We start from the raw sequence: 128,648 nt of genomic DNA on the forward strand, positions 1-128,648 counted from the left end.
GGACAATGCTCAAACACAACCTCCACAAAATTAAAACAAGCTAAAAAACAATCGGCATAAATTGCCGCAGCCGGGCTAAGTTTAAAATCACCACGAATGATCGTGTCAATAACCTCCATGCAATCCAAGTTTACCAACAGCCCGTTTTTTAGGGATGAAATATGGACTTTTTTTTTTTGAGCTGATGAGTCTTGCTGCATACTGCCAGTGGCCCATGTCTAACCCAGCCAGCCACATCAAGGTCTAGAGTCCACGCCAGGAGAGGTTATGGTTTAGCAATCTACTGAATGACGGCCCATTAAGAAGCTGCCCGGCCCGTTAAAACCCTTGGAATCACCCTCAAGAACGACGTTGCCGTCTTCATCCTGTGAAAGGAAAGCAGATAAGAGAAGCGCCCCCTCTCCTTGGAGCAAAACCTTCCTCTGCTTCTAGAACCCTCCGCGCGCCTCCTGCTCCTTCCCTGATGGCCCCCGCCCTCCTCGCCGCCGCCTCGGCCACGCCCTTCCTCCTCCACGGCGCCCCCGGCGGTAGCAGCAGCAGCCGAAGACCACTCGTCGCCGCCGTCGCCCCCGGCCGACGCGCTGCATCCGCTCTCCGCGTCCGCGCCGCCCTCAATTGCGACCCTTCCAAGGTGACACCCCGCCTCCGCTCTGCCGAGGGAGACGCCTATACTCCGCTAGTTGTTCTGTTCCATGGTTTTTTAGTATGGTGATTAGTAGTTAGTTTCAGCGGTCTGACGCTCTGGTGCTTGGCCTGTGGTTGTTTTCGTCTGTCAGGTGGCGCCGCAGTCTGACCGGGTGCTCGTCCGTCTCGAGCAGATTCCAGAGGTATCTGCCTGCGAGCCAGTTTCTTTTGGTTTTGCAGTTCTGTTTTTGCTTGTTCGTTCCGATTGGTTGGTGGTGTTTAGTTTGCACACTGGATGCTTCTGAATTTCTAGCCGAATGAATCTCTCCGAGTATCTAGTGTGAATCAATGGCGCAGAAATTGTAGGAAGGTTGCGAGAAGTGGTCACATTTTGGGATACTGAAACGCTAAATTAGACTTCAATTCTTGCTTGTTTCCTCATCGGTAGCTATATGCTTACCAAATTCGTAGTGTTCCCCCACTTATGAACCTGTTTCCAGTTCAGTTAAGATGGAACTTGAATTGTATATGTGAAGCTACATCCTAATGTGGCTTATAAAAATCCATAATCTTGAGGCGCTATAGAGAGTACAACTTAAAACCCAGCCAAAGCAAATGTGTCGGTACTCAGTAAAGAGCGCAATGGAGTTAATTCTGCATGTGGTAAATATTCATGGATATGTATTAACCACATAAATACATGACATGTGAATACTTTGACATGTTGTGGATTCAGTGCTCTGGCAAAATCCATTTCTTAGAGATTAGCACTAACTGCTAATTCACTACCACTGTTGTCTACTTGTCTTGAAGCAATACCTTCTTCACTATGGCTGTATCACTGCTTATTCTTGTGAAATAATGTGATTGTTAGACTCATGTTATGCATTTCTAGGAGAAAAAATTTCATTTCATCTAGCTGATTTTTCCAAGGAAATGTTGAACCTGCAGAAATCTGCTGGAGGAGTCCTGCTACCAAAATCTGCTGTTAAGTTCGAGAGATATTTGATGGGCGAGGTATGGTCTGGAGTCACTATAAGCTTCTGCCAGATTTTATCAGGCTATAGTCTCACGTTGTTGCTCGCTTTATGCCAGATATTATCGGTTGGTGCTGATGTTAGTGAAGTTGAAGCTGGGAAGAAGGTGAGTAAATTATTTCTCCTTTTCTGAAGGACCTTCTTTTGATGCCTGTCAGCTTTTCACGAACAACAAAGCACCAAATGCTTGCATTTGAAGCAAGTGTCTACTTTAAGTACCCCCTCTGTATGTTTGCAGATTGTTCTCTGTGTTGTTCTGGCATCTTTATAATACTCCTTATTACTGTAGTACTGCTTCTTTTGGATTCAGGAGGGATTTTAATGAAAATTGGGACTTGGGATGTTACGGTTGTATAAAATAAATTGATGCTTATTTTCAGTTTTGGTTTGCTTGCTTTGACCTGTTTTTACCAACACAAGTTGTAGATATGCCCTTTTAGTAAGCTAGTTGTTTTGCTCTCAAAACTGAGCTAGCATCCCATGGGTCATGCTAACTGCTTCAATAACTGCTGAATTGAATTCCAATTGCCTGTATGTTTTGAGAGCGATTCCATGTTAAACTAACTCCAGTTCTGGAGAAATACCGTAGTCCATGTGTTTCTGTTCTATGTGCTTAGATGTTATGAACACCATCTGCTGCATAAATATCACACAACCTCTGCTCTGTTGTTAAATTTTCTGCCTGTTAGTCTCTCTATTATGCGTTCCTACTGCACTTCTTCCAGCCCACACTAGCCACACACAGAAGACATAACTTGCATCTTTCTTTTATCAGCGTTAATTGTTAAGACGATTGTTCTATCAATATTCTTTTATCATGTATTTTTTCTGCTACTGGGATCTTCTCACCATGTTCTGGTGGTAATGGTTGCAGGTTCTCTTCTCAGACATAAACGCCTATGAGGTAAACTAATGGCTACTGTCTAACTGAAAGTTTTTCATGGCTTTGACCCTTCTGGTTGCTGTTATGTGAATTGTGACTGCTCATGGTGTTCATGCATTCCTGCAGGTGGATCTGGGCACAGAAGAGAAGCACTGCTTTTGCCGAGAGTCTGATCTCTTAGCCGTTGTTGCATGAGCATTATTCTAGTTTCGCATGCCATATCCTCCGAATGCCTTGTCTCAGCTGAACAGACTGTTGCTAGCTCCAACTATGCTGTCCGCCATTTGATTTTTACGGATTGAACGGTTTGATGAGATTTAGTTGCAGGGAAATTTTAACTTTCCATAAACCGTGGATATTTCATCTTGTTTTATGTCATGCACATTCCAATCCTTCAGAATTTTCAATAAGGTGTCACCTAATGCTTAGAATCTTTAGGAACTAAGTCAATCAATTTGGACACAATCCTTAGAAACCTGTCATCTCTATTCTTATGAAAGGAATGCTACACAAAAGAAAAATTCCTAATGGTTGAAATCCTGTAAAATCTTTCAAAACGAATGAGCACATGTTTACCTGCCGCCCTGCAGCGAGAAGGAGTTTAATTCCTCCTGATTTTGGTGAAGCGCATGCATGCAGTGTTAACGGTTAAGTAACTTATGGCGCCCATGCATGTTAGTATTGGTGATGTTCTGTCTAAAGAAAACGTACTCACTCTGTCCAACAAAGGATCTCAACTTTGACTAAATTTGAATGCATCATACATTAAGTCATGTCTAGATATATCTAAATTTTAACAAGCATGAGACATCTTTTGTTGGACGGAGTGAGTATTGAGTATTATTGCCGATGTTGTTCTTGTTCCGGAATTGAACGACTGAAGTGCATGCAAGCTTCACTCGTATTGGTTGGTGGGATGTGTCTACTTTGACTTGAGAGACAACTCCAATCTCCATGCCATGGCTGCACATGCACGTAGCTTCTAGCTAGTGTGCTCGCTTAACATGCGAGATGTTGCTCGTGGATACCTCGAGTCCTTGACTTGTGCGGCTAGCTAGACCAGGAGGTTGAGATCGGCATCGCCTGCACTGCACATGACCGAGTTTGGTACATAATAGATGTGCATGCATGCATGTGTGCCCCAGCGACTGAATGTTTGGTTGGTTCAGGCATAAAGATCCAGCAAATGCAAGTCAAATCACGCTACCTACATAGTACCTATAGGAGACTAACGACGTGATCGAGCAGCAAGTCTTGTACTAGAAATAAAGCACCCAGGCGCAAGTCCTGCTAATGCAAAATCATGAGGTTTACATTCCGTTTCATGCGAACTCGCAGGATTTTACACAAAACTAGTCACTTCAAAATAAGAATCTCATGTAACCAAACGGCCGGCCAGGGTATTACTGTAATTTGCTACGGAGTTAGTACTAGTTACATTACTGTAATTTACTACAGCCAGCTAAATCCTTCCTATGGATCGAGATGGTTCGTTCGTGACCTTGCTACTCCGTACCTCGAACTGCACACTGCACACTACAACTCTGAACTTGCACTGCCAACAATTACAGAGAAGCAGGCTAGCTAGGCTGCCTAGCTGGCTATACTCCAGCTAGCTTCTTTGGGATTTGCATGCATAATGCAATACTGTACTCCAATTCGTTGCATCGATCGGAAGTGCCGGTTTGCGTTCGAATCCGGGCACATGCCCAGCCGCCGGTTTACCACATGTCTTAAGTTTAAACTCCAGTGATCCTTGGTGCGGAATCCGTCCGTCCGTCCGTCGGCGCATGTAATCATTCGACCCCGACGGATTAGTTTAAGAGTGCTAGTCCACTGCACAGTGCACACGATTCCGTTTATTCAGCTGGGCTAGCTAGCTCTTAAAAGCCTGTGTAGATTTCAGAGGCAGCGAACATGCTAGTTAATTATTGACGATCTGAGCCAGTTTTTTTCGGCTTCCTAGACCGACTTCTTCGAGAAGCTGTCCTTTTCCAGCTTTCTGAAAAACCCATCACCTAAATTTGATTAGGTTACCGAACTAGTTTGATCTAAACTACTTTGGATGCCTAACTAAATCTGAGATACGGCTTCTTCATGAAGCTACGTGAGAGCAGTTTCTAGGAGAAGCCGGTTCTAGAAGTCGAAAAGAACGCACCCTATATATGGCTAGCTATAGCTGGGAGAATTATGCAGAGAGATCTAAGCATTACTCTTGGACTAATCATTCCTTCATTTGCGGATCTTATGCGTACATGGGTCAAATGATTGCCCGAGTGTGCTTGAATTGAATTGGATTGTTTTGACCCCTCTGAGAGGTGAATATATGTGGACAGAGCTTAACTTTGGTCCAACAATGTGTTTGCATAAACAAGCAGACAAGTAGAAGAGTGCTGTGCCAACATAAAAATGAGAGACGTGACACGAATGAAGGCGTTTTAGATCCATCCTAGCTAATACTCCTCCGCTCCTCTCTTCCTTCCTCCTACGAAAACAAAGGCAGCGAGGGCCACGCCCTTAGATTGGCCGATGAATATATCATATATGTGGAAGTGTGTACTTACTACGTCGAAGTAGTACTTAATTAGGTGATTTGGTTGCCCAGAATATTAACCAGCATTTTCTTGTTCCAGTAATCACTCCATGCCGACAGCAAAACACATCTCGGGTACAGATACATGGCATGGGAATATCACATCAGCATACATTTTACTGATTTACAGAGGGCCTGGGAAGTTAAACATCTGATCCTTCTGGTACAGGTACAGCTGATGGAGCAGGCACCGGCGTGGCGCAGTGCAGGCACGTGTGGCGGCACACGGCCGGGTAAACGGAGCGCGTTGGCGCAGGATCCGAACGCATGCACGACTCTCCATGCACGCAAATTAATCTCACTACAGCTACACCTGTCATTCTTTCTCCTTCGTCGATCTCACTCTCCTTCGATCACCAGGCTGGTAAAGCCATGAGACTCCGAGATCTCCTCCTGCCAATTGCTCTCGTGGCCCTCTCCTATATAGCCGAGCGCACCACACTCCTTGAGGCTTCGCGAAGAAATTAACAAGCCTCCACCGACACACACGCGCACACGAACACGCACCAGCAGCCGCGCGTCGTCATTCATTTCAGCCAAGCCAGAGCCGGCAAATTAAGCCGTCCAGAGCGCGGGGCCCGCCCTCCGCTTCACCAGCCACCGCTCGCCGCCGCAGCCCGCAGGCGTACATTTATATACGCGCGGCCGGCCGGCGGCAGGCTGTACTGTACATATAGGAGCGGCGCGCGCGTGTATCCAGAGAGGGAGATCGATCGACTGAGTACATATATATATCGGAGATCTTTCGATCGAAGAAACAATGCAGGCTGCCGGCGGCCGGTGCGCGGCGCTTTTGGTGCTGGCTTGGTCGGCGTGGTGCTGCGGCGCGCAGCTGGCGGAGAAGTACTACGACGGCAAGTGCGGGAACGGGACGAGCGTGGAGGCCATCATCCAGGGCGCCGTCAAGGCCCGCCTCGCCTGGGACCAGCGCATCGTCGCCGGGCTCCTCCACATGCAGTTCCACGACTGCTTCGTCGAAGTAAGCAGTCTCCTTAATTAATCTCGCCTAGCTAGTTTGCTCTCTTCCATTAATTCTTCTTTGATTGATTGATGTGTGCCGATATGATTTACCAGGGGTGCGACGCGTCGCTGCTGCTGGACGGGCCGAGCTCGGAGAAGACGGCGCCGCAGAACAGCGGCATCTTCGGCTTCGACTTCATCGACGACGTCAAGTCCCTCCTCGAGGCGCAGTGCCCCGGAGTCGTCTCCTGCGCCGACATCATCATCGCCGCAACCAGGGACGCCGTCGCTCTGGTATTTCAATTTCATCCATCCATCTCCGTTGTCGCTGTCCGTCGATTATCTGTTCCGTTTGGACATGGAGACTGATCGGTTAACTGCATTGTGCGCGCGCATGACATTGGCAGTGTGGAGGGCCGAGCTACTCGGTGCAGCTGGGCAGGCTGGACGGCAAGTCGTCGGCGGCGTGGATGTGCAGCGACCTGCCGTCGCCGCACATCGGCATCCCCAAGGCCATTGACGTATTCGCCAAGAAGGGATTCAACGCCTTCGAGATGGTCACGCTCATGGGTACGTACTACGTACTCCAACACCTCTGATCGATCAATATACAGTTAATTATATTAGTGGCAGGCCTCGCGTAGCTTTGACCTAGAAACAGGGGCGTATTCAATCTCAATGTGCATCGACACACGGAATGTCACGTATTCCATAGCTGGCGCATATAAAAAAACATAGTATGACAGTTTGTATTAGACTACTAGTACAAGTACGTAGCGAAGTGCATGTATATGTATGACTGATCGATATGATTGTAACTCAAATCACTAATCAAAGTATTCAAGTACCTAGTGAACAATATTCTATCCGGAAATATCCTGCTAGCTGTTGATTCAGATCTCATCGAGACACATTCGTAAGTGGGTAGAGCAGAAATCACTATGAGCCGTGAAAAAACAACAACTAGAGAAATCAAAATATAACTGGATGCTTAGGGAGATCGGATGCTTAGGACATCTCCCATAGTTGCAAGGTATTGTTGGCATATTTATCATGTAAGTTTTTGTTAATGAGACAAATATTAAATGGAGATAGAGAGTAAGGTTGGTTAACATACAATTACGTAGTCCCTCCGATCAGTATTACTTTGTCTCAAATTTGTCCAAATACGAATGTATCTATGTATAAAAAACGTCTAGATACATGTAATATTTCGATAACTAATTCCGGCCGGAGAAAGTACAAGATTCTAGGTGGGGCTTTTCATTAGACCACTAACTAAGATAGTCTATTGGGATGCTTGTATCATTTTTTGTTTGTTGTTTAACCGTTGGAGAGCACACGACGTCGATGCATGCAGGCGCGCACACGGTGGGGGTGACCCACTGCTCGGTGATTATGGACCGGCTATTCAACTTCAACGGCACGGGTGCGACAGACCCATCCATGGACCCGGGCTACGCGTGGGTCCTCAAAACCTTCGCCTGTCCCAAGGGCCAGCCCTTCGACAACATCGTCTACCTCGATGACCCTTCCAGCATCCTCACCGTCGACAAGAGCTACTTCAAGCAGATCTTCCTCGGTCGCGGCGTGCTCCCCGTTGACCAGGAGCTCCGCGACGACCCCACCACCGGCTGGATGATCAAGTTCTTCGCCACCACCGACTTCTTCAACTCCATGTTCGGCTACGCGCTCAACAAGCTCGCCGCCCTCGATGTCAAGACCGGCGCCGACGGCGAGATCAGGACCAACTGCCGCGTCACAAACTGATAGTATTACTTAAAAAGATATACGGAGTACTCTATTTTTGCTAGGAATTAAAATCAGCAAAGTATATGCATATATGCATGGCCGCCACACACCAACCCTTGAGGGAGGGGATCGACCGTCCCACATTCATTTTTTCTTTCTTTCTTTTCCTTCTTCCAATGGTCGATCGAATGATTCTTCTACATAGTCAGTACGATTCGAGTAGTTTTTCTTATGATTCTTTTGTACGTTGTATGGTATAAAAATAAGCACTACAGTACCGTTGTTTAATTGCCCAGAAGATCAGCATACTAGTTTAGAATTATTTTACCAAAGGAAATGCGATGAGAAAATTTTGCTTCATTCAAGTACAGTAGCAACTTGCTCGGCACTTGGCACATGAGTCGGAGAGAGAGAGAGACAGACAGTCAGAGAGAGAGTGTACTACTCTACTATGTGTTTACCTCTACTAGTGTGAAGAACTTAATTAATGTCAGAAATCTAGATTAGTCAATGAGCATCTCGAAGAGCCAAGCTGGAGCTAGGAGGGACACCGAATATGAGAGAGTGCATCCCTAGAGAGGAGCTTTAATTTTACTTCCCCAGATGCTGCTATGTTTCATTGATTCATCAACCCCATGCAAATGCAATTAAGGAATCTATCTTCAGTCCAACGCAAGCTTTCTTGGCTAGTAGGAGTACTCCTAAATTGTTCAGAGCTGATTAATTTAATTAGCCTTGGAGCAGCCGCCGTCCAGCTCAATTTGCTGGTTCTCACGCGAGAGTAGATACTCCAAGATGTTCTTTTTATACTACAGGCTCTTGAAAATAGTCAGGATGTATACTGGGTTATCACTGTTCATTCATAAATATAAAAAATTCTAACTTTATAATAAGTCAAAACTTCTCCAAATTGATCAAGTATATTGAATAATCAACCAACATAAAAATCCAAATTAGTTTAATTAAATATGCTATTCTATAATTATTCATATATACTCTGTTGTTGTTCTTCACAACAATTAGAGTAAGAGTGCCAAAACTCGATGGCACAAGTGCGAGTATAAAAATAGGGCGTGTACGCCGTCTTTATAGTGAAGGTCGCCGTACACTTGGACAAGTTGACACGTCGATATTTTTTGAATAGGTTCGGTCGACCCTGCGGGTGCAACTTAGTCCTATGTTAGTAGAGGCTTCGAGGGGGTCGTTAGCTAAAGCGTTCGGATCGATCGAGACTCCCCGAATCACCTAGCGAGAGGTCGAAAGGAGCCGCCTCATACTTGAGCCGAACGAGGCTTTCCAAATAGCGAGGTCGAGATACCCTTAAGACTCTAACCCGATTCCCTCTCCTTCGGGCTCGGGCCGAACGAGGCTTCCCGAGATCCCGAAACTAGAGCTCCTCTCAAAGAGGCTCTCTAGCCCTTTCTCCTTGAGTTTATGCAAGTGAGAGTGAATGGTACATGCCCCCCATGGGGGGTATTTATAGCTTAGGGGTCCATGACAAAAGACCATGGCTACCCTTAAGGAAGAGAGAAAAGCGGTGGCAAAATGGCCAAAGTTGCTCCTTTGGTCCATAGCTTTTGTGTGCACCATGTGAGAAAAGTGGGGCTTGGTCCATGGTCCACCATGGACTAAGGGCCCCCTCCTCACACCTTTCTTGCCCCCTACTCTAACTCATTTGACCTTTTGAGCATGACATGAGAGGGGCCTTAGGGGTCTCTTTGCGAGAAAATCGGTGTCCCGAAGGACTATTTTGCAAAAATCATGGACCTCGAGGGTCTCCCCAAAATTTCCGAGGATTAGGCTGCAATTTCTCCAAATTCTTGGGCATACTCGCAAATTTCTCGAACCCAGCCGGCCGCGTGAGCTAGCTGGGCCGGCCGCGCGCGCTCGGGCGCGAACTGGGCCAGTACTTGGGCCGGCGTGAGCGGGCTTCCTCCCTTTCTTCTTTTCTTCTTTTTTTTTACGCAGGCTGGTTTCATGGGCCCGGCTAGGCCCGATACCGGTTCAGATTTCGCTTAAGTGAAATCGGACGGTCCAGGATGCGGGACGCCCTGGATCGGACGGTCCTTGGTCGTCTTCCTCCTCTATACGGGAGGAGGAGGGACCGGTGCTCCTTTTCTCTTTCACAGGCGGCGTTCGTCACCGGCGGTGACGCGGGCTTGGTCGGGACGCCGGGCCCGCGAGGGGGGCGCCCTCCCTTGGCTAAGCCGGCCTCCTTTTGGGGAAAGGAGGTGTTTCCCTTGCCCATTTTTCTCCCTTCTTGTCTTGATGCACTGTGACAAAGGACGGCGATGTGTCAAGCTTGGGTTGGCTGGCCCGAACGCCAAGGACCCCCTGAGGCCTATAAAATGGAACCAAGGGCCAGTGGTGGAGCTTCACACCGGCCTTGTCCGACTTCTCCGGCGCCGAAGCCTCGTTCGGCGGCGTCCGAGATTTCTCCAGGGCTTGGTGTTTGTAGGGGGCTTTTAGCCACGTCTTTGCTTTCACGGTGATCGTTTTGGCGGCCAAGGAACCGCTGCGGAGGCTCGTCATCGTCGAGGCATCGTGGGGACAAGCGTGCGCGCGAGGCCCCTTGGAGCGAGGTGTAGGCGCTGCCTTCAAGTTTTCCCAAGGGACCCTTGTCGTTGGCCAACCCTTCCCTGCTCGTGCGGCAAGGATTGCCCTTGAAGGTCTTCCTTAGGCGTAGAAACGCTGGAACTTGTCGTCGTTCTAGGCATGGACAAGATTTTGCCCTTTCATATTCTCGAGGTGGTATGCACCATTTCCCAATACTGCGGTGATGCGGTAAGGTCCTTCCCATTTAGGGTCGAGTTTGCGCTGGAGCTTCGGGTCGACATTCTTTTTCAGTACGAGATCTCCTTGGAAAAGGCTCGTTCCCGCACCTTTGTGTTGTAGAAGCGTGCGGCGCTTTGCTCGTAGACGGCGTGCCTCATGAGAGCTTTGTCACGAGCTTCATCCACAAGATCGACGGCCGTCTTGTTTTGCTCTTCATTTCCGATGAAAGCAATTGGGGTGGCTTCTTGGAGCCTTTCGACCCGAGGTGAGCGGAACTCGACCTCGGTGGGAAGAACTGCTTTGGCTCCATATACCAAAGAGAATGGTGTTCGGCCTGTGCAACGGCTTACGGAGGTGTGTATGCCCCAAACCACGCTAGCAAGTTCATCTCCCCATGCTCCCCTTGCTTTGCTAACCGTGTGCTCTACCCTTCGGCGGAGTCCTTGGAGGAATAGTCCAATTGCCCTTTCGCATGTGCCATTGCTCTTGGGGTAAGCTACGGATGCGAAGTGCAGCTTGATCTCAAGGCATTCGCAGAATTTGATGAATTCCGCACAGTCGAACTGTTTGTCGTTGTCCACGGTTAGCTCTCGCGGGACGCCATATCGGCATATAATGTTTTCCTAGAAAAAATTTTAACGGCCTGTGACGTGATCTTGCCAAGCAGCGCTGCTTCTATCCATTTGGAGAAGTAATCAATCGTCACCACGAGGTACTTGTAGCCCCCGTTGCATGCGGGGAAAGGCCCGAGGAGGTCCATTCCCCAACGTGCAAATGGCCATGTTATCGGGATATTCTTCAGGGAAGTCACGGGTGCATGGATTGACTTAGCCATTTTCTGGCAAGCTTCGCATTTCCGCAATATGGTGATTGCGTCTTGCACCATGGTGGGCCAATAGAATCCCTTACGTAAGGTTTTTGCCGCGGTGGCCCTTGGCGCAAGATGGTGGCCGCATATTCCTGAATGGATTTCCAGGAGGAGCTCTTCTGCTCGGTCAGGAGTTATGCACTTAAGCAACGCGACCGCTCCTTTCTTATATAGGATGCCGTCGAGGAAAACGTACATCTTGGTTTTTGCGAGCAGAGTTTTGGCGCTTGGGCCTTCTGCTTCTTCGTCCACCTCGTCTTTCAAGGCGCGGATAATCGGTGTCATCCAAGAGAGTGGAGCGTCGATGACCATGCTGGTCTTTGAAGCTTCGTCAAGGGCGTCGGCTTCTTCATTTATGGATGAGGCGCGAATTACTTCGAAGAATGCACCGGGTGGTAGCGGTTCTTTGGAACCGGCTGTTCGGGCTAACCTGTCAGCCAGGTGATTTTCTCCTCGTGGAATGCGTCGCGCCTTCATGCCCACGAAATACCGTTTCATCTTGCGAACTTATTCGATGTATTTCTTCATTCTTTCATTAAGGCATTGATATGACTTGTCCATTTGGTTTATTACCAGTTGGGAGTCTCCTTGGACGAGAAGGCGTCGGACTCCCATGGCCTTGGCCAGTCGAAGTCCAAGAAGTGGTGCCTCGTATTCTGCCATATTGTTGGTGGCATTGAAGTCAAGATGGGCGGCATACTCCAAGATCTTACCTTCGGGGCTGATGAGTATAACTCCAGCCCCCGCACCGTCGAGGCGCTTAGAACCATCGAACCTCATTATCCAATGTGGTTCAAGGGGCTCGGTCTTGGATGTGATTTCTTCGGGCGAGGCTCGTGGGGCATGCCACTCGTCCACGAAGTCAGCCAGGACTTGGGATTTTATGACCGTTCTTGCCATGAGTTCCAACGAGAAAGGCGCCAATTCTGTTGCCCATTTGGCGATTCTTCCGGTGGCCTCCTTGTTGCCGAAGACTTCCTTGAGTGGGAAGGTAGTTGGCACCATGATGGTGTGGCCATGAAGTAATGACGGATCTTTCGAAAGGCCATGAGGAGGGCGTACGCGATCTTCTCGATCTGGGTGTATCAACCCTTTGCTCCTCCCAAAGCTTCACTCACGTAGTACACCGGGCGTTGTGACCCATCTTCTTTCTTCACGAGTGATGCGCTTACGGCGACCAGGGTCGCGGCGAGGTACAGGAGCAAAGGCTCCCCCTGTTTTGGGCTCGTGAGAAGCCGAGGGGTCGACAAATAGGTCTTGAGCTCTTTGAAGGCCCTTTGAGCTTCATCGGTCTACTCAAAGTTGTCGAAACTCCTCAGGGCTTTGAAGAAAGGGAGACCCTTTTCGGCCGACCAGGCGACGAATCGTCCCAGGGCCGCCATTCTTCCCGCTAGGCGTTGCACATCTTTGACGGAGCGAGGAGGTTCCATCTTCAGGATGGCCCGGATTTTTTCCGGGTTGGCCTCGATCCCCCGCTGAGAGACAAGGAAGCCTAAGAGTTTCCCTCCTCGAACTCCAAATGCGCACTTTTCCGAAGATTGTCGAAGGTTTCCTGCAGGTCCTTCGGATGGGTCCCTGCAATTTGACTTTTGATGACGGCGTCGTCAACGTATACTTCGGCGTTCCTTCCCTATTGTTCCTTGAGGATGAGGCTGACGAGGCGTTGGAAAGTTGCGCCGGCGTTCCTCAAACCAAAAGGCATCCTGCGATAGCAGAAGGTGCCGATGGGAGTGATGAAGCTGGTTTTTTCCTCGTCTTCCTTGGCCATGTGGATTTGGTGATATCCTGAATAGGCATCCAAGAAACTCAACCTCTCGCATCCCGCTGTGGAGTCGACCAGTTGGTCGATCCGAGGGAGCGGGTAGTCGTCCTTGGGGCACGCCTTGTTCAGGTCGGTAAAGTCAACACACATTCGCCACTTGTCGTTGGCCTTCTTCACCAAGACAGGATTGGCTAACCATTCGGGGTGCCAAACTTCTCGGATTAGCCCGGCGTCGAAAAGTTTGGTGACTTTTTGCTTGATGACCTCGTATCGCTCGGTGGAGAGTTTCTGAAGCTTTTGCTTTACGGGAGCTTTGTCGGGCCTTAAGGCGAGGCGATGCTCCATGATGTCGCGCAGGACTCCTCCCATGTCAGAAGGCAACCAAGCGAAGAGATCGGAATTCTTGCGAAGTAGGTCGACGAGTTCTTCCTCGAGTTTACTCGGGAGGTCGGCTCCGATCTTCACCGTGCGCGTGGCGTCTTTTTGGGAGACACGTACCTCCTTGAGTTCTCCTTCGGGGAGGGGCTTAGAGATGTAGCGCTCCAGATGATCGGTTCCGGATGTTCCTGCATTCGAAAGCATGTTGATACTCTTGGATGATTCTCCCTTTTTGACGCACTTGGTCTCATGGCGGTAGAGGGTCTTCCTGTCGGAAGATTGCTCGCCGCGGACCGTTATCACGCCTTTTGGGCCTGAGATCTTCATAGAAAAGAAGTTGTGGTGGACGGCGACGCAGAGACGGTTTAGCGTAGTCATCCTGAGGATGGCGTTAAAGGAGGCCTCCATGTCCACCACGTCGAAGTTGTGAAGGTTCCTACAACATTGACTTCGCGAGCATACTCCTTGCGTTGCCGCTTCGATCCCCGGCCTGTGGCGGAGTCCCCGAGTATCAGTCCGACGTGATGCGTGGGTTCCTGAAACGGGAGGTTGTCTTCCTTAGGTGCCGGGTCAGCCACGAGGACGTTGGCGGGGCGCGGAGCCTCGGCAGTTTTTTCATCCTTGCGCCGGGCCTGCATTCGTGCCTGGAATTCTTCGCGAGTCGTGATGAGAGTGTTGCACTCCTCGGTGCTATGGCTTGCCGAGTTGTGGATGAGGCATTTTCCAGTTCCTCCCTCGGTCGGACGAGGTGGCTTCTTGGGTTGCCAGGTCTTTTGGGATGATGCTTGTCCTTCGACGGCGAAGATTTTCCGGGCTTGGTCGCCAGCGCCATTTTTTCCCGACCTCCTCTTCTTCTTGGAAGATGGAGCAGGCGCAGGGGGTTTGTCGGACAAGGGAGTTCTTTCAGGAGCGGCGCGTGGCGCGTCCTTCTTAGCAATGTCCCCGTCTTAGCCTCGAACGTATTCCTGCAAGATCCGATAAAGCTCCTCAGTCGTCCTTGGAGGATTGCGACTTAGGGCCCGATTTACTTCTCCTTGGAGAAGGCCTTGCACTCATGCGTCGATCACGGTGGTCGACGGTGGGTTGGCGATTTGGCTTCGTACCTTCGCGAAGTGATGGAAGAAGCTTCGGAGGGATTCCCCCGGCTTTTGTTTCACGGCGTGTAGCTCATGAGCCTGTACGGGTTCTTTGAAGATTCCTTGAAAGTTGGCGATGAAGACCTCTTAGAGGCGTTCCCACGAGTGCACGGAGTTCTTCCGCAGGTTATAAAACCAAGTTTGCGCCATTCCAGTGAGCGCAAGCGGAAAGAGGTTGCACATCTCGACGGGACCTCCCTTGACGGCCCGTATGGCGATGGAGTAGACATCCAAAAATTGAAGAGGATTCGACTCCCCGTCGTACGGCCGTATTGTTGGTGGCTTGAACCTTTGACCATGGCATGAGAGGTTTGACTTGTTGACTAGTCTTCCTTTGCCATGTAGGATTGATTGCGCCACGTGGGCGTCTTGACTTGTGATTGCAAAATGTTGACTTGATCGTCGCCACGTATAATTTACGGCCCGGCCCATATAAGAGTTTTATTTTACTAAAACATACTCATATGATATTTTAGATCTAGTAGATTTGTCTATAAATTTGGTCAAATTTAAAAAAACTCGACTTAGAACAAAGGTAAGTAGGTAGGTAGATCAGTATATATTTTCGTAATATACTCATTTTATATGGAGTATATACGAATAGAGGGAGCAAATTCTAAATTGTAAGATATCGAGTACGTCTTGGAGACCACTAGAATGCACTTCCTCCGATGAATAATAAGTGTAGATTCTGTGAAGTACTAACTTAATACAAAATCGTACTTCATGCTAAATATGAGACACTTATAATGGATCAGAGAGTCTCAGAGGGAGTAGATTATATTGTGAGACACAAAAAGTGCAGAATATCGCTTTGTGTTACACGCTAGAGTCTTTATATTTCCTTACAACGATATTACTTTTGTATCACATAATCCATAGCTAATCCTCTTTGATGTAGTAGAGCGTAGAGCGTAAGTGTGTACTACAAGTACCATTGGCATTTTTTTTGTTAGGTACCTGTACAAGATCGGCGTCGCGTCGAGAACGGTCAACACAGCCACCTTTTCTTTAGAACAGTCAACACAGCCACCTTTTCTTTAGCCCGCTGATTTTTTTCGTGTTTATTTTTTTGAGAAAACACAGCCTGCGAATTTGTTTAGTTTTTTTGAGAATATACAGCCTGGCGAATTGGTCGAAGTATTCTGCTACGACTTTTATAGTTAACCTGCATAGCCCAGCCCAGCCCATACCAGGCCCACAAAAGCAACTCTCCTAGGGCTTTTCGGATGGGCCTTATCGGGCCAGGCTCAGTCCGTCACGCGCAGACGACTCGCTCGCGCCGCCGCCGACTCCTCCTCATCGCTCCACCGCAGCCGCCGTCACTCCTAGCGGGGACTGGAGCACCGGCGTTGGAGAAGAGAGAAGAGAAGAGCGGACGATCAGGATGGAGGCAGTGGTGCGGAAGGTGCAGCAGCGGGTGAGGAAGGCACGGGAGGAGACGGAGCGGTGGGACGACCTCAACTCCCGATTCCTCTCCCAGTTCTCCAACGCCGCCGCCATCATCGCTCGCCTTCCGGTAACGTTGATTACTCTCATCTCGTTGTCTCCCTTGCACTATCTGCCTTGCAAAAATATAGGTTACAATAGCAAACTTTGGTACTTGCAAAAAAAAAAAAGGAAACTTTGGGACCGGTGAACCCTTGTACTGCTGCTTGTTCTTGTTCGTATAATTTGAGTGACTCTTTGTTGAATTGCAATGTTTAATTTCTCCACTCTCTGGATAATTAAAATTTACTCATTGTGTCTTGTCATAAGCAGGTACTTGGAGACGCTAAAAATTACGGTGTACTTGGGTGTGTGCCCAACGTCAGGGAGGATCTCTTGGGGAAGCAGATGGAGAGCCTTGAGCTCATATTCGTTTCCATGAGGGAGACACTGTAAGCTGCCAACAGCTGTTGTTGCAACCAATTTTAGTTTTGGACGACGTGACTCTAGAAGCACATGGTAATGTATTGAGTCGAGTTTGTGTTGTAATTCTGCTGCAATTTTTCAGGGAGGAGTTCAGTGGCATTGCCAAAGGTTTGAATAAGGCGCTGCGCAATACTAATCAGATGGTGAGAGGTGGATCGACACTCACTGCGAAACAATTGCAATTACAAGTGGGGATTTTGCCGACTATTGCGTACTGCTTGGATGGGCTACAAACACTGTCTGACATGCACCAGGCTGAGTAAGAACTGAATGGAAATTCGTATAACTGAACCTGCTGTTTCTTTTGGACATCTTCAAATGCTATTTTTACTAATATGAAGCTTTATTCACTTGACCACATTCCTTCCATTCAAATAAAATGTTATGGTGTTATTCAAGTTCGCCAACACCACCATCTGCATGTTTCTTCATTCACTTGACCACATTCCTTCCATTCAAATCAAATGTTATGGTATTTTGTTTGCTGACATCATACATTAAGATACCCTATGCATGTTTCTTCATTAACAATACAATGATATGAATATTAGTGCTTTCTCTTGCCATAATAGATCCTACTTCTTTTTGCTGTTCCTGACGTTACCTACATTCTGTTGCAAGGTATGCACTAAAATCATCAGTCATCTCTTTGCTGACATGGAAGAGCAGGCAAGTTCAAATGTTCTCACCACTGAATTCTCTGTTCAGTTCCTTAGATTTGTTCTCTGTAATTCTGTATCTCTGTTTGTTTGCCCATGACTGATCATTTTGTAGCAGTTGTTATCCCATCTCAATCCTCACATTGTCATCTTCCTTTATTTACATTATGCGTGCTCTTTCTTTCCGTTGCAGTTCTAGTGACATCGCTGCACTACGTCAACTCTTGGTGGACCAGCCAAACATACCAAAAGATGAAGGTAAGGAATGAAACAGTAACTGAAAGTTTGGTCTTTGGTAATGGTTTGACCTGAAGCTATTCCAGTTATGGAACAATATATCTGATAATTACACTCTATCTTCCTCATTTTTGCAGTGCAATCTATTTTTGACATTATATTTGCAGATGAAATTTGTTGAATTCAATCCATATACTAACTATCGGGAGCCCTATTACCCGGACATATTGAAGCCATTATATTTTGATCTACTTGCCTATCCATACAAGGCATGAAGGCGAGGGAACTTTCAGGTTCAATGGATCCAATTGTTGTATCACTGTGACAAAAGTGGAATAGATTTACAGAACCATCTAACTTGCAAACCTGCAAGTAGGCATATCTTGTTTGACATATTGGAAATTGTGATGTTCTATCTCATGCTACGTCAAACGCTCCAAGTATTGAAGCTAATATCAAACAATTGATCCTGCCGTGAATTACAGAATAGTCCTTGGGGAACTAGTTTGGCCTGAAGTTTCACTGTGTGTGAAGCTGCCATCGTGAGGTGAGGATGCTTATTACCTAGCTCTGTCCGTTTTCCGTGATACTATGTAACAGTCATATTCTGGAGGTTAGAGGTTTGTTTTCTTTCTATCACACTTAGCAGGTCCGCAGGTGTTGAAGCTTCTCGTGTACTGTGTGCCTGTAAATTATCTGGAATGAATGAAAAATATTGTTGTGGGGTTCTTTACCATCAAGTTGTTTTGTTCATCCAAGAAAATGAATCTGTCTACCTTTTAGAAACCTGTACTCTATGATAATTGTGAAATAATCATGGAGTCATGATGCACTGGGTGCTTCAGTTGTTGTGGTGCATGCTATATTAAAGGCCACGAAATAGCAAAGATATGGTCCTACCATGTGCTAATTAAAGCTGAAAACCCCGTGCAAGCCACACAAGCCGATCTATAAAAGCTCTCCAAGCACTCACTGAAGCGCCCAACATATACACATCAATCCTTTTAGCGCCCGCTGTAAAAAAAAAATACTCCCTTTGATCCTAAATTGCTGTCGAAATATTACGTGTATCACGCATTTTAAGAATAGATACAACCATATTTGGGCAAATTTGAGTTAAGAATTTAGGATCAGAGGAAGTACCTTTTAAGCCTCTAAATCCTCTGGTGGCTGGGTTTTATAGCAATCATGCATCAATAGAATTGCTTATTCTCGGGAAAAAGATGATGAACAAAGATCATCAGAAGAGTAGGGAACGACTAGGCTTAGAGGGCAGCAGGAATAATTTCACGTAATGCGATCCATCTAGTCACTCAGGAATCTTCAAAAAGAGGAGGAAGTCACATTTTTCTTGAATTATGAAGCCCAATGTGATAGCAATTGTGAATCAGTGCTGATGTGACTCGGAAGTGGATTTGGAGCATGGGTTTGATAATTCAGAACTTCTGTGGCTGCTACTAAGGTTCCAGAACACATTTAGGTCAAACCATGCCTAGGAATAGAATTTCGTGTATTATAGTTTACCCTGGAACACACACATAGCTCCATCTCGCACTGCTGCCTATTCAGGAATCTTCTATCTACCAACATAGCATTATAGATAAGCTATGGTGTCTGAATTCCCCTTACTCTTGTAGGATGCCACTACTTTCTTCCCTTTTTCCATAGCTACTAATTGCTTCTTTCACTCAAGTATATTTGGGGAATTCTCAGGCTTTTCTAATAGCCCTATAGAACCGATTTGATGATTGGATTGATTTCTAGATATTCATTCAAGAAGAATAAACAATCTAATTGGCACTTGTAATTGTGGCTTGCATTCCTCGGGTCTAGTTTTTCATATCAAATCCCTCTTCTAGTGGTTGTGCCGATGTTTGTTTTATGCATTGTCCAAGAGAATCTAATAGGGCGGCGCATGTTTTAGCTAGTAAAGCTGATGCTCTTTTAGTGCGTGTGTGGCAGATCCCCCTGACTTCCTTGTGGATGTAATCGTGGATGATGTAACTATTTTTGCCAATTAATAAAATCAGCCATGATGGCATTCCTTCAAAAAAAAAAACTGGATTGCCAAACTGCTCATCTGGAACTTGGGCATGACTGCATGAGGGTGAGTAAGATATGGGAACTCGGATCCAGTATCTACTTCATTCGATTCCCCTTGGTATTTCACTCAATCGGCAACAAATAATTGGAAAATTACTTCTCAAACCAAGTCCGAGTGGGTAGGCTTCCGGAGAAATGAATTCCATTCAGATTCTAGTTTGCTTTGATGGTTTACTCCTCATGAAGGGGAAATAAAGCAAACCCGTCACTAACCATGAAGGGAGGAAATCTTCCTTGATTACCTCTATAGACCAGCCAAACATACCAAAAGATGAAGGTAAGGAATGAAACGGTAGCTGAAAGTTTGGTTGTTGGTAATGGTTTGACCTGAAGCTATTCCAGTTATGGAGTAACATATCTGACAATTACACTCTATCTCCCTCATTTTTGCAGTGGAATCTATTTTTGACATTATATTCGCAGACGGAATTTCTTGAATTCAATCCATATCCTAACTATCCGGAGCCCTAGTACCCGGACATGTTTAAGCCATTATATTTTGATCTACTTGCCTATCCATACAAGGCATGAAGGCGACAGAACTTTCAGGTTCAATGAACCCAATTGTTGTATCACTATGACAAAGCTGGAATAGATTTACAGAACCATCTAACTTGTAAACCTGCAAGTAGGCGCATTATGTTGTTCAATATATTGGAAATTGTGATGTTCTATCTCATGGTATGGTCGAAGGCTCCAAGTATCGAAGCTAATATCAAACAATTGATCTTGCTGTGAATTATAGAATAGTCCTTGGGGAACTAATTTAGCCTGAAGTTCCACTGTGTGAAGCTGTCATCATGAGGATGCTTATGACTAGCTCTGTCCTTTGTCTCTTGTACTATGAGCCTGTAAATTATCTAAAATGAATGAACAATATTTTTGTGGGGTTCTCTACCATCAAGTTGTTTGGTTCGTCCAAGAAAAAGAATCTGTCTACCATTTGGAAACCTTGTACTCTATGATAATTAGAGCTATCACGGATCCATGGTGCATTGGGTGCTTCTATTGTTGTGCGTGCTATATTAAAGGCCATGAAATAGCAGAGATATGGTCCTACGAGTCCTATCATGTACTAACCAAAGCTGAAAACCCCGTGCAAGCCACACAAGCTGATCTATAAAAGGCCTCCAGCCGCTCAGTGAGCTCAACATATACACATCAATCCTTTCGAAGCCTCCAAATCCTCTGGTGGCCGGGTTTTATACGGTTGCGTCATGCATCAATAGAATTGCCTTATTCTCAGAAAAAATGATGAACAAAGATGATCAGGAGTACGGAACTAGCCCCGCCTCTAAAGAAGTTTCTTAGGCTTGGAAGACAGCAGGAATACTTTCACGTAATGCAATCCATCTTGTCACGTAGAAACTATGTAGTATAGCTCATCTTCGACCTGCAACTACTGTAATCAGAAGGGCTAAAAAAGAGGGTATCACATTTTCTTTAGGTTAGCGTTTGTTACTTGTGAGCCAAGCCTGATGTGACTTGGAAGTGGATTTTGAGCATGGGTTTGATAATTCAAACATACCACTAATTTCTTCTCTTCTTCTGTAGCTACTAATTGCTTCTTCCATTCAAGTACGATTGGGGGGATTTCCAGGCTTCTATAAACATCCCTATAGAACTGATTTGATGACTAGTATGATTACTAGATATTCATCCAAGAAGGATAAACAATCTAATTGGCACTCTGTAATTGTGGCTTGCATTCCTCGAGTATAGTATTTCATATCAAATCTCTCTTCTAGTTGGAATAACTGGATTGTGCAATTCTATCGTACTTGTGAGGTACCATGAGGTACTGGTACCTCCCTATTCAAGACTGTTGATTTTGAAAGGGGTAAGATGTCTTTCCAAATTCAGCAACTTTCATCCCGAATTCTTCTCCTGGATCCCAACGAGGCAATCCTGGAATCCTCCGCGTAGGGATAGGAGACGTTAGATCTGCTATAATGGACGGTTTTGAAAATTTCCAAGCACTGGAGAATAGCTCTTGGTTTACGTAACTTCCACACAGCAGCACGTATCGGCGTATGCAGCGGCCGCAAGCATGCAGCATGCAGCCGCCGAGTCTCCGCAGCATGCACGTATATACGGCCTCACAATTGCCACGCGCCGACGCCTCAAACACCGCCGAGCGACACGTCTCGTGCACGGTGCCCCTGACGCTGCCGCTGCAACGCCTCCTGCCGCCGTCCTGTTCCCCCGCTCATCTTCCCGATGCGGTACGCCACCGCAACCCAACCATTCGTCCTTCCTCATTTGGAGCCACCATCCGACCTCGTCACTGTCGCGGGAGCCACCGGTGCCAGAAAAAAAGGTAATGTGTTTGATTTTTTTCCCCGATGTTTCAAAGATGATTATAGATGCCACGAGCATGCATTTGTTTTGCTAATGCAAGCGCATTATGTGACAATGATTATGCTGCGAGGGGATTTGTTTCAATGCTGCAAATGCTGTCTACGAGAATTTTGATTTTGCGACGCAATGCTGCGTATGAGATCTTTATGTTGCGAGAGACCAATGTTGCGATGGGTTTTGGATGCTACAAATGCTGCATATGAGATTGATGTTGTGACAAAACGATGCATATGGGATTTTTTATGTTGCACGCGTGCTGTGAAGGGTTTCGAGCATGCGACCGAGCCAGCTGCACGCGTGATGGGAAAGGGTGCCACCGAGCTAGCTGGGCACATGATGAAAAGAGGCTGCGAGCGAGCCACAGCCGCGCGTGCTGCAACGGAACAAAATTTGATCGTTGGACGCATGGGTCATGGGACACGTGGCGGACGAGGGAGACGGCCAATGTTGGCTTCGGATCAGTCGGTCTAACAAGATCGTTTTCCATTGGAAATTGTGCTGGTCCATCTCATGGTACGGTCGAAGGCTCAGTAGTATCAAACGGTTGATCCTGCCGTGAATTACATAATAGTCCTTAATTCGGGAACTAAATTGGCCTGAATTTCCAGTGTGTGAAGCTGGTTTTTTCTTTTTTTCTTTCTTTCTTTCTTTCACACTTGTCAGGTCATCAGGTGTTCAAGCTACCATCAAGTTATTTGTGCGCCTGTAAATTGTCTAAAATGAATGAACACTATCTCTATGAGGTTCTCTACCATCAAGTTGTTTCGTTTGTTTAATGAAAAATATGACTACAATTTGGAAATGTTGTGCTCTATGATAATTAGAGCTAGAACATGACCATGTGTGGAATGATCGTGGATTTGTTGTGCACTGGTTGCCTCTGTTGTTGAGATGCGTGCTATATCAAAGGGCCATGAAATAGCTGAGATATGATCCTACCATGTGCTAATTAAATCCCAAAACCCAGTGCAAGCAACACAATTAAGCCGATCTATAAAAGGCCTCCAGCCACTCAGTGAAAGCACCCAACAAATACACATCATTCGCTAAAAAGAAAATACACATCAATCCTTTCCAAGTCTCCAAAATCCTCCGGTTGCCGGGTTTTATACCGTTGTAAAAAATGATGAACCAGGAGAGTGTGAAACTAGATATGGCCCCACCACTAAAGAAGTTTCTTAGGCTTGGAAGGCAGAAGGAATTCTTTCACGTAATGCGGTCCATCTTGTCACGGGTTCATCTACACATCTTGCAACTGCAATCAGAAACGCTGAAAGAGAGTGTTCATCTTGTCACGGGTTCATCTTGGCTGCGTTTGGGGATCAAAACATGGAGGTACGGGAACATGAGTGCCCTCTCGGGCCCCACCAAGCTTCCCCTTCCCATCCAATGCCGTCTCCGGCCGATCGCCGCCACCGACCTTATCGCCATGCTCCGGCCTCCAGGGCGCGCTCCACCACAGCATCGCCGGCAGCCACGCCTCTGCCGCGGTCTCCGTCCTGCTCACTCTCTCCTGCGCTGGCCTTCGCCCGCCATTCTCGCTCCTCTCCTCGCTCGCGCGCCTCCTCCTCTACGTCCGCCTCGCTGGCCTCAAGCGCCTTGTCGCCTGCTCCGCCAGCGCGCCGACCACCTCCTGTAGTGCATTTCCTCCTCGGCAGCCCGCGTGACGCCCGCCGCCTGTTTGCCAGAATGTCCAGTACTAGCGTCTACTCGTACAACTGCAACACCATGCTCACCCGGTACACCGCTCGCGGCGCCTGCATCGGAGATCTTCGTGGCCATGCCCCACCGTGACCTCACTTCCTATAACGCTGCTGTGCTCCCGCTCGCTGGCGGTGGTGAAATGCTCGAAGGTGTGGAGCTGTACTCGAAGGTGAAGCTCCAGTGAACGTCGCCTTCCCTTGGGTACAACAGTCATACCTTCTCTGTGCTCCTCCTCGCTTGTGCAAATCTCATGGACGGAGAGCTTGCCAGGCAGTTCCACTTCCATGCCCATGTTGCTCTTCTTGGTTTATTGTCTGATATCAACATTGCCAGCTCCCTTGTTGATGTGTACAGCAAGTGTGGTTCTGTTGGTGTTGCTCATAAAGCTGTTTGACGAGATGCCCATGAAAAGCATGCGCATGTGGACGAAGCATGCGAATGTGGACGACAATAGTTTGCAGCTACGGTATTCTAGAAAATAGTTTGCAGCTACGCAAAGGATGGCCAGCTGACTGCTGCTCGTCGGCTCTTTGATCAGATGCCAATGAGGAATACCCTTACATGGAATGCTCTCATGGATGGATATGTTCGCTATGGAGAGGCAGCAGAAGCATCGAGTATTTTTCAGCATTTTGTCAAGGATGGTGCTCCTCCAGATCAGATCACCTTCAGTAGACACATGGGAAGCAGATCCACGGTAGGTTGCTACAAACCGGTTTTGATCCAAATGTGATGATTCTCAGCTCACTCATTGACATGTACTCAAAATGTGGCTCTTTGGCCAGTCCCAGGCAGGTTTTTGATCTAACAAAGTCAGAAGAGGAGGGATACTGTGTTGTGGAATGCGATGTTATCTGCCCTATGTCATCACTGACATGACCAGGAAGCAATAGGATTCTTTGTTCAAATGGTTTGGGAGAAGGTGGGGCCTGATGCCAACACATTCTTGTTGCTTTTGACACATTGCTGCAATTGCAGCCTAGTTGATTAAGGCATGAATTTCTTTGAGTTGATAACTAAGAGATAGAATAGAAGATTGTTCCAGGAGGAGACCATTATGTGTGTATAGTGGATTTGATCAGCCGCCTATCCCTGTCATGTGATGAAGTCCTTGAATGGATCAGAAGTTCGCCATTTAGTTCTAGCAAACAAGTTCGGGAAACTTCGGTTGGAAAATGTGTGGCGAACGGGAATACAGAATTGATGAGTAAAGTAGCAGAGCACCTGACTGACATGGACAGTCTAAAATAAATGCATGGTTGCCTTTTGCAGTTTGTTTTGCAAGGTTATCTCCCTTGTTGAAGAATGTTGAGGCACAGGAGGACTCATGATAAGAACTTTGTATTGGTGAAAGCTATTTGTGCTTTGCACAAGAGCCAATTCATATTAGAACAAACATAGGGAAAATGCATCCCTGTGCAAGTGGACATTGGATTTCTGTTGGGTGCGGTACAATGGAAGGAAAAGATAATTGACAAGATTGTTCAATGCTTATTCTTGATCGAATAATGCTGCTGTTCAGCATACCAAGTGATAGAGAAGAAGCGATTTCAAGCAAATATATTTTGCGCCGGGAAGGTTGTTTTACATCTAAGTTTCGTGTGCAGTCTGTACAATAAGTCATGATCCATACCGTATCTTTATGTCCAACTTCCGAAAGGGATGTACACATACTTGCATTAGTGTGTAATTCTGTTCAGAGAATTATCTGGAAGCTGAAACAAGTAAATGTAGGTGATTGCAAATTTATCTTATGATATACTTCTGATGCTGCTGCATAAATCTTACACATATTTGCTTCAAAAATAAATCTTACACATATGCTCTCTGTAGAAGCAGATGTGATAAAGCTACTTTCTGAAATGAAAAACAAGCAGACATCATTTTTCTCTTGTCAAAGATGATACATACATTTCACATATATCTCAGATATACATTGGAATATTTTCAGGCAGGAGCGCATAGCATGTTTCTGCTACAAAACGCCATCATGTTTTACTATGTACATCAAATATATGAAAGAATCAGACATATATCCTTGGCAAGCCTAACTTTGTATATTGCAAATTGCATTATCTGCTTGGATGTTGTGAATTACAACAGGACACTAAATCCTCCAACTATGTGTATAGTTCATGAAGCTATTGGTAATGCTTGACCCACACTGGCACTGAGTATACCAGAGTTCCCAGCATGAAAGAGAGCATGAAGGTCGCCGTGGCATATACAAAGGCTCTACCAATCTGTCCGCTGCTTCTCATGGCATAGATTTCGGCAACAAAAGTAGACACTGTGCTCAAGCAACCGAGGAAACCGAACTGTATACCATTAAGAACAGCTGTTGATTGCTTTGTATTTACCTAGAAGAAAGCCAAACCAATCAGAGACAGAAAAGGTGATTTACATAAATCGATGACTGTGTGCTATCCTACCGCTTTGTCAGTCACAGCAAGCGCCGCCATGATGCCTGCAGCAAGAACATTAGCTGCAAGTGTCCCAATGGGTAGCCATTTGAGGGATCTCTGTTTGCCAATTCCCTGGCCGTTGAGCCTTGCCAAGTACCACCGTAACCAAACACCCGGAGGCGCGACTGAGCACCCCAACCAGAGTACAGCACCGTCAGTAAGACTACCCAACTTTATTGCGGCCAACACGATGCTCAGAACCCATAAGAAAGAAAGCAAAATCATCATAACTACTATAATCACATAGTGTTTAGTCCTGGTGTCCACTCTCAAGTTCTCCCAGACACATTTGCTTCCTATTGAACTATTTTCCTTGATGCATTTCAGGATACAGCTTCGCAGGCGCTCACCTGTTTCGGCACCCACCCTAATGGACTCATTGACAATGAAAATTCCTGAGCAGGTTGTGTGGTGTTAGCCATGAAAAAAAAATGGTTTATGTACTGTTTTTGAATCAACGGTAATTTATTTTGGACTAATAGCATTCACAGAAAATTATAACGAGGTACCTAATAATATGCCAGCTATAGCATATGCCCAGTGACCTTTGGAAGACATGCTAATCATTGCCTGGTTCCACCCACTGAAGGTGGTGAGGCATCCCATGTAACCGGTTGTGATTCCAACAATAAGATGATCAGATATGTGCCGAATATCAGTCTTGAAAATGATCCCAAACCAGGCCATCAGGAAAGATCCTAACTGGTGTTAGCAATTAAACATGCGTTAAAAAAGTGCAAATCCCTAGTGTCTCTCCTAAAAATTTGATTTTAGGTTTGTTGTTTGAGCAGGTACAGAATAACACATACCATGTTTGATGGAAGATCAAGGTACAGTGGGCTTTGGTTTGAGGTGAGTTCCAGGCATCCTGGGCCAAACAGCTTTTGGAGACCATACCTCGTAAATACCTGATTTGGACACACGAAACGTAATTACTGGAAGGTAATGATACCATTTAACACATTCATACTTAAAAGTAGGGAAATATTAAAATTTCAAAAAAACTTAATATGAAAATAAACATCAAGTAACATCAGCCACCCAAGCAGGGATAAATGTTTATCAGAGTGCATCCATGTGCTAAGAAAATATCAAGTAAATTTTTCCCTCGAATTTCCAATGATACAATCTTTTGCTGCATTTCACTAAACTAACACAGATTATCTAGTAGCTAATAATTAGTACAAACAACAGCAGACAATGTGTTCTAGAGTTACCCCAAAAAATCCAAAGGTGGCTAAATGGATCAAATAAGAAGCATAATCAAGCCTCCGAGAAAGTGTATACTGTTCAACCTGCAGGCAAGCAAAGGCATGTTTGTGTTAGCATCTTCAGAGCAATGTACAGCTTTTCAACAGAGCCGAACAGGGTAATCACTTGATTGGTAATTGCAAGCAACAACTCAACCTACAATTTATACCTTGATTGATGAACTCGCATGCTTTGGATCCACCGAAGTTTCAGGTACTGGCAAACCTGTGCCATGTGAACTGTTACCACAGATTTGTTTCGCAGTATCATCTGGGAGAGGACCAATCTTATGTTGGTCCAAGATATTTGCAGTATCTTCATTGGCATAGTCTTCCAACACTAGCACTCGGTCACCGCTGTCAATGACCTGAGCCAAAACTGAGCTATCGGTATCACCTAGCAATTGGTCTGCTGACTGAAGAGAATGCCTCATTGAGCTCAGTATCGAGTCACCCATCTCGCGGGACATGCTGATGGACCCCCTTGAACTGTGCCTGCTGCTTCTCCTACTTAGCCCTGAACAGGACCTAGCAGCTGAAGGATGACCAGTAGAATCCATGGATTCGCTTCTTACATAACCTAGGTGATTCCCCTCAGAAACATGGCGCCTGGTTGAAGAGTCGTCCATCATCTTGCAAGCTCACCTTTCCAGCTACAAGAGATGCAACAGCCCTGGCAGAGAAAAAAGAGAGTGATGTTTCTATATCAATTGCAATTGAACCATGCCTTATAAAATCAAGAAGCATATGGACTAGACAATGAGCAAGGCAAAGAGATTTGGCTATATTAGTAGGTTGCAGCTGGACCAATCACATCACAATTATACAATTGTACAAGTGTAGAACATCTTCTTCAAAATTCATGTATTCCTTCTTTTCTTGTCAATCTTAATATGCTCACAGCATGTAAAGCAGTGTCCAGCAAAGTTCAGAACGTTTTTTAAAAGGGAAGAATATCATAGCTGGTTATACATACTGTGTTGGTAATAACTCGAAATTTCCGAAGGTACAGAAAGAACTCACACATGAGTACTGAACTACTCAACTACTGATCAGTGATCACACACATGGACAGGGTACACCAGTTGAAAGGAACAATAACGAATCAAGACAATAACAGCCAATCAGTGGGATCTAAATCCAAAACAAGAGCCAAACAGTGGAACCACCATCAGAATTTAATAAGAGAGCTAAACCAATCGAAAAATAATTAAGTAGATACAGACAGACAGAGAGACAAGAACGGTGACGGCACCACTCGGAATCAAGCACGGTGGTTAGCGACACATGTGGCGTTTACTAATTAGGCCGCTACTGGATAAACAATTGGTGATCTTTTCAGAAGAGAAAAGCTAGTGAAAGATGCCGGCCTTTTTGACATGGACGCTGAACTAATTGTTTAAACAGTCTAATCCTCCCCGGTGCCTGCCTTTAGCTATGCACTGGTCAGGTCAACAAAGGTGGGAGATCGTTGGTGCCCCACGCCGGCTAGCCCTGCATGCTCGACCGTCGCCGCCGATCCGGGCGCCGCGCACGCCTCTGTTCGTCTGAACTCGCGGACGATTTGACCGCCTCAAGGTAGGAATAGGATCGACGCGAGGAGTAGGGGCGGGGGTGGGAAGAACGAACCTTGTTTGGTTTGGAGCAGGGGCCTGCTCGTGCGGAGGAGTGGCGGCGGAGTCGATGAGCGTGGCCGGCGGTGAGCCGAGCGGGTTCTCCTCTCCCTTCGTGACATCCCTGTTGTTTCCCTTGAGTTTTTATAGAGTAGAAGGAAATGGCATCACGGGAGACCAGCTACACGAAGGTGATTGTCCCTTCCAGGAAGGAAAAAAGAAAAACGGGCTGTCTCCTCTCATCTTTTCTTTCTCATTTCTTTTTTTTTTGACTGGTTGCAATTTTTTATGGTCGCTATTGGTACTTGACTCAATGCGTCTCAACCTGACATGTGCTATCTTCGAAAACTCTTACTATATCGGTGGAGATCACCAAGTATCGGACCACTTTATCACTCCCTCTCTAACTCTCTTTCCCAATAGTATAAGATGTTATATATTTGTCTCAAAATCAAAATAAAATAGTTTGATCAAATTTCAAAAAAAAATAACACCAACATCTACGTCTCAAAATTAGTTTTGTTAGATATGTTATAGTATACTCCCCGGCATTAAAATATGAGCTGTTTAGTATCATCGAGATCTTCCGCACATACAACGCATTGAGCGCTAACCTTCAGATGATGATTCGCCAACACACATCCACACATGATGGCATTATGCAAAGCTTTCCGAGCAAAGATCTTGACTTTTGTCGCTAGTTTGAGCTTCCAACTCTCTCCCATGTAGGGTTGATGCTTATCAGTCCTTGAGTGATCGACCTATTCACCCTTCACTCGTACTGGTAGTCCCATTTGGCGTAGTAAGCTGAACCGACCACGAAGGTTCCTCATTCAGTGAGATTCCATGCAACAAAGTCAGTCATTTCATGTGACCGTAACAAGATGTAGAAGATGTGATTAGCACCAACCTCCTAGAAAACTTGTCGGACCAAAGGTTCACCCCGTTCTCTTGTCACGGAGTTAATAAGATCACCAACCTCCTAGAATTTCTCATTTTTCGTGCGAATGGAGAATCTCATTAAAGTCGCGGACGATGACCAAAGGAAACTGGGCATGCCGGTGGAGATCACCAAGTCACACCCAAGACAATTGTCTGATATTCCATGCTAAGTCTCCATAAAAATCCATCGAGACCTAGCTGGCTTCCTCCCCAAGAAAAAACACCACATCAATATATATAGTTGGGTGTCATATACCGTGAATAGTTTTATTCTCGTTATTCCATAACAAAACTAGGACGCCATCCCGACCGCCACTTTAATTTCTTCTACTCCATAAGATGAAAACCTAATCTTCGCGCAACACACCTCCATTTTTGCTTAATTCAACTGCAACTCACATAAGAACACTGCATATACTTTAACTTGCTCTTGTAACTATATCCAGGAGCGAATGAGCTATCGTGGTTAGATTCATGTCGCTGTAGTTCTGACTTCAAATTTGTATTGCTCCCAACGAAACATTGGAGAAGCCTGCTGATATCATATCATAGTCGTCTTCCTAGCTTTCTTCTCTATCGATCTCTTTATCTTGGACCTTCTGTGGAGTGCTTTGATTCCTATATAGAGCATGTATCATCGATTGATTCTCTTATCTCCTCTCCCAGCAAGAGTAGTTGTGTTTCTATGGTGTTTTTCTTTCCATCTTCCAAGACAAGTCCTTCCTCAAAAGTAAAAGAGGGCTTAGTGTTGGTTTCTGGTCCAGCGCTAGGCCGGCCTCCATCCTGCCCACCTTGTTTGCGACATGTCCTCTCGAGCGATCATGCCAATTTGGTGCAACATGCCCACGGTCTTCAAAGATCGAGCATGAACACCATCTCTGCACTCCATGTGACCATGGCTAACCTTACCACAGTACCACACACAACGCGGAACACACGGAGGATTTCATACTTCACTCCAAACACAACTCTTTATGTCTCCTTTGTGAATCTAACCACTTGCAATAGGGCTTTGGGGACGTTGAAGCTGACCCACACCCGATCACAGTTGCCTTGACCATGTAGTCCTCATGTTCATTACTTGCCCAGCGAGGCCACAAATCAGCTTCTCCTTCTGGTACCGCACAGAATCATGAATTTTGATCGAAATCATGATGCAACATAGATTTACTGACAATGGTTTGGAGACCCTGTCATACGCATCGATGATTACCCCAAGGCTCTTGAAGAACCAAGGTCCTCCATAACCCGCTGTCAATCTCCTAGGCGAAAGAGTTGAAGTGAACAAATTTGTTCCTATAACACAAAAAACAAACATGGCTCACATGTGAATCATAACGTTGGACTTGTTGTACGACTTATTTGTGTGAAGAAACGGGCCAGGACGAGCCACTACGATCCCGTGTCCACATCCTCCTCCTCCACACGGTTAGATAATTGAAGTCAGCATCGTGCAACCGGAGCTTGTGGAGAAGATACTCCACACCATCATGTTTCTTGCTCCTAATCCTCCTGCCATCGAGTTCACCTCCTCTATTTAATTGGCGCCAGTGTGGGATCTGGCTCCTTGGACTCGGAAGGTATATGAGGTGTGATTGGCACGGAAAAAACCCTAACCCTAACTTTAAGTACACAATGCCCACAAACATAGAGCAAGCTTATCTACATACTTTGAGACATCAGTTTTTCAATGACGGCCAACTGCTCAAAAGTAACCATCAACCTGAAGGCAAAGTGCCACAGAAGTAGTAATGCCCAGAACTCAGAAGAAAGAAAAAAAGAATTTCCTAGTAAGAAAAAGAAAGAAATCCTAAAAGAAACACAGGCTGCCCGGGGATGGCGATGGACGGTCGGGATGAGAGTATCCCACTCCCCCGGCCGTCACCGAGCAAACCGTTAACCGACGCACTCCCATTTTCGTAACGGAAGCGGGAGGACCGACCACCCAAAACCCTCGTCTCCAAGGCTCCGGCGATGGCGGCGCCGGCGGAATCCGGCGGCATCGAGGACTACCGCAGCCTTCGCGACGCGCGGGTCGATCTGGACCTGGAGGCGGCACGAGGCAGCGGAGAAGGAGGCAGGGCCAGAGGCTTCGCCGTCTGCTTCTGGCTCTACCTCTCCGGCCCCGCGAGGCCTTCCTCCGTGCTCCTCCACCAGGTTCGACCCGATTCCTCTTCTTACCTCGCCTGTTATGCAAGATCTTTATACGTTCGGTTGCTGGTGTAGGAACATATATTTTTTAGATGGGTCTTTCTGATGAGCGAATTCCGTATTTTGGGGGAAATCTATCTCTTTGCTGTAGTGCGTGCTGCTTGCGGTGTCACCACGGTTGTTATGTGGATTCTGCAATTTTTAGATGGTTAGTGGAGTGATATTATGCAGATTCATCGGTCGATCCATGTGATAGGTTATTCCCCATTCTGTGGCACTCTGGGTGTGGCAAAAATTTGATCAGGAGAAGCACCATTAAAAATTGTGATGTGTTCCGCGTTGTGTTATTTGGGGAAACCCGTAATGTATTTAGGCTGGTTGGGAGCTGAGCGTTCTTATTTCTTATTTGGGCAATAAGAACGGCAATCGTAAGTTTTCTTTAACGAACTATGGAAGATATTGAACTGAATGGAACTCTCAATTTTGCAGATGACCGCGGGAGCTGACAATAAGTTGCCGTTTCTTGTTTTAAGCGAACAAAATAAGCTGCTTCTCTTCCCGTTGCTAAGGTTGCATAGAGAAGCTCCTAGTCTCTCTAGTTTCTATCCATGGACTGACACGACCAATCTATCATCTGTAAATGAATGCCCTCTTGAAAAATGGATCCACATTGGATGTGAGGTACGCTGCTTCAACATGCCTTCATCTGGCTGAAGATCCTTGCCCTGGTTGAGTCAACACAAGTTTGCATTTGATGCTTTCTGCACTTATATTTATTTATATGCAGCACGCCAACAGGGTCCAAATGTTAATCATTCTTTTCTGTTGACAACAATTGCTTTATTTGAAATTTGTTTTGTCACCTTTATAGGTTACTGAAAATGTTATGCGCCTTCACATTGATGGCAGCCTAGTTGCGGAGGCTTGTCTTTGCTCACTATCTAGGGAGCCAGACAATCAAGATGATGCACACCAAATCTGCTTAGTCGGAAGCAATAACATGGTCGAAAGCTATCTCAACAATATTCAAGTGCTATCTGTACTAGGAACCATACATGAGCAATATACAAAGGTGATGCAGCTCACTAATAGTTTGGAATTCTTTTTTCTTCTGTAAAGGTGCAAATTTTATGATATCTTCTTACTGAATTGCAGAATCCACCGTCTAAATTATCTATTGACTTCTCATGCTATGATGGAATCGAAGTGGGTGATGATGGCGTTTGGTGCATTGTTGGTGGGAAGGTAAATCAGATTCTGTCCCTAGAGAAAGCTACTTGTCCTATTTTTATTTCAACTATTTTAGGAACAGAAGGAAATTTTTCTGTGATTTTGTCAAGTGTAATCTGTAAAAAATGTGAAAGTTAACCTGAGAACTGCAGTTCAGTGGAATATGATAATGCTGAACTGTCTTCACTCTATATCACAAACCACGTAATGAGTTGAATAACCCTAGTATGTTGTCCTAATTGACTGTTTCAGCCTTCTTGTCGGAGAAACGTCATTCTGGAAGTAGTACTAACAAATGCTTTTGGTGAACCTGCGAACAAGGATATACAGGTTATTGATTTACCTTTGTTAACCTTAAGTAAATGTGCTACTTCATTTGTTTGCGTAACTACGGAATTTCTTTGTCTTCCAGATTGTTGCTTCACTTGTCTATGCTGACACTGGAGTAGTAGTCGAGAAATCAAGGGATGATGCAGAAGCTCCTCTACTGATTTCTTGTGAAGGACTTGAATACCCAGCTACAAGCAAGCCTCTTCCAATTCTCCGTGGGCGTGCACTATTTAAGCTCAAGATATCTCAGGTCAGTTTCTCTATATGTTAAATTCCTTTGGTGATAATAAAGATTGCTTCAATTTGTATACACGACAGAACAATGAATCATGTTCACCTGCTCACCGCCAAATATGGAGTACAGCAACACTATAGCGTAGATGCCATATCTGTAACACTATAGGAATTGTGATACCGATGAAGGTCGCCACACAATTGTTGTAGCATGTTGTGTGTGACACCTGCTTCTGTACAAGGAAGTTCTGGATTTCCATATTTGTTAAACACTTTACAAATGCCTTTTTTTTGTATCCCCAACTTTCCAATAGCAACGAATACTAGTAAGATTGCTAATTATGCCATGGGCCTTTAATATTCCGTTTGTCTTCCGGCATATTTAATTATTGTTTTGAAAATTAGCTTGCGTTGAAGGTGTAACAATACGTTTGGCAACATGAATATGAAATATATATCTTGCAAAAAGAAAAAGAAAAACATGAAATGTCTAGAACCTGTCGAGCCCTGCTGGGGTTGCACATACTCGCAGCAGCGGTGCTTTGTACAAGTGAAGCCCTGTAATCTACCACAGCTGCATGGTAGCATCCTGTCGAAAAACACCATGTCTGTCGCAATAACCTACATTTACTATTTTATGCTATGATTTTTGTTTGGTTGATCTTTGTAATGACATTTGGTCTTATTGTTCCAGCTCTCCTCTAAATGTGACAATAAGCTGTTCCGTATTTATTTCTCTACACTTCATGTGCAAAAATATCCTTTTCTGGAGGCATCTTCCAGACCAATCCGCTGTATATCTCGAGGCCGCCCCATCCGTCCATTGGGTCCTGGAAAGGGGACAAATTCATCGACAATGGATGAAATTCACTTGGTCAATAATGCTCAGGGGTTTGGTCGTGTTGGCAAAGTAATTGGTTGCTCACAATCTCGTGATCAAAGTTCAGTGGTGCATTTGCATCCGTCCAAGTTTTTGAAGGTAGAAGATGATGGAACAGAGACTCACAAAACGGTATCACAGGTAATCAATGACTCCTCAAATTATGCTTAATTCTTATGTGATTTTATAGTTATTACTCTGTTTGCAGCAGACCAGAAAGATGGTGGTGGAAGCACAGAGTGTCACAAGAACCGACCCTGCAGCATCAGACTCCGACAGCATGGATGCACGAAGTTCTTGGAGTGGATCAGACAGGGATGAAGTTGAAACCTTTTCAGATGCTATAATTTTCAGATATTGTCTAGAAGGCACATCTCAGAGGTCAACATTTCTTAGAGGTGCAGCTGCTTCTATCAATGTGGATGACTTGATAACACTTGCGAATCAGGTCTCTTTGTATAGTGGATGCTCCCATCACAGGTAATCTTAAATCTTATCTTCTACAAGAAAGTTTCTTTCCTTCCTTGTCAATAACACCCCTACACAATTTTTCCCTTTGAAGAAACCAAATTATAATTTCAAAGCAATTGCTCGAAGAGGCTGCTGACACTTGGAGCATAATCTCCAAGAACAATGAGCGTGCTCTTTGGTCATCTGCAGTTCCTGAAATCATGGCAAAGTTTATGGTCATTGCCCATTCTACCAATAGAGGTTTGTCAGAACAGGTAAAGCCATTTACTTCTGTATGAGGTCTCGATACCTTCACCCCTTATTTTTCGAGGGGGGATACATAAAGTGGTTAGGAGGTTTCTTTTGTCAGTTGTGTGACTGGCACAAGAAATAGATGTTTGATTCCATACCATGTTCTGTTTTAGGACCAGGAGGTTCTAAGAGTGATTGCTGGCTGTGGGGATGATCTTGGGAGGGACGAATTTGATAGGCTATGGAATTGGTTATACCCAGTGGCAGTGTCTCTGTCAAAAGATAAAATCAACAACCTATGGTGTTGCACAGAGCCTGTATGGATAGAGGGATTGATTACAAAAGAGGAAGCAGAGAATGCGCTAAGAAGTTCTAGTGAATTGCTCAAGAATCCAGGAACGTTTGTTCTCAGATTCCCCACCACGAGGAGCTGGCCTCATCCAGATGCTGGAAGCCTGGTTGTCACCTATGTTGGCTTTGATAACTCAATTCATCATAGACTTCTCTCTCTGGATGCCAGGTGCGCTACAATAGTTTGTAGTACTCTTGTTCTGTGATGCTTTTCAGCGCACCCAAATCCGTCTCTACTAATCGTGATGTTGCTGAAAGCCGTTGTTTTCTACTGGACACAGTGATTCTAGGGCTGGGAGCCTACAAGATTTGCTGCTGCAGGAGCCTGAATTACTCCAGTTGGGCAGGCAAGTTCAATGAACTTGATTCACCAAGCCCTTTCTGAAATTTTGAAATATCATCATTCTCATTCCAACTCATCTTGAGTGCAGGGTTGATCGCCTACCTACTGCGATGAGAAATTAATCCAATGTGCTATGAAGGCAATGCTGCAAATTGAAGTCCATCGCCATTCGCCAGCATGGGAGGATGAATAGTTTGTGGCATGCTTCTCAAAGGCAAGCCGCAAGAGTATTTTGTCAGTTTTTTGTTAGGTTGATACCCTGTACAAATTTGTAAATCAAGTGATTTAGCAGAAATAGATGAGTCTCTCAGATTGGAAGGGTTGATCTGTTCTAATTTATGTATACAAGCTGATAATTCGGAATGCAGATCGTTCACAAGTACTTGTGGGCAGTTGGGCACAGCCCATTCTATAGTTTGCTCATCTCAAAGATTTTCCTGTTTTTGTTAATGAAATTCGTGGATGTAGCATATGCCAAAAAGGAAATCTTGCGTATGTGTAGACTGTAGTAGAGCAAATCATGAACTTTTATAAGCTGTCAAAAGTATAAACTGTTTTGATGAAATCATTTTTTTCAAGACTTCCGAATTCAGCTTCTGAATCTAAGTTTTGGGGAATCTTCAGGTTCCTTTTTTCAGGTTCAGGTCTTTTTTTTTACTAGAATATTCAGGTTCTTAATTTAGGGCGGAGAAGTGAGGGCACTCTACAAAATGCGGGAAAGCCCATTTGGCTGCAAGCGTGAGCGCGGCCCAATCCAGCACCAACCTCGCCGCGCCGCCGTGGCCGCCTCCGCTATCTACGTCGTCCACTTTCCCAGCCAAACCCCTCCGCCGCCGACGCCCTTCGCGAGGGTTTTAGCCACAGATGCCTCCGCCTCGCCACGCACTCCTCTCCTCCCTCCTCCGCCTCCCCCGCGCCTCCTCCTCCCTCGCCTTCCACCCACCGCGGCCGCCTCCCACGCGCCGCCACCAGTTCGTCGCGGACCCCAACGCTGCCGCGAGCCGAAGCGGGGTCGGCGTCGGCGGCAACCCCTTGGACCCGGCGCAGCTCCTCCGGGACGACCCCGTGTCCATCACCGCGTCGCTTTGGGTTTCCTCTTTCCGCGCCGCCGCCACCTCACCGGAAGACGCCGCGCCTCCGCCTCCGCCGCCCTCGCTGTGGCCCTTCCTAACGCGCCTGGAGCTCTGGGTGCTCGCCTACCAGAAGGCCTACGCCGACGACACAGGCTCCTACCTGCCCCGCTCCTCCATCCCAGCCTCCACGCTCGCCTCCCTCCTCACGCTCCGCAACGCCGTCATCGACGCCCGCTTCCGTTTCGGCAACCGCCTCACCCCCTACCTCCAGTCCCCGCGCGCCGCCGCGAACCCGGACCCCGCCACGCTCTCCAAGCGCAAGCTCCGGGCCCTCCTCACCACCCCGGGGCCGGCCCCATTCCAGGACCGCGTCGTGCAGGAGCTGCTCCTGCTGCTGCTCGAGCCTGTCTACGAGGCGCGGTTCTCGCCCAAGTCCTTCGCCTTCCGCCCTGGGAGATCCCCGCATGCCGCCCTCCGTAGCATCCGTCGGACCTGGGCGCCCTACCTCTGGTACATCAAGGGAGACCTATCTCCGCTGCTCGACTCCCCTGACCCTGCACTTGTGGTTGGTGCGCTCATCCGTGATGTGCGTGACAAGAAAGTCCTCGATTTGATCCGCTCGGCATTACTCACCCCAGTGGTGACTGGGAGGCCAGGTGATGAAGATGCATCGAAGAAAAAGAAGAAGAGGAAGTACCAGAAAAAGAAGGTTCTGCCGGAGGGGGAGCCGAAGCCTGATCCCTACTGGTTGCAGACGTTCTTTGGGTTTGCACCAGAGGAAGCGCTGACACAGCCGGATTGGGGGCATTGTGGGGTGCTTAGCCCGTTGCTTGCTAATGTGTGTCTGGATGAATTTGATAAATGGATGGATGAGAAGATTAAGGAGTTCTACAAGCCTTCCAAATCAGATGTTGTGGGAGGCGAGGACGGTGTTGAGCAGGGGAATACATCATGGCCAGAATTTGTTCCCACGAGTGGGCCTGACAAAACAAGGAAGGTAGACTACATTCGGTTTGGCGGGCATTTCTTGATTGGAGTGAGGGGGCCTAGGGCCGACGCCGCAATTATCCGAAAGCAGCTTGTTGAGTTTTGTGACCAGCGGTTCAGGATCAAGCTTGACAATGAGAGCCTCCCAATTGAGCACATCACTAAAGGGATCATGTTCCTTGATCATGTGCTGTGTCGTCGTGTTGTGTACCCAACCCTTCGTTACACAGCCACTGGAGGCAAGATCATCAGTGAGAAGGGGGTTGGGACTCTGCTCTCAGTGACAGCCAGTTTGAAGCAGTGCATCAAGCAGTTCCGGAAGCTAGAGTTTTTAAAGGGAGATCGTGAACCAGACCCACAGCCATGCTTCCGGATGTTCCATGCCACACAATCTCACACTAACTCACAAATGAATAAACTTCTGTTGACGATGGCTGAATGGTATCGCTATGCTGATAACCGCAAGAAGATCGTCAACTTTTGCTCTTACATTATAAGGGGGTCGTTGGCTAAGTTATATGCTGCTAAGTATAAACTGCGGTCAAGAGCAAAGGTCTACAAAATTGCATCAAGGAATCTTAGTCGACCATTGAAGGATAAGAAAGGGCAGTCGCCAGAGTACCACAATTTGCTGAGAATGGGTCTTATCGACTCAATTGATGGACTTCAGTATACAAGGATGTCCATGGTTCCTGATCCTGACTACACACCGTTACCAAGCGGGTGGCGCCCAGACCACGAGAAGTTTTTGCTGGAGTATATAAAGCTCACAGATCAACAGACACTGGAAGAGCAACGAAGTTGCATTAGAGAGGAGGGACTTATAACACCACAGGACCAGATTTCAATGCTTGTATGGAGCTACAAGAAAAATGCAGTTTTACTACCTTCTTCAAAAGAGAGTGATGTCCAAGGATCCATAGAAGACCTTGGTTCAGATACAGATGAAATGAATAACAAGGAGCTAGGACATGAGGGGCATCAGGGCTTTTCACAACCTGCTGAAATGTCATGAGTCTCAGTGATTTCTGTAAAATCCCCAGGGAGCAATTAACTTGAAAATTTGTCGGTGCCACTGAATTTACAGGAGGCCAACTCACTATTGGACTACTAAGACTGGTGTAAATGTGTAATTCTGTGGAATTTCTAGCATTTTGCTGGCTGGTTCATAACCGCCTAGCTAGATGGTTACTTCCTACTCAAGGACATTATATATCATGCGGTTCTATCCGTGAAGACCATTTCTTAATGCTCAGGAGTGATGCATGAACATGACCTTCAACCCAAGATGCAATTCCAGGGAATTAGTGAAAAATTCTCATTATGCTGCCAAACAGTGCATCTGCTGCAAGGGCAGCTGCTCATAGTAAGACTTTATCAAGCCTATTTATCCAAAGTTATATAGAAATTCATTGTATACACATTCTGTCTGAGCATCCTGCTTGTCCAGACGGTCATATGTAGAATCTTCTATCAAATACAGAGCTCACTGAAGTTTCTACTCAAGGATAATAAATTTCCTTGGTCTTTTGGATGGTTTGCTAATTTGAACTAGTTCCCCTTATCTTTATCTGGTAAAGTATGTGCTATCATGCAAACTTGTTTCAGTGGTATAGTAAAATTTATCACTCTACTTCACTTCCCTGATATAGTGAAGTGTGTGTTATCTACTACCATCTGCCATTATATATCAATAGAAGGCACTGTTTTCCGTTGGAATGTTGATGGAGCTGCTGTTTGTAGTGGTAGCACTGGAAACAACTGCAAACAACAAAGTCTCGTCGATGTTCTTGACTTCTTGTTTGATACCGTTCCAACAGTTCGGTTTCTCATCCTGCATTTCCCTTGGTTTTGATTGCAAATGTTGTTTTAGCCTTAAATAAACTTTTGCAGTCAGGGACTAAGTTGGGTCTTTCTTGATACTTCGGCCGTGCTCTATAATATAATTAGAAGAGAGCAAGAGAGAATAGAAGTGCAGGTCAAAGCACAAATCTTGCACAACTAACGGTAAAGCTTCCTTTTTAAGGTATGTCTAACACATGCTCTCTTCTAATTATATTATAGACGAAGTGCACTGCTAGCAATATGCTTTAGCCACTACATATCCATGATCACAAAATACTAGCAGCTACCTGATGAGAATGAGAACAGAGAATTGAACTTCTCAGGATGTAGAATTTAAGACAGGATTTTCTTTTTCCTGATGCCATATGTATACGTAATCCCTTCAGAATATTCGTATGCCGAACCACTATGCTCTTCATCCAGATCCACGAGCCTGGTTCTCGTTGCATCTCTATTGCATGTCTCCTTGTTTAGGATTGCATTGATTACACCAGTTCACCAGTGTAATGGCAACAAAGTCATGGCTTTGTTTCTGCCAATGTAATGATCAAAAGAACAGGTACCTTCAGGCTGTTAATAATTGTTTGGAATATTCAGATCTAGCTGGTCATGTCAGGTGTGCATATGACATCAGGAAAAAAAATCCTGTCTTAAATTCTACATCCTTACAAGTTCAATTTTCTGTTCTCTTTCTCATAGAAAGGTAGCTACTGGAGTAGTATTTTGTGATCATGGATATGTAGTGGCTAAAGCATATTGCTAACAGTGCACTTTGTCTATATAACATAATAATTCTTTATACCATATTTTCTGCAATTATATCAGTCTTTAGGTCATCTAAGGCAAACTGAAACACCAGAGCGGATTCTGCTAATAATCAGTAAGTCAACCAAGCTTTAGATTTTTTCCTTAGTTCGTACTATTTGCTATTTACAGCCATACCTAATGAGTTTCAATAGTAGTTTCAGCAACCAAGTTTGACCTTTTTATACCTAAATATTCCCTTTCAATGTATTTTAAATTCTATGCTACAGGAGACAGGTGCCTGCATGCCCTTGTTTGTGCTTCCTGTTGCCATTTCCAGTTGTCTATTATGGTTCTTTTTGTGCCAAGGTGTCCTAGTGCTTTATGAAAATCTGCCTAACATCGATCGCATCACTGCCTTTCAGATCCAACTGGAAGTATGCATCTTGACGCGAAGCATCGGTCCCGTAGAGCACATTGGGGTATGCCAATCATTTAGCTCCACTAGCCTTCTGTTGTGCCAATGGATATGGTAGACATAAAGGCTCTCAGCAATCGGGATGATTTTGTTTCCCACTAAAGGCCGACGAGAAGCACTTGTGAGTCCTGACCCATGGGCTCAGGGCTTTCAGGTATGTCCCAATTGTGAGACTCCCTGTTGTATCTTTTCTCCTTTTTTTTGTATACTTCCTATAGAAGTTCTCTTATAGGTCAAGAAATCTGGACTGGGTTTCCCGATATCATACAGCAGTGTTACTTCCTATAGAAGTTCTTTTATAGGTCAAGAAGTTCTGTGATGAATTTAACTAAACTCTGAACAGCAACACAAGCGGAAACCCATAGACCGTTCCTGAGTCAGGCCATGGGGGTCTAGATTGTGCTTCACTCCTACTACATTTGAGATCAGGACGCTGTGTAAAAGGCGTCTGGTGGTGGTAGGTACCCTCTAGATCGATTCTCTAAATTTTCAGAATATAATTTGCAACCACGAAGGGGCAAATGACAGCATCAAGATGCTGCACCACTTTGACTAACTATACTGTGACTCAAAACAGAGCTTTCAATCTGATTGCTTGATCCATCTAGTGTCATCACAATCGAACCGCCACTGAAATTTGGTATCAGACCATCACCAACTAGGAAATCTGGCTTTTGTCCATGCACTTTCGCGTGTGGACGAAGGGTGGTTCCCGGTGTGGAAGGATGGCAATCAGCCACTATAATGTTCCACTCGACAAGATGCTCCCATCTGTTCACTACTACCAGTCATCTATATGTCATTTCCTAGTGTGTGTTTTCTCCTGTTTTCATTCAGACAAATTCTTTTCATATTTTCCTAGCTGGTAGAAGGTTGCAAAGTAGATGCTGGATGGAGGATCCCCAAGCCTCCAATTTCCAGCACGCAATCGAGCACCAGCCACTAGCAATTGTTTCACACTTCACAGTAGGCCCCTCTTCTGCTCGATGGAAGTTTCTTTCAGCGCCCAAAAGCTGATCACCACCTGCCTGCTGCATTAGCATGTACAGTTCATAGTTGACTTATGTACCTTATAAAAAGACTAATAAGATCAGCAAGTTGCTGGGCTTTTCCCAAGACGATGTTTCCCGTACAGTACAGGGTGTAGAAAATGCACTTGACACATTTGCTTTCAACTCCAGGTCGCATACGAAACATGAATCAGACTGGGTTATTTTCCGTGCTTTCAGATGCAGGCAAACCTGTGGAGCAACAGCTATCTGTTTTTGAGAGTGAAAGTTACCGTTCCTTGGAGTTACTATTCCTACCTTGCAAAATGAAGGAAAGCTCCATCTTTTACCTAACTAAAAGATTCATGGATGGCCGGCAGAATATGAACACATAGGAAAAGAGAAATTCAATTTGCTGGTAACTGGCAGAGCAGCACTTGAGTCTGCGGATGCTGGGGGGACTAGGTACGTATCTGGTGCTGTGCTGGGGATAAGAATATCAGAATATGTCTCTTTTTACTAGGAGGAAGTTTGTGATGACCTATGGACCCTAGGGGTACGTTGCCATCAACGAGCGCGTGCTGATTCTTTTTGTCATCGATCTATTGATCGGAGCAATGGACGGCACAAGGAAGGATGGAAAAGGCGTGGGAATTTGCACCTCGCTGTTGCGAAAAAGACTAGAAAGAAAGACGCACGCTTTATGGTGCTGTGTGCCACCGATGCCAAGGTAAATGTGCAGCGTCATTTTGAGTTTTTTCTTTTTTTTTTCTCTGTGTGAGTGCGTATTCTGTCAAGGGCAGTACGAGTGCATCGCTACATCTCAAGTTGTATTATTTGTTGCGTGTAGAAAGGTCAGTTTAGGCATACAGTACCGACTTTGTTCTATTTGTTGTATTCAAATAAGTTGTCGTTTAAACCTCCGTTCCAAAATATAATAAATTTTGTTGACGGTTGCAACAAAAATATTACTCGTTCCGTTGAAAAAATATAGGACGCATACATTGTATAAGTTTTGTTAACCAGCAAACTTGACTCAGTTTAAAGAGAAAACATCGACATCTTGAGTAGTAAATCAAGATCACCAGGTCTATCATAAAATATGGTTTCATACTGTGTTCATTTGAAATGGTAGACGTTAATATCTTTTGCTATAAACTTTGTGGAAGTCTAGAAAGTTTGACAAGCAATTAAAAAAAATTGTGTTTGATATTTTGGAATAGAGGGAGTAACATGTAATACCTATGTTCCTAAATATAAAGATATTCTAACTTCATCCTAAGTTAACTTTTAAAGTTTGACCAGATTTATGGAAATATTTACAACATCAAATAAGCATACCATGAAGATATATATAATGACTAATCTAATAGAACTAATTTTTTGTTGTAGTTGTTGGTAGATTTTTCTATAAACTTTGTTAAAATTTAAGAAGTTTGACTCAAGCAAAGGCAAATCTAGAATATATTTTTGTCTTTGTCAAAACACACCGTCGGATTGCGCCTTTGCCTAATACGATTACAATTTCATGATCATTTGCCACAACACATTGTCTGGCCTAAACGGAAAGTTCTTTATTTATTTTTTGCTTTTGGATGACGTTTTTTGTTTGGGAGGATGACAGTTTTGAACAAGTTTTTTTCTCTAATTGAAAATTGGCCCCAAAAGTCAGTACATACGGTTCAACTTTGGACATTATTTGATCATAAGATTGGTCAGCATTTAGCCTCGAATCAAACCATAACAGTGCCCAAAACCGTATGTTTAAAATGCAGCATATATTCTACTCCCTCCGTCCAATAAAAGATGTCTCAATTTTGACTAAATTTAAATGCATCTATACATTAAGTCATGTCTAGATACATTCAAATTTGGACAAACTTGAAACATTCTTTATTGGACGGAGGGAGTAGATAAATTCTAAATATCCCTCTTACATGACATACATCACTCAACACTACTTTATGGTGTTTTTTACCTTTAATAATAGGGGTAAGAAGTAAGATGGTAATTTTTAGTGAGGTAAAAAAGGCAAACTTTTTGCTTTAAACCAGGCGGTGTGTTGTGACAAATGAATTGTAATGGTATTAACAAAGACGCTATCCGTCGGCATGTTTTGTCAAAGGGCAGGGAAATAACAGTGTCATGCGGTCAGTTTTCCTGTTTTTCTTAGAAACACATGAAGTAGTATTCCGAATCAATACCCTAATATATGTCCTAGTTGAGGATATATATCATACTTTCTCTTTCTAGTTTTGTTTTGCATTGTCTTTTGACGGCCTATACTATGAAGTTTCTAACCAACATCTAAATCATCTCTCTTAACTATACTCTCCCGTTTACTCTCTCTCTCTCATGATCGCACCGCCGGCAACGCGTGCGCCCGCCTCCATCATCTCAAGGCACAAGATGTGTGTTCCCAAGGAAGGCAGGCAGGAGTGCTAATCTCTGCCTTTTGCACACTGGTGAATGGTGATGGTTCGGTGGGCTCCCTGTGTCACAGCAAAGGTACTCCCTCCATTCAACAATATGGAGCGTATTAGCTTTTCTTTGACCAATGCTTTGACCACAAATTACTTTATTAATATATAATTATATGACATAGATTCATATCCATTATGTTACTACTAGGATATTTGCTTATGTTTATTATTTGAGTAGATTTCACAAAACCACACTTCTTGGGGTTAGGATTTCAACGGTCCACAGTTATGACTAATAGTCTCACAAAACCACACTTTTTCGAGCAGATCTTCTCACAGAACCCGATCAGGTAATTAAGAGCATTTGACAGTGTTTCTGACAAGTGGGACCCACATGTCAGATGTCAAGTCGGACTGGTCGAACTGTTTTTTGTCCACGTCAGCTTTTGCCCGACACCCGGTTAAGCTCCTCTGTCTACTTGGCAAATCCCGATTCGATCCTGCATCCGACATGTGGGTCCCACTTGTCAGAAACACCATCAAACACTATTAATTACCTGATTTGGGTTCTGTGAGAAGATCTGCCTGAAAAAGTGTGGTTTTTTGAGACTATTAGTAATAACTGTGACCCGTTGAAACTCTATCCTCAAGAAGTGTGTTTTTGTGAAATTTATTTTTATTATTTTGATCACATTAGTTACATATTCATGAAGTAATTTATGGTTAAAGGTTTGGTCACCGAATCACGACATGTCTCGTATTGCTGGACCGAGGGGACGGAGGTACTACTCTGAATAGCCATGTTGCATCATCAACAATGCACTAACACGGGCTGGTAAGCTGGTTGATGCTCCAACAGAGAGGAACAAAACGATCTTCTGGTCAGTGTATGGATTAATGGACGTTCTCCGTACTGACACAAGCATTGTCGCCTAAACAATCTTACTGCTAGCAGTGTTACACGTTTTCATCTCCAGAGAGCTTGAAACATTGAGTTTCTCGGAACAATGGACAAAACTGAAGTCGTAGGTCAGAGCACGCACATTCAAACACAAGTGAGCTGCCCAAAGTCGTCGTAATTGACACAGGCGGAATAAAATACACTCCCATTCAAACAAGAAGCCAAAAAAACCAAAAAACAAAACGATTCCATCCGATTGCTATCTCCATTTTTCTGCATATTTGTTTTGTTTTGTTTTCTTTCTTTTCCCACTCCGAGTGGTGACAAATGACAAGCATCGTGTCATCGTCATCGACGAGATCAACAATGAAGGTCAAATTTTGCGGAATAAAGACAACAATTTTGACTAAGAAAAAGAAAAAAGAAAAGAAAGAGGAAAAAGACAGCTTTGCCGGCTGGAGGAGCGCGCGAGGCAATCCAAGAAAGCGTCATCGGAACCTGCCGACGTCGGCGAGCTTCCGGGAGGTGTTGCGCCCAAACGACGCAGCGCCGCTGCCGGCCGAGAGGTGCCGCCGGTGGCTCTCGCCCAGGTCGGGCGCCGCCTGGCACCGGCGCCGGGTCCCGCCGGAGCCGCTGCCGGGCCGGACCAGCGGGCTCAGGCACACCGCAAACCCCGACATCCCGTTCCCGTCGCCGCCGCTGTTGTTGTTGTCTCTGGGCCTGCCGCGCCGGGGATGGTGGTGATGGTGCCTGGCCGGGGAAGGCGAGGGGAACCACCAGGAGCTACTGGTGGTCGTGGTGGCGCTGCTGGCTCCCGGGGAATCGGGCTCCTCGTCCGCCGGCCGCCGCAGGGACGACGCGCCAGGATCCGGCCTCCGCTTGCGGCGGACGATGGCGGAGATCCACGAGGTTGACCTCCGGGGAGGCTGGTGTTGGTCGAACTTCTTGCTCCTTTCTTCCTCCTCCTCCTCCTCCCGGCCGCGCCGCCGCCGCCCGCCGAAGAGCAACGCCAGGAAGGACGACGAGGAGCGCTTCCTCTCGGCACCATTCTTCTTCCTCTCGCTGCCATGGTCGCCGGCGAGGGCGGGCGCCGTCCAGGAGGCGGCGGGCCCGACTTGCGGTGTGCGGAAGAAGAGGAGCTCGGGCTGGTGCTGGTTATGGTGGTGGGGGTGGCGGGAGGAGGCGTAGAGGCAGGCGTCGGAGCGGCGGGCGGCGGCGTAGGGCGACGCGCCGCGCCGGTGCGGGGGCGAGGCGCCTCGGCTGCTGCTGCAGTCCTCGGTGCTGCTGCAGTCGGCTTGGTCCCCGGCGACGGCGCGGGCGCGGGCGCGGTCGGCGGCGAGGGCGAGGAGGCGGTCGCGGAGGCAGGGCGCGCAGACGCCCACCGCGTTCGCGTACGGGTGGAGCTTGCACCTCATCGATCTCTAGCCAATTCCTCCGTCGCCGGCTCAGCAATCACCAATTCACCACTCGTCACCACCGCCGTCCATCCTCCTCGAAAGCCGACAGCGGTTGGAACGCGGGGGATCACGGCCGAGATGGATTCTGGGCGGGCGGAGGCGCTTAGCTGGATGGAGCGTGCGCTGCAGCGGCAGCTTGGATGTTCCTCTGTGTGTTTCTCGGGTCGGGGGGAAGACAAGAGGAGTGTGGAAGCGGTGCGGTGGTGGAACGGGGGAAGAGTTGTTGGGCAATTGGGGCGTGGCGTAATGGCGGGTGGATTTATTGCTTGGGGAACGTTGGGGGCTCCCCGACCCCGGCCGTCTATTCTAGGCACGGCCCCTGTTTCTCCCTTTGGTTTTGTTTGCCCGCGGACTACTGTTCTCCGTTTTCTTGCTGCATTTGTTTCTCTTGCGAAGGACACAAAGAGGGTCATATACTGTACTTTCGATTCGCATAAAGTTTTTCAGATTTACATATCATCGCTACTTTCCAAACTGTTTTTTAAGAAACGTTTTAAGGTACGCGTTTATAAAGAAGATAATAGCAACCGTTCATAGGAGCGTGAAGTATCCGTTTCAATGTGCCCGTCCTGCACGGAAGACAGGTTGAATGCATGTACGTGCTGACAAGGAAAACGAGCGCGCGCCGCACCACGAGAGTAGAAAATAAATAAATAATCCATGGAATAAAAGAACCATCCGCTGCTCTGGATGGACAGATGGACGGGCGGCGAGTAGGGTGGTGACACCTGGCGATGACAGAACTGCAGTACTCCTACTGTTCTGCCAAGCCAAGCAGGCCAGCTTCTTCCATTCCACCAAGTCAAACCTCAAAAAATTGTGGTGGTTCGCCTGCGCAATTACATACGCGCAGCTGACAATGGTACACAAGGTCGATATGCCACTCCAGAAGAAGAGAACATGGCGATTGGTTACGCATCGCTCTTTGTCTGTCACTCCGTGCCGCACCATCAAGGAATCATCAAGTTTTCTCTAAAAAAATAAATCATGTAGTAGCTCTCTCTGTCACTCCGCGCCGTTGCCGTACCATCAAGGATCATCAAGTCTTCTCTCTGAAAAACAAAGGATCATGAAGCTAAGCTACAGCGACGCGGTCGGCGGTCGGAGAAGGGCCTGGCCGACACCGGGGCCCGGGGGCAATGCATGACGACACTGACGAGGCAAGGCCAGGGCAGCGCGGAACGGAGAAGCTTCCTTCCTGTATCGATCTTCTCCGACGTGCATGCATCAGTCCATCCGATCCGATCCACTTGGGCCGAGGGGCGTGTGCCGCTCGATCGTCGCGCGGGACTTTTCTGTGTTCTAGGAGCACGTCACGCACGTCGGTCGGAGGGGAACAGGGTTGAAAAAAAATCTATCTATCCGGTCCGGGTCAGCTGGGGAACGATCCATGAGTCCATGACCCCCCCTGGCCGCTGCCGAAGACGCGACATGGCGACAACGACCAGCGATATTCTCTGCCTCTGCCCCGGTCTATGGCGTACGTACGTATCGTCCTCCGCGCGGCAGTTTCCTTCGCTACGTCAACGTGTTACGTGTGGCTGGCTGGGCGTAGTCGCTCCTGCTCCCGTTCCTGTCCGGCACGTGGCGGGCAGGAGAGGGGAGAGCGCACATGGTCTGTGCTCGCTCCACGCTCGATCTGGACAATCAAAGGCCCCCTTTTGCCGAAAACAACTCACTCGATGACAGTCGAGATTTATAACTCCATGTAATTGTAAAAGGAATTGTACTAGAACTCTAGAAGTACTACATAGAAAGAAAAGAAAAAGAAAAAGGACGATGCAAAGGATGTAGCTACATGATTATTTTCTGAAGGCATGTGCGTGCGATGACTAATTGACAATGGTAGACGGTTTGATGCGGTGGTTTGGCCACATCCGTGCAAACGCAGCAAATAAGGCAGGCAGGCAGCAGCATAAACCCAACGAAATGCTAGATCTGCACCGGAAAGAAACTCGCGCTGCCCGTACACTCGGGCCACGACCGGCCGTCACATGCGAAGATGCGAGTGCAGTTGTGAATTGCAACAAGCAATGGCCAACAACTACTGGGGAGTAGACGGTAGTGTATATAAAAAAGTACACGGGGAGCGGTCTTGGAGATTTGGTTCGGACATTACCATCAAGATCGACTAGGACGCATAGCATAACCATTTATGCCTGCTGCCGCCGCCAATTAATATTGGTCGGAAAATCTCGTTGCGCTGCTGTCATGCTGGAGTACTATTGGATTGCCAGCAATAGCAGTCCCGTACAACTATATCCAATGATCCATTGTCCATGCATGGAGAGGTACCACTACTTTTAAAATTTTAATAATGGACCGCCGAGGGCAAATTTCTGTCGGTATAAGATTTGACGGCCCCATTGCATATTTAAACTTAGAAGCAACTCATCCTTGACCAGGACCAAGGGGAGGATTAAGGAGACAGAGGGATTTACCGGAAACTGTTGTTTATGTTTTGTGTAGTTGCCAGCGACTACACTTATATTGGCATGAATATGTCAAACGGACAAATTCATGTGCTAGAAGCCTATAACATCTGTTCTATGCAGGGTACTCATGAAAAGATCAACGGGAAGGAAAAAATGTTGCTCTAGAAAGCGTGGAATCGCCAAAGAAGTCAGTTCTAGGTAGCGTAATGCAGAGTCGAAGTCCAGTCTACTGTAAAGAGACAACCAGTCACGAGAGAAGATTTGTATCCTGTTGGAAAAAAAACCCGCACTCCCTCCGATCCTAAATTCTTGTCATGGTTTTAGTACAAATTTGAACTGTACTAAAACCACGACAAGAATTTTAGGATCGCATGGAAGTTTTACGCACCTGAGTCATCTAACTCCAGCCTCTTTCTTTATTTCAAGTCTTGAGATAACAAACTAACAGACTGCAGACGGGCCTTTGCACAATGCCGGTTGAGTCATGACAATAATGTTGAAATTAAGAGACCTGTGTGATCGCTGTCCAGGATCCCTTAAAACAAGCGTCCTAATGCTAAATCTAGTACTCCGTAGGTAATCTCATGACAGGAGCGCTGCTTGAATATATGCATCAGGGCAGGATGGTTACCTTTTTGCTATTAAGGCCAGGACGGTTCGTTGGGGGTCTTTGTACTACTAGTTAGCAGTAGCAGCAGCTAACGGATGGTCTGAGAAGTCTCAGAACTAAAAGAAGCAGAAAAGGTATGGGCAAAATTGCCTGCAAGTCCAAGGTAGTGTTTGGTTGCAGATCAAGGCAAGATGGCCTGCAAGTCTAAGTTCTATAGTCTACGGTCTGGAAATGGTGTAGGGTTTTTTAAGAGATATAGGAGCTTGAGATTTGAGAATCAGCATATGCATCCTACTAAAAGTACCATAAACAAACTAAATCCTTACTTCTGCCTAGAAGTATGCACACAGATTCTGAAAGATCACCAGTTCCTGACCACACTCAAGTCATATATACAGAACACTATTCATACTAATAGCTAGAAGTTATACAACACAGGTAACTGAGATCTGGCAAAAGAAGTGCCCAATAACTGACGGTTAATTCTGCACTTGTAAAAGTATAATCTGTTTAACTAACAATGTGAACATATACAGCAAGCACATAGTACCTTCATCGCGCCCATGACACGGCATCAATCTCACTCCTTGCGGACTTGTATAGCTCAAGCCTCTTAAAGCATTGCTGCCTACGGTCCATGAGATTAGGATCCTCGTCAAGGAGTAGTGCGAGCTGCTTAGCCTACACAGGAAATTGATCATTGAAAGGACTGAAAGAAGCAGAGGTGAACACAGTTAGAACACAAAAGAAGACACTTACATCTTTGCTGCCCACTTGAGTATAGAAATAGTTAAGCAGGGACCGCTTGGCTTCCCGGACTTGACAGTGAACAACAGCCTTGGGGATAGTATTCTTCAGTGTCTCAGATACCATCCCAATGTATGAGGACACATTAGAAGCAATCCTCCTGAAGTGTGTGTCAGTGTACCGATCAACAGCAGGAGTGGGAGGGCTTCCAGTTCCAGCCTTGTCCACTTCCTGTGGAAGCTTGCGGAAGAAATCGACCGTCAAATACATCGACTCCATATCAACCAATCGTAGAGCAGTTTTATGACCATCTTCACGGAATCTTTCCAGGGCCTGGTAGCATGCAGCAGCAAGCTCCTTTTGAAGAGTGGGAAATCTTTTCAATTCCTAGTGATACAATATCATTCAGTAATTAAATAACAGGATAGATTATAAGTGGTGCTGGAATTGAAGTGCCAAACAACCAACCTCAGTCTCCCCAATTGATTTCCTTACCAGCTCTTTCAAAACAAGATGCACCTGCAGTGATGGTAAAAGCAACTAAGTGGAGGAAACATAGCAAAGCAGGCAACCACAGGAGGATACTTACAGCATCTACGGAAGCTTCAGCTGGCCCTCTAAAATATTTAAGACCAGATTCGATCAGTCGACGATATCCTTGCTCGGGAGCAATCAAATGAGGCTGATAACCATCAGCTTCTGATACAACTCGCTTAACATTTTGCAAAGAGAGGTAGCGGTCAAATGGAAGCTTCCGCAGAGCAGAAGGGAGTTGGTTATCAAAGACCCCATATATTCGATCACCACCAGGTCGTCTGCAGATATTTGCATCCACGTTACAGATCTTTCGAAAAATTAAATAAGAAATGAAGTACTCAAAATGAAATTTACCCCCCATCAAGATGCTCTTTAAATATTTTGTCAAATGCACGGCAAAGCTCCAAGATGAGGTATAACTGAGCCTGCACAAGCAATTGTGTTCATTTGCCTGTTTGATTCAAATGCAATTTAACTCAAAAGTTCAGTTGATTACCCCAGCGTCAGAAGCAATAGGTCTACCAAGGTGATCCATCTCAGATTCAAGCTCATCAATAGTTTTGTTTATCAAAGATGTTATGCTTGGAATGCGTGCCCTGATCACTGCCTCAAGTTCCTGAAATATAGACACAGCATTGTGTGACCACACAACTACTATCTTACATTCACAAAATGAAAAAACCGGAACAATTTATTTTTTAACCTGTGAAAGAAGTTTAGCAAGATATTCTGAACCCATCCTGCTGGCTAAATGAGCATATTCAGGACTAGAAGCAAAGAACTCTTGTTCTTTTTTCCTAGCAATAATCATGTCAACATTCCTGTTGATATCTGCTTGTGAACGGTTAACAATTCCAACCCATGGGTGTTGTAGTCTGTAGGCTCTTCCTTCAAGAACCTTGGTGAGACGAATGAGTATTAGGAATAAAATGTTCAATGATAAGCCCAAATATACAAGGGAAAATAAAGTAAAAAGAAACATACATCAAGCGCATTTGTTCCCTTGTCCATCAAATCAAGCTTAGTCAACACACCAAAGGTCCTTTCACCTGAACAGATTTAAAATGCTCAGGCAAGAAATATGGTACATGAAGTGAATCACAAGGATATAGTTGTAGTATATTTGTAGCATTGTGAGGAACATATCATAATTTGAAACAAACCTTAAAATATGAAAACTAGAACCAGTAGTATAAGTCATTGAAGTGAATCTACGTAGTATATGGCTAAATAATCAATATCCAACCCCAAAAGCCCTAGAAACTTTCCAAAAGACTCGAATTCATTGCCCTTTTTTCTAATCATCTGATGCCTTCCCCACATTTTTATTCTACCTGATATATGCCACTCAAAGTTGACCTAGTGGCTAAGATTTGAGCTCCCATTCTCCTATTTTAACTGTGTTACCCTGATATGCTCCCTGCTCAGTCAGAGTAAAACATCTAGGGTTGTAAACAAGCTTCAAGTTACTGAATGATACAGTTGCAAATTTTTCGGACAAATAGATATGAAAGTAAGGCATGTGCAATGAGGTAAGTTGATGTGTAGATAGCACGATGATTTTTATTTACAAAATTCATGGCAGCAACGGAAATTATGAATTCCACTGATAATTTTCTAGGTACTAACCCTATACTGCAAAGCAGTGTCGCAGTTTTCTTCAACCTTAAGAAACGGTCAGCACAGATGAACTTCAGTTTCTACCAAACATACGCTGAATTATGCATGGAGATTATCCTAAATGATGATTATGTTGCTATTTTTCAGGTCAAGCACTAATAGTGCCAAAATGGTTGAACCAAATGAACACAACAAAGATTATGAGAGGCAAATAGACATACAAAACAAAAGCCAATTCATAATTATTTAGCATAACACTGAAGCATGGTATATGAGCTAATAGAATTAGTACATCCCAGTAAAGCAAGTGCAGAACTTTGGTTCATACCGGTTGGATCAACCTCCCGAGCAAGCTTAATGGCATCAGATGTTGCTATATCTTGATTAGCAGGAGATATAGCAAGTATAATACAGTTTGGCTACAAAAGAAGGTAGCATGCGTCACTCCATTAGTAAAAATCTACATGCACATCTTATGTATGGGCATGTCCACCAATTGAAGCAATATCAATACCTTATCAACATGTAGGCGCACCATGTTTTCAATGTCCTCGACAATGGTTTCAGGCTGTCCCTCTGAAAAAGATGACAACATGGTGAATGGAATTCCTGGTGAACATTGCATAAATTAGAGTCATAAAAAAAAGTGTAGACATTCGCATACCTATGGCAACTTTAGTTAGACCCGGCAGATCAATCAATGTTAAGTTGACCACTGTAATATTAAAAGAAAATCAGAGATACTTGGCTACTGTTGTCAAATAGAGAAGTTATAGTGCTGTTCGTAAAAAAATAAACTGGAAATTCATATTTAGCAAAAACCAGCAGCAACGTTCTCCTTCAAAATAACAAACAATGGACCAGTAAGTTATGCCCACGGTATAATACCATTTGGTGAGTATATGCTGAGATGAATAGGAACCGGAGATATTTGTTTTGTCCTCCCTGTCAACCTATCAGTTTCATCTTCGATTTCCTTTCGCACAAGAGCTGCAGAAAGAAACATCAGCAGCGAGTACTCAATAAGTAAATCATTGACTTGTGTCGCTTTTTTTTTACAAAACAACCTCAGCGGAAGGAAGACCCTGGCTCCAGGAGGTACATAAAGAAACAGAAAGGAAGGACTAGAGCTCAGGGGGAGGTTAAGAAAACAAAAACAGAAGAGCCATCATTGCATGCAGGTGATCGTGTTTTTTTCTTACAAATGAGGTGTATGCTATTTTTGGATACATGTTGAAATGTACAAATCAGCCTGACCACAAACGCGTAATACTTGAACTTGTAGGACGAGAAGGGTAGAGAAAATTAATCCATACCACTTGTATTGGTCAAGCAAAATAGTTTCAATGCACCTATATATAGCCCTAGGAATGGTGCTACTCGCAGCATCAACACCTACTCATCGGCCGTCACATCCTTGATGGCAATGCACTACTCATTCAAGCAACTTAATCAAATTCACAATGTATTCTGAGCTATCCTCGTAGAATGGAGACTGGAGAGTGACCATTGAACTTTATCTAACATGTGTTATCCTTGTGGTGTTAACACTCCCAGCTTATGCATGCACACAGCCTGAATAGAATCACATATGTAGCTGTGCAGAACATTTAAGCTTTAACCAAGCAATGATGCCGACACAATTACGGATATCATTCCACTGCACCTGCTAGTATCGGGCGAATCACAGTAAACATAGGTAACGAGCCCTTGTGTTGCTTGTTTACTACTCCTATCGAGTACAGCAATCTCAAAGCATAACCCCAGAACAACACCTAATTGCACATCAATGAAGTTGTATGCGCGCGCGGGCAGAGAGAGAGGAAGCTCACCGAAATCAGTGAACCGGCGCCTGGGCATATGCATAAACTCGGCGTAGTCTTTCTCCCCCTCCTCCGTCTTGTGCAGCTGCAGAACCAGCGGCCTCCTCGTCACGATCCCTTCGAATCACAACGCACAAACCCAAAATTAAACTTCAAAACCGCGGCAACAAAAACAAAGATCCAGGCGCAAAATTCGCGGCCATACCCGAGCCGCGAGGAAGGAAGTCGCGCCCGACTATGCTCTCCAGCACGGACGACTTCCCCGAACTCTGCACGCACACAACCGCGCGCCCAACAAAAATCAAACCAAGCGTCTCAGTAATCAACAAACGAAGAGGAAACCCTAGGGGTGGGGGCAGAGGCGATCCGCGGGAGGAGGCGGACCTGGCCGCCGACGACGGCGACGGAAGGCAGTGCCTCCCACAGGGTGGGGAGGGCGCCGTCGCCGCCGTGGTCGCCGAGCACGGTGCAGGCGCGCTGTATGCGGTTCACGAGCCCGATCACGTTCCCCATGGCCGCCATCGCTGCTGCGGCCCCGGCGGTGGGAGCAGGTGGAAGGTTATGGAAGGCGCGAGAGCCGCGGAGAAAGAGAGGGAGAGGGCGGCGCTCTGCTGCTCCGCGTGAGGGCGTGAGCTGTGGACGGAAAGAAGCAGAGGGGCGTCGCTATCGTGGAATTGTATCGGATTGGCAGGGAACCAACGGACGTGTATTTGTAACTGCCGGTTTTGCCCCTTGCGATATTCCAAGTCAAGAAATTTTTAAAAAGAAGGTCCAAGTCGGCTTCGGTCACTATGAACTTTTTTTTAGCTCCGGTCACTTGAACTTTTAATTTGAATTGAAATTCAAAAGAATGGAGAGTATTTCTCTTGATATTTATGAAGATTTTCTAGACAAATAGTAATGTGATTTTTCAAAAAACAATTATAAAACAGTGTGGGCTGAAAAGCAAAATAGTACTGCCTCCGATTCTAAATTCTTATCTCAAATTTGCCTAAATATGGATGTATCTATTTTTAAAAGACGTCTAGATACATGTAATATTTCGACAACAACTTAGAATCGGAGGGAGTAACATGTTGTGACACCACGATTTTGTTTTGTTAGGACGATACTAGGATATTAAATCGTTCGAACAAATTGAGCATTTTGTTTAAATTATCAATTGAGTAAACATCCTGGTTTTCTTTGGAACACCCTAATGAATATGATCCTTGCGTTGTCTTGAAATAACTAGTAATTTTTTTCCAAACAATATGTTCTCGGAGAATCAAAATGAGCTTTCCATCTAAAAACAAATCTAATTTCTACTCCCTCCGTCCCATATTAAGTGATGAAATATTACATGTATCTAGACGTCTCGTGGGTTCAAATATATTCATATTTGGACAAATTTGAGTCACTTAATATGGAACGAAAGGAGTAGATCATTTGATTCAAACATTTTTTTCCTCTCATGATTTCATGAAGCAATTCCTAGTCTCTCTTTGCAGGGAGAAGAGTTAGTCACGAGTATGGCTACAAACACTTTGCAAGCCAAGAGATGTAGGACCCGTCATTCGGTCATGCTCTGGCTCCTAGATCCACAGTTGGAGAGAATCCGAATGATTCAGCTCCAAGTAGATGAATTCGTGGAGTGAAGCGGGTGCCCGTTTATTTTTGCGGAGCTCGATTGCGTCCGATCCCGGAGTTCACACGATTCCGACCCATACCGATAAGAGGCTGGACCAAAGGCTATGAAAATTGCTCAAGACTCACTTTTTCCTCACATTGTGGATGCTCTTAATAAACATGAAAAGAGTAAACTATGCCACGAATTTTCTAAGCAACTGTACATCGTCATATCGTGGCACTTTTCTCATCCTTCGTGGAGAAGGCACAAGGGTAGTTCGGGAACAGCACGGGCTGATAAGGACGGTGTCAGGTTCACAGCCAGTCAAAAGTTGTTCCGAAATTCCACGCCCCGGATTTCAAACCTCTCCCTGCGATCGTGATGGGCCTTCTACGCTATTAGCGTTTCAAGGTCCAAACAGACCCTGATTTGTCTACCCGGCACATATTGTGGCCCATGTACCCGGGGGCTCGGCCCATTCGTGAAGACCTTTGCAGAGCTTTCGCGAAGGGTTTTTGCTAGGCCTATAGAGATCGCAGCAACGCCCGCCCTCTCACTCCCCTCGCGCCGCCTCCTCCCGGCGCGATCCGACTCGTCCCTCCGAACAGAGCGCGCACTCGCGCACTCGTAGCAGGCGGCGGCCATGGTGCTGGTCTTCGACGAGTTCGGCCGGCGTTTCATCATCCTGAGGGAGCAGGAGAGCAAGTCGCGCCTGCGGGGGCTCGATGCGCACAAGGCCAACGTCGCCGGCGGCAAGGCCGTCGCGCGCATCCTCCGCACCTCGCTCGGCCCCAAGGGCATGGACAAGATGCTCCAGTCCCCTGACGGCGACGTCACAATCAGTAACCGCCGACCCCCCCTCACCCACTCCCACTCCCCTCTCCCCTCTGCTTCCTGATATTAGCTTATCTCAAGGTTCCTTGGTGCGTTGCTCGCATGGGATCTGGTCATTGCATCACTTGCTTTGAGGATTAGGTATTTTTGGTGGGTAGTATGCGGTATCTGTTCTGAGATCTGGGTGTTTATAGGACTGTTAGTTCTGCTGGAAATGGCTCTGATTTGATGCCCTAGCTAGTTTATTCAGATAGTAATTTTGTTCAGTTCCGGCACTCGCTGGATGTGAGAATGGACTTTCATTTCTGCAGTCAACTATTTTGTACTGTTTTCGAGGGAAGGTCCCTTTTACTGGCGCAATGGCTAGGCCAGTTGCTTATGTAGTTTTAGGGTTTTGAAATGAGTCACCGTGGACATGCTGCGTGGATTTGGAAATTGGGGATTTTGCTTTGAACAGTTTATTGAGCGGCTCATGTATAGATTGCGTATCAGAGTGTTATTTTGCCTTTGGTGTTTGTTTACTGAATGAGTACTTATGAACTTTCAGCAAATGATGGTGCAACAATCCTGGAACAAATGGATGTTGACAACCAGATCGCAAAGCTGATGGTGGAGCTATCCCGCAGTCAAGACTATGAAATTGGGGATGGTACCACTGGGGTGGTGGTCATGGCAGGGTCGCTCCTGGAGCAAGCTGAAAAACTTCTTGAGCGAGGTATTCATCCAATAAGGATTGCGGAAGGTTATGAGATGGCCTCGCGGATAGCTTTTGACCACCTTGAACACATCTCCAATAAGTTTGAGTTCACGGCCACAAATATAGAGCCTTTGGTGCAGACCTGCATGACCACTCTGTCCTCAAAGATGTAAGGCTTACAATATTCACACTTGCCCTATCAATTTTGTAGACAATCTTTTGATCCTGTCAGGAGTTATCTTTGTTTCAGCCTTAAAAGAAATTCCTTACGCGTAAATTCAATCATCGGTGCAGTTTTTTTTTACTCTTTTGTGTGATTCGATCCATTATCCTTATTCTGCAGTGTTAACCGTTGTAAGCGGATGCTTGCTGAGATTGCTGTCAAGGCAGTCCTTGCAGTTGCTGATTTGGAAAGGAAGGATGTAAACTTGGACTTGATTAAAGTAGAAGGCAAGGTTGGTGGGAAGCTAGAGGACACTGAGCTAATATACGGAATTGCTGTTGACAAAGACATGAGCCATCCACAAATGCCAAAGAGAATTGAGGATGCTAATATTGCCATCTTGACCTGCCCATTTGAGCCCCCGAAGCCCAAGACAAAGCATAAGGTTGACATTGACACTGTAGAAAAATTCCAGACTCTGCGTGAGCAAGAGCAGAAATACTTTGATGAAATGGTTCAGAAATGCAAGGTAAGCAGTAGAGGGCAAAATGATAACCTTTGTATGAAGTGTATTCAGTTTGTATCATACCAGGCTGCATGTTTGATTCGGTCATTTGTATTTTCACATAGGATGTTGGTGCAACCTTGGTTATTTGCCAATGGGGTTTTGACGATGAAGCCAATCACTTGCTTATGCATAGAAATCTGCCTGCTGTCAGATGGGTTGGTGGTGTTGAATTGGAATTGATTGCCATAGCTACAGGTCTGTACGAATACCTCTATGTGAGCCTGAATTTCTTTTAAAGATGGTGCCTAACATTTGAAAACTGACTGCAGGGGGGCGGATTGTTCCAAGATTCCAAGAGTTGAGTCCTGAAAAGCTTGGAAAGGTACAACTGCTTTGCATGTGTCTTTTCCTTCAGTAACAAGGAATGCACGCTTTTGTGTTGCTGTATATTCTGTTGACTGGTGTTCGGCTGTGCAGTGAAATTATATAGTTGAGACGAGATGTGCAGATTAAGCATTGGCTTGACACGAGTTTTTATGTGTGTGTGTATACTTCGCAATTATTTCTGATAGCAAGCACATCGAGCAAAATTATTAGTTAAACTGGATTGACCGCTGAAATTTCAATTGAATACTGAATCTCAACCCTGTGTTAATTTTTACACGATTCTTGGTGCCTGAGTAGGCTTGTCACTTCCCTCTGATACAGCAAGTCTTTCTTTTTGAACAGTAATTCTAATGGAAAATATTCCCTGTCAAATGGCTCGCTATGCTTAAAATCTGTTTTGTTGTATCACCAGTTATCAGTAGCTCACATGTTCCATTTATTTGCATGCTGTGCTTAAACAGGCTGGATTAGTTAGAGAGAAGTCATTTGGAACAACAAAAGATCGAATGCTTTACATCGAGAAGTGTGCAAATTCCAGAGCTGTAACTATCTTCATTCGTGGTGGTACGTCTGATGTGTATGCATCTTCTTGTTTGCACATGCATGTATCTCCACATCATTTTCTAGGTCACGCATGTTTTTATTTTCAGCCCGTCATGGTCAATCTGCCAATCCAACTGAGCGACACTTTTGCATCACATAAAGTTGAATTAATTGTACAAGTGTTGGCGATATAGTAGTTGCCAGTTTCACTATTATGCATTGCATTGTTGAATCTGGTTTACTTGCATAAATCTGGATTTACATATTTATCGTGCAGATATAATCCATTGAATCATACAGACCCTGCACTAAAATGTATGAAATAAAGTCTATTGCTTTTGCTTTGAAAAAGGATCAAAACTTTCTGAACAACAAACTGATGATTGCGCTGTATGATATAAAAACTTTACGATATTGTTGGTCCTTAGTCAATAAATTGACTGCCTGGTCCTGTCATCATGTTCGTTTCAATATCAGATCATAATTTGACAGTGCCTTGTCATACCTAACCAGCGGGTTTGTAGAATTGATAAAATATCGTATCATCACATCACAATCATGTGATATAGTGCTAATCATGTGATATAGTGCTATTTAGTTTTTTGTTGCATTTGCTTGTAGATATATAATTCCAAGGCCTCAAACTGCAACCTAAGCAATGATGGAAAGCAGGGAATAATGGATGACCGCTAGCTTTAGATTCTGAACGTCAGTTTATACATTGCAGTCATGACCTAAGATAAAAGATATACTGTGATTGGAGTTTCCATGATGAAAACTTACTGCTACTCTGCAGGCAACAAAATGATGATTGAGGAGGCCAAGCGAAGTATTCATGATGCTCTGTGTGTGGCTAGGAATCTTATCCGCAATAACTCTATTGTTTATGGTGGCGGCTCAGCTGAGATATCTTGCTCAATAGCTGTCGATGCTGCTGCAGATCGATATGCTGGAGTTGAGCAGGTAATTGCTGAGTTTCGACATCTAAGTTGCAAGTTTGCAACAAGGTGCAATGTCATTTAATTGCATTTCTCTGTACTTGCAGTATGCAATCAGATCGTTTGCTGATGCGTTGGACGGCATTCCACTAGCCTTAGCTGAAAACAGTGGTTTGCCACCTATTGATACACTGACTGCAGTAAAATCTCAGCAAGTTAAGGTATAGTGTTTCTGCTGTCCTTTGCCCTCCAGTGTGTTCTCTAATAGCAATTGTGAATCTGAACTGTCTCATCTTTGTTGTTGTCGATTCAGTGCAACATCGTTCATTGTACTTGTTAGCCCGATCAATATGCCTAAATCCTTGTGTGTGTGTTTCAATGCAACGTTGGTCATTGTACATGTGGTTCAAGATCGATGTTCCTAAATACTGGTGTTCGTATGCTAGTTATACTGTGCTAGGCTGTTTTTGATAACTTGTTTCACATTTGTGAATAACATGGATGAGATTGCCTGGCCACCTCTGCAGGAAGGCAATCCCCACTGTGGCATTGACTGCAACGATGTCGGGACGAACGACATGAGAGAGCAGAACGTGTTTGAAACCCTGATTGGCAAGCAGCAGCAGTTATTGCTGGCAACGCAGGTGGTGAAGATGATTCTCAAGATTGACGATGTTATCACTCCGTCCGAGTTCTGAGTATTGGCTATATTGCAAGCATGGACAACGAAGCTGGATGTGACAACTGGCAAGCAATTAGTCTACCAGACCTGAAGCAGTTGTGTTTGTTTGGTGGAGCTAGCGAGCAACCTGTGTGTTTTTGCTGTGACGCTCATCCACACTGTAGCGCATGAAATATCTTCCTGTAGCTTAGAAGTTTGGATGAACAATCTCATTTTTCACCCCTATATTTTCAGATGCTTAATGCTATATAGTTTGGATGTTTTTGCTCGTACCTTTTACCATCTAAAATTGATTATTCAATCATCCGTGAGTTAAATGCATTTAATCTGTTCTGCTATAGAGGAATCGGTGCCACCATCAGTCCAATCTGGACTTCTGGAGGGGGAGAAATGCATGTTTAACAGATGGAGAAGAGCCAAAACCTTGATTTATTATCGATTATACTCTAATGCAATGTGGCTCAAGGGCTTGTCACATAATTTTACATCAAGCAGAGAATCATCTCATTAACTGGCTTCACACATGCTTGAGCTTTGCGTCGGCCAGCATGCCCTCTATGGCGGCCTTCCAGATCTTCCAGTGCGTCTGGTCTTCCAGCAGCAGCCTCACCGTCCCTGCCGACGTGGTCAGCGCCACCGCGAAGCACCTCCGGCCGTCGACCACCGCCACCGTCTCTCCCGGCGAGGACGAAGACGACACCCCGAGGACCTCATCTGCATCGATCACGACAAAAATCAACGGCCGACAGAGATGGTGTCAGTACGAGTAGCACGTGAGCAAATCAGCAAAACGCAAGTGGGCTGCGACGTGCCGTCGACCATGCATGGCGTGGCATTGCACGGACCAAAGACGAGACGTCCAGACAGGACTGAGCCATCGATGGAAGAAGACGAAGAGCGGAACGCTTCTTTCAGGTGATGCGTGCAAGCGGCGTGCGGGCGCGTGGGCGCAGGTGGGGCAAACGGGAAGACGACGAAGAGACGGTGCTTGCTTGCTTGCCCGGCCAAGAATTGGTGCCATGGCGTGCGCGGTGTGCGACGTAGGTAAATAACGCTACTCCGTACTACACTGATCAATCCACTGTGCTGACACGACAGAGATTGCTACAGATGGAGATTTATTTTTGGGACGGTTGATTTGGAGCTTACGGTCGTCGTAGGTGGCGAAGGCGCCCCGGAGGCGCTTCTTCCCTAGCCTCAACGCCACCGTTCTGCCGCCGCGCTGGGGGAAGACGGCCACCGTCCTCACCCGCACCCTCCCTGCAATACAATCAAATCAATGTCGTGCATCTTCATTAGCAATGCCGCGGCATGGGCGGAAGGCCGTAAGGATATGCCTTGTCTCTCAGACTCTCACCGCAAGGCAGGCAGACCCTGAGAGCGACGCCTTTCTGGACGCCGGCACTGATGCTCACGGCCAAGGCATCGTCATCGCCTCCAGCGCTTCCGATCCCTCTGTCGACGTCCGCGGCGGCGGCGCCCCTGAGCCTGAGCGCGGCCGCGCCACGGAGGCACGTGGCGGCCGCCGCGGTGAGCGTGAGGAGCTCGGCGGGGGAATGGCGGCTGGTCTCGAGCCCCGCCCTCACGGCGGAGGCCACGCGTGGCCCGCCGGCGCCGGCGCGCTCCGCCGCCTCCGCGCACACCGTCGCCACCAGCGCCGCCGCGGACGCCAGCACCGCGCCCAGCTTCTTGCTGTCCTCCCGCGGCTCCGACGACACGATGCCGGCGATGGCCGCGGCGAGCTGCGCCACCGAGACGGCCGCGTGCGCCTGCGCCGAGTGGAGCCGGAGCTCGTCGCGGCGGCGTCGGCGCCGCCGCTGGCTGCCGGCGACGGAGACGATGCTGTCCAGGAAGTAGCCGCGCAGGACCGCGCTCAGCTGCCCCACGTTCAGCTGCGCGCCGAAACACACGCACACACACACACACACACACTCTCTCTTGTCAAATCCGACGACAGACTCACTGTGCTTAATTAGCGTTGTCACGCGAATCAGTCAGTTCCTTGTGTTGCTGTCCTTACCCAAGTAGGCTGGTGGAGCCTATGCTTGCCCTGCTTCTTGGAGCCCGGCTTCCCACTGGCCAAAACTCTCTGCAAGATAAAACCAAGGCCATCACATTGGTAATCACAGGGAAAGATCACAATTCACAAGTTGTCTCTCTCTATTGCCGTAACAATTTCAACAACTCACTGGCAGACTGGCTTACCCATGTCTGAGTCTGATTGAACAATTGGCCTTCGTCTCCGTCGAATGGGACCGTGCCAAGATCTTCCTTTCCATCTTCGTTTTCGCCTTCGTCTTCCTTCCCCTTGGCTTCCTGACGGTCTTCCAGTGATGCTCCTAGGCACTGTTTGGCACAAAAAAAAAAGTAGTAGTTAGAATTAGAAGTTGGTCTGAACATTCTTCGAAGATGCAAATGAAAACACACTCTTGACAAATCCGACAACCAATCACTGTACTGTACTTGATTAGATTTGTTTTGTTTTCACGAGAACAAAAGCTTTGTTTATTTATTCATGTCATTTTGGAATGTGCAAATTTGTTCTAAAACTCTGACCACTAATCAATAATATACACAAAGTAATTGTACCTAGAGCATGCATCTGCATAGGTCAATTCTTAGTTAATTCTTTTCGAAGATTCAGTTATCGTTTCTGGTATTTTCTCTCTTTCCATGTCGGTATATAGCTACAAGTCAAAATGTTTTCATAACATTTGTACTCCCTTCGTTTCATAATTCTTGTCGAAATATTACATGTATCTAGATACTTTTTAGAAATAGATATATCAATTTTTGGGTAAATTTGAGACAAGAATTATGGAGCGGAGGGAGTACTATTTATAGTGTACTTGTTGTCCTTACCCAAGTAGGCTGGTGGAGCCTATGCTTGCCCTGCTGCCTGGAGCTCGGCTTCCCGCTGGCTAAAACTCTCTGTCACGTAAAACCAAGGACATCACATTGATAATCACAGGAATATATCACAAGACGTCTCTCTCAATTGCCATAACAATTCAACAACTCACTGGCTTACCCATGTCTGAGTCTGATTGAACAATTGGCCTTTGTCTCCGTCGAATGGGACCGTGCCAAGATCTTCCTCTCCGTCTTCATCTTCCTTCCCCTCGCCTTCCTGACGGTCTTCCGGTGATGTTCCTAGGCACTGTTGGCAGAAAAATAGTAATTAAAACTTAGAACTAGAAGTTGGTCTGAACATTCTTAATTTACGCATCGAAGATGCAAAGGAAAGTACATGATAATAATGTAATGTACTACCGCTCGTGTTTCGGTACACATCTTTCAGAAATTTTACTGATATTAAAGCAAAGTTCACGCGCATCGAGTATTACATCTGAATGGGTTCCAAATTATGATGAAGTTGCTTCAGAGATTAATGAATGTCGACACCCAGCCTCTGTTGTTTAATGGAATGGGAGGTGTGGTCCATTGTATGCGAGCAGCCAGGGAAACATACACTGGGGGAGAGTATCTGGAACAGATCCGAGGAGGAGGGGCTCCATGTCCGAGAGAGGAACTCCATTGCTTGTTCAGGGATCACCGGCATCTCTGCGCATTTCGTACCCCGTGACGACGACTTATCCGTGCGACGGATGCTCGCCACCTTCTGCGCGTCGATCTGCATGCTCTCTGCCTGCTTGAACATCCAGCAGATGATCAGTGAGCCATCAGCTTGGTAATCAGAACATGCTAATGGAGATGCAGCCGTAGGTTGCTGAAACAGTTGTAGTCTAGAAAAGAAAAAGAACAGTTGATCCTTTCTCTAAATACTGTCATAAGATGCAGTTGTGTCAAAATTTACAAGCAGTGCTTAAAATTTGTAAAGATTGTATTATAGTAGACTTAGCCACATCTCTTTGGATAATTTATTTTGTGTACAGCTAAATAAAATTATATCTTATGAGGAGAAGAAGACGAAGCAAGGAGGAAAGTTTCATCACCATTTGACAGGACAAGGAATGGCATCTCTGGAAGGAGGCCATCCCAAACTCCACTCCTCTCCTGAAATGCTCCATTTTCTGCTGCATAAACCAGTTTACCGCCTAAAGATTTAACAGAATCTGATCAGTGGAATGGATTAGCAATGAGAAAAGATGATCCTAGCACTGCCTTATTTATAGTCAGGGCCAAGTTTTTGTCGTCCACTAAATGCGATATCAAGATCCTACCAACAGTGTAGACTGTTCATGATTCGTCTTTCTTGCTATGGACAATTTGGTAGAAAACAAGCACTAGAAAACAGCTGAAATTATTGTATTAAAGCATTTTCCTAATTGACTGCACATATAAAATTATTGGAGAGCCAAGTTTCAGGTAAGACAATCTGTTTCCCCATGCTAAAACTTTGAGATGATCTACATTGGACTCAGATTAATATTTGCAACATTTCCATGAGCAGTACCTTTTCAATGGAACTTGCCTAATGGTCTACAATAAGTAGAAACAAAAAATATAGAATTACTTCAAACAATAATAAAAACAGAGTAGACTAACTTAAAGAAACTTATGATCAATAAGGTATTAGTTTATTAAAAGAAGCAAGCAAACAAGAAGGAAAGTATCTAAAAGAAAACAAGGAGGAGAACTATAGAGTAGCAGCAAAGCACCATGAAGGTAGGCACTTCAAGGGGGAGAACTAGAGTAGCAGTAAGCACCATCAAGCTTAGCCTGAAGATAGGCACTTCAAGGGGGAGAACTAGAGTAGCAGTAAGCACCGTGAAGCTTATGCTGAAGACAAGCACTTGATAGAAGAAAGACTTACCTTACTAGGAAGCCCTATGCACTGATGTTATGACACCTGCATGGGTACAAGTATTTATATCACAAACACCTCCCAAAAAAGGTAGACACAGACGGCAAACGCACTGTATTAGCAGTAAGAGGGTCTATTATTATAGCTGCCACTCCCCACAAGATGCAGAATGCTCTGTATTGTATGTCGAAACCGCTTTCGTTTCAACATCCTGTTGGGCAAATCTTTCCCCACCCAGGATCTCCGATGCTCAAGTGGAGCAGTAAACGGCGAAAAGCGGGCAGATTTCGCAATGCTTCTTGTGGAATGGATCTCTGGAGACTAACCAACTAGGCCTCAATTAGTGTGGATTAGGCCGAGGAGATGGTCCTACTATGGAAATTTGGCATTGCTTTATGGTTGCCACTTATGGTGTATGAGAATGGAAAATATCGCTGTGCCGTACCGCGTGTATCGTTAAAAGAAGAAGTGTATGATTATGTGGTAAAATACAATAGATGATTAGATGGTAGTCATGCAATTTGATCTGCTGTCCAAGAGAAATTTGCAGTGGATACGGAGAATGATTGTGACGCCGAACAAAAGGGAAGGATTAGCACTCTTTTTGAAATGATCAACCATAACGAAAGCTTTCGTGCAAAGCAACTCGGGTGCTTTAAAAGTGTACTGCTGGGGTGATAACATATGATTTTCCCCAGGTGAAAAATGTACTGTCAATTTGATCTGCAATGCTCGATTCTTGTTAGTTTAAGAGTGCTACTCGGGCAGCTTGGGCAGTATAGGTGCTCTTGGCCCCTCAATAGACGCGCTGATCATGGCAAAACTCCGCGTGTCGCAGAGATCATCAGATCAGTGCTTTCTCCTCAGATTGTGCAGCAGCAATCTGTCAAGACGTTCAAAACTAGAGAGAAATGGCACGCAGTACTGACCTGGTCTGTGGTGCCTGCTGAGAATGTTCCGTTTCTTGTGCTGAGCCGATCGACAGGAAGAAGAGTTTCAGTTTAGCAGAGCGGGCATGGAGATGAGATCGCAAGCCAACGGGCATAGCAGCAGCTTGATTTCGTTTCTTGAGGCGATATTTGATCACTAATTTGCTGTCGTAATCCCTGGATTTAAGGCAGGCATCGGATCGTATAGCCGTTTGACAGGGAGCCGGGAGCCAAGGCCCACTGGAAGTGATTGGCCCACAGGGTCCAGCAAAAGAAAAGAAAAAACACCAACATTTCAGGAGGAAATTGCATGCATGATCCATAAACTTGGCACTGATGTTCACTTTCATCCATAAACTTGCTGATTTGAAAAACGTCCCCTTAAACTTGGCATGTGGGTTCACTTATCGTCCAAATTGATGAATTCGGGCTAAATTAGGCTACTCTGTCATCTTACGTGGCTGGGGGGTCTTCTTTGCAAATTTGCGGCCGCTGTTTTTCTTTCATTGAACCCCAGGTATTTTTTGGCCTATAACCCGCGGTCCAGGCATCGCTACAAAGAGGTGGCATGTTTGATTTATTAAAAAAAAACTCACTCGTTGCGTGTTAAACCGTTGGGCCTTTGTCCTCCTCAGTTACACTGCCTCGCCCGAGGGAGACGAAGCGACAGAACAGAAGGGCCGGACTGCCGGAGGCGATTGTCAACAATCTCCGACGGCACAACCGGCGACACCCACACAGATGGAATCGCGTAGATGACGACGACTTGAACGGCGGCTTCATCGACATCCATCGTGTGGACGTCGATGGCTTCTGCGGCAACTACTGGAACAGCGACACGGCCGGCGCTTGCTTCAGGAGAGCAGTGGGAAGATTTGGGAATTTCTGAGGTTAGGATTAGGGATTTAAGCTGCGGGTTAGAACTCATATTTTTCAAGGGGGGCAACGCAAGATTCCAGAAGCCGCAATTTTGCAAAAAGAACCCCCCGAGCCACGTCAGATGCCAGCGTGGCCTAATTTGGTCCGAAATTGTCATTTTGAATTAAAATGACCCAACTTGTCAAGTTTAAGGAACCATTTTTCAAATCCGCGAGTTTATGGTTGAAAGTAAACATGGCTGCCAAGTTTAAGGATCTCCAATGCAATTTCCTCACATTTCAGTAATCCTTCCTTGCCAACATGTAACTTGGATCTTTATTCGTTCCCATAAACTAGAAATTTAGACAAATTCTGGAGTAAATCTGCACCACCCAAAGGAGCACAAGTAATGCAAAATTATTCATCATCGTGATGATGGCAGCAGCTGGTCGCCAGTGTCCAGTTACCAGCAGCAAGCATCAGCCTTGCTTGCTCAATTATCTGCAGGTGCAGGGTCCAGCTGCTGAAGAATGGCCAGCAGCTTGGGGTCCCTGAAATCCCCGACCACCAAGCTCGCCCCGGCATCCATGAGCACCTTCTCCGGGTTCCCGGTGGTCAGCCCCACCACGGCCACACCAGCAGCGACCCCTGCCCGGACCCCCGACGACGAGTCCTGATCACACAAACCACCGGATGAAAACAAACATGGATCCATCCATCACAATTGACAAGACTAGTAGCTAGGTAGAGAATCATCCACTGTGATCTGATCTCCATTGGATTACCTCGAATATGAATGTGTGATCGGGCGAGGCGCCGATGAGCTGCAGCGCCCTGAGGTACGGGTCCGGGGCCGGCTTGGCTCTCTCGCACTCGCTCCCGATGACGAGCACCGGGAAGAAGCTGGTGAGCCCGAGCAGCGACAGCACCAGCTCCGCGTTCTCCCTCGGCGCGTTGGTCACCGCCGCGCGCTTCAGCCCACGCCGCTCGATCCATCCGCACAGATCCTGCAGCCCGTCTAGCCCCTTGAGCTGTCCCGTCGCCATCCTGCAAACACCATGACCATGTCTCAGCTTCAATCTGAAACGAATTCTGTGTGGCTGTGGCTGTATTTTGAAAGGGAAGGTGAGATGGGGTTGGTTACTTTCTGAAGAGGGCTTCCTTGCGGTCCATGAAGTCCATGGCCTCGGCGTGGTCGAGGTCGGGGAAGAGCGCGCCGGCGAGGGCGTCGTTGTGCCAGCCGCTGATGTTGGCGCTGTAGAACTCCTCCGTGATGGGGACGCCGCCGTTAAAGCCCACCTGCGGGGAGATGGAGATTCGATTCACAGACCGGAGATGATTGAGCCCCAGAAGGCCAGAACAGCTCAGATCGGAGATGCGAAGCGCTGAACGCACGCACCTGCTGCAGGAGTTCGCGGAAGGCGAGGAAGTGGAAGGGGTCGGAATCGCAGAGGGTGCCGTCGATGTCGAACAGGACCGCCTCCAGCGGCGCCAGCTTCGTCAAGGCGGCGCTGCTGCTGCTGCTCCATGCCATGCGGATTCAGGTTCGGGAAGTTCAGTTCAGAGTTAAAGACAACCGCAAGCAAAGCAAAACAGAGGACTGACGCGGTGCGTGGTTCGTTCGTCCAAGGAAAATTTGGAAGGGGCCGTGTGGGTTAGGCTCACCTGTCGCCGGCGGCGGTCGACATGTTCGCGGCGACGCTCCGGTGAGCCAAGCGAACGCCTCCGCTGCTGCTGACGCTGATGCGAGGCGAGAATGGCGGTAGGGAAGGTCGAGAGGCCAGATGAGCAGGGACGGGCCAGTAGTGCAGCGGATGGCACACGTGTGGGTGCGAACCGCGCATCAGCCGGGGAGTACCAATAGGGGAGAAGCTCGTCGGCAATTTCCTCTCCGCTGCTGCTGGCTGGGTATCCAACCTTGACTGAACGAATCGAATCGAATATGATTCCCGTTCACGAGAACAAGATGCCAGCGAGCAGCCAGCGACGTACCACTCCTGACCTTTGGCCCTTTCTTTTCCGGTTCTGGTCTTCTCCGAAAAGCTACTCTTCTCCAGTTTTTTGGAAAAGCCATTTTACTTTTTTTTTATAGGTTTCTAAATAAATTAGCAAAATTGCAAGCTTCTCCAGTAAGTCGACCAAGTTGGTAGAAAGATAGAGGAAGAAGGATGATTTAATGTAAAAATAATACTAGTATATCATATTAAAACACTAATAGCAACCGCACATATCTTGTAATCTCGAATTTAAAAGATTTGGACCTTGTCAACCCAAATGGAGGGAGTGACACTTTTTTTTAGGCTTTCCGCCAATTTTTGCAAGGAATCTTATGTCTTCTACCTAAAAATACAAATGTGTTTTTTAGGAATATGTAAACACAAATGATTCATCGTTGGGTTCAATCTTTTTAAAAAAATCATGTGCAAGAAAATTTATGTTTGGTCAGATCATTAAAAAAATTATATGCAATACCCACCAATTAATAAATTTTTTAAGAAAACATGGTAAAAAAATTCTTATGCAAATCCACACCAGTTAATTCGGAATGGAGGGAGTAGTATTTTTTCTTTTTGCTTATATGTGTTGGGAGACCGAGGAGAGAGACACCGACATAGCACCATCACCCACAACCTGTAGCAAAACTTTGTATCAAAAACCATGAAAGGTAGAACAACAATAAAGCATAGTTGACACTTTCTATCCCCTTCAGTATTCTGTCAATTGTTTTTAAACCATCCAAAAAACACTAAATTTGTGAGATAAGTAGATGGATGAGTCTTACAATATCCATTAAACGGAGGATATAAATTCCCCATCATCACTCACCTTTTTTCCATGGTTTATACAGGTGGCGGGCCTTAAAGCATCACCCGTTACTAATATACAGGTATTTTGTGTTTTCCATTTAATTGTAATATACAGGTATTTTGTGTAACTAAAATGGTTTATAATTTTATCAATATGATATACTTCGTATAAAAAATGGATAGGTGTCATTTTAAACCATATAAATTGTAATTGCTTCACAAAATATCCCATTTTTTGCACTTGGCTTCAAACACACAAACATGTTTATACCTGATAGTTCATATAAGTTTGTACTACATCATTCTTTTTCAAATGCTGCTGTTGGGGAAGTCGTTGCACGGCTCCCCTGGATCCATCGCGGCGCGACGGGCAGAAGCGGTGAGGCGATATGCTCTGTTCCTTCGCAGTCGTAGGAGGAAGACGGGAGACGAGGAGCATGCCCACGACAAAGGCATCGGGGAAGGTCGCTGGGGCGTGCAGGAGGCCGCGACGAATCTCCTTGGCGCCGCAGAGGCGCAAAACAGGCTGCGGCCGGCCTTCTCCAACGCGGCCATGGACGTTGTGGGGCCATCTAGGCGTTCTTTCACCGGACAGGGACAGATCGGGTCGTCTCGGCGCAGGCGCCCTCATCCGGGTGCTGGAGGCGTAGACGCTTGGGGATGAGCCGTCCCTCTGTTTGTGTGCGTGGAAAATGTTTCGACAGGGTGGAGGTGGGGGCATGGAACGAACGTTTCCGGCTTTCTCGGTTTCGATTCGGTTCGGGGGGGGGTGGGGGGGGACCACCAACTGTAATTTAACATATTGTAATAAAAATAGATTTGGAGACTTGTTTTTCATCATCACTCACCTTTTTTTGTTTGGTTCTCTCGAATCCAGGCAATGCAATTTTTTAGGGAAATTCATGCAAATGTTCGTGTGTCACATAAATGATTAACAGCACGAGTTGAAAGAATTTGCCCTCATAAATCAGATTCAGGGAATGCAAAATGTGCTTACGAGGTTCCTACTGTTGAAGTAACTGAAACTAAATCTTAATGAAAATCAGATCCCTCTGTACAGTACCGAGTTTCCTATCTTCCTGCAAATTGAGACGAACATTTAAAAAAAAGTATGAATCAAGTTCTGTTCATCGTTATCCATTGGACACCTTACTAGTCAGTTGTTAACCAGACAGTCCCTGGCTGATTGTGTGACACCTGCCAGACCAATCGCCGTGAAGAAGTTGACGGCGAATCGAGTATTCCGGACAGAGTCAGCGGGGAAAAGGGCATCCCGGACCGCGGGGTCTTGGTCGTTCAACCTCCGGCTGAGCAGCGGTACCCCGAGCTGCTCCGACAGCTCCTGGAAGAGCAACTTGATGAATATGTGCGAGGAAGACGTGGTGTCCTCCTCCGTCAGCCTGACGCAGCCGGCCAGCACGCGGCGCCACGAGACGGCGTCCGTGGCCAGCAGGTGCGCGTAGAGCCTGGCGCTGCCTCGCAGCTCGTCGGTGCCCATCCGGTGCGTGTTCGCGTAGAGCCGCGAGAAGCAGGCCTCGAAGCCGGCCTGGTACGCCCTGTGGTGGACGCCGCAGAGCCTCTGCGCGAGCAGGCCGTAGTAGCGGGTGTATGTCCTCTCCTGGCGGCAGCACTCGATGAGCATGGCGCACAGCTCGGACTCCTGGCCGGGCCTCACGACCGACATCAGCTTGTGCCCGGCTTCCTCGAAGCCGACGGCTGACATTATCGTCAGGTATATCGTCCTCTGGAGGCCGACCAGATCGGTCGCGGTCTCGTCCTTGATCATCACCTCCTCCTCCATGTCTCGCTCGTCGCTGCTGCAGACTTGTGCGTCATCTTCATCTTCAGAAGAAGAAAGGTCGCCTCCAAGACCAAGCATGCTTCTTTTGAGGTCCTCGTAGGCAGCCTCGTCCTGAAGGAACGTGGCGCTGAAGCTGAACACATCGAGGTGGCTCTCGGGGTCGAGACCTCGGCTGGAGATCTCAACTTGGTGCGTCAGTTGGTCCTCCGTCTCGACAAGGTCTAGCTCCGGCCGGACGGAAGGGTGCGCCCGGAACTGGGCCTTCCGGACGGCCAACAGTCCCTCGATCATGAACTCGGTGCGGCGCCTGTCGACCATGTTGCCGTCGCGGAGGATGCTCATGAGGGCGTCGAACACGGCGTCGAGCAAACGGGGGCACGCGTCGCGCAGAGTGGCGCCGCACTCCCTGACAACCCCCACGGCCACCTCCACGCTGCCGTCCGTGGGCCTGGCGAGCAGCGTCTCGAGGATCTCCAGGGCCAGCAGCTCGTGCGCCACGCCCTGGTTCACGAGGTGGGCGACGAACCTCGCCGCGGCCACCAGCTGGGGCTTGTCGTTGCTGTGCAAGGAGTGCCTGATGCGGATCGCGAGGCGGACCAGGAGGAGGCGGCCGACGCTGGGCAGCTTCGAGTTGACAACGGCAGCGAGCGCCGCAAACACGTCGGTGAAGGCCGGGCAGGCTGCCTGCGACTTGATGAGCGCGCGGCACAGCAGACCGCGCCCGCAGACGAGGTTCTCGGCGAGCAGCTCGGGAAGCACGTGCCGGATGTTGGCTGCCGTGGCCTTGTTCACCAGCCCGGTTATGCTCCTCCGCAGCGCGTCCCAGCTTTCTCTCTAGTACCTCGCGCCGGACTTGTCGACGTCGGCGGCGGCATCCAACGCATCTGCGCTAGGTCGCGCCATGTGGATCGATCCCCTGCGGACGATCGAGGAAACCTTCTTTTTCTTTCTTATTGATGAGTCGGTTCGTGCCACGACTCACCGTTCATACAACACGGCGATTCGATTGTTACATATATAGGTGCTACTCCGTGTGCGGCAAGGAGAGAGTAGTTGATTCCGATCCGGTCTTGTAAACAGTAAACTTACCCAAAAAACCATGCAATTTTTTTTTCTTCGGGAAACTACGTTTTTTAATTTTTTTTGAGAATCTTCACGAAACTACGTGGGGGTGGGGCACAAAGAAAGGCCTCACAGGCTAGAGGCCCAACGAACGAAGTGACTGAGCTCACACGGCCCACAAACCGAGCGACCCCGTCCGCACAATAATTCTCGCCCTCGCCCCCCCTTGCCCTCGCCGGAATGGCGTCCACGCTCGCGCCCCCTCGGTGGCATCACCCCCCACCGCTGACAACCGCGGGCAGCCCAGGCCGCCTCCTTCTCCACCTATCGCCCTCCGCCGTTCCCGCTCGCCGGAGGGCCGCGGCGGTGTCCCCGCGCGCCTTCTTCAGCCGCGCCGACCTCGACGGCCTCCTGCGTCGCGCGTGGCGGGGCGCGAACGCGGGCGCCGAGCGGTTCTCCTTCGAGGCGCGCCAGGCCGCGCAGCGCCTAGACGGGCGCTACTCGATCTCCCGCCGCGTGGCTGAGGCCGCGCGCGCGGCGAGGGAGCGCGCCGCTGAGATCGACGCCGAGCTCGGCGTTGGCCGCCGGTGGCGCTCATTCTCCGTCGACTTCTCCCGCAACTGGCCCAGGGTCCCTATTCTCTCTTCCATGCTATGTACTAGCTGTTACCTATTAGCGCCTATTACTTGTCTTGATTTGGGGCTAATTTGTGATTTGTGTTGCAGTATCGGAGGGAGCTGACTGACTTCCTGTCGACTCCTATTGGGAGAGCTTTATCTGTGAGTTCACTAGTAGCTTGAAATCCTTTTTTGGTTTGTATTAGTAGCTTGAAATCGATCAGGTTAACTTACTGAATCAGTTCTAGCTTCTGTGCTTCGTAATCAGTCGCATGCTTGCATAGATCATCACGGCTTCGATTTTGCTTATGACATGTCAACATGTTTTGCAACCGATACAACCTGCTGCTCCTTACTCCGGATAGTAGTAACGTGCAAGTCTATATAACATAGAAAAGCAGGTTGTCCATGACGAGTACGTGTGGGGTGAACCAAATTCTCATTGAATGGGATTTTTCCATTCGAAGGGGATCATACTAGTTTGTTCCTAAGCTCTGATCAGTTCCGGGATTTAGTTTCCTGTAGTATACTGTGTGCCAACTGTGCAGGAAGAATTAGTTGTTCGTAACACAAGATCAATTAATCTGCAGGCTTACTACTCTGACTGTGGGTTGCGGTGACTTTGGTATTGATCGGAATTAGTTGTTCCCAGCAGTTGATTGATATTCTCAAGCCTGATACTTCTTGTGAGGCTCTTGGATTCCTTTCCAAAACTACATGGCTAAGTTAACCAAAGCATGATCATAACTCATGAAACCCCTATAAGGTTAAGAGTGTGAAGATGACATGTTAAAATGCCATCAAAGATTGCTGCTGTTGAAATCATTCTCGGATGCCTCATAAGAAGAATGAAAAACCAGGAAAGGAGAGAGATAATCAAATATGTCAATTCATTTCTCTCTCTAGATTTCATTGAGAAGTTTATCCTAAACAAAATTTCTGTTAGTCCATCTTCCAGTCAGAAATCATGCTAACCGAGTTGTGCATGCACTTAATATATTGTTTATGATCCGAGCATTATTTATAAATAGTGCTAACTTCGAGTAGCTTCTCATGTCCGCTTTTATGTCTACTTCAATATTATCTTCTGAAAACAATTATATACCACCTGAGTACATTGTAGTGCTAACTATCTTCTTGTGCAGACACTCTTTTTCGTTTGGTTTGCACTATCGGGGTGGCTATTCAGAGTATTCATTTTCAGTACATTTGTGCTGCCTTTTGCTGCCCCTCTTCTCCTCGGAACCTTTGCTAACAGGGTTGCTATTGAGGTAAAAGGGCACCTGTCTTTCTAAATGAAGCCTGTTGTCCTCTACTCATTTTAATCACTCTTTAGTAAATCTGCAGCAGTCTGTTCTTGATTTATATAGTTTTCGCTGAATTGATAAAAGCTAGGAATTGTGTTTAATCCCTTTTGAGTGTTTGTGCGTATGACTTGGCACTTCACCACTTTATTGAAGGAAACACTTCACCACCGTAGATTCGGAGCTTTATATTTACTTCCACCCACATCTTTATGCTAGTGGTTCAACACAAAAGAAAATATGGCTGTTTGTGGATGGTTGAAGGATCATCTGCAGTGTTTCTGTGTGTTTTGTTCCCTACAGTAGTCAGCTATACCACCAGTCATGGCAGTCACTGATGCAACAAGTTTCATTTCCAGGGAACATGCCCAGCATGTAAAAGGCGGTTCGTGGGCTACCGCAACCAAGTCATCCGGTGCATGAATTGCCAAAACATAGTGTGGCAACCAAGCAGCAGTTCCTCCGGAGGGGCTGGCCGTTCAAGAAACTCAGAACCTGATATAATCGATGTGGAGTTCGAGGAGAAGTAAGAAAAACACGCAGGTGTTCCACCGTACACGGGCAGATCAAGGAAACGGAGAGGACGAGAAGACAATGCTCAGGTCGGGACTTCCATGAGCGGTCTTGTATATGCGGCCAGTTCTGTTATGTGTGTTGTACATTACGCGCTCATTGCGAGATGATGTTTGGCATGCGCAGCTCTCTTGTGGCGCATCCACAACTTGCTATTTTGAAAGTGCAGTAGTGAGCAGTTGTACTAGTAGTAATTTGTAGATCAATGACTTGAGTAATGAAACTTGCTAAGGCAAAAAAAGAACCCTCGTGCATACATGCTGTAGCTGTACTGAAGCTAGGTCAATACGAGGTTGCAGGGTGGAAACAATCAGCGAACAGTTGCAGATTTATGGGCTTCAGTTCAGTCGAGTCCATCCGCTGTGCAGTGAATGAACAGGTTGTTGCTTCGATCGCCGAACATGAGATGATTCATCCGGTCGACGCCGAGGTCCGAGATGGGCTCGATGGGCTCCACCTCCGCTCCCGTTCCCGGAGAAGACGACGGCTCCCGGGCGTGTTCATCTGTCAAAGAGTCAATCAACGGAGATCATCGTCAGCCCGCAAACTGACACCAACGGTTTCTGAAGATGTGAAGTGGCTAGAGCGGAAGCCGTCGGTTCTGACGGTCTGACCGGTGATTGTGTGTAGGCAAGCCGGCGGGGCAGCGAGGAGGAAGTTGGACGCCATGTACAGCACCACTCCCTGCGCCGCCGCCACCGCCACGAACGCCGGCACGGCGAGCGCCCAGTGCCTGACAAGCACAGCATCGGGTCAGCGACACGACACTGTTTCATGCGCACGCCGTGCAATGCAAGCGAACCGAGGAAGAAGCAACTGCGGCGCGAAGAGGAGGAGGAGGAGGAGGAGGAGGCGCGCACTTGCTTGGGTAGTAGGTGGCGCCGAGGGAACGGAGCCACGGCTCCGGCGCGTACGCCCACGCGAGGTACGCGGCGGCGGCGGCAGCCGCGGCGATGGTTCCCGCGAAGCCGTACGCCTCCGACGGCCTCGGGCGGCGGACTCTGGGGGTTCTTTCCGCTTGTCTGGGGCTCCACGGCCTCGCCGCCGGAGACTCCCTCGCGTCAGCCGATGGCATGGTGGTGATCGCGGTGAGGGTTGGGGACCGGAGACTGGGAGATCTGTACCGGAGGAAGACGGGTGCATCAAATACAAATATACTCCGTATCATAATTCACCTATTTTCACTGCTTAATAATCTAAAAATAGAATTAACTTCACCGGCTCGATCTTTTAATATAATCAAAATATTTTGATTATTTAACCGAATTTTTATTCAACACCTTCGACCTTGAACACACACGAAAAGACACGAAACAAACAGTACCGTCTCGAGAGTGTAACCAATAATTGAGGAGCACGCTTAACCTCCAACCTCATCTCTTGCATTGCCATCTTTATCGGCTCGGATTTCATTTGCACCTCCGTCGGAATCACTTTGCCACATTTTGGTCGACTTCAGTTTCATCTCAAATTCCAGCCGCACCTTCGCTGGTGCCACCTCTCGTCGTTCGTGTGTCTCTAACTCATCTTGTTTAGATAATTTCAAACGGCTTGTCACACCTCCGCCACACTCCATGACGACTTCACCGGTGGAGGCGTTCATGATAAAGACTATCCATGAGCCGCTCTAGGAGATCATGAGCCATTTGACATGACGGGATCACCAACCAGTGAGGAGAGTGACGCCGGTATCGGTTAGAATAAGCCATGTGTATGAAACCAAGGACCCACTATAAGCTAGTCGAGAGTAATACGAGTATCCTACTACATGCTTTGGTTGTGCTATGCGGAAATTTCCTCGTCTCCTTCTTTTTACTTCTCATCCCTTCTACCTTTGTCTTCCGTGTGATTTAAGCCTTTCAAAAGATCCTGACATGCCATGTGACCTTGCCCTAACAATTTTGTATAAAAGAGGCTTGTTAATTATCAGGTGTCTATTTGAAAATCTAAGTCACCAAAAATTATGCTCTTACCAGGTCCAGTAAAATTAAATTTCTTAGATACGTTTGGACCAAGTTGAATACGAGGATAGTTCGATCTTGATCAAAGGCTTACTTACATGGATGAGATTTAAGGAAAAAAATTCGAACAACTAAGATGGTTAATTATCATTATCATTATCATTATCATTATCAATGCACAATAACATTATGGAAAATGCTACACTGTGCCACATATACTTCATTTCATTTTTAGTTGCATCTGCTCACGACCAAAACAACACACGACGACGCCGCGACGCGACCGGACGGCTATGAGTTGGGCCGTGGCTCTTTTCCCCTCCCGCGTCTAGTCGTCCTCTTCCCGTTGTCCCCGCCCGGATGTCTCGCTGACGCCGCCGCCCAGGAGCGGCCAAGTCAAACCACCCACCACCACTAGCCGACGACAGCACCCCAAACCCACCACCTCCTCCTCCTCTCCATCGGCGGCACCGCTCGCGCTCGCCCACCCCGCCGCGCGCCTGGCTAGCCCCTCGACACGGTGGTGTTGAAGATCAGATCAAATCCCCCCTAGTCCATTAGGCTCGCTCCGTTGCTCGTCTTCCTCCTCGCGCCAGCGCCGCCATCGCTGCCGAGCGCCCCAGCCCCCTGGCTCGTCTTCCTCCACCGCAGGTTGATCTCCCCTCTCTCTCCCGACCGTTTCTCCTCCCAATCACCCCACGAACGGATTCCGCGCTTTAGCTTCCCGTTTCATCTTCCCCAATTCATAACTGAGGCGAAAATCAAGGTGGGGCGGCCGCACTACCTTGCCCTACCGGGTCCTCCGCCCGCCCGTGTGTGTGTGTGTGTGTGTAGATTCTACGGGACTTGCTTAGAGCGCACCTTCTGAAAATAGGCATCTGAAAGCTATACTATGCGTTCTTCAAAAAAAAAGCTATACTATGCTACGCTAGTTACGATGACTGGTCTGTGATTGCACATGATGAAACACTAATCTGATGCTTAAAACCGTCAGGCAGAAAGGATATATTATGATTCTCCTGTGATAAGCTCTTCGATCTAAAATATGCCTGGTTTCATTTGGCGCTGATCCTAATACTTATAATTCGATATATAACTTGTTAAATTTCATTGACTCCCCAAAAACCAAGTGTTGTTGATGTTACCAATTGGGATCATCTGATACTATTGACATCCATTAGGATTTGGCTAATTTCTTAGTATTTGGTTTGATTTGACACATCTCATTAATGTGACGTTTGTTTCAGAAAGTTAATGTGATGTCGATATCCTATGGATAAACTTTGCATTGCAATTGCCTACTTCATTTAGAGTGAATCATTATGTTTTTCCTGTGATAATTTCAGGTTCATGAGGGGCTCAAGAATGAATCCAGGTGACCATAGGACACGGAGCGTGATGTCAGTACTAATTGTGATGAGTTTGTGCGGCTTCTTCTATATACTAGGCGCTTGGCAGAAAAGTGGGACAGGAAGGGGTGATAGTATAGCACTGAGAGTGACAAAGGAAACCGACTGTACAATCTTGCCAAATTTGCACTTCGAGACCCATCATAGCAGGGGTGGTGTTAATCCGTTGGTCATGAACAGTAAAGTAATTGCGCCATGCCATATTCGATACAGTGACTATACTCCTTGCCAAGATCAGAGCCGAGCAATGACCTTTCCTAGAGAAAACATGACCTATCGAGAGAGGCATTGTCCTGTGGATAATGAGAAACTGCACTGTCTAATCCCAGCACCAAAAGGCTATGTCACCCCTTTCCCTTGGCCCAAGAGCCGTGAGTATGTTCCGTATGCAAATGCTCCATATAAGAGTCTGACAGTCGAGAAAGCTGTTCAGAACTGGATCCAATACCAGGGGGATGTGTTCAAATTTCCAGGAGGAGGGACAATGTTTCCAAATGGAGCAAGCTCTTACATTGATGAACTTGCATCAGTCATTCCACTTGCTGATGGCACCATTAGAACTGCGCTTGATACTGGATGTGGGGTATGTCGAATAAGCATATCTTTCAGTCATTTCCTGCCTTAGATATGTGTTAGCAGCTACTCACAATATCTATAATTATCTTCCTGTTTGCATCTTTGCGTAGTTTATGCTCTATTTCATATAGCACCAAGTTATTAGATGTTATTATCTTGTATACTTCTTACTTAGTCCAACCTCCTGGTATTTTCACATGTACAATTAGGTCATTTTCCTTGTTTTCCTTATGGTGGTACTTCCTTGCCATGAAGACTTGGACATTTTTGACCATGTGTAGGTTGCAAGCTGGGGTGCTTACCTAATGGATAGAAATATATTGGCCATGTCATTTGCACCTCGAGACTCACACGAAGCTCAGGTTCAATTTGCTTTAGAGCGAGGTGTTCCTGCTGTAATTGGAGTGCTTGGAACTATAAAGCTCCCATACCCATCTAGATCTTTTGACATGGCCCATTGCTCACGCTGCTTAATCCCCTGGGTCTCAAACAGTGAGTAGTGTCAACCATGCATTAAAATTGGAATGCTTGTGTCAATGATTATCTTCACGACCTATAGTATTTTACTTCCTGCAGGTGGGATGTACATGATGGAGGTGGATCGGGTTCTTAGGCCTGGAGGTTATTGGATATTATCTGGCCCTCCCATTAACTGGAAGACACATTACCAAACATGGAAAAGATCCCGACAAGATTCAGAGAAAGAGCAAAATATGATTGAGAACACTGCTGAAATGCTTTGCTGGGATAAAATCTATGAGAAGGGAGATACTGCTATTTGGCAGAAAAAGGCAGATTCAAATGGATGCCATAACAAGCATGGTCGTACTAGCAAGATGTGCAAAGTTCAAGGTGCAGATGACATCTGGTATGTTCACTATACAGGCATTATGCTACAGTATCTTTTTTTAGAAATGTACATTAATTTAATGATGGTAGCTTTATATGCTTGCTGTGAACTACTAACATGCATATCAACTCAAGCAATTAACTGAGACAAATCCTTACATAATCCTGAATCCATGGAATAAAACCTTTTATATTTTCTGTCCTTCCATCATCAGTTTTGTTAACCACATTTGTGTATATCACTTTAGGTATAAGAAAATGGAAGCTTGTATAACACCTTTGCCGGAGGGAGGACAGCTAAAGAAGTTTCCAGAGAGACTATTTGCCGTCCCTCCCAGAATTCTAGAAGGTACCTCAGGTGTTACAGAAGAAGTCTATGAGGAGGATAAGAAGTCATGGAAGAAGCATGTTGATACATACAAGAGGATGAACAAGTTGATAGGGACTTCAAGGTATAGGAATATCATGGACATGAATGCAGGCCTTGGAAGTTTTGCTGCAGTGCTGGATTCTCCTGGGTCGTGGGTCATGAACGTTGTGCCTACGATATCAGAGAGGAACACCCTCGGTATCATCTACGAGCGAGGCCTTATTGGCATATACCATGATTGGTGAGTTTGAAGTCCCCATGTTCTGGTGCTTATCATCAAATAATATGTTGAAACCATTCCTGAATTACAGTGGCTTCATGTTGTTGTCAGGTGTGAAGCCTTCTCGACGTACCCTAGGACATATGACTTAATACATGCGAGTGGGGTCTTCACTTTGTATGAAAACAAGTAGGTGATCTTGCTCTTCCCTGCTCATGATACAAAGGGGATCCTTGCCTTCTTCTAACATGATTTTCCTTCGGTAGGTGTGACCTGGAAGACATTCTTCTTGAGATGGATAGGATCTTACGTCCAGAGGGCACGGTCATACTGCGGGACAATGTTCATGTGCTGAACAAGGTTAGGAGCACAGTTGCGGGGATGCGGTGGAAGACCAAGCTACTTGATCACGAAGATGGCCCCTATGTGCCCGAAAAGATTCTTATTGCTGTTAAGGAGTACTGGGTTGGCCGCGAAGAAGAGAATGGATCATAGATTTCGTTCATAGATACGAACCTCACCAGATCGCAGTTGGGAGAGATGATACAGTCAACAAACAATGGTGATGATGCCCCGGGAGCTGGTTGTTCATATGGTTTACCAGGGGGTTAAATGGAAATATTAATTCACGAACTTGTTAGTACATATTGGCGGCAATACACAGTTACTGCGGTACTTCCCCTTTATAGTCCACTGTTAAATACAAACTGATACTACGATACTCTTGGTTTTGAGTTGTATGTGCATTGATTTGTACTGTCAAACTTTGTTAACTTTGACGGTTTGTAGAAAAACATCAACAACATCAGGACTATCATCAAATATTTTTCCATAAAGGATTTTTTTTTGTTACATCTGTTGGTGTTACGTACATCAACTTCAGTGTTTGTTCGGGTTGGTGAACTAAACCCAATCTGTATGTCTTGTTTCCTTCATCTATTGCCGCAAAAATGACTGTAAATACACCTCATTAAATATAAAATAATAATAGGGCAGTTGTAAATGAACTACTCCACGGACGGGGCTGCTCCCTGGTCCCTACATGTCCAAAGAACCATGTTTATGTGAGAACTGGATTGCCCTGCAGCCAATATCGCCGGTGGCTACAATCTGGCTTGATAATTGCCGAGGCAGCAACCCGTTCAAATACTCAAATTCACAAATAATGTTCGTAGTCCTTCCGTGAGTTGTGCCATTTTCAGTTTCTTCAACATGCCTCGTTCTTATCTTGCTTGATTGCTACAAACGTTTGTTCTTTTCCGAGCATGTGATTTTTTTTTCCAAAATGAAAAATAAATCGAGAAAGGCAACTGTTGTCATTTGAAGGCAAATTTTTATGGCAGATGGACTAAATGTTGAAAGAAGAGATCGGGAGATGCGATCAGAGCCTGTCGGGATGTATGCGTGTCATCACGTTGTGACATCAGGGGATTGACAGACTATCATACATAACATCATCACCTCGCATCAAAATCTTCGATCCGCCCAAGAAGACACAAATCGAACAAAAAACTAAAGAAAACAATTGAATCTGGATCAAATAAGTGGTGGCTCAGAACTTCTTAGAGGGTTGTGTTGCCAACACCGGCGCATCCGCCTCCGGCACAGGTTTCGTTCCTCATCGCCGACCGACCATCTACAATAAATCATCTAAAGAAACTAAACTCAAAACAACAAGCTTTTCTGAAAATAAGGGGAAGCTGAATGAATAGAAGTTTTGTTCTTCAAAACCGAAGAGAATCGATAAAACGAAAGAAAATTGAAAAGAAGTAGGATCAGATGGAACAATGAGTAGGAGATGCAAGGCGGCGGCTGAAGGCTAGCCACCCTGCGCCCTCCATTATATAGGGCAAGAGACGGGAAACCCTAGAGGGTCTGGGTTCTTTTTGTTGGGCTTTTGGAAGCCCAGACCAAGGATTAATGAAAATTTCAGGCTGTATGGCCCAGCTCATTGGGCCAAACTTTCTCTCTAATACTCTTGTAAAAAGGATAAATCTGATTGGTCTAAAAATAAAGGGAAATAAATCAATCTGATTTTGAATAGTCAGAAGAACTTAGTCGATTTTTCATAAGCCTTTTTTTAATATCCATGTTTGAGCCCACAAGGGCTATGGTTCAAAGTTTGGGAAAGCGGCAACACATTCGTCGGTCTTCAACTTGCCGGTGGGGATGTGTCTCGACCTACCGGCGGAAGCTGTAATTTTTCTGACCAATGGCTTTTGGTAGGTCTTTGTTTGCCATGGACTAACGGCAGTGAGACTACGGCAGCGCAATCGGCATGGAAGATGACTCCCCCATCCCGCCTATTTCTTGTTATTACGGTGCTTCATACTATGGGAGACGTCTGGAAGATGGTGTGGTCCTCGCGGATGTAGCCTTCATCATCGAGATGGTCTTCCGGGCTCCGATTCCCCTCAAGTTATTCCGTCATGACGGAATTGGCAGAGCGTCGATGTTAATTCATGTCGTCTTCTTGGGACAATGAGGATAGGGTTTCTTGTCGTGCGTTCGTATCAGCGAGAAATGGTGTCAAGGTCTTCATATCAATTAGACAATGACAAATATGACTTCGGGATGCCGGTCCTTAAGAGCATGTGGACGAGGATTTTCCGGTTGTCATCGACAAGGTTAGGCCGGCTCCAATAGGAGAGCAGTTACAACGGCACGCCGTAGGCTCGTTCTAACAACGTAGTGCTCGTTCAATGGTCCAGGGACCTCGATGTGTTTTTTATTATTTTGAGATGTTTTGTACTTCTAGTTAACCTTTATGATTGATATGTCATTTCGCAAAAAAAAAAGACTAAAGTGATTTCTGACTAATGTCAGAAGGTCCACATAAAAATGAGTATTTCAGATTGGAAATAACGATAACCCCATTAAAAATATGACAATTTCATACACATGTAGACATGCCAAACAAATCTCTAAAAACATGCCAAACAAATGGTCAAAGATCAGACAGCATCTATCATCTTTTATTTTATTATGCTTTTATAAATGAAAAGGACACAACGCCAAGGTTTCTCCTAAGTTGTAGCCAATGAACATAATTTGCAGCGACAGCAGGTTTGTTGGCTCCGGGCTCCAGCCATGCAAAACCACAGCCCACAGAGCTAATGGTTTCACCCTTTCAAAGAAACCATAGTAAAGCTGGAAATGAAATAAAGAACTATTGCTAAGTCCACTCCGTTGATCTTGGAGCATTGTAAGCAAGAATGGTCCTTCGCGCATTGCAGCACAGTTTCCTGAATCTTGCGGATCTTAAGTCATTAGTTACTTTTTCAGTTTTTCCTGACCTTCAGCAAAGGTGGCTGAGCCTAGTCTTGGGTGAGATCTGCCACGAAACAAAAGAAAGATGATCAGTTTATTTGGATGAGGAAATAACACTACAAAGGAGTAACCTTTTCTGAAACAATCACGAGCATGCATGTGTGCCGAGCACACAAAAACATACGATCTGCATCGATGCAAATACTACAAATATACAATCATATGTGAATTAACGAGGTGTGATATGCAAGTCAAAGATTTATAGATGACTCAAATCTGCGAATTTGAAACAGACAAGAACATGATGCTATGTCTAGTGAAGAAGCAATCTGTCTGAACAAGTCAGATGGATCTAGTTATGTTTGTTTTGCTTTCAGTCATGTTAAATTGTCAATAAACACTACAGGAATCTGGTGCAGTGTACTCCGTACATAATTTGTAAAAAAGTATACGTACATTTATGCACCAAACAAAAATAGAGGTGGCTTCAAGAAATAAAGAACTGTACTTCACCTGGGACATAAGCCTCATTGAACATGTCATTCAACCGTGAGTTCTCCAGGCTCGGTACTCTTTTCATCTTTCTGTAACCGAGAGGCAGGCAAGATAGATCTGAGTTGGGTGTTCTCCATGTTTGACAATAGTTGTGTCACAGTCTTAATTTGAGAAGCACTGCAAGGTGTGAAGTTTAAATGATGATGTTACTAGAGGTGACACTGAATAAAAATAACATCAAATCGTGCAGTTCGTTGAAACATGTAAAAATTATTGTTAAAAAGCTCTGTGAATAAGCTAAATTAGTTCCAAAGATTCTTTTAACATAATAATGGGTGTGTAAATGACATGAAGTTGTGAAAGTCACCTTTGTAGACTACTGTCCATAAAAGCATCCAAGGAAGAAATTACATTAGGTAGTTGTTGTAGCACCTAGAATATATTAAGATACAAATGTTAATAACTACATTCCCTAGGCAAAGTAATTTCACATCAATGCAAAAAGGGACACCTTACTTGCTCTGTGTTCTTTGTAACAGATGCTTTTGCCAAGAGATTCTTTGGAAGTTTTGCCAAGTGGACCTGTAACCAAAAGGATACCGTCTTAGCACAATAACACATAAAACTATTCCTTCCAGGCACAGACCACAGAATCACAAATATATCAACACTCCTGAATTCAGTGTATTGGCATATATCTGCAGTTGCAGGCTTGTAGCAAGTAAATAAACTCGGATATATTGGGGTATAGAAGATTATTTTGAGGAATCTGGGGGACAGAGGATGATCGCAGCCAGGAAGAGTTCCACTTCCACGAGCATCTGAGTCTAGTGGTTCAGATCTATGAGGTCTGAACTAGAATGAAAATATACAAACAATCTAGCCATGTAATATCATTCTGCATATGAACACCACAGAGCAGTATCTTTGTAACTTTTTCAACACTGATCAAAGCTCTCACTACTCATCAATGTCGATAAATGTTAGATGTGTCTTGACCTCATATACTAGATCATAAAATGCAACAAGGCAACTAGGATTTGGTCATAAATGCGTACATTCAGGCATCAAGACCTAATTACAAGTAGTTATGACTAAATCTATATCTATCATAAGATTCACAACATTGAGGGCACCTAAAGAACAATTATGCAGGAATCAGCATCCTTTTGCTGCCAAATTTTCCCAGATTTGACAAATCGTTGCTTTTGATCACATCCAAACGGATGGGAAACAGCAAGGAACTCGTAGACGACAAACTGGAACAGACGAAGGATTAGAGGGAGAGTGGGGACCTGGGCAGGGGAGGACTGCTCCATGAGGTGGAGGAGGTTGGAGGTGGACTGCACCGACTGTCCTATCTGCTCCGCCACCGCCGCCTTCGCTCCGCCTCCGCCGCCCGCCGCCGCAGCCATCTCCCACGTCGTCGTCGTCGTTGTCGCACACCGCGGCCTCAAAATAATTCGAAGCCCAGCCCAATAAACTGTAACATGGGCCACGTGGGCTGTCCATCTAAGGACCCATTTGTAATTTGAAACATTTTCAGAGGTGTTGCATACAAAATTACCAATCCCCTCTAGAAGACGACACGCCCCCCACCGGCCGGCGGCGAGGAAGAGGAGGAGAAGATGGCGGCGGCGGCGCGGGGGCAGAAAGCGCTGGCGACGCTGGTGAAGTCGTTGCGGAGCGAGCCCATCTCCAACGCCAACGCCCCCAGGCTCAGGCACCTCCCGTCTCTCAGGTATGCATCGGCTCCAATCTCTCCCCCCTCCTTCTCGTTCTCTCCTGCTTGGTAGATACTGGTGGTTGATGTGTGCTTGATTTGACCGGGATGTGGATTTGGTGTGATCAGGAGGACCTTCTCGCTCTACGACCAGATCAACCTCATCGACAGCGTCCCCGAAGACCAGCTCCGCTTCCAATCGTAATTTCTTATCACATCCAACCTGTTCCATTTCAATTCTTTTCAGCTTTTGTTGTACGATAGGCAGAGTATATTCTTCAAGTTCTGTTGTTACTCCCTCCGTCCCATAATACGAGGCACGCATGCATCCTTAGATCCTCAATTTGATCAATTAAATATCCATGTTTTTTAACCAAAAGGACTCCGTACATCATTAGATTCGTTATCGAAAGAACTTTCTAATGATATGATTTTTAATTATTTAATTTATATTTAGTTAGCTAAATTGATGATCTAGGGATGCGTGCGTGCCTCATATTATGGGACGGAGGGAGTAATTTGTTGAGTGCGTGAAATGGGCACAGTTTAGTCTGCAAGATACATTTACTCCCGATACAAAAGAACAGGTTGCAAAATAGTAATTCACAAGTCTCTCCACAAGTTTGGGTGGATCAGTGTATGGAATTTTAGTTACAGAGTGTCCTCAAGGGGCCTGACTGATTGATTAGATAAGGCCATCGACAAATGCCCGTACTCAAACAGGTGTTCTTAAAATTAGATACCACCTACTATGTCATGTGTGTTGTAGCTACTTTCGTTGTAAATGCAATGCAAGATGTCCATATAATTAAATCAAGCGAGGACTTCTAGAACTATGTGTTTGCAATTAATGTTATGGAATAGTATTTTGTGGCATATGTAGTGAGGCTGAAGTTTTTTGCTAGAAGAGGAATATACAAATGGCTGCTTCTGACCCTTTTCCTTTTTTTAATCCTTTAGTTACTGGAGTAGGAAATTGGAATATGAAGTGGATCTTGTGCTGCTATGAACATTTTTTCAGTGTTTAACGCTAACTTCCACAAAATTGAATTGATACCTTTTGGACTGAACGAAAAGGAAAGCAACATGTTTGAGCAAATGTTTTGGTGCACATTCATCTTTGCCTCTCGAATGGTCAAGTTATTTTTTTGTTCCTATTTATGATGCAAAGTGGAGGAATGAAGTGCAGTAGCCTATTACTGAGAAAGCAGAATTAAACTGTTTTTTTAGGTTCAATTGAAAACTGGGAGAGCTGCATCAGTTTCTCACTTCCTCGTAAGAGAATCACTTTGCAGTTTGCACTACCACTGGTGGGTGGATAGGACTGATTTTCTCACATTCTCCTTTAATTTTGCCAACATTTCTGTCCTTTTCTTACAATCATCCTGTCAGTCTTGCATATATGCAGTTGCAAGAGTAACCCGCATTGCAAAAACTAGTGACTTGGAGCGCACCTGAAATTTTGCCATGTCTTAGGGGCTTGTCAGTGGCGCATCCAGGATTCTCTGAATAGGTGTATAGAGTTTTAAACATTAGTGTCCACTAACTAAGTAATATTAACTGAGAGATGGTTCCATGGATTAACTATAAGTAAGATAACTGACAGATGGTTCACAGAGTTTTAAACATTTGTAAGTACACGTTTCGAAGGAAACAAAGTTGTGCTAGAACAGAGAATATGCTTCCCCTATAATGTAATCTACTAGTAGTTAAGCTTCTGTATCCATAGTTCCACTTTCGCACCACCAGGCAACTTGATTTTTAATTCTTCTGATTCACGCAAAAGTATACTTCAAAACTATCATGAACAGCTGAGAGAGGTAGAGCGATGGGTGTGTTGGGGGGCATATGCGACACAGCGACAGGCCGTGTGGTTTGAAAACAAATAGACTTCTAGGAGAAATGGAGGAGAGGGAGCTGACATGAACTCACTATTTTTGCGAATTTCTGAGCTGATTTTCTGGGGTATCTATAGTGTACCTACTTAATCTTTGTTTTCTGCCAAAAATATTGGGTGTACATCTGTACACCACCAGTCTGGGTTTGCTCCTGGGGCTTGTCATGCTTCCAGTTTTATGTATTGTTTTGGAAAAAAAAATCAGTAAGCTTTCTCATTTAGTGCTGTAGAACTTGTATATTCAGTCAAATGTCTCAAGTTTGTCCTACATTTGCAGTTACGATGACACTGGATTCAAGATTAACAATGTAAAGTATGAAGGGAGCTTGCTGATAGTAGAAAACAAGATAATGACCTGGACACCCAAAACATTTGCAGAGATAACTGCTGAAAGGTTTGGTTTACACTTCCCCCATCTTCTTTGTCTTGAGCGATGGCTTAATAAAGGACCATGTGATGCTTGTTTTTTTGCACTTCTGCCATTGAATCTATTCCTGTGTATCTATTCTTTACTGACAATTTATCTTTCCTTCGATGTGCAGTTTATCGATCTTCAAAGTTGTGCATCCAATCCCAGGTATCTTTACCAGTACACTACAGTTATTCATGGCATTTCCTCATGCTAATGTCATCGTTTGAAATGGCACAAGGGTGCAATTTTCACATTTACATTTGTTAGGTTGAAATGAATAATGTTTGTGTGTGATGTTGCTGTCTGATTCATAGTTCTGTGATGGGGCTCCACATGTTTCTCTGGTTTCTGTCCAAGTACATAAAAAAAAACTTCCTCCGACGGGTGGACAGTCCTGTTATTCATATTTCTGGATCAAACAAATCTTGTTTGGTTCATAACATCCTACATACTGTGCTTCTCCAGAGATTCTAATTCTTGGTTGCGGGAGTCAAGTCCAGCCGGTCAGTCCTGAGCTGCGCAAGTTCATTCGGTCAACTGGGATGAAACTGGAAGCCATTGATTCGGTAGAGATCAAATTCATTTTCCCATCTGTTCCATATACAATCTCTTGTTGAAAACCTCAATCTGGAACAGAACTTGAGTACCTAAGATGCAAAGTATTTAGCTCTGCATGTGTACCTAATACCTCATTTTCTTTTCCCAGAGGAATGCGGCTTCAACTTATAACATTCTGAACGAAGAGGGGAGGCCAGTTGCGGCCGCAGTTCTTCCATTTGGAGTCACCTCTTGAAACATGAGCAGAAACGTTGAGTCTTCCCCTTGGAGTCAATAGAGCTGACATGAGAACTCGCCTGTATCGGTATCCGAACATGTAACAATGACAAGTGTCGTTGTCCACTCCTCTTTTTTTCTTTTCTTTTTCCCTTTGGAATGATCACTTTTCTTGTAATTGCAGTAGAGAAAAAACACAAGTTCCTAGCGTGCCTCAAAATAAGGAGGGTCGTGTTTTGTATTGGTCGTCGGGCGTTTGTTCTTGGGTCATGTTGGTCCTCGGATTCATCCGTCATGTTGTGCAGCCTTCCTCTGTTTCGTCTCTAGTCAAACAAAACACAACGAGTCAGTTCTTAATTGCACGGTGCTTTCTCTCAGTCTGATGTCTCCTAGTGCGCATTGTAAAATCGTCCACGTGATGAGAAAATAAGACATACTCCTACCATCTTCGGTGTTTTCTTTTTATTCCTTTGGCTTCCGTTTCAACATAATTTATCTTCTCTTCTGACTACTCGATGCTACTTATAACTTAGAACGTACTCCTACAAGAAAATTGCTTTGCTCCAATCATCTGCAGCAGTTGATTGATGGTGTAGAGAAAAGAATCTGCTCTCATGTGATCTCCGGAACTTTGGGGAACCATGTACGCCTAGGCGAAGGCCTGGAGCGGCAGATGCACACATACTTGAACATGATACAGCAGTAGAGCCACGAGGATTCCTTTTCGGCATCGTTTTCTCCATCTGGGTGGCCTCGACGCAAACGTTTACCTGCATCGTGTACTATTTTATTTCCCTATGCACGACGACGATCTCCAGCCAGTTTGTTCTCGTCTGCTGCTATCTGCATCGCCTGTCGGGCGCATTGCTATCTCCGCAGCGGACTCACACAAACCGCACAGCACGGCACAGCAGGATCCACTCGTATCGGCATCCCTACGTCGCGGCATATTCCTCTCCGCCCACGCGGCCATCTTCCTCCGTACTGACAAGCGACCTCTAACTAAGTTCGACGTCACCCTTCTTCCTCTCCTCTGGTCGACCATGCTGAACGGCCGTGGATTTCCCGTACGCCAGATTCACTGGTTAGCATTTTGTAACTGTGGTATACGGGTAGTATTTTCCACGTCGTGGTAAAGCATGTGCCTCTCTTTTTTTCTCTGCGATTGCATACACGTGGGAACGGCGCAGACGGACACATTAATACCACCATGGCATGGCAGATGTCGTCGACGAGACGCTGGCTGCGTATGAAACAGCAATAAGCCGGGTTCTGTTCGTTGGGTTTCTGTTTCAGCTTTTGCTACTTCTAACTTTGTAAAATACATTTTTTCCGTTTACATATGAAGCTGAGAAACACGTCCGAAGGTGCTTTCTGCAGCTTCTGAAAGGAAACATCTCCCGACGTGCTTTTCAGTTTTATGTGTAAACGGAAGAAGTGATTTTTAGAAAACTAAAAGCACCAAAAATTGAATAGAAGGCCAGACAGACGGAAAACATGCTAGTTGAGCTTTAGGTTTTGGTATCTCGTAGACCGAAGCATGTACAATAACTTTAGTACGGAGTATTACTGAAATTTTGAGATAGTAGGCTCGGTTGTCGCAGCATGTGCCTTTTAATTGCAGTCAGGAAAACAGGTCCAAGTCAGCGGATGTATCTGGGTCGTGCCAGGCAGGCAGGCAGGCAGGCAGGGGGAGGCTCCGCTTCTCTTGGGCGGGCGGGCGTGGGAACCGAGGCTCGCGCGAGGGGGGGCGCATCGTGTGGACCGCGCCGCCCGGGCCCGCCCCCCGCCGTATAAAGGCCCGGCCCAAGGATGGTCGACCTCCCCGCACCCTCCATTACGAAGAAAACAGAAGAAGAAACCCTCGCGGCCGCTCGAATCGCCCTCTCTCCCTCTCTCCTCCACAAGCGCTCTTCCTGTCCTGTCTCTAGCGCGAACCGCGGGCGGCTCCTCCTCCAACAACAACAATGGCGGCTGCGGCGGCGGAGATGGCGGTGGGATTCATGGCGACGACCACGCGCGCGGCGGCGGCAGCGGCCAGGCCGGCCTCGGCGGCCGCGCCCCCGCAGCCCAGGAGGGCTGTCGCGGCGCGGGTGCTGCGGACCTCCGCCTCGGAGACGGTGGCCGCGGATCTCGCCACCGTCGGGGCCAACGGCGCCCTCTCCGCCCTGGTAAGACTCCCTGTCGATCCCTCCCTGCACGCACGCTCAGCAGAGTGACCATGCTCTCGGCTCCCCTGCTTCCCTCACCCCTGCGCGCTCGTTCTGCCTGGAGATTGACTTTTTCTCCGGCTCTCGGTGGTACGATGCGGGCCGTCCGCTCCTTAGAGCCGGTGCCGAATTCGTCGCTTCGAGCTTGCGCAGCTCTCGGCTGTTCTGATCCCGAGCACCGCGCTAGATTCGCCGTGTCGCGTTTTGCTTGGATTTGCTCGGTTGGGCTTGTAGAGTACTGTCGTCGAGTCCTCCTCCTTGCCCTGGTGATTAATTCGAGCGCCACGTTTGGGGCTCCGGCCGCTGTGATCTGCTCCAGCTTGCTGTAGCCTCGTCGTGTTGACATTTTGATCCGCTCATTTCCGCCGCATTATGTTCTGAGGACCGCATGTCCTTTTTACCCTGATTTGATTACACAGCAAGCGTAAACCAGCAGTTCAAACTGGAAAAATGGTTGCCTTATTGTGCAGAAAGCGTGTGTGTTTTTCCTACTTGGTTACTCCCAACATGGAAAACTGAATGGGAGATTTAGCTTTTCAAATGGTTCGTTCGTCAGTGACAGATTTATCTTTTTCATAATGCAGAGCAATAGTGAAGTTACTGCTGACGCCACCTCACAAAATGCTGTTAGGAGGAAGACAAAGATAGTTTGCACCATAGGCCCCTCGACCAACACTCGCGAGATGATATGGAAGCTTGCAGAGACTGGAATGAACGTTGCACGTATGAATATGTCGCATGGTGACCACCAGTCACACAAGAAGGTGATTGATTTGGTGAAGGAGTACAACGCACAGAACACTGATGGCAATACTATTGCTATCATGCTGGACACAAAGGTATATCACGGTTGATTGCATTAAATTTGAATGTAACAGTCAAATGCGTTGAGATGACTGAATTTCAGTCATGCAGGGTCCAGAAGTGAGAAGTGGGGATGTTCCAGAGCCAATCATGCTCGTGGAAGGTCAAGAGTTCAATTTCACGATCAAAAGAGGGGTGAGCACTGAAGACACTGTTAGCGTGAATTATGATGACTTCATAAGCGATGTTGAAGCTGGCGACATACTCTTGGTGGATGGTGAGGACTAATCTGTCACCATTCAGCTCATATTTTGCCGTGCATGTTTAATTCCTCGTTAAAGCAAGCACATGCCCATGTACATGCATTAATATCTTTTCTACAATTGTTCCTGGTTCCAATACTTTTGCAATCTACTGCTTTTCATTCTTTCAGTGCTCAAGTTGTTGGGCTTGTATTACAACTGTCCTGTCTTGTACTATATCAGACTATTTGTCTCTCTTTTGAAGTTGAATAATTTTGCAGGTAAACTGTGCAGAATTTTACTCTTACTAATCAATCACATATTGTTTGTTTTACAGGAGGAATGATGTCACTTGCTGTGAAGTCAAAAACAGCTGACACTGTCAAGTGCGAAGTAGTTGATGGCGGGGAGTTGAAATCAAGGCGCCACCTTAATGTCCGTGGAAAGAGCGCGACACTGCCATCTATAACAGGTTTGTTGGTATCTGCTGCGACATGCTCAATTGCCACATTGTTGCGCATAATCGGTCTGACATGCTTCTGCCCCAATAGAGAAGGATTGGGAAGATATCAAGTTTGGTGTTGAAAACGGTGTTGATTTCTATGCTGTTTCCTTTGTGAAGGATGCCAAAGTTATTCATGAACTCAAGGCCTACCTGAAAAGTAATGTTCTCTCTGCTATTTATGGAAGTCCTGGATATCTATTATGGGAGCTTACTCAATATTTTCTTTGCTCTTTTCAATTCAGGTGCTAATGCAGATATCCATGTTATTCCAAAAATTGAGAGTGCAGATTCAATTCCAAACCTCCAGTCCATTATTGCTGCTTCAGATGGGGTAAGACATCACTTTTTTTCATGTTACAATAAATATCAACTCCTTTCCACATCTAAATGCCCTTAAATAGCGGTGTAATGAGAATTGGATTAAGCAATGTTTACTGCGGGGTCTTTGGTGGTAGGGATGGCATCCGCAGGGTATGGGTACGGGTTGAGCCTTCCCATACCCTTACCCCTTCTCTTTGAACTTACCCGTTACCCGTACCCATACCCGGCAACGGGTACAACATTTTCCCATACCCATCACCCGTCAGGGTAGACGGGTACCAGTGGGTAAAAACACCATTAATAAAATTTGATCAACAACAACATGTTCCTTAGGAACGGCATCATATTTGTCAAAACCGCATCAATTTCGTCATAAACAACACTATATTAACAAATTATAAATAACAGCCACAGATAAAAGGATAATATATCATTTAAAACAGTAAACGACAGCACAGCGCACCTGTGAGAGTTTATTATACGGGTGAACGGTACAAGGGTATGGGTTATGTATTCCCATACCCGTACCCGCAATACCCGATGGGTATGAAGTATTTCCCATTTACGTACTCGTGGGTTAACATTTTGGCCCAAACCCGTACCCTAATGGGGATTTACCCGCCAGGTAAGCGGGTTATGGGTACCCATTGCCATCCCTATTTGGTGGTAGTTCGAACCTGGAACACTTTTATTGTCTTAATTCCATTGCTATCATGACTGTATATGTAGACGCATTCTGATCTTATGTAACATCAAATAAAACAAATATATGTATAATAGGCCACCTTCATGGACTTCTTTATTATTACTAGATATTGAACTTCTTGAAATGTTTGTAGGCGATGGTGGCTCGTGGAGATCTCGGTGCTGAACTTCCAATTGAGGAAGTACCTTTACTACAGGTGAGCTTAAAATTTATGTATAATGTTAGGCGCACAATAAATACTCGAGTATCTTTTTTTTGCATATGCTCAAAATGCAACCAAGCATCAATTGCATTTAAATTGCAACTAGTTGACCTTATACAGGAGGAGATTATCAGGACATGCCGAAGCATGCAGAAACCAGTAATTGTTGCCACAAATATGTTAGAAAGCATGATAGATCATCCAACTCCAACAAGGGCCGAGGTCTCTGACATAGCAATTGCAGTTCGGGAAGCTGCTGATGCCATTATGCTGTCTGGTGAAACTGCGCATGGAAAGTAAGATTTTAACTTGTCTTAGGTTTTAAATCCCTTATCAGTGTGTTCTTATTGATTGCATTCAAGCAATTAAGTAAGCTCTCCTAGAGGCTACCGATCTACATTGGTAATGATAAATTGTGATTTGACTTGCCTCTGGATATCTTTCTGTGCTTAGGTACCCATTGAAGGCAGTGAAGGTGATGCATACTGTGGCACTTAGAACAGAATCCAGCCTTTACGACCCAACTAAAGCTCCCAGTCTTGTTGCACGTCCACAGGTATGACTGCATCTTCCAGTTTCGGTACCTTCAAATCACATTTTATTTTATGTTTACTGTTTAGACTTAACTGCCTTTCACCCTTTTGACTTAATCTTTTGTTTTCTCGTGATTATCTTGGTAGGCTCTTCTCAACGATGATTTTTGCAAAAGCCAACTAAGTAAGATGTTCGGATCTCATGCAACGATGATGGCTAACACCCTTCGTACACCAATCATTGTGTTTACGCGTGTGGGTTCCATGGCTGTCCTTCTGAGCCACTACCGCCCCTCGTCCACCATATATGCATTCACAAATGAGTAAGTTAATTTGTGCTTTTTTGCCCATGCCATCCAAACATTAATCACAGTGCTTGCCTCATATGAAATCTACTTTGAAAGTATATTGTGCATTGATGTGTGATACCTAGCATCCATTCAAGTGAATGACCAATTCATCAAAAGGGGGAATAGGTGCTCTGCAGCACTGACAATGGCATTCCTCTGTTTTTGCAGAGTACGAGTGAAGCAACGGCTGGCACTCTATCAGGGCGTGGTTCCTATTCTCATGGACTTCTCTGATGACGCAGAAGAAACTTTCTCAAGAGCAATTAGCAGCTTGCTGGTAAGTCCATGTGTTTCACACTGTTGATCTTTCATTGCTATTCCGACAATAAACATCCAAGTGTGTATACGAAGTTATGTTTATTCCCTTACTCTGTACCTTTCTTGGGTTTCTTGGATGCTTCCACAGGATGCAAAATACATGAATGAAGGGGACTACGTGACCCTGGTCCAGAGTGGTTCGAAGTCGATCTGGAGAGACGAATCTACTCACCACATCCAAGTGAGGAAAGTACAGTGCTGATGCAGAACAACGCAGAAGCATGCCGGTCTCCTCCCCCCTATCAGAAGAGAAATTTTGATGGCACCTTCAAGTGTTCTCCACTGTGTCACGTTATGGCTACGTCCGAGTAATTTTTATGGAAAACATTGCTACGTCGAGCCGTAGCTTATGTTAAATTTACTTGTAACATTGAAATTTTTAATACGATATTCATTCATACTCTATGGTTTGCCTTCGAGCACTAATTTCCAGTTTTGTTGCCCTGGGAATTGAATAGGAGCAGCTACCAGAGTGGTAGAATTGGATTATCAAGATTGTAGCAGTAATGTGATATTTCCTCTTTTTGTACAAGGAAAACTGTGAACCTATTTGACTGAAGGGACCGGTTTAACGTTTATTTAGAGTTTTTGCGATATCAGTTACCAGGTAATCGAATGTATTTTGTGCAAGAACAAAATTTAGTACTCTTGAGGAGCATGCTAACCTCAGGTCAAATTACGCGTAGTACTGTCATTGTGCGAATAAACATGCCAAAATGAGGAGCATGAATGCATGGCAACGAACTCAAAGATTCTCGGTAGATATAAGCAGGAGTCTTCTTTTGACACGGCCAACATCACCGATCATGCCACGATTTCTCTCGCGTTGCTCACTTTATTTCGACACAACTAACAACCAGAGCAGTCCTTCCGCCTGCTTGCCAGCACCAAGAAGCAGAGCACGTGTAGCTAGAAGAGCCCGAGGCTCTCCGCAGCAGCCTCAACGAGGACGTCCGACCACGGGACGGTGCCGGGGTTACGGGCGGAGCAGTTGCGGCGGATCTGGCCCTGAGAGCCCGTGAGCACGTTGATCTGCCCCATCTTGACCATGGACACCCCGAACTGACGAAAGAAGTCCTTCTGGCTCTGCGCAAACCTGCCCACGATATTCCTGGTGGCGCCGTTGGTGAAGAGGTCCTGGTCCGACACGAACAGCCCTTCCCTGTTCACCAGGTTAACGTAGTACTTGTTGTCGAACCTGTTGGGCGTCCTGAAGTCCAGCTCCCTCCGTCGGTCGACGCCTTTAGCCGGGCACGTGTTCTTCAGCTGCCCAAGGAACGACGGGCTGATGGTCGGGTCCGGCCGCGGGAAGAGCCGGTCCTCGAAGGAGCTGCAGTGGGCGAGCCCGATGGTGTGGCCCCCGGAGAGCGCCACGAGGTCGGCTTCGTCGAGCCCGATCCTCCGGACCACGTTAAGGAGGCCCGGGACCGTCGAGCTCGGCGCCGGGAGGCCCGAGAGCACGTCCTGCGGCGTGGCGAAATGGGCGCTGTCGCGGCGGCCCAGGGGCACCGGGTAGCTTGGCCCGCCGGAGAAGACCACGGAGTCGCGGGCCGCGAGGGCCAGGATGTCGGAGCAGGAGACGACGGGGCCACGGCACTCGCGCTCGAGCCGGTCGCGGATGTCGTTGATGGCCTTGAAGGCGGAAGGGCGGAGCGTGAGGTTGGGCGGCGCCTGCTGCTCGCCGGGACCCGTGGCGGAGCCGTCGAGGAGCACCGAGGCGTCGCAGCCCTGGACGAAGCAGTCGTGGAAGTGGAGGCGGAGGAGCCCCGCGGCCAGGCCGATGTCCCGGCGCACGGCGTCCTTGACGAAGTCCCGGACGATGGTTTCTGCCCGCGGGCAGCTCCGGCGGTAGAAGTCGAACGACAGGCCCGGGGCCACCGGCGGCTGCTGCAGACTCGCGTTGTCGACATTCTCCTCGGGCTCAGACGTTGCAGCGAGCGGTGCTGAGGCCATGGCCAGCAGTAGGATTGCTGCTGCGGCGAGCAGAGGAGCCCTGCTCCTGGCACGATCCATCTTTCTCCGTGCGTGGGTGTGTTGGGTCAGTCGGTGGAGGGGCACTTGGTTGCTGTGCCCGTGCCGCGTGCAGCCGTGCATACATGCGTAGGTGCCTAGAGCCCTTGGTTTTATTTATAGACGTGTCAGTCGGTGGAGTGACACGTCGATGGACACGTACGATCGTGATGCATGCAAAACTGGAGGATGCATGCCGTCGAGGGGGACCGCCTGGCCAACATGCATGTTGGCGCTCGACGATGTCTAGGTGTGGCAAAGTATGTACGGAGTGCTCCGTAGCAAAAGCTCTTATATTTATGTATAGAAATCTTCTTTTTGGGGTTGAATCTGGATTAATCGTGACTTGGAGCACCAACAGCCTCTGTGAATCAATCGTGTAGAATCGTAGAGATTCCGCGGTCACACGTCAGCATTGGCAGGTCCGCAGTGACCCGAGAAGAAAAAGTCTCGATCGATCGTGAACCTGCGACGAGGATAATACGACGAGGACTAAACAAATCAGGCTGGGTGCCAAACTCACTATGAGCGGTAGCTTGTCCACGTAAGAGGCAGACCGATCGAGGAGGTGGTGAGATGGCGCGCATTAGTGTATATTGACACATGGCGCATGCACCCGGCCACGTTTAGAACTGTCGGTCATACGCACCTGTACTACGTGGAGCAAGCAGGGGTTGATCGAGCCTTTTTCTTTAGCACAGTCGATACGGCGTACGAGTACCAACTAACAGAACAGGACGCATGCATGCACAGCCCGTGAGGCTCTCCGCTGCTGTCAAAATAAATTTAATAAAGAAAGTGTACGATCGTGATTTTTATCACGAGCTCGTAATTGGCAGGGTCCTAATCCGACCGCGTGCCTGCAGAGTCCATGTCCGACTCGGCATGTATACGTACGTGCGATACCGGTCCAGCCCCAAAATAAAAAGGCCGGCTGGGTAAAGCCTAAAGCCCAGCGACAGGTTGAGGAGCCAAGTCGTTATTCCATATGGCAAAATATCACGTGAAAACCATCTCTACGATACAAACTGTGAAAATTTCATCGAAAGAGGTTTAAAAAATTCTCAAAAAAATTACATATGTTAGAAAAGTGATGTTTTATATATGTGCAAAATTTCAATTCCAAACTCAATGGCATTTGGTAGCAGCGAAAAAACAAATTCTGCATGAATAGTGATCTTTCGATGTCTGACACTATTCATCGTAAATTTTTCTTTTTAATTCCTTCCAAATGATTTTGACTTTGAAATTGAAATTTTGCAGGTTTGTAGAACATCACACTCCCGACAATGGTATTTTTGTAGAATTGTTTTGAAACTTTTAAACATGGTTTTTATGAAGTTTGCACGGTTTGCACCGAAGGAAGGTTTTCACCAGATACGCCGCCATTCCAAATTGCTAACAGGATCGACAAGTCGAAGGCATATATCGATCGATCCGGCGTCCATCCATCACAAACACAACGAGTCCATGGAGGTAGGCGCTGGCGTAGGAGCGAATAAGAGGCATCCTCTGCTGGACGAAGAGTTGCAGCAGAACCGGAGTTGGCGGCGGGGCGTGGCGGCCACGAGGCCATGGAGGTGGACGGCGGCGTGGGCAGGAAGAAGAGGCCGTTGGACGAGGTGGTGGAGGAGCCAGAGTTCGTGGCGCGGGAGGAGGATTGGTCGTACGCCTTGGAGGAGATGCCCAAGAGGCTCAAGTGCAACTTAAGGGGGGAGGAGGCCCGTGCGCGGGTCCTGAAGAAATACCCGCACCTTGACTCTGGGTTCGCGGAATGCATGGCTCAGAGCTACCGTCTCCAGGCCTACACCAAGGCCTGGATCCGCCGGCACGACGCCGACCGGGTTCAAGTCCCCCAACAAGATGGCAAGTCCGGTCACGTGCCGGATCTTGGGAGCGTTGTAACGGTTTTTGTCCGGTTTCCCGTCAATTAACCGGGAATCAAAACTTCTTTTTAACTAATGAGATGAGGCAAAACTTTTGACTCCGTTTCGGAAAAAAAAGTCCGGTCACCTGTAGTAATCTAACTAGCTAGGCTTTTTTTGCGGCTTTAATTCGCTAGAATTAGATTCTTGCACGCAGTCTATAAATATTTATAGAGGTATTTTACGGTACCTTTTGATACTAGAGGAAGGAATGAGTGGTAGAACGTCAATTAGCAGGGGCATTTATATTGTTTACCGTAAAACACCTCTATTTATATCCTTCCGATACATAATTGAGAATTTATAGGCTGTGTATCTGGTGAAAACCGCTATTCGATGCAAACGTGCAAACTTTTCTTGTAGGCCATCCGATCAAAAACATACAGTTCAGATTAAAGGGGAACCCTCAAACCACTTAAACGTATTTCCGCACATCCCACGCGAGACGACCTTGAGCTCTGCCAGTCATGATGTTCCGTCCTCCGCCGGTCCTGTTCGGGAGCTCCGTCCGTCCGCTCCTACTTTAGGTTTTCATGCCGTATGTTGACTTTTGATTGCTGCTATGGAATTAATGTTAAAGCAATATGGCATTCTTTGGCATCAGACAAGCTTTTTACCATGTCTCCAATCGCTTGTCACATGAGCGCTGCCGGTGTCTCGAAGGGCAAGCCTCCATTCATCCATTTTAGGGGTCTTTGGACAAATGGGGATGGATAAAATACCATGTTGTCCAATGGGAGCCTCAATTTTCCCACCCCATTTGTCCATTTTGACCATTTTTCATTTTTCTTCAATTTTGCACTTGCATGCATGATCTGAACATCGTTTACAATTCAAAGGCAAATATAAAAAATCAGACATAATTAAACACCAATTAAATTCATTCAACATATGACCGTCAACTTGGAACCGTGAAAAAAAACTACAAATACAACATATCCGTTCAAAACTCTTGACTGCTATACCACATACACAAAATTCACCTCTGTGGTGGCATGCTGCTATACGTCAACAAGTACTACCGCTGTACTGCATACACAGAATTGTAATCACAAATGCAGATAGAATTCATTTTATCAATAAACAAACTGAATTCTCCTCATCAAGTGCAGAATTCAGTTTCATCACAAGGATAAACATTAAAATGCTCAAAGAGAGGGAGATTGGCAGAGTAGAGAGCATTCTACTATGACTATTGGGTTGGCAGGGTAGAAAGTAGTCTGTAACTGAGAGTATATACCACTCAAATAACACTATTCTTGTAACTACTGTCAAGAATAATCAGAACTAGCAGGTCTGTACTAGGTACAACAATGAAACTGAGAACTTCAAGTCACATAAACGAGGCTTGACAAGTATGAAACTGATCAATTGCATCCTGAGTAGAAAGAAATGAGGAAGGATGCCGAGCTATTTTATTCAAAGATAGAAAATGTAGACAAACAGAGGAGGCCCCCACGTTGCTCTCAGCGGGCGACTCGGGCGGCGACCGCTCCCCCAGTGCCGCCACCTCCCTCCCCACCCATCTCCTCCTTCGCCGCCGCCTGAGGCAGCCGCCGGCAAGCCCGGGGCGTGGCCAACGACGGCGGCGGCGAGGACTCGGCCCTAGAACGCTCGCACCTACAACAACTCGCCGTCCCCTTCACCAACTCGCTGCCCCAGGCGTCGCCTCCTCCAACTCGCTCGTTCCAGGCGCCCATGGCCAGATCCATCGGTTTTCGGCCCGGATCCGGCGTCTGTCGGGCCAGATCCGTCGTCATCCTCCATCTCCTTCCCACCCGCATCTGCCGTTTGGGCTCCGGCTCTGTCGGCCAAAGATGCTCGCTGCGCACGGTCTGCCTGCCCGCACGATCCATGGGCTAGATCCGCCATTATCCTCCATCTCCTCCGCCGCTGCCTCACCGCCTGCGCCGGGAGCAGTCATCGAACCTCTGGCCGCTCCTCCACCTCGACATCGCCTGGAGCGGCCTCGCCCTCCTCAGCCTCCCCTGCCGTCCTCATCCTCTGCCCCGCACCCCACCCCACCCCAAGTCACTAAACACCATCGAACCCATCCCCCTCGGATCCCGTGACGACACTTTCGGTGCTCATGCTGATTTGGGATATGCATCGAGCTCTCCAATTTTGTCCGGTCCTTCCCTCCGTCGGCTCTGGCATTGCCATGGCCTTCGGTAACCACTGTCTGCAGATGACAGCTGTGGTGGCGGCACCGCCTAACGAATGGTGCCGTGGCTTGGACTTGGAAGTCTCTATACACCCTGTGATGCGTTGTCCCAAGATCTATGGCTTGCAGATGGTAGCCATGGAGGCCACATCCTCCTACCGAAGATGGCCGTGATAGAGGGTATGTGTGCCGATCCAATGTCCACCTTTTGGTTCTGAGTGTTCAACTTTCATCTTCGTCCTCCCTAGCCTACGTTCATCCATATTGCTCCTCATGATCTACACCTAGCTGATGTCCGGTTGCTGTTGCCTCCATCAACTCGTCACTATATGGTACCCTTCAATTACACTCCCAGATGGCTAAAACCTCCACTCTGAGAGATATTATCACTAGTGGTGCTCTTTTGAGATCATGACACACATTTGTACCTTTTTCTTCCCAACTCTTCTGGGTTATGACCACCCTTTCGGTGGAAAATTTGTGTATCTTGTTCATGATTGATGAGCTTGATCCATCTCCCGTTCTTTGGCTCCCACATTTCCTCCGAGACAAAGCCGTCCTTTCGTTGGTGAGCTCTGAAGGCGTGGATTTGGGGACAGTGCAGTTTCCATGTTGGGTGTGAGTTGACGGACTTGTCTGTTGGTTTTGGTGTTGCTACTCTTGAGCTCTCATGGTGCTACCCTTGTTCTCGCTCCTCGGTGTTGTCTCTTGGCATTTGTGCTGCCATCGACAACCCCCTCCCTTCCTGCTAGTGCTCCTTGTTCATGGTTGCAACACGGCCGGTGTTGTTCTATGCTTTCGCCTAGACTCAATTAGTTTATGTTTAGGAGACTGTTATTGTGCTGTCTTGTAATCTTGTACTTGGTTTTTGTGTTTTCATTGTACTTGCTCCGGCAAGATGTATTGCCCCTCGGGCGCGTTTGAGCAATATATTCAGGTGGGGAGACTCTCTGCCCCCGGTGATTCCTAAAAAAAGATAGAAAACACTGACGAGACATACAAAAACAACACCTTCAACAACCATATCTGCATCTCTTCATCTCCTTACCAAAATTAAATCATCTCTCTGGATCCATCTATCTTCTTAATTCTCTCTAAAATTGCAACTAGCTTGGTACTTGATCAAATCTATTGAATCAAATCTTCTAAAGGGTTTTCATGCTTTTGGTAATCCGAACGTGGAAACAATAGTAGATGGGGCAAAACAAGCAACCAAAACAAATTGAGCAAGAAAACAGAGCAGCGTGGGGGCGGCCGCGGACGGAGCAGCATGGGCGTTGCTAGCGCAGAGGCAGTGGTGGCTCGTCGAGCGGCGCGAGCGCGATTAGCCGCAGTTGGACCATCAACGGGTCCATGGCGCTCTAGGCGGTGGGAGGACTAGCGGGCAAGGTTCTCCTACACTTCGACAACACAACCCTTCGCGAGGAACCACCGATTCAGTCTCCTCTTCCTTCCACGGTACGCTGGGCAGAAACAGAGGTGACCGGGGAGCGTGGCGGTGGGGCACAGGGGAAGTCGGGGCACCGTGAAAAGGGAGGCGGAGACGGGATCTTGAGAAGGGAGAAGACAATGGATCTAGTGACTGGAGGACAAGGTTAGGCGACGGAGCTTTCGGCGGCGCGAGGAGAGGAAGAGGCGGCGGCGAGGGAAGAGACGAGGAGGTGACGGAAATCGGGTTGAAGGAGACAAAGTCGGAGCGAGATAGAGGAAAAAACAGGTGTGTCAGGTGGGCCCGACAGACAATGGGAGTTCCTATTCTTTCCTCAAATTCGGGAAGAAATGGGGGAGCTGGACAGAATCTGGACAATTGGGGTTTTTTCTTATCTCTTAGGGCATCTCCAAGGGTGTGCAAAATATCAAGTTGTCCAATGATAACCTCCCATTTGCTTTTTCATAAGTCTTTGACATGTAAGCAAAAAAGACAAGTGGATAATATTTGGATGAGTTTTGCATAAATGGGGAGTCCCCATACTCTCCCCAAATTTGGGAAAGAAATGGGGAGTGTGAACCACTTTTGGACAAATGGGGGTTCCCATTAGGTTGTGTATTTTGTTCTTAGATCCCATACGGACAGATTTGGACAAATGGGGAGGATTCGTGGATTACCTTAGGAGATGGCATTAGGTTGTTGTTTTTACCTGGACCCGTATAATGAAAAAGTTACGAGCGATTTTGTTGAAGATGCCGTCATGTAATGCACTCGCATCATCTAGAATTACCAAATCATCAATATCTCAATCCGAAGATCCGTACATCCACAATTTCAATCTGTACAGGAACGACACGAGAAGAAAAGATCATTAATCTGTCGTTACAACATCCACCATTGGAGTACATCAGTTCTTCAACAACAGAAAAATAGTGGGGGATCCCAACGGCAGACTGCAGATTCGGGTGGCCGTCGCTGCACCCTGTTCGCCTTCTCGGACGGGGCCTGCAGAGGGAGGAACCCAGATCACCGTCGCACCAAGGATCACGGTCGCCGTCGCGTACGGGCTCCTAATCTCGTCCTAGGCGAGTGCGGCGGCGGCTGGTACCAGGGAGATAGCATCGTCCTCAAACTCGACCCCTATGTGCTTCTCTGCTTCTTCGTATACTGTGACTCATGGCTATGAACCCTCACGGCATTAGGACGAATTAGCCTGGTATTGTTAACCGAGGGATGACGTTTGCACCAAAATTTAATTGAAGGACGAAATCAGCAGTATAAATATTTGAGCGACGAAAAAGACACTTATCTTTTTTAATAAACTAGCTAAATGTCAGTGCTCTGCTACGAAATTAAGAATTTATGTTATGCATGAGTTTTTAAATATGTGTAGTTCGTATTTCTAAAATTTCTGACAAATAAAAATTATGTCAAAATATTATTTTTGAAAAATACAATTACTTTTCAAAGTCATGAAAAACAATCCAGCATAGTCAAAAGATCGTGATATCATGATACGTATAGAATGGGTGGCAATTAGATGATCCCGTAGCCTTCAAGAGGTAGTTTTGTTGGAGTGAACTCGCGACCACCAACTCAGATCTTTATCTTTTTTAATTTAATTAATAAACTGAACGTGATATATATTTTTATAGTACACTCATATGATTTTCTAAATGTGATATTTTTCTATAAATTTGGTTAAGACAAACTACAATTTATTATACACGGAGGTAGCATCCAATTGTTCTAAAAAAAAGGTAGTATGTGTAGTTAGATTAAAAAAAAATTGCTATCTCAGGAAAGAAAAAACACCGCATGATCGAGTGCGGTCATCAGCTGGATCATACGCCACGCCACGCCTAGCATTGGTGCACACAATGCTTCCAATCCACATTACAGTGCCGTGCTAGGCATTTTCGAGCTATATATCATTATTTCAACAAGCTTAGCAGATTCAACTTAGCATATCAGGTTTTATTGGCCCGGCTCCTGAGAACTTTTCAAGTCCATGTCATCAGGGTCGGTCGCCTGGTTCTCGATGTGCAACACGTCAAGCGTAGATACCGCGTATATGGCCTTGGCACGATGCAACAATCATCATGGGACCTGAATAGGAAGAGAACGTCCGTTACATGGCTATGTTCTTCTGGATTTAGTTGGGTGTTCCTTACCATGAAAGAAAAATCCATGAACAAGGGACATCTATCAAATATGGCTAAGGAGTTTCCAGTCAGTACTAACTGCTGTCATGGACTACTCCAAACTTGGGAGGTTACAACTTACAAGGGAAATAAACCGATTCCTTTTTGGGGTATGAGAATTAAGGTGGTATCTGGATAATGTGTATAGGAAAGAGTGTCATATGGATGTGAACAAATTTTCGAAGCAATGAAAACTGAAAAGGATTGTCAAATGCACCGCCGTCAGTTTGGGTCATTGTACAGTTTTGGCTTTGTTTTTCTTCTTTTGCCTTCTTTCAATGTTTTTGGCTTTTTGTAACTTTCGCCTTCTTAGCACTTCTTCTAATTAAAATGACAAGCTAGGTGCGGGTTTGAGAAAAAACCGCTGTCAGCCAACCCTGATGGTACCCTACCAATAACACTTTTTGAACAATAGTAATCATTTTATGTAATCACCTTGCTACTGCTGGTTATCTCACTCAAAAATTGTATTTATAGAAGATGGTAACCTTTTTGCTCAAATTTCTTATATGAAGGTTGATCAACACTGCAATCAGTGGACCCTCCTTGCTGACCCTCCCGTATTTAGCTTCTGATATGCCTTTTTCAGGTACTCTGAAGCTGCTGGTGTTGACACATATATATTCAAGCAAAAAAAACACTGGTTACAAACTGACAATAAAAGAGCCATAAATCAGTACTAAGATCATCCAGGATGCTTGCTGCAACTAATGACAATAAAATAAATGTAGAAATGATCTTATAGTGCTATTTTACCTTAGTGCACATATATAAAGTTGAGAACAAAGAAAATCAAGAGATGTAAAAAATTAAAACAAAAGCGAAACGAGTTCTAAGAAAATAAATGTAGAAATGATCTTATAGTGCTATTTTTTTTGTGAGGAACTTATAGTGCTATTTTACCTTAGTGCACATATATAAAGTTGAGAACAAAGAAAATTAGAGATGTAAAAATTTAAAACAAAAGCGAAACGAGTTCTAAGTTCGAAACCAAATAGAAAAAGAAAAAGGAGACAAAAAGGTGACCTGTTTGAGACTCCAACATGCGTCCTCAAGAGCAGAGATAATTTGCACGAACCACCAGACCATGGAACAGTTGCATATCTATTTGAGTTGTTTACTTTTATTAAACCTTGCGGCCATCGACCCCGCTCCCTTCTCTTCTTCCTCGGTTCCTCCCTGTCATGTACTCATGTTCCAGTTCCCCGCCCGGCCTAAACCTCCTCTTCTTCGGTTCTTCCTCCCCGTCAAGTTCCAATTCCCCGCGCGGCCTAAAGAACCTCGGAGCTCTTCGTCTTGTAACAACCTCGAAGGCGGGTGGGCCCACCTAATAACCGCCTCCGGCCTCTTCCTTCCTAGCGCGCGCCATGTCTCGCTGGCGGCCACCCTGCGCTATAAATAGCTCCTCCTCCTTCTCCTCCCCCGTCTCCTCCCTCTTCTCTGCAGTCACCAAACAGAATCATGAGCGGACACGCTCGTGCGTGCGGCGCCGACCGCCGCCGCGACCGTGGCGCCCGTGCGCGCGGAGGCCACCTCCTCACCGCCCCCAGCAGACCCACTGGCCTCCTCCGCGCAGCGAACAAGTCCGCGCCCCTCCTCATCGCCGCCAGCAGCCCCACTGGCTTTCGCACCGCGGCGAACAAGGCCGCGACTTCCGTTTCCCAACCACGTCCATCGATGAAGCCGCCCGATCCCCTTCCCCCGCTGCTCCCTATTCCAGCCGCCTCCTCCGCCGTCCAGCCCCAGCCTCCTTCTCCCCTCCGGCGACCCTCGCCTCCTCCTCGTCGCCAGCGCCCCCCCCCCCCGTCTTCCCTGCTCCCCGCCTTGCTCCCCCTTCCCGCCCACCCCCCTCGCCCCTCGCCTCCAACCCCAACACACCCTCAACTCCGTTCGCCGCCTGTCCCCCTTCCTCGTTGCAGACCCGAGGATGCCTTCCTTTCCTTCTGCTTAGAATCCTATCATTCCCCCGTCTGCTCCGCCTTCTCCCCCCTTCACCGCCGCGTCCCCCTGTGGATCTCCAGGTTGCCCGGCTCTGCCGCTCCCCGCCGTTTTCAGGTCGCCAACTCCCTCAACTTCCACTTCACCTGCCTCTCCGACCGTTTCCGTGTCTCCTCTCCGGCGCCAGGTGTCTTCCAGACGTCCGTATCCTGCGCCGCCGTTTCGGATGCTATGCTTCGCCGCGGCCGGTTCACTTTCACCAGCGTTGATCTCCTCTGCCACCCCTCTCTCGAGCACGCTTCCTCCTTTTCGAATTTGGTTGGGCCCCCCTGAGCCAAGTCAACGCTCCCGCCTTCCCCCTTCGCTCCGTGTTGTCAACGGCCACCGCTGACTCCCCCCATATTTTTTAACCCTCCCCCCTTTGTCAACTCCAGTCTGCCCCCTCCGGTCTTATGCCGACGTGGTGCGGTCTCCAGTGGACCCCCCCTGTCTGCCCTTGTCGCCCACTCACCCCTGCCAACTCTGTCCCACCGCCAACTCCGCCCCTTGCATGTCCTCTCGTCGATGCATCTCGGTGCCGCGTGGCGCGCATCGCCCCCCCCCCTCCCCTCCTGTTCTCACGTCTGCCCGCTAGCCCCACCATCCCCCCCATTAGATCCCCATCCTGCGGCTCTCGTTCATCCCCCCGCGGAGTCGCCGAGGTCGCCCCCCTCCCGCCCGGTGCAACTGATCGCCGACCGCTCTCCTGCTATAGCGCCTACCTCGCCATCTGTGCCGTCGACTACCCCTCTGACCCCCGCCGCTCTCCTATCGCTAGCACCTTCTCGGCGTCCCCCCTTCTCTCCCCGCCCTGACCGACCCCCTTTAAAGCGATGCTTTCGCTGTCTCGCTTCGGACCATTTCCTCTTGGTCTACCGTGATCCTATGAAGTGTCGCCACTGCCTGCGCTTCGGCCACCGCCGTGCCTCCTGCCCCCTCTGGTCGCCTGGGTGGCCTCACTTCGCCACCATGCCGCGATCCCCCTTCGCGACCCCCTTCCCCAACGCCCCCCCCCACGCCGCCAGCCGGCCAACTCCGCCTTCCCCGTCACCCCCACCCCAATGTCGTACCATCTCTCCTCCCTAACAACCCCCCCCCTCCGCCGATCCCTTCCCCTCCGCCCCCCAGCCCCGGCTACCTCCCTGGCTGACGCCGAAGACCTACTCCCTCCCGTCCGCCCCGACTTCCTTGACGTCTACATGTCGCCCGTGGACAGGCAAGACTTTGCTCACCTGGGCATCGCCTGCGTGGAGCCTGAGAGCGCCAACCCCGCCCCCCTGGTCCGTGGCACTCTCCTTGCTCACTCCAGCGTGGCGTTGAGGGTAGGCTTGCCACCTTTGCCCATGGCACTCACGTCGTGGTGTTCCGGTCTCCCTAGAGTCGGTTGCGTGCCGAGCTGGAGGGCGCCTACCAATTCCAGGAGAACACGGTCTGGTTCGAGAGCCACGAGCATGCCGCAAACTTGTCGCGCTTCGAGCATGCCGGGTTTGTCAGCCTCTCACTCGAGCACTGGAACCGCCATCACATCCAGTGCTCCGTTAGCGGGATCGGAAACCCTACCTGGATCGAGGAGTTCTGCCTCACTGGCGCCGATTACTCTGCGGTGGTTGTTGTCTACAAATTCAACGACTACTTCGCCGTTCCCGACGAGTTGCACGTCAAAAACGAGGACGACGTCATCTCTTTCATCGACGTCTTCCGCATCCGGCGCTGGGGCCTTGGCGATGGGCCCCACTCGCCTTCGCACTCCCCGCCCTACGGCGGTGGGTCTGATGGGCGTGGCGGCGGCAGCGGGGACGATGGTCCTGGCGGAAGTGGTGGCGGCAGCGGGGGTGGAAGACCCGGCGGCAGCAGCGGCTGGAGGTCCGCCTCTGGCGACCCCTCCTCCTCCCGTCGGCGTCGGGGGTCCCGGTTTGGCGCGCCTCTCCTAGAGATCTCTGGCGGCGGGCCGCATGGCGCTCCGCGGCCGCGTCCATGGTGGCGTCTCTCCCGTGCGATCTCCTCGACCACGCAGACACGCGTCCCTGTGCCGTTGTCTCCGATCGCGGGGTTTCGCGCCCTATTCGCCTCTTCTTGGTTGTGTCTCCGGCCTACTTCCACCTCCTGGTCTTGGGTCAGGCCCAGGGGGAGGTGGGCTTCTTTCGCATCCCGCCTTGTGTAGGCCGGGTGCCGTTGGCCCAGCGGCACGAAGGCCTGGTCCATGTCAACCTCACTGCAGGGTCCATCGGCTTCGTCCAGGCGATCTCCAAGGGCGTGCGTCGCGCCTCTGTGCTCTCCTTTGCCGTGTTCGCGTCCTCTCCTCGTGGCGCTGATCCTGCTGCCCTCCTTGCTGCCGAGCTTCCCGCCTGCCTCCGTCAGCACTGTCCTGCCGGCTTGTGTGTGGCGTCAGCCGCCCCGACTCCTACACTGAGACTCGGGTCCGTGCCGGCCCTGGTCGTGGCGCGCCCAGATCCTCTGTGTGACGATGCTGCTGTTGTGGGCTCGCGCCTGCTCCTGGTCGCCTGTGACGAAGCCCCGTCAGGAAGGCCTCCCGGGAAGCAATGAGTCCGGGAAGCCTGCCTCAAGGAAACGGTCCTTGGTGAAGGTGAAGCTAAGGGCCAGAATGTAAGAAGCCCCCGGGAACCCCGATCCCGGGAAGCGGAAGAAATGCCTCCCGGCAACTAGCCGGGTGCGCTTGCCGGGAGGGGGGACCCCAGCAACCCACGCGCGGGCATGCAGGCGGGGCCCGCAGAACAGTGAAGACAGGACAAGACGGCGGGCGCAGTGCATTTAATGCACTGACAGCAGTCTTATCAGCAGGTCTAGTCTTGCTTAGCAAGGCTAGGGCGACTACCCTACGAACCATTTTTTCTACCGTGTACAGTGGACCGGGTGCTGCATGGCGTCCAGCGTGGATCAGCAGGAGTACTTTTCATATGGCTGTGACACGTGTCTAGGAGACGTGTCACGCTGCATGCATTGGCACCTATGGTATCCCCTTGTCTACAAAAGGAGGACCGATGCCACCGGTCAAAGGGTCCGATCAGTCTTAGTTTGAGCCCTAGTTAGAGCCATCGCCAAGTAGCTCACCGGGAACTCCTGGGACACCTTGTAAGCGACATATACAATCTTGAATACAACCACAAGCAGGACGTAGGGTGTTACACCTCCGGGTGGCTCGAACCTGGGTAAATTCTCGCGTCCACACTTCGTGTCTATCGTCACGCCGGCGATTGCCGGAGCGATCGCCTCGCCCTCCACCGAACCAAAAAAGGGGTGCTTGGCATCCCCGATGCCGGAGACCCGTGCTCCGACATTTTGCGCGCCAGGTAGGGGGGCGTGCAGAGAGCTTCGGGTGACCGCCGGCGTCATCGTCTTCAACACCGGCTTCTTCGTCTACGACATCTTCAATGACTAGTTCGCCATGCCGCCCAAAAAGGCAGACGAGCCCCGGGTCGACTTGCGCAACACCCTCGCCATGCGCACTCGATCCCACGACGCCACGCGTGTGTCGCAAGTACAAGGGGACCCCCTCCACAGCAGCAGCAGCACCCGCTGCTGCCAGCTCCGCCTACTAGGCCGTCGGCGGACAACCGGCTGAGGGGGCCTGCAGCGCCTAGCGCTAGAGCCAGCCGCGTGAGCGACCACAACGTTGCGCGCGCTAGCCAGCGAGTCGACTCGCGGGCTGAAGACGCGCAGCGACAGCTGTGCCACGACCCCGGTGCGTCACGTGCGACGCCAGCGGCGTCTCGCCCCACACATCCGAGGGCACCAGGTGACAGGGCAGAGGGTAGCCGGTCGGAGAACCGGCAGCCTCCCGCCCAGACCCCGACGAAAGCTATCATCGCCGCGTGTGTCATGGTGCGCTTTGAGCCACCGCAAGGCATGCCGGAGCATTAAGCATGGAGTGCAGAGCTGGACGCGCTCCTCGCGCTCGTTGCCCAGCAGCCGCAAGGCGAGGGCAGCCCGGTTGGTTCAGGCCGGGGAGAGAACCTGGGATGCGGAGACGCGCCCCGCGTCTCGGGGAACGGAGAACACCCTCCCCCGTCGTGAGGGCAAGGAGGCGAGGATCCTGTGGGGTCCTCGGACTCGTCACCGACCGTCATGCCGGGTGACACGCGAGGCGTCCTGAACGCCCGCCAGCAGGAAGACCTCCGGCAACGGTGGAGCGCCGGCGCCGGTGTGAGGCTGAACGCCAGCATCCGGAGGAGCAGGAAGATGCTCCCATGGGCGCCGATGACAGCTGCGCTGCGTTCACTCGCGAGCTGCGCCGGGTGACATGGCCCCGCAAGTTCCGAGCGTCGACTCTCGGGACGTACGACGGGACCGTGAACCCCAAGGACTTGTTGGAAATATGCCCTAGAGGCAATAATAAATATGTTATTACCATATTTTCTTGTTCTTGATAAATGTTTATTATCCATGCTATAATTGTATTAACAGGAAACTAAATACATGTGTGCATAAATAAACAAATACCGTGTCCCTTATACGCCTCTACTAGATTAGCTCGTTGATTAAAAGATGGTTAAGGTTTCCTAACCATAGACATGTGTTGTCATTTAATAACGATGTCATATCATTAGGAGAATGATGTGATGGACAGACCCAAACCTAAGCATATCTTTTGATCGTGTCACGTAAGTTTAAATTGCTAATGCTTTTAATATGTCGAGTATCATTTCCTTAGACCATGAGATCATGCCACTCTCTAGTACCGAAAGAATACTTTGTGGATATCAACCGTCATCTCTTAATTGGGTGATCATAAAGGTGTTCTTCAGGTATTTCGGAAGGTACTTGTTGGGTTGTATGGATCAAGACTGGGATTTGTCACTCCATGTGACGGAGAGATATCTCTGGGCCCTCTCGGTAATATAACATCCTAATGAGCTTGCAAGCATGTGACTAATGTGTTTAGTCACGGGGATATTATATTGCAGTACGAGTAAAGAGAACTTGCCGGTAACGAGATTGAACTAGGTATGGTAATACCGACGATCAAATCTCGGGCAAGTAATATATCGCGAGACAAAGGGAATTGAATACCGGATTAATTGAATCCTCGACATCGTGGTTCAGCCGATGAGATGTTCGTGCAATATGTGGGAACCATTATGGACATCCAGGTCCTGCTATTGGTTATTGATCGGAGGGGTGTCTCGGTCATGTCCACATGTTCTCGAACCCGTAGGGTCACACACTTAACGCTTAATGTCGCTAGGGTTTGATGAGATAAAAGATGGTGATATCGAATTATTATTCGGAGTCTCGGATGGGATCCAGGACATCACGAGGAGCTTCGGAATGATCCGGAGATAAAGAATTATATATGAGAAAAGCTGTTTCAGGGTTTCTGAAAGGTTCAAGATATTTTCCGGTATGGACTGGGAATGTTCTAGAAGGCTCCGGAAGTTCTCAAAAGGTTCTGAAATGTTTCAGAATATTCTTGAGAATTTAATTGGGTCTCTATAATAATTGATTAGAGCAATCTAATTAGTTATCCCCTAATGGGCCTAGGCTCATTAGGTGGAAAGAGAGGAAATGTGGGGACTCCACCGTACGTGGAAGTAACGTACGTGGGGGGAGGCCGGGCAGAAGGAGGAATCCTTCTGGGACTCCCCTGGCCGGCCCTAGCCTCTTCTTGGAGGAGGGGCAAACCCTGGCCATCACCCCGTATATAAATAGAGGGGAGGGGCAGGGGGAGAGGATACACCAAGCCCTCAGCTGGATCTCTCTCCCCTGAGCCCCTCTCCTTCTCTCCCATGCGCAGCGAAGCCCTGCCCGCGGAGCTCTCCACCATATCCTACACCATGCCGTCATGCTGCCGGGATCTCGTCAACCTCTCCCCCTCGTCTTGCTGGATCAAGAAGGAGAAGACGACATCAAGCCGTACGTGTGGATACCAAGGAGGTGCCGTACGTTCGGCATTGAGATCGATCTCATCGATAGTACCACTACGCCAACAACGATCCCGTGATCGTAACGCTTTGTGGTCTACGAGGGTATGATGCTCCTAATCCCGCTCGTTACTTACATCTAGTAGATATTATCTTGGGTTTCTTCCGCATTTCTCGTAGGAAATTTTTTGTTTTTCTTGCAACGAACCCATCAGGAATTCTCCTGACCTACACGTTGGGCATGCACACTATCGGTGCGACGACAAGGTCAGGGCCAACTGGTTCCCGATGGTCCTCAAAGGAGCAGCGAGGACTTGGTTGCTCAACCTGCCCGCCAGGTTCATAGCCTCCTGGGCTGACCTGCTCGAGCAGTTCCTGAACGCGTTCCAGGGTGGCTACAAGCGCCCGGGAACCATGGCGGAAATGCACACGGTAGTGCAGAAACCGAGGGAGACGTTACGGGACTTCACCAATAGGTTCTCCAGCCTCTCCTACTCCATCCCTGAGGCGGAAGCGGCCGCCATCATCAACACGTACGCCATCAACGTCCGCGACCCGTTTCTCACGCACCGGATCTGGACCACAAGGGATCTCTACGCTCTCGCGCACAAGTGCGCGATGGCCGAGGAAGGGCGCTTGGCGCCCGAGCTTGCTGCCAAAGCAGCGGCAAACCCACCTGAGGGCTCCGGGAAGAAAGGCTCCCGGAAACGCGGCGGGAAGCAAGTGCTTGCCGCGGAGCCAGGGGCTCCCCAGAGGCCCACCAAGAAGGGGGCGTCGGCGGGAGCATCGGGAAGCAAGCTGGCAGCGGCCGCGCGCTGCCCCATCCACACCAACGCCACCCACGACGCGCAGGGCTGCTGCACTCTCCAGACCATCAAGGAGAAGCACGAGAAGCGCCACGAGGAGCGCCGCGCTGCGGGGGCTTGCTTCAACTACGGGGACATCGGGCACCTCTCCCGGGACTGCCCGAACAACCCCCGCGGCGGAGCAGGCCGGGGCACAACCGGCGGCGACAGAGGAGAACCCGCGGGGGGTCGCGGTCAAGCCCGTGGCGGCAAGGACCGGCCTCTCTGAGGACGCGACAAGGCTCGCGCAGAACAGAGCGAGGATGACTGCAGCAACGACGCCGACGATCCCGGGTTCTAGGAGCCTCGCGACGTCACCAGCATTCATGGGGGAGCATACGCTCTCACATCTCACGCTGCCGTGAAGCGGCTTACGTGTGAGGTCTGCGCCCTCCTCCCTAGCGTGGAGGCACAGCAGCCGTTGAGGTGGTTGCATGTGCCTATCACCTTCAACTCGGACGATCACCCGATCCATTCCTTGGGGTCAGGGGTACTGCCCCTCGTGGTGTCGCCGATCATAAACAATGTGATGGTGACCAAGGTACTGGTGGACAGGGGGGCAAGCCTCAACCTGCTGTCCGCCAAGCTGGTGGAGAAGCTTCAGCTGCCCCTGGAGCAGATGAAGCCCACCGACCCATTCCGGGGGATCAACCCCGGGGTGGTGCAGCCCATGGGGCGAATCACGCTCCATGACCTTCGGTTCCTGGGAAGCGTTCCGGACTGAACACATCGTTTTCGATGTAGCTCATACCCCGTTGCCATACAACGGGATTATTGGTCGGCCAACGCTGATCAAGTTCATGGTGGCAACCCATGGCGCCTATGGCGCGATGAAGATGCCGTCAACATACGGCGTACTCTCGATCAAGTGCGACCTGAAGGACGCTGCTTGGTGCGTGGGCGAGGTCGTGAAGACCTCCGCAGTGGCGGACCCCGGCGACTACGACGTTGCCAGGGACGAGGATCCACGTGCGGGTGGGCAACCCGCACGAAAGAAGGCGCGAGCCGCTCCCGGACAGGACGCCGGGGGCAGCTCCAGCTCCAGCCCGCGCGTTAGCAAGGGCGTGAAGCTGAAGGAGGAGGGCACCAAGGTCAAGAAGGTGCCCCTGCATGCCGGCAACGAGGCACGCACCGTCTCCATTGGTGCGAGCCTCGGCGACAAATAGGAAAGCGCGCTCGTCGCCTTCTTCCGGGAGAACTCTGACGTGTTTTCTTGGGAGCTGTCAGATCTTCTCGGAGTCCCCAGGGAGGTGATCGAGCATCGGCTGGCGGTGCGGCCAGATGCGCGGCCCGTCAAGCAGAAGGTTCGCTGGCAAGCACAAGAACGCAAAGACTTCATCGAGCAGGAAGTGGAGAAGCTCAAGAACGCCGGGGCGATCAGGGAAGTGTTATACCCCACTTGGTTAGCAAACCCTGTTGTAGTCCCTAAGGCCGGAAATAAGTTGTGCATGTTCGTAGATTTTACTGATCTTAATCGTGCATGTCCTAAGGACCCCTTTCCTGTACCCCGAATCGATCAAATAGAAGATTCTACAGCAGGTTGTGAGTCTTTGTGCTTTCTGGATGCCTTCTCCGGCTACCATCAGATTAAGATGGCAGTCGAGGACGAGGAGAAAACAACGTTTATCACCCCGGTTGGCTACTACCGTTGCACGTGCATGCCTTTCGGGCTGAAGAACGCGGGCTTGACATTTCAGGGCGCCTTGCGCGAGTGTTTGGGACCCCAGCTAGGCCAGAATATCGAGGCCTACATGGACTATATCATCGTCAAGTCGCGGCGTAGGGACTCGCTCGTCGGCGACCTGCAGGAGACGTTCAACAACCTTCGCAGGATCAAGCTCAAGTTTAACCCCGAGAAGTGCACGTTTGGTGTGGACTCGGGGCACTTGCTGGGCTTCCTGGTCTCTCACAGGGGAATCGAAGCCAACCCACAGAAGATCGAAGCGATCAAGAAGATGGAGGCACCCCACAAGGTTAGAGACACCCAGCGCCTCAACGGGTGCACTGCGGCGCTTGGGCGTTTCATCTCAAGGCTGGGCGAGCGAGCCCTGCCTTTTTTCAAGGTAATGAAGAATAAGGGTCCGATCAATTGGACCCCCGAGGCGGAAACGGCGTTCCAGGACTTGAAGCAGTATCTGAAATCGCCGCCGATCCTCATCGCCCTCAAGCCGGGCGAGCCGTTGCTACTATACCTGGCAGCGACGGACCAGGTAGTGAGCTCCGTGCTCGTTGCCGAGAGGGAAGAGCAAGTCCCGGGGGCTGAGACGGGAGGGCCGGGGGCTCCCGGCGAGCCGAAAGAACCCCCGGCTACCACCTCCGCCCCTGGATCCGAGGGACAGCCCATGCAGGCTGCCTCCTGCAAGCGGCTACTGCAGCACCCCGTGTATTTCGTCAGCACGGTGCTGCACGATGCCCGGGTACGGTACGCGCAGGTCCAGAAGCTTCTGCTTGGGATCCTGCTCGCTTCAAGGAAGTTGCGCCATTACTTTCAGGCGAACAGCATCACGGTGGTGTCGGGGTTCTGTCTAGAAAGGGCCCTCACCAACCGCGAAGCCACCGGGAGGGTGGCCGAGTGGAGGATGGAACTGGCGGAGTTCGGGCTGCGTTTCGCAAACACCAAGAGCATCAAGAGCACATCTCTCATTGACTTCGTCGCCGAGTGGACATCAACGGGCATAGAAGAAGAAGAGCCAGAAACGACCCTTCCCGACAGATTGGACGAAGGGTACTGAGTCATGTACTTCGATGACACCTTCTGCTTGCAGGGCGCCGGTGCCGGAGTGGTGATTGAGTCGCCCACTGGAGATCAGCTCAAGCTCATAATACAGCTCGACTTCGCCAACTCTACCAACAACACAACAGAGCACGAGGGACTGCTTGCCCTCGAAATCAAGCGCTTGGTTGTTCGTGGGGACTCCCAACTCATGATCAACCAGGTAAATAAGGACTACGACTGCCCCCAGATGGCGGCGTATGTAGAGGAAGTGCGAAAATTAGAGTCCAGGTTCAAGGGACTTCGGTTTGAGCACGTAAAACGCAAGGACAACTTTGTTGTGGATGAACTGTCCAAGTGGGCAGCGGAACGTAGCAAGGTGCCTCCTGGGGTGTTCGTGCAGAGGCAGTCAAAGACCTATGTCGACCCCAAGACAGTTGCCGGGAAAGCCCCTCCGGCAACTCAAGGTGACCCCGCAGCTACGGGGGACCATGACGCCAAGTTGGTGGCATACACTAGCCGGGAACCACCACCCTGGGGGACGAATATTATTCGTTACCTCAGGGACGGGACCCTCCTGGAGGAAGACATTGCCGCGGAGTGAGTAGCCCAGCAAGCTAAGATGTACGCACTGATGGACGGGAACTCTACCGGATGCGTCCTAATGGGGTCATGCTCCTCTGCGTGCCCCGGGAAGAAGGGCGCACGTTGGTGGAGGATATACATCGAGACACATGCTGGCACCATGTGGCCTCCAGGGCACTAGCTGGGAAAGCGTTCCGGCACGGCTTTTACTGGCCGGCAGCACTAGCCGATGCCGAACAATTAGTCAAGACCTGTGAAGCATGCCAGTTTCACGCCAAGAAGAGCAACCAACCAGCGCAAGCCCTGCAAGTCATCCCGTCCTCGTGGCCGTTCGCGGTCTGGGGCTGGACATTGTCAGCAAGTTGCCGAGAGCAGTTGGCGGCTATGAGTACTTGCTCGTGGCCATCGACAAGTTCTCGAAGTGGATCGAGGTGGAGCCTGTCCGAGCCGTCACGACGCAGGCAGCCATCAAGTTTTTCAAGGGCATTGTGTGCCGGTTTGGTGTGCCTAACGGCATCATCACCGAGCATGGCACGCAATTCACTAGTGCAGTGTTCCAAGCTTACTGCAAGGACATGGGCTTTAAGATCACTTTACTTCTGTTGCTCATTCGAGGAGCAATGGGCAAGTTGAGCGAGCGAACACAGAAGTGCTGCGGGGGCTCAAAATGAGAACCTTTGACAAGCTCAAGGGCCACGGGAAACACTGGATTGAAGAACTCCACCCCGTGCTGTCGTCGCTGTGGACCACACCAAGTCGGACGACGGGTCAAACTCCGTTTACAATCGTCTATGGGGCAGAAGTTGTGCTGCCCCTCGAGCTCAAGTATGGGTCACCTCGGGTACGCGCGTACGGCGACAAGAGCCAATACACACAGAGGATTGATGACCTTACCTCCATCGAGGAGATTCGATGCCGGGCTGCTGTACGAGCTACAGGCTACCAGCAAGGACTCCGTCATTATCACGACAGGAGAGTCCGTCCCTGGGGGCTCGAGGTTGGAGACCTCGTCCCGCGCCGGATACAAGGAACGAAGGCCGGGAACAAGTTGACTCCAATCTGGGAAGGCCCTTTTCGGGTACTGCATGTGACCAGACCGGGGACTGTCGAGCTGGAAACCGAAGAAGGCTTGCCGGTGCCCAATAGTTGGAACAGTGAGCACCTACGCAAGTTTTACCCGTGAAACGGTGGCGCTTTACCCACGGGTGAGGCTGCGGCAGCGTGCCTCTTTAAGCTATTGTAGCCGGGCAAGGCCCGATTGTAATCCGCTAGCACAAAGTTGAATAAAGATAAGTGTTACTTCAATGAATGTTTTGCTTTGCTATTTATGAGTGCTTCTGTCTCCTGCTCTAGGTGCCCAGAGTTGTCTCCTCATTCTTGGCTGTAAGTAGGGGGCTTCCAGAACCCCGAAAACCAAGCTCGTTGCCGGGATGTTTCGGAACGAGGCCTAGCAGTTGCCAGACCCGTCCACAACGTGCTACGTGCCAGCAAGGCACCGTGGGAATAGAAAGATGCTCACACCCAAGTCTGAGGTCGACTCTTCTGTGCCCGGAGGCTGGGAGGCACTAGGTTGTCCAGTTTGAACTGTTTTTCGTGCATTTCAATTTTTTTTGCTGTGCACCTTGGGCACTACGGGAATCTGACATGTAGGGTAAAGATGAGGCGAAGGCATACTATGATGCTCGTGGGGTGGTCACGGGTGTCGTCGTCTTGCGAGTAAGTTGTACATATATGGCAATTACTTCAAGGCTTGATGCAGGAAACTGAGACAGAGCCAGTGCCTCCACGCGGCGACTGGTGGTCCCGCGCGTGTGGAGGCAAGGGCAGCGCTTCGGCTATTTAAAGAGACCAGGGCAAGTGCAACACCAACAATGGGCAAGAAAGCAAGAGATGTCGCAGAGAGGCGATGGTGGCGCATCCCTCTGTGCTTGCCGCTGAGGGTGTTCCCACCATCGCGGCCCTGCCACATGTCTTATGGAACGACACCAGAAATGGCAGTGCAGTGAGTGAGGGGCGTCGCGAAGACGTTGTGGGGGTGCATGCCTCCGCGCATGCCGCTGGAGGGTGCACTGCCACAACGTCCTTGCCACGGCTGTCAACAAAGTGCAAAAAACCCAAAGAGAGCGAAAAACTAAGTACTTTGTTTTGGGTCCTTAGCTCTTCCTTTAGTAACGCTGATTTGCTGAGGTAAGCTCGGTCCCCGTGTTGTCGGAGCGTCTGAAGGACGCTTGCAGGGTGAGGACGCCCCCCACACGTGGCTTGCGGGTCCGTCCTGGAGGCGTGTGCGCTGGGGTAGTTAACTCGCAGGCGGAGTGACTAGCCGCTGCTACTTGGTCCTAGGTCGGCACCGCGGGTCCGTCCCGGGTCCCTAGTCTGGCCAAGCACGTGGTTGGCGAGTCCCCGGATACGGAACGCTAAAGCACGAGAAGGACAGAGCCCCTCCCCGGCAAGCTAGTCTTAGACAAAGAAGCAAGTAAAAGTAGCATTCGATATATTGAAGCATCAGCAAATGAGTTAACAAATGGCACTTGCAATGATAAGGGAAAGCTAACATAAAAAGTTCTAAGGCACCATGTGCCACTTGCAGGAAAATAAAAACAACAACAGGCAATCATGCGGGAGGTGCTCCCGGGGCGACTGCGTCGATGTCAGGTGCATCCTCGGCATCGGGGTCTTCTCCGGCAACCTCCTCATCAGCGGCTATGTCTTCATCGACCCTGCCCTGCATCCGTGCCACGATCTCGTCCACAACGCCTTGACTGCTTCCCGGTGAGTCTTGGCCTCTTCCTCGTCCGATCAGGCGTCGAAGACCGACTCGAACGGAAAGTCGGGGTGGGCGGAGTGGACCCAGGTGAGAATTTGCCCAGCGACCTACTCGGCCGCTAGGCCGACTTGCCGGTCCTCGAAGGGCGTAACGCAGCTCTGTAGGCCGCTCAGCTGGCTGATGAAGTCTGCGAAGAAGGAAGTGAAGCTGCCCATGTCCGCCCTGTTGAAGGAAGCCACAGGGATGTCGAATCCCTGCACCGCCTCCACCGCCGAGTCCGCCAGCTTCTTCAGCCTGGCCCCCTCCCCTGTCCTGCGGGCCTGCAGGTCGGTGCATGCACCGCGGGCCTCCTGGGCCTGTAGTTTGTGTTCGCGGCACTCGGACTTCAGCCTACCGATCTCCGACGCCTTCTTGGTGTTGTCGTCGTCGACTAGCCGGAGTTCCTGCCGCACCATGTCGAGCTCGCCTTGAAGGGACGAACAGGCATCTTGGGTGGCCTTGAGCTGCCCCGCAAGCTCGCGCTCCTGGGAGCGAGCCTGGTTCTGCAGCTCCTTCTCCCGGCGCGCTGAAGCTTTGGCTGCTGTTGCAGCCGCCGTTTCCAGCTCTCCGACCTCGTGACGGAGGCGCTGGATCTCCAGGGAGTAGCCGGACAGTAAGTCCGTCTTCCCGAAGACGCCCCTGGAACGAGCCCAGAGCCGCCTGGTGCTCCTCCTCGCTCTTGGCGTGTGTGGCCTTCACCAACTTGAGCTCCCGCTGGTGCTCTTGCTGGAGATCCCACAGCTGCTGGAGGACTTCCGCCTCTGACACCCCTTGCACGGCAGGCGTTGCCCCAGCTTGCCGCGCCTGCTGGAGCTCCTCCTGGAGCCGTTGCAACTTGGCGCGCTGCTCCTCCAACACCCGTCGCGCTGCGCCTAGTTCCACCACTACGCGGGCGTGCTGCTGTTGCGCGTCATTGAAGAAATCGACGAACATCCGCTGCTACTGCTAGATGTTGTCGGTCACTTGGTGTCCCTTCTGGAACATGCTGGGGTCGAAAGTAATCCGACTCCATGTCCACCTGGCGAGCTCCCCTGCTCCCGGGCTGAAGGTGGCTCCGGCAGAGGAGGAGGACCCCGCCGCAACCGTCTGTGATCCCAAGGGCGCATCGGGATTTGATGATGCGACCCTGGCCTGGCCAAGCCCAGCTGCTCCCTGCCCGTCCAACGGGGCAGGCTGGGGGCTCGGGGGCTTCTCCAGGGAACCGCCGCCTGCTCCGGCTGGTTGAGGCTGCTCTGTGTTGCCTGCCAGAGATGGCACCCCATGTGTGGCGTCACCTGCGGCAGCGATCGCGGCACCGACAGGCACTGTGGCCGATTGCTGAAGGGCTCCGACGGAGGCAATCTCCGCCAGAGCATCGTCGTCGACCTCGCCGGTGAGGTTGATTACCCGCCCCTGGGTGGGCGCTGGCGCTGCCGGAACATCCCCGACAACTGCACGAAGAGCACCTGCGTCGAGTATGGGAAATTGCGCGAATGGGTAAAAGAGATGTTGGAATTCACACGTACCTGCCACCGGGCCGGTGCCCTGTGAGCTCGAATCGGGGACCCTCGAGTCCCCAGCGGCAGCTGCCGCCGTCACAACAGCCGCGTTAGCGGCATCCCGGTCGCCACCACACGATGCCAGGCGGGGCTTCTTGGTCGGGGCTGCCGGAGAAGGCAAAAACAAGTTAGTCAGACATGTGAAAATACACGAAATCTAAAGTGTTCAGAACAACATTGAACTCACCCCGCCGGTTTGAGCTTGATCACCCTGTCCGCCAGGATGCTCCTCGCCGGAGGGCCGCTCCGCGTGGGTAGGACTGGCGGAGCCGCCGAGGTAGTCGGGGCGGCTGTTGCGGCCGCATCGCTGCCACCGGAGGCCCTAGCTCCCACGTCGCCGTGAAGCTCCGGAGGCTGCCGGCTGGCCTCCTGCCTGCTCGCCCGCTCCGCCGCTGACCGCCTCACCAGGGGGACGTCGTCTTCCTCGTCGTCCTCCTCCGGCGCGACCCCGCTAGCTGCTGGGGGAGCGTCGTCGTCGTCATCGCCATCGTCGTTGAGGTCTCCTCCGACGCCCAGCAAGAAGTCGTTGGAGTCCGAGCCCTCTGGCCTGGTGGAGGACCCCTCGGCGCAACCTTCCCCCCAGCAGGCCTAGCCTTGCCCCCCCCCCCTTCCTCGAGTCGGCCGCTGGCTCCTTGCGTCTGCAGGGCCTGGGCTGCTAGGGGGAAGGTTGCACCGAGGGGTCCTCCACCAGGCCAGAGGGCCCAGCCTCACGGAGCGCCTTAATCTTGGCACAGATTGGGGCCAGCTCCTCGTCTTTCTGGTCGCGGAGCGTCCAGTCGTCAGAGCCCTTCCGAGGCCCGAGGGGCTCCTCGTGGAACTCCTGGAGCTCATCAGTCCGCACCCAGCACCAGTCGCGGCGCCACTTGTGCTCGATCTTCTGCTTCCCCAGCTCGATGAACTCCGGCTTGATCCCGTCGCGGAACCGGAACACCACTCCCGAGGATAGGGAAGCCTTCTTCTCCACCCTCGGGTAGTAGTAGTGACGAAATAGAGCCACCGACGACATCACCCCCCATGAACGCTTCACAAAGGTTTTGGAAGACCGCCAATGTGAAGAACGACGTGGGGTGAAGTTGCGCCATGATGAGCCCATAGGTCTCCATGATGGCTGAAAGGAAGTAAGAGTGCGGCGTCACGAACCCGGCTAGGATGAACCTCCCGAAGTTCCGGAAGTACTGCTAGTCGCGCTCCGCGCCGACAGGGAGAATCCGCGTCGGCCCGTACTCGCTCTGCTTGGTAGCCAGCGCCAAGACCAGCTTGTCTACCCCCTCTCCCTTGTACCTGGGGGGGAAGAAGGCGAACTTAGCCTGCATTTCCTCATCTTTCCGGGCTCGGTCCGACAACTCCTTCTTGCTGAACTTTTGGCGCTTTTCCCCTTTACTGGTGTTCCCCTTGGGACGGTTCTTGCCCTTGGAAGACATCGGCGGAGGTGGGGAGGTGATTTGGTTGGAGTTGGGGCGCGGAGGGCTTGGGAGGAGGCAATGGCAGGAGTAAGAGACAATGGGGAGTGCCTGCCGACAGCCTTGGGTATTTATCAGGGCTGGCGGGCTGCAACGGACACCCCCACGATCGGCAGTAAAGTGCCCTAAAGAATCGGAGTTTAAGAGGGGGGTGCGCGACGTGGCCTTAACTCTCTGGTTATTAAGGCGGTATAAGGCACGAAATCGTGCGCCCGACCGTTTCGCTCGGAGGAGAGGAACCATAAATGCGGCCCGCGAGGCCGTGTGCCAGGGGGACTCCCTTGGGACCCACGCGTCGGATAGGGCGTAGCCTGACAACCGACCGAGGATAGCACTTGCTGGAGCTTCAAGGCTGCCGGCCCACGCCCGGGGGCTACTGTCTTACCAGTGGCCTACGGGGTCCCACTGATACGAGATGCGTGGGTCGCCAGTGACGAAGCCCCGTCAGGAGGGCCTCCCGGGAAGCAATGAGTCCGGGAAGACTGCCTCAAGGAAACGGTCTTTGGTGAAGGTGAAGCTAAGTGCCAGAATGTAAGAAGCCCCCGGGAACCCCGATCCCCGGAAACGGAAGAAACGCCTCCCGGCAACTAGCCGAGTGCGCTTGCCGGGAGGGGGGACCCCAGCAACCTACGCGCGGGCATGCAGGTGGGGCCTACAGAACAGTGAAGACAGGACAAGACGGCGGGCGTAGTGCATTTAATGCACCGACAAGAGTCTTATCAGCAGGTCCAGTCTTTCTTAGCAAGGCTAGGGCGACTACCCTACGAACCTTTTTTTCTACCGTGTACAGTGGACCGGGCGCTGCATGGCGTCCAGCGTGGATCAGCGGGAGTACTTTTCATATGGCTGTGACACGCGTCTAGGAGACGTGTCACGCTGCATGCATTGGCACCTGTGGTATCCCCTTGTCTATAAAAGGAGCACCGATGCCATCGCCAAGTAGCTCCCCGGGAACTCCCGAGAAACCTTGTAAGCGACATATACAATCTTGAATACAACCACAAGCAGGACGTAGGGTGTTACACCTCCAGGTGGCCCGAACTTGGGTAAATTCTCGTGTCCACATTTCGTGTCTATCGTCACGCCGGCGATCGCCGCGCCCTCCACCAAACCAAAAAAGGGGGTGCTCGGCATCCCCGGTGCCGGAGACCCATGCTCCGATGGCTGGGCTCTGAACCCGGCTTACCATGAACTTGTCGCCTCCGTCTGGGAGCGCCCGTGCAATCATCTCGCCGACCCTGCGATGCGGCTTGCCAGGAAACTCAAATGGGCACGCGCTGAGTCTAAGAAGTGGGAGGCTACGAAACATCCGGACGCGATCCTCTCCCAGTGCCGTCTTGTCATCGACCTCCTTGACTGCCTGGAGGAACGACGCTGGCTCTCCTCTGTCGAGGCTCTTCTCCGTGTTTGGTCAAGGGGCACTTGGAGTCCCAGGTCAAGGCAAAAGCTTTGTACTGGAAGCAGCGTGACACCATCCGCTTCTGCAAGTTGGGAGATGAAAACACCTCTTTCTTCCACGCCCGCGCCTCGGTCAGATTCCGTAAGAACAAAATTCAGGTCCTGCATGATGGGGCTCGCCTCGTCTTCAACCATGGTGACAAAGAGCATCTGCTCTCTGATTTCTACTCTGATCTCTTGGGCTCCTCCGCTCCTCCCAGGTTCACCTTTAACCTCAGGGAGCTGTATGATCCGGTCGCGGGCTTGTCGCAGCTTGAGGCGCCGTTCTCGATTGACGAAGTCCACCAAGCGGTGCTTCGTATGCGCTCTGACGCCACTCCCGGCCCCGACGGCTTTGGTCCGGCCTTCTTTAGAACCTTCTGGCCGCTTGTCAAGGGCAACCTTATGGACTTCATCTCTGCGTTCTGCGATGGTGGTGTCTCCCCCGCGCCGCTAAATCAGGCCTACATCACCCTGCTCCACAAGAAGCCGGACGTCGTCACTGCCGACGGGTTCCGGCCTATCTCCTTCCAGGGGTGCGCCCTCAAGATCCTTTGCAACGTGCTGACGAGCGGATTCAACCCCGCATTGCCAATCTGGTTGCGATGGACCAGTCTGGGTTCTTCCGCGGGAGGAACATCGCCTACAATTTTGCCTACACGACCGAGCTGGTCCAGTGCTGCCAAAAACAGCGCACCGCTGCCGTTGTGCTGAAACTAGACTTTCGGAAAGCTTTCGACACTGTAGAGTGGGCTGCCCTGGACGCCATCCTCGCCGCTCGTGGCTTTGGTGAACGCTGGCGTGTCGTCGCACGGGGCTCCGACACCGGGGATGCGCGGGCACCCCCTTTTAGGTTCGGCAGTGGGCTACGGGGATCGCTCCGGCGATCACCGGCGGAACCGATGCAAAGCGTAAGAACACACCAAGAACGCATGCACACACTTTTTACCTAGGTTCGGGCCACCTTGCGGTGTAAAGCCCTACGTCCTGATTGTCTGAGTTTGTATTACTGTAAAATCGACTGTTTACAGGTCGCCGGGGAAGATTCCCGGGTACTCTCCTCTTTGGCTAAGTACTGCTTGCCACTCTGGGTCACTACCGGTGGTGAACTGCTTGTTGGTTGAACGAGCGAACCAACGAACCGAAAAAAGAACCATTTAGTCCGTCCGTGTGTGCGTGTATGTGTGCGAACCGAACCCTTTGACCGTTGGTGGGGTCCTCCTTTTATAACCAAGGGGATATCACAGGTGCCACGGTGCATGGTTTACAAGTGGCGAGCAAGGAGTTCGGGCAGCTCCTCCTCGGTGCGCTGGCATGCATGCATGAGCGCCAACCCCTTGGCTAGGGGTCTAAGGCCTAAGAACTAGCTCTGGGCAGCCACTGTTTGCTCGACTAGACGGATAACGCCCCTCCTGTCAGCTCATTAAATGCGCCGTGCGCCTCACTCTTTGTCCTGACGAAACTGTACACTGGGTGCCCGCCGCGCGCCCATGTGGCGATGCTGCTCTGTTCGCTCGGCCCCGCCCTCGCGGCGGAAACCTGTGCCCGGAAACGCCCCCTCCTGACAAGTACCTTCGCGGGAGGTGCCCAGACGGAACTATTCCCCGAAGCCCCGCTAGCCCTGCCGGGCTGGTAGCTTGCGGGGTGGCCTGCATGCTGCCGCTAGTGGTGAGATCCTTCCGAGAACCCAGCGATGTGACCCATGCGTCGTGCGCGGGTGGCACCCCGGGTGCCACTGGTGCGACATGGCGGGCTTGGATGGCCAGCATCCTCGCCTTCGGACGTGCCTCCGTCCTCCTGAATGGTGTCCCAGGCCGCTGGATCAACTACAAGCGTGGGCTACGCCAGGGCGATCCTCTCTCGCCGTATCTCTTCATCATCGTCGCTGACCTCCTTCAACGTTTGGTTGCCGCAGGGCGCGGGGATCATCGGCTCCTCCACCCCCTCGTCGGTGACCTCCCCTACCCCGTCATCTAGTACGCCGACGACACCCTTATCTTGCTCCGGGCTGACGAGCGGCAAGTCGTCCTCCTGCGTCGCGTCCTTGATGCCTTCTCTGACGCCACTGGCCTCCAGATTAACTTTGCCAAATCCGCCTTCGTGCCGATCCACATCGACCCCCCCCCCCCCCCGTGCCCTTGCGATGGCTCGCTCCATCGGCTGCTTGGTTGCGGAGTTCCCGCAAGAATACCTCGGGCTGCCCCTGTCCGTCTTAAAACTCCGAGTTTGTGACCTCCAGCACCTCGTCGTCAAGCTAGAGAAGCGGGGGCCCGGCTGGCGCTCCCACCTTCTCTTCGCGGGGGGCCGCCTGGTGCTCACCGACTCCGTCCTGTCGGCCCTTCCCTCCTTCGCCATGAGCGTTGTCCATCTTCCCAAGACCATCCTCACCGAGATGCATCGCCCCCGTCGCGGGCTCTTCAGGAAAGGCGCTGTTAGCTGCAGTGGCGGTGACTGTCAGGTGGCCTGGTCTCGTGCCTGCCGGGCGCGCTCCGATGGTGGCCTGGGTCTCAAGGACCTGGCTGTCCAGAACGACTGCCTCCTCGCGAAGTTCATCTTCAGGCTCCTCGTCAGAGATGATTCCCCATGGGCGCGCTGGGTTAGGCGGTGGTACGGTGAGTTTGGGATCGTCGACCCGGCTGCGGCGTCAGACACTTCATTCTGGCGCGCGCTTAAGTCCGTGTTCCCCCGTGTGTGGGATCTCTCCGTTGTCCACGTAGGCGCTGGTGAGCGCGTGTCGTTCTGGCTCGATCGCTGGATCCGGGGCGGCACCCTTGCTCTCAAGTTCCCCGCCCTCTTCTCTCACTGCTTGGCCCCTGCTGCGAGCGTGGCCTCCTTGATCAGCCCCAAAGGCCTGATTCTCCCGATGCGCCCCCGCCCAACCTCATGGCCAGCACCGAGCTCGCCGAACTCTGTCACTTGAGGCTTCTCGGCTCTCTGCGGCTTCGGATGTTCGGCTCCTGCGTAATGGTGCGAAGCCCTCTGCTCGGAGCCTGTACAAGCTTCTTCACCCGCCTGCGACTCTCGTGCCGCTCGGTGACATCAACTGGAATAACTTTGCCCCGAAGAAGGTCCAGATCTTTTTCTGGGTTGCTCGGCATGGGAACACCAGGACGAGGGAGCTGCCCCACCGTCACGGCTTGCTCCCCACCGCCTCCTGTCCCTTTTGCCCCATCTCCGTTGACGAAGATCTACTCCACCTCCTGGGGAGATGTCTGCGTCTGTTCTCTTTGTGGCAGGCGCTGGGCGTCCCCATTGCCGCTGCCGTGGGCGCCCCCGACTTACGTGGCATGTGCGATGCCATCTCGGCGGCGCTCCACGGACTTCACTCCTCTCATGCGAACACATTCCTACTCCTGCTGTTTTGGACGAGCTGGAAGAGTAGGAACCGGCATGTGTTCGATGGCGTCCCCCACTCCGACTTGCTCTTGGCGAGCTCTATCCATGATCTGGTCGCCATCTGGTCCTCCCGAGCCCCCCGTTCGATCCCCCCAAACCTTTTGTTGATCTTGGTTCTTCCCTCCCCCCCCTCCTTGTAACCTCTTCCTT

General features: G+C 48.4%; 19 protein-coding genes and 2 non-coding genes across 38 annotated transcripts; 10 read left to right on the forward strand and 11 right to left on the reverse strand.

Moving 5' to 3' along the window:
• The first annotated feature begins 352 nt into the window (after nt 1–352).
• LOC100828412 (10 kDa chaperonin 1, chloroplastic) lies at nt 353–2,954 on the forward strand. The gene is made up of 6 exons (XM_003574307.4): nt 353–631; nt 777–827; nt 1,576–1,641; nt 1,720–1,767; nt 2,536–2,565; nt 2,671–2,954. Exons 1-6 carry the CDS (start codon nt 464–466, stop codon nt 2,737–2,739), a joined length of 432 nt encoding a protein of 143 aa, XP_003574355.1. The 5' UTR covers nt 353–463; the 3' UTR covers nt 2,740–2,954.
• Nucleotides 2,955–5,442: 2,488 nt separating this feature from the next.
• Nucleotides 5,443–8,144, forward strand: LOC100840934 (peroxidase 57). The gene is made up of 4 exons (XM_003572055.4): nt 5,443–6,116; nt 6,212–6,391; nt 6,505–6,667; nt 7,458–8,144. Exons 1-4 carry the CDS (start codon nt 5,898–5,900, stop codon nt 7,865–7,867), a joined length of 972 nt encoding a protein of 323 aa, XP_003572103.1. The 5' UTR covers nt 5,443–5,897; the 3' UTR covers nt 7,868–8,144.
• Nucleotides 8,145–15,996: 7,852 nt separating this feature from the next.
• LOC100828913 (uncharacterized protein At5g43822) lies at nt 15,997–18,318 on the forward strand. 2 transcript variants are annotated; one of them, XM_010236706.3, is made up of 6 exons: nt 15,997–16,287; nt 16,530–16,648; nt 16,765–16,941; nt 17,304–17,351; nt 17,535–17,599; nt 17,746–18,318. In XM_010236706.3, exons 1-6 carry the CDS (start codon nt 16,156–16,158, stop codon nt 17,757–17,759), a joined length of 555 nt encoding a protein of 184 aa, XP_010235008.1. In that variant the 5' UTR covers nt 15,997–16,155; the 3' UTR covers nt 17,760–18,318. The 2 variants fall into 2 exon arrangements, with proteins under 2 accessions (XP_010235008.1, XP_003574356.1); XM_003574308.4 differs by having other exon boundaries at nt 15,998–16,287; nt 17,716–18,318.
• A 7,286-nt stretch (nt 18,319–25,604) lies between these two features.
• On the reverse strand, nt 25,605–29,281 carry LOC100829212. Of its 2 annotated transcripts, none has more exons than XM_010236707.3 (7): nt 29,091–29,281; nt 27,632–28,134; nt 27,429–27,506; nt 27,021–27,119; nt 26,721–26,913; nt 26,179–26,606; nt 25,605–26,106 (listed from the first exon to the last, which is right to left on the reverse strand). In XM_010236707.3, exons 2-7 carry the CDS (start codon nt 28,091–28,093, stop codon nt 25,888–25,890), a joined length of 1,479 nt encoding a protein of 492 aa, XP_010235009.1. In that variant the 5' UTR covers nt 28,094–28,134; nt 29,091–29,281; the 3' UTR covers nt 25,605–25,887. The 2 variants fall into 2 exon arrangements, with proteins under 2 accessions (XP_010235009.1, XP_024317903.1); XM_024462135.1 differs by lacking the exon at nt 29,091–29,281 and adding an exon at nt 28,438–28,845.
• Nucleotides 29,282–31,907: 2,626 nt separating this feature from the next.
• LOC100829512 (SH2 domain-containing protein A) lies at nt 31,908–36,709 on the forward strand. Of its 2 annotated transcripts, none has more exons than XM_010236708.3 (12): nt 31,908–32,173; nt 32,657–32,848; nt 33,039–33,239; nt 33,323–33,412; nt 33,650–33,727; nt 33,810–33,977; nt 34,656–34,982; nt 35,050–35,321; nt 35,404–35,566; nt 35,717–36,063; nt 36,176–36,241; nt 36,326–36,709. In XM_010236708.3, the coding sequence occupies exons 1-12, from the start codon at nt 31,991–31,993 to the stop codon at nt 36,357–36,359; spliced, it is 2,121 nt and encodes a 706-aa protein (XP_010235010.1). In that variant the 5' UTR covers nt 31,908–31,990; the 3' UTR covers nt 36,360–36,709. The 2 variants fall into 2 exon arrangements, with proteins under 2 accessions (XP_010235010.1, XP_014755564.1); XM_014900078.2 differs by having other exon boundaries at nt 31,909–32,173; nt 35,053–35,321.
• Nucleotides 36,710–36,961: 252 nt separating this feature from the next.
• LOC100829819 (nuclear intron maturase 2, mitochondrial) lies at nt 36,962–45,752 on the forward strand. 10 transcript variants are annotated; one of them, XM_024460786.1, is made up of 5 exons: nt 36,962–39,663; nt 40,191–41,022; nt 41,312–43,083; nt 44,756–44,861; nt 45,506–45,752. In XM_024460786.1, exon 1 carries the CDS (start codon nt 37,102–37,104, stop codon nt 39,310–39,312), a length of 2,211 nt encoding a protein of 736 aa, XP_024316554.1. In that variant the 5' UTR covers nt 36,962–37,101; the 3' UTR covers nt 39,313–39,663; nt 40,191–41,022; nt 41,312–43,083; nt 44,756–44,861; nt 45,506–45,752. The 10 variants fall into 10 exon arrangements, with proteins under 10 accessions (XP_024316554.1, XP_024316553.1, XP_024316556.1 ...); XM_024460785.1 differs by lacking the exons at nt 44,756–44,861; nt 45,506–45,752 and having other exon boundaries at nt 41,312–41,518; nt 41,708–41,821; nt 42,546–43,319; XM_024460788.1 differs by lacking the exons at nt 44,756–44,861; nt 45,506–45,752 and having other exon boundaries at nt 41,312–42,818; nt 42,908–43,319.
• Nucleotides 45,753–45,867: 115 nt separating this feature from the next.
• On the reverse strand, nt 45,868–47,500 carry LOC100841241. Its single transcript, XM_010238363.3, has one exon. It carries the CDS (start codon nt 47,090–47,092, stop codon nt 46,166–46,168), a length of 927 nt encoding a protein of 308 aa, XP_010236665.1. The 5' UTR covers nt 47,093–47,500; the 3' UTR covers nt 45,868–46,165.
• Nucleotides 47,501–50,480: 2,980 nt separating this feature from the next.
• LOC100830127 (dynamin-related protein 1E) lies at nt 50,481–55,555 on the reverse strand. The gene is made up of 15 exons (XM_003574312.4): nt 55,291–55,555; nt 55,112–55,175; nt 54,916–55,023; nt 53,972–54,073; nt 53,748–53,798; nt 53,598–53,659; nt 53,412–53,502; nt 52,448–52,512; nt 52,167–52,361; nt 51,960–52,079; nt 51,818–51,888; nt 51,516–51,741; nt 51,395–51,445; nt 50,939–51,313; nt 50,481–50,860 (listed from the first exon to the last, which is right to left on the reverse strand). Exons 1-15 carry the CDS (start codon nt 55,426–55,428, stop codon nt 50,732–50,734), a joined length of 1,848 nt encoding a protein of 615 aa, XP_003574360.1. The 5' UTR covers nt 55,429–55,555; the 3' UTR covers nt 50,481–50,731.
• A 1,499-nt stretch (nt 55,556–57,054) lies between these two features.
• LOC100830440 (T-complex protein 1 subunit epsilon) lies at nt 57,055–61,584 on the forward strand. The gene is made up of 9 exons (XM_003574313.4): nt 57,055–57,357; nt 57,897–58,215; nt 58,390–58,738; nt 58,840–58,972; nt 59,047–59,099; nt 59,566–59,668; nt 60,444–60,610; nt 60,693–60,806; nt 61,113–61,584. Exons 1-9 carry the CDS (start codon nt 57,159–57,161, stop codon nt 61,281–61,283), a joined length of 1,608 nt encoding a protein of 535 aa, XP_003574361.1. The 5' UTR covers nt 57,055–57,158; the 3' UTR covers nt 61,284–61,584.
• On the reverse strand, nt 61,387–67,106 carry LOC100841548 (VAN3-binding protein). 5 transcript variants are annotated; one of them, XM_024461525.1, is made up of 11 exons: nt 66,965–67,106; nt 65,938–66,080; nt 65,224–65,325; nt 64,740–64,916; nt 64,299–64,427; nt 64,130–64,198; nt 63,473–63,613; nt 63,288–63,356; nt 62,625–63,159; nt 62,417–62,527; nt 61,387–61,981 (listed from the first exon to the last, which is right to left on the reverse strand). In XM_024461525.1, the coding sequence occupies exons 2-11, from the start codon at nt 65,938–65,940 to the stop codon at nt 61,785–61,787; spliced, it is 1,533 nt and encodes a 510-aa protein (XP_024317293.1). In that variant the 5' UTR covers nt 65,941–66,080; nt 66,965–67,106; the 3' UTR covers nt 61,387–61,784. The 5 variants fall into 5 exon arrangements, with proteins under 5 accessions (XP_024317293.1, XP_024317291.1, XP_014756960.1 ...); XM_024461523.1 differs by having other exon boundaries at nt 65,890–66,080; XM_014901474.2 differs by having other exon boundaries at nt 66,045–66,080; nt 66,965–67,105.
• Nucleotides 67,107–68,029: 923 nt separating this feature from the next.
• Nucleotides 68,030–69,835, reverse strand: LOC100831053 (haloacid dehalogenase-like hydrolase domain-containing protein Sgpp). 2 transcript variants are annotated; one of them, XM_010236715.3, is made up of 5 exons: nt 69,488–69,835; nt 69,222–69,339; nt 68,967–69,121; nt 68,608–68,869; nt 68,030–68,495 (listed from the first exon to the last, which is right to left on the reverse strand). In XM_010236715.3, the coding sequence occupies exons 1-5, from the start codon at nt 69,664–69,666 to the stop codon at nt 68,316–68,318; spliced, it is 894 nt and encodes a 297-aa protein (XP_010235017.1). In that variant the 5' UTR covers nt 69,667–69,835; the 3' UTR covers nt 68,030–68,315. The 2 variants fall into 2 exon arrangements, with proteins under 2 accessions (XP_010235017.1, XP_003574363.2); XM_003574315.4 differs by having other exon boundaries at nt 69,222–69,342; nt 69,488–69,834.
• Nucleotides 69,836–71,712: 1,877 nt separating this feature from the next.
• LOC100841856 (pre-mRNA-splicing factor cwc22-like) lies at nt 71,713–73,255 on the reverse strand (the record flags this gene model as incomplete). Its single annotated transcript, XM_003572057.2, has 1 exon — nt 71,713–73,255. A coding segment is annotated over one exon (1,470 nt), but the record flags the coding sequence as incomplete, so codon positions are not given.
• A 400-nt stretch (nt 73,256–73,655) lies between these two features.
• LOC100831966 lies at nt 73,656–76,227 on the forward strand. The gene is made up of 4 exons (XM_003574318.4): nt 73,656–74,122; nt 74,218–74,271; nt 75,255–75,380; nt 75,773–76,227. Exons 1-4 carry the CDS (start codon nt 73,733–73,735, stop codon nt 75,941–75,943), a joined length of 741 nt encoding a protein of 246 aa, XP_003574366.1. The 5' UTR covers nt 73,656–73,732; the 3' UTR covers nt 75,944–76,227.
• LOC100842149 (phosphatidylinositol N-acetylglucosaminyltransferase subunit P) lies at nt 76,197–77,137 on the reverse strand. Its single transcript, XM_003572058.4, has 3 exons — nt 76,847–77,137; nt 76,601–76,719; nt 76,197–76,490 (listed from the first exon to the last, which is right to left on the reverse strand). The coding sequence occupies exons 1-3, from the start codon at nt 77,059–77,061 to the stop codon at nt 76,330–76,332; spliced, it is 495 nt and encodes a 164-aa protein (XP_003572106.3). The 5' UTR covers nt 77,062–77,137; the 3' UTR covers nt 76,197–76,329.
• Nucleotides 77,138–78,262: 1,125 nt separating this feature from the next.
• On the forward strand, nt 78,263–82,223 carry LOC100831356 (probable methyltransferase PMT2). The gene is made up of 7 exons (XM_003574316.4): nt 78,263–78,598; nt 79,294–79,939; nt 80,214–80,424; nt 80,509–80,800; nt 81,030–81,392; nt 81,483–81,560; nt 81,638–82,223. Exons 2-7 carry the CDS (start codon nt 79,298–79,300, stop codon nt 81,864–81,866), a joined length of 1,815 nt encoding a protein of 604 aa, XP_003574364.1. The 5' UTR covers nt 78,263–78,598; nt 79,294–79,297; the 3' UTR covers nt 81,867–82,223.
• Nucleotides 82,224–82,748: 525 nt separating this feature from the next.
• LOC112272117 lies at nt 82,749–82,837 on the reverse strand. The gene has a single exon (XR_002965813.1). It is a non-coding gene; the product is annotated as a small nucleolar RNA snoR14 (small nucleolar RNA).
• Nucleotides 82,838–82,919: 82 nt separating this feature from the next.
• Nucleotides 82,920–82,998, reverse strand: LOC112272112. Its single transcript, XR_002965809.1, has one exon. It is a non-coding gene; the product is annotated as a small nucleolar RNA U61 (small nucleolar RNA).
• Nucleotides 82,999–84,289: 1,291 nt separating this feature from the next.
• On the reverse strand, nt 84,290–86,597 carry LOC100832258 (tobamovirus multiplication protein 2B). The gene is made up of 5 exons (XM_003574319.4): nt 86,432–86,597; nt 85,653–85,718; nt 85,504–85,568; nt 85,155–85,313; nt 84,290–84,705 (listed from the first exon to the last, which is right to left on the reverse strand). Exons 1-4 carry the CDS (start codon nt 86,549–86,551, stop codon nt 85,181–85,183), a joined length of 384 nt encoding a protein of 127 aa, XP_003574367.1. The 5' UTR covers nt 86,552–86,597; the 3' UTR covers nt 84,290–84,705; nt 85,155–85,180.
• Nucleotides 86,598–86,694: 97 nt separating this feature from the next.
• Nucleotides 86,695–90,319, forward strand: LOC100831656 (NADH dehydrogenase [ubiquinone] 1 alpha subcomplex assembly factor 3). The gene is made up of 6 exons (XM_003574317.4): nt 86,695–86,877; nt 86,989–87,060; nt 89,034–89,150; nt 89,299–89,333; nt 89,634–89,734; nt 89,875–90,319. The coding sequence occupies exons 1-6, from the start codon at nt 86,765–86,767 to the stop codon at nt 89,959–89,961; spliced, it is 525 nt and encodes a 174-aa protein (XP_003574365.1). The 5' UTR covers nt 86,695–86,764; the 3' UTR covers nt 89,962–90,319.
• Nucleotides 90,320–91,763: 1,444 nt separating this feature from the next.
• Nucleotides 91,764–96,717, forward strand: LOC100830749 (pyruvate kinase isozyme G, chloroplastic). The gene is made up of 12 exons (XM_003574314.4): nt 91,764–92,113; nt 92,737–92,991; nt 93,068–93,233; nt 93,536–93,670; nt 93,750–93,860; nt 93,946–94,034; nt 94,864–94,926; nt 95,053–95,228; nt 95,386–95,488; nt 95,613–95,788; nt 95,984–96,092; nt 96,222–96,717. The coding sequence occupies exons 1-12, from the start codon at nt 91,910–91,912 to the stop codon at nt 96,333–96,335; spliced, it is 1,701 nt and encodes a 566-aa protein (XP_003574362.1). The 5' UTR covers nt 91,764–91,909; the 3' UTR covers nt 96,336–96,717.
• A 110-nt stretch (nt 96,718–96,827) lies between these two features.
• LOC100842458 (cationic peroxidase SPC4) lies at nt 96,828–98,428 on the reverse strand. The gene has a single exon (XM_003572059.3). The coding sequence runs from the start codon at nt 98,225–98,227 to the stop codon at nt 97,043–97,045; it is 1,185 nt and encodes a 394-aa protein (XP_003572107.2). The 5' UTR covers nt 98,228–98,428; the 3' UTR covers nt 96,828–97,042.
• Nucleotides 98,429–128,648: the final 30,220 nt, after the last annotated feature.

This window comes from Brachypodium distachyon, chromosome 3 (assembly GCF_000005505.3).
Source record: "Brachypodium distachyon strain Bd21 chromosome 3, Brachypodium_distachyon_v3.0, whole genome shotgun sequence".
Classification (NCBI taxonomy): Eukaryota; Viridiplantae; Streptophyta; class Magnoliopsida; order Poales; family Poaceae; genus Brachypodium; species Brachypodium distachyon.

Bases quoted from the DNA above. Each gene is read 5' to 3' on its own strand.
- LOC100828412 (XM_003574307.4), top strand. From the start codon at position 464: ATGGCCCCCGCCCTCCTCGCCGCCGCCTCGGCCACGCCCTTCCTCCTC. The intron at 1,642-1,719 runs GTATGGTCTGGA...GCTTTATGCCAG, and splicing joins AGAGATATTTGATGGGCGAG to ATATTATCGGTTGGTGCTGA. The intron at 2,566-2,670 runs GTAAACTAATGG...GCATTCCTGCAG, and splicing joins CAGACATAAACGCCTATGAG to GTGGATCTGGGCACAGAAGA.
- LOC100840934 (XM_003572055.4), top strand. From the start codon at position 5,898: ATGCAGGCTGCCGGCGGCCGGTGCGCGGCGCTTTTGGTGCTGGCTTGG. The intron at 6,117-6,211 runs GTAAGCAGTCTC...ATGATTTACCAG, and splicing joins TCCACGACTGCTTCGTCGAA to GGGTGCGACGCGTCGCTGCT. The intron at 6,668-7,457 runs GTACGTACTACG...CGATGCATGCAG, and splicing joins CGAGATGGTCACGCTCATGG to GCGCGCACACGGTGGGGGTG.
- LOC100828913 (XM_003574308.4), top strand. From the start codon at position 16,156: ATGGAGGCAGTGGTGCGGAAGGTGCAGCAGCGGGTGAGGAAGGCACGG. The intron at 16,649-16,764 runs GTAAGCTGCCAA...GCAATTTTTCAG, and splicing joins GTTTCCATGAGGGAGACACT to GGAGGAGTTCAGTGGCATTG. The intron at 17,352-17,534 runs GCAAGTTCAAAT...TTTCCGTTGCAG, and splicing joins TTGCTGACATGGAAGAGCAG to TTCTAGTGACATCGCTGCAC.
- LOC100829212 (XM_010236707.3), bottom strand. From the start codon at position 28,093: ATGATGGACGACTCTTCAACCAGGCGCCATGTTTCTGAGGGGAATCAC. The intron at 27,507-27,631 runs GTATAAATTGTA...GCTTGCCTGCAG, and splicing joins ATGCGAGTTCATCAATCAAG to GTTGAACAGTATACACTTTC. The intron at 26,607-26,720 runs GTACCTCGTTAT...CAACCTGCTCAG, and splicing joins TATAGCTGGCATATTATTAG to GAATTTTCATTGTCAATGAG.
- LOC100829512 (XM_010236708.3), top strand. From the start codon at position 31,991: ATGGCGGCGCCGGCGGAATCCGGCGGCATCGAGGACTACCGCAGCCTT. The intron at 32,849-33,038 runs GTACGCTGCTTC...TCACCTTTATAG, and splicing joins GGATCCACATTGGATGTGAG to GTTACTGAAAATGTTATGCG. The intron at 35,567-35,716 runs GTAAAGCCATTT...GTTCTGTTTTAG, and splicing joins ATAGAGGTTTGTCAGAACAG to GACCAGGAGGTTCTAAGAGT.
- LOC100829819 (XM_024460786.1), top strand. From the start codon at position 37,102: ATGCCTCCGCCTCGCCACGCACTCCTCTCCTCCCTCCTCCGCCTCCCC.
- LOC100841241 (XM_010238363.3), bottom strand. From the start codon at position 47,092: ATGAGGTGCAAGCTCCACCCGTACGCGAACGCGGTGGGCGTCTGCGCG.
- LOC100830127 (XM_003574312.4), bottom strand. From the start codon at position 55,428: ATGGCGGCCATGGGGAACGTGATCGGGCTCGTGAACCGCATACAGCGC. The intron at 53,660-53,747 runs GTATGCGAATGT...CATCTTTTTCAG, and splicing joins TCTAACTAAAGTTGCCATAG to AGGGACAGCCTGAAACCATT. The intron at 52,362-52,447 runs GTATGTTTCTTT...CGTCTCACCAAG, and splicing joins AGGGAACAAATGCGCTTGAT to GTTCTTGAAGGAAGAGCCTA.
- LOC100830440 (XM_003574313.4), top strand. From the start codon at position 57,159: ATGGTGCTGGTCTTCGACGAGTTCGGCCGGCGTTTCATCATCCTGAGG. The intron at 57,358-57,896 runs GTAACCGCCGAC...ATGAACTTTCAG, and splicing joins TGACGGCGACGTCACAATCA to CAAATGATGGTGCAACAATC. The intron at 58,973-59,046 runs GTCTGTACGAAT...AACTGACTGCAG, and splicing joins ATTGATTGCCATAGCTACAG to GGGGGCGGATTGTTCCAAGA.
- LOC100841548 (XM_024461523.1), bottom strand. From the start codon at position 65,940: ATGGTGCTTACTGCTACTCTAGTTCTCCCCCTTGAAGTGCCTACCTTC. The intron at 65,326-65,889 runs GTGCTTTGCTGC...TTAAATCTTTAG, and splicing joins TTGAAGTGCCTACCTTCATG to GCGGTAAACTGGTTTATGCA. The intron at 64,428-64,739 runs GTATGTTTCCCT...TTCTGCCAACAG, and splicing joins TCCAGATACTCTCCCCCAGT to TGCCTAGGAACATCACCGGA.
- LOC100831053 (XM_003574315.4), bottom strand. From the start codon at position 69,666: ATGCGCGGTTCGCACCCACACGTGTGCCATCCGCTGCACTACTGGCCC. The intron at 69,122-69,221 runs GTGCGTGCGTTC...ATCTCCCCGCAG, and splicing joins TCCGCGAACTCCTGCAGCAG to GTGGGCTTTAACGGCGGCGT. The intron at 68,496-68,607 runs GTAATCCAATGG...TTGTGTGATCAG, and splicing joins ATCACACATTCATATTCGAG to GACTCGTCGTCGGGGGTCCG.
- LOC100831966 (XM_003574318.4), top strand. From the start codon at position 73,733: ATGGCGTCCACGCTCGCGCCCCCTCGGTGGCATCACCCCCCACCGCTG. The intron at 74,123-74,217 runs GTCCCTATTCTC...TTTGTGTTGCAG, and splicing joins TCTCCCGCAACTGGCCCAGG to TATCGGAGGGAGCTGACTGA. The intron at 75,381-75,772 runs GTAAAAGGGCAC...TTTCATTTCCAG, and splicing joins CTAACAGGGTTGCTATTGAG to GGAACATGCCCAGCATGTAA.
- LOC100842149 (XM_003572058.4), bottom strand. From the start codon at position 77,061: ATGCCATCGGCTGACGCGAGGGAGTCTCCGGCGGCGAGGCCGTGGAGC. The intron at 76,720-76,846 runs GTGCGCGCCTCC...TGTGCTTGTCAG, and splicing joins GCCACCTACTACCCAAGCAA to GCACTGGGCGCTCGCCGTGC. The intron at 76,491-76,600 runs GTCAGACCGTCA...ACTCTTTGACAG, and splicing joins TTGCCTACACACAATCACCG to ATGAACACGCCCGGGAGCCG.
- LOC100831356 (XM_003574316.4), top strand. From the start codon at position 79,298: ATGAGGGGCTCAAGAATGAATCCAGGTGACCATAGGACACGGAGCGTG. The intron at 80,425-80,508 runs GTGAGTAGTGTC...TACTTCCTGCAG, and splicing joins AATCCCCTGGGTCTCAAACA to GTGGGATGTACATGATGGAG. The intron at 81,393-81,482 runs GTGAGTTTGAAG...TGTTGTTGTCAG, and splicing joins ATTGGCATATACCATGATTG to GTGTGAAGCCTTCTCGACGT.
- LOC100832258 (XM_003574319.4), bottom strand. From the start codon at position 86,551: ATGGCTGCGGCGGCGGGCGGCGGAGGCGGAGCGAAGGCGGCGGTGGCG. The intron at 85,719-86,431 runs GTCCCCACTCTC...TTTTGGTTACAG, and splicing joins AGCAGTCCTCCCCTGCCCAG to GTCCACTTGGCAAAACTTCC. The intron at 85,569-85,652 runs GTAAGGTGTCCC...AATATATTCTAG, and splicing joins TTACAAAGAACACAGAGCAA to GTGCTACAACAACTACCTAA.
- LOC100831656 (XM_003574317.4), top strand. From the start codon at position 86,765: ATGGCGGCGGCGGCGCGGGGGCAGAAAGCGCTGGCGACGCTGGTGAAG. The intron at 86,878-86,988 runs GTATGCATCGGC...TGGTGTGATCAG, and splicing joins AGGCACCTCCCGTCTCTCAG to GAGGACCTTCTCGCTCTACG. The intron at 89,151-89,298 runs GTTTGGTTTACA...TTCGATGTGCAG, and splicing joins GCAGAGATAACTGCTGAAAG to TTTATCGATCTTCAAAGTTG.
- LOC100830749 (XM_003574314.4), top strand. From the start codon at position 91,910: ATGGCGGCTGCGGCGGCGGAGATGGCGGTGGGATTCATGGCGACGACC. The intron at 93,861-93,945 runs GTAATGTTCTCT...TTTTCAATTCAG, and splicing joins ACTCAAGGCCTACCTGAAAA to GTGCTAATGCAGATATCCAT. The intron at 95,229-95,385 runs GTAAGATTTTAA...TTCTGTGCTTAG, and splicing joins GGTGAAACTGCGCATGGAAA to GTACCCATTGAAGGCAGTGA.
- LOC100842458 (XM_003572059.3), bottom strand. From the start codon at position 98,227: ATGCACGGCTGCACGCGGCACGGGCACAGCAACCAAGTGCCCCTCCAC.